At 46.0% G+C, this 127,294-nt stretch overlaps 3 protein-coding genes across 4 annotated transcripts in view; 1 reads left to right on the top strand and 2 right to left on the bottom strand.

Annotated features, from left to right (window-relative positions):
• Positions 1–7,934: 7,934 nt before the first annotated feature.
• On the top strand, positions 7,935–83,339 carry LOC144599674 (lysine-specific demethylase 3A-like). 2 transcript variants are annotated; one of them, XM_078410985.1, is made up of 25 exons: positions 7,935–8,258; positions 13,553–13,696; positions 24,052–24,165; positions 25,824–25,929; positions 28,381–28,505; positions 30,676–30,826; positions 32,466–32,872; positions 35,841–35,977; positions 38,679–39,358; positions 41,130–41,349; positions 43,031–43,245; positions 46,433–46,585; positions 47,574–47,666; positions 48,248–48,375; positions 51,236–51,431; positions 58,067–58,248; positions 59,646–59,912; positions 63,017–63,188; positions 67,354–67,444; positions 69,753–69,883; positions 69,993–70,112; positions 72,643–72,782; positions 75,282–75,458; positions 77,174–77,308; positions 81,626–83,339. In XM_078410985.1, the coding sequence occupies exons 1-25, from the start codon at positions 8,037–8,039 to the stop codon at positions 81,710–81,712; spliced, it is 4,593 nt and encodes a 1,530-aa protein (XP_078267111.1). In that variant the 5' UTR covers positions 7,935–8,036; the 3' UTR covers positions 81,713–83,339. The 2 variants fall into 2 exon arrangements, with proteins under 2 accessions (XP_078267111.1, XP_078267027.1); XM_078410901.1 differs by having other exon boundaries at positions 51,233–51,431; positions 81,626–83,338.
• Positions 83,340–87,557: 4,218 nt separating this feature from the next.
• Positions 87,558–105,247, bottom strand: chmp3 (charged multivesicular body protein 3). The gene is made up of 6 exons (XM_078411187.1): positions 105,160–105,247; positions 95,354–95,414; positions 92,692–92,871; positions 91,178–91,299; positions 89,212–89,323; positions 87,558–88,640 (listed from the first exon to the last, which is right to left on the bottom strand). The coding sequence occupies exons 1-6, from the start codon at positions 105,202–105,204 to the stop codon at positions 88,480–88,482; spliced, it is 681 nt and encodes a 226-aa protein (XP_078267313.1). The 5' UTR covers positions 105,205–105,247; the 3' UTR covers positions 87,558–88,479.
• A 20,579-nt stretch (positions 105,248–125,826) lies between these two features.
• Positions 125,827–127,294, bottom strand: part of rnf103 (ring finger protein 103) — a 16,402-nt gene continuing 14,934 nt past the window's right edge. Inside the window, exon 4 of the mRNA XM_078411085.1 lies at positions 125,827–127,294. This exon is cut by the window's right edge and continues 1,301 nt beyond it. Coding sequence (XP_078267211.1) covers positions 127,056–127,294 — 239 coding nt within the window. The 3' untranslated portion in view covers positions 125,827–127,055.

Below are 127,294 nucleotides of genomic sequence, written 5' to 3'. Positions count from 1 at the left end.
GGTAGTGAATCTGCGGAATTCATTACCACAGACAGCTGCCAACTCAATGGGCGTTTTTAAGGCGGAGATTGCCAGATATTTGATTTATATGGGTGTCAGGGGTTATGGGGAGAAGGCAGGAGAATGGGGTTGAGAGGGAAAGATAGATCAGCCATGATTGAACGACGGAGTAGACTTAATGGGCCGATTGGCCTAATCCTGCTCCTGGAACAAATGAATTTATGAACAATGTTCAACTTTATTTGCAACTCCTCAGAAAATGAAACAGTCTACGCCTGAGTGGAGAATAGCTTCTTCCTCGAAGATAGACACAAAATGCTGGAGGAACTCAGGCAGCATCTCGAGATAGCAGGATTGGGTGATGTTTCGGGTCGAGGTCCTTCTCCAGACGGTCTAGATCCAAAATGTCACCCATTCCTTCTATCCTGAGGTGCTGCCTGTCCCACTGTGTTACTCCAGCATTTTGTGTCTATCTTTGGTGTAAACCAGCATCTGCAGTTCCTTCCTACACATAGCTTCTTCCTCACTGTTATCAGACTGCTGAAAGGTCCTGCCATGAGCCAGGGTGTGGTCCCGATCTTCCGACCTACCCCATTGCGGAACTTTTTCTTGATCTGCATTTAACTGTAGTGCAACACTATATTCTGCACTCTGGTATTTTTCCCTTTGCACTACCTGTTGTACTTGTGTATGATATGATTGTACTTATGTACAGTATGATTTGAGTGGGTAGAGTCATAGAGAGTCATAGAGTGATACAGTGAGGAAACAGGCCCTTCGGCCCAACTTGCCCACACCAGCCAACATGTCCTAGCTACACGAGTCAGTTTGTCGATACAAAGCCTTTCACTGTTTCTCGGTACACATGACAATAAGAAATCCACAGCAAAACCAATACGACACCAGAAGGACCAAGATACCATTCCAGTATGGACCGCTATGTGGCAAGTAACTGTGGCTTCACATAAATGCCCGGCAAAGATATTCACCAAAAAGAAGGATACTGATCACCTCCTGTTTGGCATTCAATTTTGTTTCCATTGTGTGAACGCCTACCATAAATAGACAATAGACAGTAGGTGCAGGAGTAGGCCATTCGGCCCTTCGAGCCAGCACCGTCATTCAATGTGATCATGGCTGATCATTCACAATCAATACCCCGTTCCTGCCTACTCCCTGACTCGCTATCTTCAAGAGCTCTATCTAGCTCTCTCTTGAAAGTATCCAGAGAATTGGCCTCCACTGCCTTCTGAGGCAGAGAATTCCACAGATTTACAACTCTCTGAGTGAAAATGTTTGTTCTCATCTCATCAATATCCTGGGAACCTCCATGGATCCACAACATAATATGATGGGCGGCACAGTGATACAGCGATAGAGTCACATTCACTCTATACATTGTTGCAGCCTTACAGCACCAGAGAACCAGGTTCGATCCTGACTACGGGTGCTGTCTGTACAGAGTTTGTGCACTTTCCCCCTGACCAGCATTGGTTTTCCATGGGATCTCCGGTTTCCTTCCACAATCCAAAAACGTACAGATTTGTAGGTTAATTGGTTTGGTATAGTTGTAAATTGTCCCCAGTGTATGTAGGATAGCGTTAGTGTGCGGGGATCGCTGGCCGGCATTGACTCGGTGGACCGAAGGGCCTGTTTCAGCACTGTATCTCTAAACTGAACTGGACAGGACGTACTAAAATTGTAGCTACAGGGCTTGGTCAGAACCTGGCATATGGTATCAAACATACAACATAGAACAGTAAGGCAGTACATGTAACATACAACAGATCAGTAACAGGATGTACTTTTGGCCCACAATATCTGTGCCGGACATGATGCCAAGTTAAATTATTCACTTCAGCCTGCATGTGATCCATATCCATCCACTCCCTGCCTATCCATGTATCTATCTGAAAGCCTCTTAAAATGTTTCTATCGTATCTGCCTCCACCACCACCTCCACCCCTGGCAAAGCCACATGACAGCCCGGGATGGCGGGCCTGTCATATGTTGAAAGAATGGAGCGACTGGGCTTGGAGTTTAGAAGAATGAGAGGGGATCTTATTGAAATATATAAGATTATTAAGGGATTGGACACGCTAGGGGCAGGAAATATGTTCCCAATGTTGGGGGAGTCCAGAACCAGGGGCCACAGTTTAAGAATAAGGGGTAGGCCATTTAGAACGGAGATGAGAAAGAACTTTTTCACCCAGAGACAATAGACAATAGGTGCAGGAGGAGGCCCTTCGGCCCTTCGAGCCAGCACCGCCATTCAATGTGATCATGGCTGATCATTCTCAATCAGTACCCCGTTCCTGCCTTCTTCCCATACCCCCTGACTCCGCTATCCTTAAGAGCTCTATCTAGCTCTCTCTTGAATGCATTCAGAGAATTGGCCTCCACTGCCTTCTGAGGCAGAGAATTCCACAGATTCACAACTCTGACTGAAAAAGTTTTTCCTCAAAAGTTTTTCGCTCCGGATTCCAACATCTGCAGTTATTTCTGTCCCTTGTTCATTGGTCTATTCATTAGCAACTGCTTTTCCTTGGTCCAATGTTAACTGTGTGCATCTTTAAATGCAAATTTAATGCAAATGCAAAGAGAGTTGTGAATTTGTGGAATTCTCTGCCTCAGAAGGCAGTGGAGTCCAATTCTCTGGATGCTTTCAAAAGAGAGATAGAGCTCTTAAAGATAGCGGAGTGAAGGGATATGGGAAGAAGGCAGGAATGGGGTACTGATTGTGGATGATCAACCATGATCACAGTGAATGGCGGTGCTGGCACGAAGGGCCGAATGGCCTACTCCTGCAGACCTTTTATAGATAATAGACCTATTGTCTATTGTCTATAAAATATTCTAGGCACCCATCATCCTCTGTGTAAACAAACTTGTCCCGCATATCTCCTTTAAACTTTGCCTCCCTCACCTTAAAACATGCCCTCCAGTCCTTTGATTTTTCCACCCAGAGAAAAAGGTTCTAAGTGTCTATTGTGGCGGAGTGTGGCCAAAATTCAGGACCATTGATCCAAAAATATATGTTTGAAATCCATATCAACATCCTCAGAATTAAAATTCAAGCAATTAAATAAAATTGGAATTTAATCAAAAAGCTCCGCTCGGTAAAGGCAAGAGGGAATTCAATGAGAAATCACCACCAAGGGTGTTTCTCTCCTTAATCCCGTGACTTCCACATGGCTCGGACAGGGGAGTGAGAACCTATGAATATTTTTAAGGATAGAGTAGATAGATTCTTGCCTCGCAAGAGGGTGAAAGGTCACCCAAGGTAGATATCTATTGGGAACTGACTCGAAAATTGAGGTTACAAGCACAACAGCCATGAGAGCACAGAGCATAACAGGGGCGGCACAGTAGAGTTGCTGCCTCACAGCCTCAGAGACTCAGGTTCGATCCTGACTATGGGTGCTGTCTGCACTAAGTCTGTACATTCTCCACCTGATCCGCGTGGGTTTTCAGCGGATGCTCCGGTTTCCTCCCACTCTTAGGGCTAAAGGAATCAAGGGATTTGGGGAAAAAGCAGGAATGGGGTACTGATTTTGGATGATCAGCCATGATCATATTGAATGGCGGTGCTGGCTCGAAGAGCCGAATGGCCTCCTCCTGCACCTATTTTCTATGTTTCTATGTTCTATGTTTCTGAGCTGGCAAGCTAGAGGTGAATCTGGGTCAGGGGGGATTGATTGGCTGATGGATTCATGGAGAGGAAAGGGTGGAAATAGTGACTGGGATAGAGGCTGAGAGATGGTACGTCGAGGCAAAAAAGGGAATCTGATGGGAAAGGAAGATGAGTGAGGAACCAACTAATTGAGATGCGGGTGGGCAGATTGGGAAGAGGAAGGGGGGGGGGGGTACGTGAGGGTGATGTTCAGATGGACTAGGTGGAGGAGAGAAAGGAAACTGAGTGCTAGGGGGCTGGGGGAGAGGTTGAAAATAAAGGGGTGTGAAAGAGGTAGATCGGGAAGGAGCAAGAAAGGAACAGAAAAGGACCAAGTTACCCTAATTTGGAGAATTCATTGTCCCAGCCATCTGGTTGCAGACTGCCCAGGTGGAACTTTGTAGTTTAGGTTGTTTCACCAGTGACTGGTCAGTTGTGATCTGGGCTGCAATTTTAAATAATCGTTCATTTCTTTCTTCAGAACACAGACTAATTGGTATTCAATTGGCCTGATTAAAATCACTGAACAATGCAAATTAAATTTGACATCTTTCCAATCTACATGGGTCAGAGTCACAATGCACAGTACATATTAGTGGTTACGTTACTGGACTAGGATCCAGAGTCCCGGGGTGTGGTTGGAATATCCCGGTAGTCCCGCCTCGCCCGCCGTGGGCCGAGGAACCGCGCCGCGGACCGGAACCTGTCCAGAGGACACGGCTGGCTCGCCGCGGATCGAGGACCCACGGGAACCCACCCTGAAGAGCCGGTCAGCAGACCGGCTGCGGGAGGTAGTGCAGTGCCTCGACGGTGGAGCGGGCCACTGGAGGCCCTGCAGCTGCCTGGGGTTCGGCTGGACCGGGCACCGCTCCAGGAGGCCGAGCGCGTGGACCGGACGTGGCCTGCGGCGGTGGACACCGACGGCTACACTTGGCCAGGCCTAGCCTGCAATGCTGCCAGGACAACAGACCTTCATGGTCAGATCAAGATCCCTGCAAGTATAACAATTGGGTGTTGAAAATGGCACCAAACTGGTTCAGTATACTACTGCTATACACATACTGAATCTGAGATGCTTATCTAATATGTATCTAAGTGCTTATGTATAGTGAATCTTGTACTGAACTGCATAGAAAAAAATGAATTTCACTGTACTTCGTTACATGTGACATATAAAGTACCATACCAGAATCATGGAGTTTGAATCCCAACATCCGTTATAGATTTATAGAGCTATGAGACGCCGAAACAAGGCCTTTCGGCCTAACTCATCCATGCCGACCAAGTTGCCTAACCAAGCTAATACCACTTGCCCGCACTTGGCCCATATCCCTCTAAATCTTTCTTATCCATGTACCTGTCCTGTGTTTTTTAAATGTAGTAATTATACTCATTTCTACTACTTCTTCTGGCAGCTCATTCTTTACTTTAGACTTTACAGATACGGCACGGAAACAGACATTTTGACCCACCGTGTCTGATCACCCTGTACATTAACACTATCCAACACACTAGGGCCAATTTATGATTTTATTGAAGCCAACTAACCTACAAACCTGTATGTCTTTGGATTGTGGGAGGAAACCGCAGATCTCGGAGAAAGCCCACGCAGGTCAAGGGGAGAACGTACAAACTCCGCACAGATATCACATTATGCATGGATTTCTCCGAGATCTTCGGTTTCCTCCCACACTCCAAAGACGTACAGATTTGTAGGTAAATTGGCTTGGGAAATGTAAAAATTGTCCCTAGTGGGTGTAGGATAGTGTAAATATGCGGCGATCGCTGGTTGTTGCAGACCCAGTGGGCCGAAGGGCCTGTTTCCACACTGTATCTCTAAACTAAACTAAAAACTAAAATCACCCGTGGTCTGGATCGAACCCGTCGCCACTGGCCGCCCTTCATGTACCCACCATCTTCTGTGTGAAAAAGTTGTCCCTCTGGTCCCTTTTAAATCTTTTGCCTCTCACCTTAAACCTATGCCCTTTAGTTTTTGACAGTGGAAAAGACAATGGCTAAACATTATCTTATCTGTGTTCCTCATCATAAACCTCTATGAGATCACCCCTTAGCCTCCTATATTCCAGGGTAAAATGTACTAGGCTAGCCAGCCTCTCCTTATAACTCAAACCCTCCTGTCCCAATAGCAATCTTGTGAATCTTTTCTGCAGCCATTCCAGCTCAAATGATACCCTTCCTATTGCAGGGAAACAAAATTGTTCATGGGTGAGACTCAATGGTAATTACAATTGGCAATAAATGTTAGCCTAGTGGCACAGTGGTAGAGTTGCTGCCTTACAGCTCCAGAAACATGGGTTCGATCCTGACTAAGGTTGCTGTTTATCCGGAGTTTGTATGTTCTCCCCGTAACCTGCGAGGGCTTTTTCCGGTTGCTCCGGTTACTTCCCATGCTCCAAAGATGTACAGATTTGTAGGTTAATTGGCTTGGTAAAAATAGTAAATTGTCCCTAGTGTGCGTAGGATAGTGTTAATGTACGGGGATTGCTGGTCGGCGTGGACTTGGTGGGCCAAAGGGCCTGTTTCCACGCTGTATTTAAACTAAACTAAACCAGTTAACAACACCCATGAAGGAACGTAATGAAAATTTGTCCTGTGCCTCGTTGGTGTTCTGAAATTATTCACCAACCTCAAGTTGATGTCTGTTGTTGCTTTGTTAAATCGTTGTAGACTGAGTGGCAATCTTTGGCATTGAGAAGCAAATTTCTTCAGATGCTACAAATCTCAAATAAACATAGAAAATGCCAGAAACACTCAGCAGGTCAGATAGCATTTCTGGAGGGAGAAATAAATTGAAAATCTCAGGTCAATTACTTCAACATGAAGGAGCTTGCAGTCTCGGGTTGAGACCGGTCGGGAGCTCCAGAAGCTGCATGAGGTTCGACTAGTCCCAACCCGGGGTAGATTGCGGGGAAGCTGAGACCACCTACACCAATCTACAAATCTACACCAATGTCTCTCAACCTTGAAGATTAAAACAATTTACTGATTGATGCATCCCAATATACTATTGTAAATAGCTTCAGGATGTTCATCTCCTAAACCAGCCCAAACTGTGAAATAATGCAGGAGTTAGCTGAGGAGTAAACAAAAATAAGGCTCTCAAAATCCCACATCAGTGTAAATTCTCGTGGGGATGCAATAGGTGATGACAGGTGTCGAGTCTAATCTTAATAAAGCAGTAAGATGTGAAAATTATGATGTAATATTCCCACTAATACACCCTGTTGTTTCTTTTATTTTTATCAATTATATAATTTGTGGAGACTTTAATCCAGTCTAAAAATCTTTAGTCAGCGGGTGGTGAATCTGTGGAATTCTTTGCCACGGACAGCTGTGGAGGCTAAGTCAATGGATATTTTTATACAATAGACAATAGGTGCAAGAGGAGGCCATTCGGCCCTTCGAGCCAGCACCGCCATTCAATGTGATCATGGCTGGTCATTCTCAATCAGTACCCCATTCCTGCCTTCTCCCCATACCCCCTGAATCCGCTATCCTTAAGAGCTCTATCTAGCTCTCTCTCTTGAATGCATTCAGAGAATTGGCCTCCACTGCCTTCTGAGGCAGAGAATTCCACAGATTCACAACTCTCTGACTGAAAACGTTTTTTCCTCATCTCAGTTCTAAATGGCCTACCCCTTATTCTTAAGGGGATGGATGGGGGGAAGAGTGTTGGGAGCTTCACCTGGCGGTTGCAATGCACGCTGCCGCCAGCAGAGGGATTCTGAGCCGCATGCCCGCCCGCGATGGCGACGCACAAAGCAGCACATCCATGACCGCCTCACTACCCCCCCCACCAAAACATTGTCGCCCGCCGCCCGCACGCGCTGGCAGGAACGACTTCGGGCCGTACAATTGCAACACGTTAGCATGCATCAGCCGCGGAGCAGCCCTGGGGCGGCAGCCGTGCAATGCAACCGTTGGCGCAGCGAAGCGCCGGTGCATTCAAAGGCCCTTGTTGCCGTCCCGGGGTATTTCTTGGCTTGGAGGAGGGAGCGGGGGAGGGGGAGACCCGGGACCCGGCGCGCGGACGGAGACGAAAAAGGGCCGAGAGGAAGGGCTTCCGGGTGGGAGGTCGCTGATTGACGTCGGAGCTGGCCAATCGGGAAGGCGCTCGGCCGACTTCCGGGCGGCGGAGCGTCGATTGACGTCTCCACCGACCAATCGGAGAAGTGCGCGGTCGACGTCCCGCCCATCGGCGCTCGGCAGCCAATGGGCGTTGAGCGGGGGCGAAGGGTAGGAGGGTCGTTGTGATTGTGCGCGGGGAGCACGAGATGCGAATGTTGGCCCGGGCGAGTGGAACGCGGGGGAAGCGAACGTTCTGCGGGTCGAACGTTACAACATGTCGCTGTCGGGATTGCAACAACAGCAACAACAACAACAACAACATGGAGCCGCCGAGCAAGAGGCAGCCCCGCTAAACCGGGTGGGCAAACGCTTCCTCTGCGTCCTGTCCAGCTTCACTCAAGCACCGCCGGAGCTCGGGCGAATATCGGAATGGGACTGGAGAGCGGGGGTCATCAGAGCCATTTCCCACAAAGATTCAGCAAACCCGGATTTCGTAGTGAGTAGAACCAACCGCAATTGTTTCACGGTCGGGGAAAAAAGTACTAATTGCATTTAGAAATATAAGCTCGTGTGGTGGTTATTGGTGGAAAAACGGATCCGATCGACGAAAGAGAAAAAAAATCCCGAGAATTAGTATGGATTATAAAAGCCACTTTGTGAATTTAATGCAAATTCGCGCTGTGGTAAACAGCAGTGACAATTTGCAAGAAACCGGCCATTAGTTTCAACAAAAACAGGTGTAGGGTTGATCACAACGTCGACCGGAGTTTAAAAAAAACCCCATTTTGGCAACAAATGATATAACTTCCTCTCCTGTGCGCCCCCTTCCCTCCCCCCTCCACTCTTCCCATTGATGCCAGGCTGCGTGTTGCCGCTGCTTTCCAGCCCTCCTTTACGATCTGCAGCTTGCATTTTGTAACCTGCTGGGTTATTCATCCATTTTCTATGATGTCTAATCGTTCTAGCGAGCTGAACTTTGCAAAAGGAAACAAATCGGACAGCGATTCCGTCTTCTTGAATGTAACGCTGCTCGTTTGCAGTAACTTATTAATTCCCCAGGGTTGTGGAGACACCAGTGTCGACCCCTTATAAAGATCTGTGCCTCCGGTTTCCCACTGCTTCGAGAAAGCGAAAAAGATGGAAACTAAGCCAACGCCAATATCAGAAAGGTCCATCTGTGAAAATAGATTATTTTGCGAAAAATCAGAAAATAACTTAATCGAGGAGCCCAGATTTTATGTGATAATCCATTGTACCATTGGTCTGTAATTGTTAATAAATTAATTATCCACAGAATTAGTATATGATTGGAATTATAATGTGATCTACGGCAAGTCTGTAAATAGTTCCAGTTCAGGAAATATTTGGGGATTAATAATTAGCTAGAAATTCAGGACCGTGCAGGTATGCAGCGGCTATTTAATGCTTCTTGGCAAAGTGATGGATTGGTGGCAGCCTTACGTCGCCCAGAGAGCTTCTCTGAGAGAGGTGAGTGAAAGGTCACCTAAAAGGCTGGATACTGAGAGTTTTAAAGGTTAGGGGGATAGAGGCGCTGGAGATTGGAGACTGACTTTGGATCCATAGTCTTCTCGCCCAGTCATTTGAAAAGTATATATTTGATGCCTTTCCTAATTTTTTGAGAGCTGTCTAAAATTACTACTGGCTTAAAATAACCCTGATGGATGAATTTGGGTAATGTGGGGGGAAATGGGCAGGTAACGACTTGGGTCAGGACCCTTTTTTCAGACTGCCACCATTAACATTGCTGATCAATGATGCTTGAGATCTGAGACATTTTTGTATTTTACCAACTGCTGGAACTATTTCAATCTGAAGAACGGTTCTGACCCAAAACGTCAGCTATTCCTATTCTCCAGAGATGCCGCCTGACCCGCTGAGTTACTCCAGCATGATGCGTCCATCTTCTGTTTCATTGACTCTGTTAACTGCGATTTCCCTGGTCTTGATACAAGTGAGGCAACTGACCCAGTTAATGTATTCCGACAAATTGTTTTTGTTTCCTCGTGCATGTTCCCAGAAGCTGTCTGAACTTGCTTCCCCGGTTACTGAATTTAGGAAGTTGATTGAATGTGCGCCCTGGCACTGTTGTCTAGTATGTGGAGTTCGACGCCACTGCATGGAAGAGCCTGCACTGGGTCTTAGCCAGTCCCACCCTGCTCTTTGCATCCTGTGAGGATTTTGTTTTTGTTGCGAGCCAGTCCACTTCTGTTAAAGATGGGGCAGGAGTGTGGTGACTCTTTGCACTCTCTTCCCATCCACTGCAGTCAGTCTACCCGTAAATCATCCGACTTGTAAATCTAGCACCATTCCTAAGGGTTCTAATGAAATTCTAAAGATGGACACAAAAATGTTGGAGTAACTCAGCAGGACAGGCAGTATCTCAGGAGAGAAGGAATGGGCGACGTTTCGGGTCGAGATCCTTCTTCAGACTGATGTCAGGGGGGCGGGACAAAGAAAGGATATAGGTGGAGACAGGAAGACAGTGGGAGATCTGGGAAGGGGGGGGGAAGAGAGGGACAGAGGAACTATCTAAAGTTGGAGAAGTCAATGTTCATACCACTGGGCTGCAAGCTGCCCATACGAAATATGAGGTGCTGTTCCTCCAATTTCCGATGGGACTCACTATGGCACTGGAGTAGGCCCATGTCAGAAAGGTCAGACTGGGAATGGGAGGAGGAGTTGAAGTGCTCAGCCACCGGGAGATCAGATTGGTTAATGCGGACTGAGCGCAGGTGTTGAGCGAAGCGATCGCCGAGCCTGCATTTGGTTTCGCCGATGTAAATAAATTGACATCTGGAGCTGCGGATGCGTGATGTTTTCAGACACTGAACAAGGGTCTCGACCCAAAACGTCACCCATTCCTTCTCTCCAGAGATGCTGCCTGTCCTGCTGAGTTACTCCAGCATTTTGTGTCCACCAGCATCCGCAGTTCCTTCCTATACCAATGATCTTCTATTCAGCTCTACTCCATTGTGGGCATTAGACTTTGATCCCTAGAACAGGTGGGCTTCAATGCTGAGAACTATATTCTGCACTCTGTCTTTCTCTTTGCTCCATTTTGGTATTTTACTTGAGTTTGCCTTGATTGTATTTATGTATGGCATTATCTCATTTGTCTGGATAGCATGCAAAACAAAGCTTTTCACTGTACCTCGACAATGATAAACCAAGGCAGTGCATTTCAAGTTATAAACTAGGCAGTTTATGAAGGAAATCTTCATCTCCTGTTTTATTTTAAATACTTCCAGCTGATAGTCCTCCTTCGCCTGGGCAGCCCAGCGGTATGAACATCGACTTCTCCAACTTTAGATAGTTCCTCTGTCCCTCTCTTCCCCTCCCCCTTCCCAGATCTCCCTCTATCTTCCTGTCTCCACCTATATCCTTCCTTTCTCCCGCCCCCCTGACATCAGTCTGAAGAAGGGTCTCGACCCGAAACGTCGCCCATTCCTTCTCTCCCGAGATGCTGCTTGCCCTGCTGAGTTACTCCAGCATTTTGTGAATAAATACCTTCGATTTGTACCAGCATCTGCAGTTATTTTCTTATAATATATGTCCTGGCAGAAAATGTTTTCCCATATCTACACTCAAATCCCACAAGCAAAAAATATCTATGGAGGGAAATGGACAGATGATGTTTCGGATTGGGACCCTTCTTCTGACCTAGTACTTGAAGGGTTCCGACCTGAAATGTCACTGATCCATGTTCCCCAGCGATGCTGCTTGACTTGCTGAGTTGCTCCAGCACATTGTGTCCTTTGGAACTTGTCTTCCTGTCAACCTTGTTTAAACCCGCCAAGAAGCACTGGCAAATCTGCCTGCCAGGATATTGACCCCCCCCCCCTCCAAATCATAGAGGATTTTATGGACGTCAAACCAGGGTAAAACTTTCGCAGAGGGGTAGCTCCTTGGAGTGTTGTAGAACAGAGGGAATTTGGAGTACAAGCACATAGTTCCCTCAACTGTTCACCACAGGTGGTCAGGGTGTAAGAAAGCTTTTGGCATGTTGGCCTTCGTCATTTGGGGAAATTGAGTATAGATGTCGGGACCTTATTGTGCTTGGTGGGGCTATACTTGAAGTGATGTGTTCAGTTTTGGTCACCCTGCTATAGGAACAATGCCATTAGGCTGAAACAATTTATGAGGATATAAAGTCCGTAGTCATACAGGCAGAAGATGCACAAGCTTATACAGAAGCAAGTGTCATCACATACGGTCACAACTTCTTTTCTCGCTGTTCTCGGTCTCGGGAATCAAAGCAGTCACCTCTGTGTGGAGCCACAGGAGATGGGCAAGATCCTCAATGAGTATTTCTCCTCTGTATTTACTGAGGAGAAAGACAGTTGGACGGGGGAAATTGGAACAGTCACTGCAATTGTCTTGAGAGCAGTCAGGGTTACTGCCGACGAAGTACCGAAGGTAATTTTGTGTTTGAAGGTGGACGAATCTCCAGGGCCTGAACTGATATATCCGAGGACATTGTGGGAAACTAGAGAGGAAATTACGGGAGCCCTGGTTGAAATTTATGGGTCGTCCTTAAATACTGGAAGACTGGAGGGTGGCAAATGTTGTACCTCTTTTCAAGAAGGGCTGCAGGGAAAATGCTGGGAACTATAGGCCGGTGAGCTTAACATCTGTGGTTGGTAAGTTACTGGAGAGTATTCTGAGGGATAGGATATACAGGCATTTGGATGGGCAAGGGCTGATTAGGACAGTCAGCATGGTTTTGTACGTGGGAGGTCGTGTCTCACAAATCTGATTGTTTTTTTTCAAGAGGTGACCAAAAAGGTTGATGAGGGCAGAGCTGTAGATGTTGTGTACATGGACTTCAGTAAAGCATTCGACAAGGTTGCGCATGGTAGGCTGCTCTGGAAGGGTAGATTGCATGGGATCCAAGGAGAGATAGCTGAATGGATAGCAAATTGGCTCCAGGATGAGCGTTTGACGGCACTGGGCCTGTACTCGCTGCAGTTTAGAAGAATGAGGGAGGACCTTATTGGAACACACAGAATAGTGAAAGGCTTGGATAGAGTGGATGTGGGGAGGATGTTTCCACTAGTGGGAGAGTCTAGGACTAGAGGTCATAGCCTCAGAATTAAAGGATGTTCTTTTAGGAAGGAGATGAGAAGACATTTCTTTAGTCAGAGGGTGGTGAATCTGGAATTCTTTGCCACAGAAGGCTGTGGAGGCTGTCGGTGGATATATTTAAGTCGAGATAGATAGATTCTTGATTAGTACAGGTGTTGGAGGCTATGGGGAGAAGGCAGGAGAAAGGGGTTAGGAGGGAGAGATAGATCGGCCACGATTGAATGGCGGAGCAGTCTTGATGGGCCGAATGGCCCAATTCTGCTCCCATCACTTATGATCTTGTGGCTGTAGGAATGTTTAAGAAACATTGGAGCGATTGAGGAGGTTCGAGAAGGTGCCGGTGAATCATTACCTCGCCTGGGAGGTCTGTTGGAGTCCCTGGATGATGATGACGGTGGAGGTGTAGAGACAGGCGTTACACTGCCCGCAGTTGCAGGGGAGAGTGTCCGGGGACGGGGAGAGACAAGCGGACCAGGGAGTCCCGCGGAATCGCACCTGAGCACCTCTGTGGGGTGTAAATAACGCAAACTTTTGTTTCTCTTTGCCGTGCCAGACTAGAGTCGAGCTTAACAGGGCCTTCTCTCCCCGCTGATTCTGCCAAGCCCGTTCCCTTGGCTGTAGATAGTTGGCCGGGTGCCTTTTAATGAGAAGGTGTATTTTGGTTTTTTTCTTGCCCTACTGCAGATCTATTTGGAGTTTGATGATAGTTGGTGTCGGTGGATAAAGCTTCACGACGAGGAGCTGAGCATCTTCCTGATTGAAGACCAGTTAGCCCTGGCTGACAGGAAGCCTGAAGAGGTCACAGAAGGCGCGCGCTGGCCAGTTCTGGTATGAAGAAGTCTTCTTTTGTATTTGTTATCTCGTAAGATGATGCCGCCTCAGAGGCAGGCACACAGTGTCCGTGTGTGTTCTGCACTTTTATCGGGATTGTGACTGGTGCTGTGGAATATTGGCCTTCATAACAAGAGGAGTTGAGTATAGGAGCAAAGAGGTCCTGCAGTTGTACAGGGCCCTAGTGAGACCGCACTTGGAGTACCGTGTGCAGTTTTGGTCTCCAAATTTGAGGAAGGATATTCTTGCTATTGATGGCGTGCAGCGTGGGTTTACTAGGTTAATTCCCGGAATGGCGGGACTGTCATATGTTGAAAGACTGGAGCGACTCGGCTTGTATACACTGGAATTTAGAAGGATGAGAGGGGATCTTATCAAAACGTATAAGATTATTAAGGGGTTGGACACGTTAGAGGCAGGAAACATGTTGGGGGAGTCCAGAACCAGGGGTTTAAAGTTTAAGAATAAGGGGTTGGCCATTTAGAACGGAGATGAGGAAAGACCTTTTCAGTCAGAGAGTTGTAAATCTGTGGAATTCTCTGCCTCAGAAGGCAGTGGAGGCCAATTCTCTGAATGCATTCAAGAGAGAGCTAGATAGAGCTCTTAAGGATAAGGATCAGGGGGTATGGGGAGAAGTCAGGAACGGGGTACTGATTGTGAATGATCAGCCATGATCACATTGAATGGTGGTGCTGGCTCGAGGGGCCGAATGGCCTCCTCCTGCACCTATTGTCTATTGTTAACGTTACATTCTGGCTTTCGCTCTCCCTGTTGTTCCAATGAGGCCCAAAATCTATTGATCTCTGCTTTGAACGTGCAGATTTTGGTTATAGCGGATTTACCTACCGACGGCTGCACAGGCCACCCCTGGCTCGCATCACCTCCCCGGCTGCTTCTCGTCCCGGCTGCCCACGACGCCCCTCCCGTCCTGACCTACAACTGCTGCTCCGCCCCGCACAGCTTCCTCGGCCACGTCCAGGCAGTGCCTGCCACCGCCCGCCCTTACCTGCACTCTGGCTGTCCGCAGGCCGCGTCCATTGACTTCGCCGATCCTCGCCTCTGCCCTATCGGCCGTCGACTCGCCTGCATTCCAGGCCCAGTTCCGGACCAAGATTCTGAAGAAGGGTCTTGCCCCGAAACATCACCTATCCGTGTTCACAGTAACTGACTTGTGTTCGATGAATCACTGGATTCAGATAACAGTTTATCACTCGGTATTTTATCACACTACTACATCAGGCACATACACTCACGCATCCTCAAATATCCCCGAATGCACTCACAAAGCCCGAGTACACAGCAGAGCACGCCGCAGGGTGTTATGTTCACGATCACCCGGCATCGTTCGCGACACGGTCCAAGGCTGGGGCTCTCTCCTGGAGTGGTGCCCAACACCATCCTTTATGGCATTTCTTATCGGAGCAGACCGCGCCACTGCCCCCCTCCCCGAGCCAATCGTAAGCCCCCCTTGTCTGCAACGTTTCTGTGCTACTCGCGGCAGGGGCGCGGGTGGTCGACCCAACCACTGCTGCTGTGTTTTGTTCACCAACGCTACGCTTTCCCAGAGAATGGCCTAGAAGACTGCGTTCCAAGGCAATGATCACAGATAACGTGTCCGGGACCTTGTTTTCGAGAGGCAATGGAATGTCAGGGCTGCTAACTTGGTTGATAACTCCATTTCACATTTTAGTTGAAATTGTCAGTTTAACCCATACACTGACTCGCTGAGTTTAGTCACTTGTGTCCTTTTGTCTAACAACTGCAGTTGTTTGTTTCGACTACCTACACAGTGATAATACCATGCTTGGTTATAGGGGGCAGTTGGCAATAACGGACTTTAAAGTAAATAAATTACTCGGTTAATCTATATGTTACTAAAACTCTCTGTTTGTGCATTATATAGTTTGGGGCTTGACACAGCCAAAACGGTACACGATAGCGCGACAATTTTAGGCCCACCTTACTCACCATTCCCCCGTGGATGGAATAAACCCACTTTTGTTACTTTTTAAAAACATTTACCTAATAAACTTTAATAAATGCGCCCCCCGGAGGACCAGCTGGAGGACCTCTGCCCGTCCCGGTGTGCCCCGCGCCTGACCTTCCTCCCATGGTGCAGCGCGCGGCAGACGGTCTAACAAGATGGCTGTCCCCTAATGCAGGACAGGCTTCGGCCCGCAGGAGAAATGGGGCCGAGGTCAGTGCCTTCTCCCTGTCTACTCTCGCCCACCCACGGCCCCGGGAGCCCACCCGGCAACGGCTCCACAGTTGGGGCGAGGGGAGGGGGAGTGCGTAGGGGGAGGGAAGAGGGGAGGAGAGGGTGCAGCGCCAATGCAGGAGAGGTTTGGACCCAACGGGTCCACTTGGTCTAGTCTTTAAGCTAAAGTCTTTAAAGTAAAGGAATTACTCAGCTAATAAAAATTAGAAAAGAGCTGCAGTTGGTGCAGGTCTAAAATGTTTCACAATTTCTCGCGTCTGAAGAAGGGAGTCCTGACCCGAAAAGTCACCTATTTATGTCAGTCTGAGGAAGCGCCCTGAACCAGAATTTCACCTATCCATGTCCTCCACAGATGCTGCCTGACCCCTGAGTTACTCCAGCACTTTGTTCTACACTGGAAACACTCAGTGGGTCAGGCAGGAACTGCAGAATCGATAGTCTTCGGCTAGAAATGTTAACTCTGCCTCTCTCTGGTGCCTGTATTTTGCTGCTTTTATTATTAAAGAAATTGTTCATCTTATTCCTAAGTAGCTAAACTCCTCCTTTCCCGAACAAACCTCTAGAGCTCGAATTATCCGGAGACTGTGAAACTAGCTTTTCAACATCAGCACATTTGTGGAATTCTCTGCCACAGAAGGCAGCAGAGGCCTATTCACTGGATGAATTTAAAAGAGAGTTAGATGTAGCTCTTGGGGCTAGTGGAATCAAGGGATATGGGGAGAAGGCAGGCACGGGTTACTGATTGTGGATGATCAGCCATGATCACATTGAGTGGCGGTGCTGGATTGAAGGGCCAAATGGCCTCCTCCTGCACCTATCAGTTCCATCAGTTCTTCACAGGATCGGTATGCCTGATCACATTATGATGAAACTTCCATTATCAGGTTTTAATTCTATCTTCCTTGTCCTTCTGTGTTATAATTATATTTGGCCCTTCATATCTGTGCAGTTGACTAGGAGAGCAATCCCATTCTTTCCCCCTCTTTGTATTGCCCTGTATTCCTGCAAAATATTTTAGTTGAGTTTAGGGATACAGTGCAGAAACAGGCCCTTCAGTCCACCGTCCGCGCCGACCAGCGATCCCCGCAAACTAACACTAACCTACAACACTCAGGACAATTTACAATTTTACCAAGCCAATTAACCTACAAACCTGTACAGTACCCTCCATAATGTGTTTGGGACAAAGACCCATCATTTATTTATTTACTTCTGTACTCCACAATGTCATGTAAATGAAAGTAGTCATGTTTAGTATTTTGTTGCATATCCTTTGTGTGCAATGACTGCTTGAAGTCTGTGATTCATGGACATCACCAGTTGTTGGGTGTCTTCTCTGGTGATGCTCTGCCAGGCCTGTATTGCAGCCATCTTTAGCTTATGCTTGTTTTGGGGGCTAGTCCCCTTCAGTTTTCTCTTCAGCATATAAAAGGCATGCTCAATTGGGTTCAGATCGGGTGATTGATTTGGCCACTCAAGAATTGACCATTTTTTAGCTTTGAAAAACTCCTTTGTTGCTTTAGCAGTATGTTTGGGAACATTGTCTTGCTGTAGAATGAACTGCCGGCCAATGAGTTTTGAGGCATTTGTTTGAACTTGAGCAGATAGGATGTGTCTATACACTTCAGAATTCATTATGCCACTACCATCAGCAGTTGTATCATCAATGAAGATAAGTGAGCCAGTACCTTCAGCAGCCATACAGGCCCAGGCCATAACACCCCCACCACTGTGTTTCACAGATGAGGGTTGGTTTGGTTCTTGAGCAGTTCCTTCTATCCTCCATACTTTGATCTTGCCATCACTCTGATATAAGTTAACCTTCCTCTCATCTGTCCACAAGACCTTTTTCCAGAACTGTGGTAGCTCTTTTAAGTACTTCTTGGCAAACTGTAACATGGCCATCCTATTTTTGTGGCTAACCAGTGGTGTAGCCTCTGCATTTCTGTTCATGAAGTCTTCTGCGGACAGTGGTCATTGACAAATCCACACCTAACTCCTGAAGAGTGTTTCTGATCTGTCGGACAGGTGTTTGGGGATTTTTCTTTATTATAGAGAGAATTCTTCTGTCATCAGCTGTGGAGGTCTTCCTTGGCCTGCCAGTCCCTTTGTGATTAGTAAGCTCACCAGTGCTCTCTTTCTTCTTAATGATGTTCCATACAGTTGATTTTGGTAAAACCAAGGTTTGGCTGATGTCTCTAACAGTTTTATTCTTACTTCTCAGTCTCATAATGGCATCTTTGACTTTCATTGGCACAACTTTGGTCGTCATGTTGATAAGCAGCAATAAGAATTTCCAAAGGTGATGGAAAGACTGGAGGAAAGACGAGGTGCTGAGAGCTCTCTTATACCTGCATCAAGGAGGCAATTAAACACGCCTAAGCAATTACAAACACCTGTGAAGCCATATGTCCCAAACATTATGGTGCCCTGAAATGGGGGGAATATGTATAAACACTGCTGTAATTTCTACATGGTGAAACCAAAATGGATAAAAATACCCTGTAATAAAATCTGACAATGTGCACTTTAATCACATGAGATTTTGTTTCTATTACAAATCTCAAATTGTGGAGTACAGAGGTAAATAAATGATGGGTCTTTGTCCCAAACATTATGGAGGACACTGTGTGTTTGGAGTGCGGGAGTAATCTGGAAATCCCAGAGACAACACACACAGGTCACGGGGAGAATGTAGAAACTCTGTACAGATGTCACCTGTAGTCAGGATCGAACCAGGGTCTCTGGCGCTGTAAGGCATCAACTCTACTGCTGCTCCACCATGCTGCCCCTCGCCATTGTCCGTTGATCTACTCTAAGCAATACTCAGCAGGAAGAATGTTTTGACGGTTGGGGCTGTAGATGACCCCGTCCACTTCGACCAGGTATGAACGTGGCTCCTTGGAAGGGCCGTAAATGTGTCCCAGTCATGCGTGGCCCTTGTCGGTTTGCAGACGAACCACTTGTCCACGTGCAAGAGGTGTGAGTGGCTTGCTGGACTTGTCGAAGAACCGCTTCTGTGTGTCCCGTTGACGTTGTAGTTGCTTCTGCACCACGGGCGGGGACCGAACGTGCGGCTGGAGTAGCTGCTGGGAGACAGGCAGGGGAGCACGGGTTTGGCGAGACATTAGTCGCTGGGCTGGCGAGCCTAGGACAGGATCCCATGCAATGTTCCGTAGATTGAGTAAGTCCAGGTATACGTCGGATTTGGCAAGCTAAGCTCGTTCCATGAGTTGTTCGCACTCCGGACGGCGCGTTCGGCGAGCCCGTTGGACTGCAGGAATTCGGGGCTGCTGATAATGTGTTGGAAGTCCCATCGTTTAGCAAAGTTCTTAAATGCTTGGCTGGTGAATTGCCTGCTGGTGTAGTAGGCATGCAGGTGCAGCAGGCAGTGAAGAAAGCGAATGGTATGTTGGCATTCATAGCGAGGGGATTTGAGTATAGGAGCAGGGAGGTTCTGCTGCAGTTGTACAGGGCATTGGTGAGACCACACCTGGAGTATTGCGTACAGTTTTGATCTCCTAATCTGAGGAAAGACATTCTTGCCATAGAGGGAGTACAGAGAAGGTTCACCAGATTGATTCCTGGGATAGCAGGACTTTCATATGAAGAAAGACTGGATAGACTCGGCTTGTACTCGCTGGAATTTAGAAGATTGAGGGGGGATCTTATAGAAACGCACAAAATTCTTAAGGGGTTGGACAGGCTAGATGCAGGAAGATTGTTCCCGATGTTGGGGAAGTCCAGAACAAGGGGTCGCAGTTTAAGGATAAGGGGGAAGTCTTTTAGGACCGAGATGAGAAAGTTTTTTTCACACAGAGAGTGGTGAATCTGTGGAATTCCCTGCCACAGAAGGTAGTTGAGGCCAGTTCATTGGCTATATTTAAGAGGGAGTTAGATGTGGCCCTTGTGGCTAAAGGGATCAGGGGGTATGGAGAGAAGGCAGGTACAGGTTACTGAGTTGGATGATCAGCCATGATCATATTGAATGGCGGTGCAGGCTCAAAGGACCGAATGGCCTACTCCTGCACCTATTTTCTATGTTTCTATGTCAGACTGAATATGTGCAGGGGATCCATGTATGGAGAGGTGCCGTTGCAGCTTCTCGGTCACAGCCTCTGAGGAAATGGTCTGCAGAAGGTCTGTCTCGAACCAGCCCGAGTAAGAGTAAACCAAAACCAGGTAGTGTTTCCCGTGCCATTCGAAGATGTCGGTAGCCAACGAGGACCATGGAAGAGGCGGGACAGGTTGGGGCAGTAGGGGCTGCTTCTGCTGATGTGGTGCCAGGCTGTTGCAGACAGCGCACGTTTCGGTCTTCTACGTATGTATTTAGTCATCCCGGGCCAGTAAAACATGCTTTGCGCCCGTTGAAGGGTTGCCTCAGCGCCGGGGTGACCCCTGTGGACGTCGTTGTAGTATTCATCCCGGAGTGCGGCTGAGACCACCGCCTTGTGGCCCTTGACTATGATTCCGTCCTGGAGCACTAGTTCGTCGCGAACCAGGAAGTAGGGGTGTATCTCAGGCGGGGTGTTTGACTGTCTGTGGGGCCAACCGGCCCGTATGACTGGACAGCAATTGTAAAGTCTCATCAGCAGCTGTGTGTTCGGCTAGGCGGCGTAAACGATCAGTCAGCACAAACGAGACCTTCATGACTGAGAATGCGTCCTGTTCGGAGAGGTGCTGTTGATTGGTTTTGCGCGGGGCTCTGGGTAGCCTGTCTGCTATGTGCATGTCTTTACCTTTCTTGTAGACGATCTGGAAATCAAAGCGCTGCAGCTGCATTATCATCCGTTGCAATCGTGCTGGGGCAGCGTGAATCGGCTTGTTCAAAATAGTGACCAGCGGCTGATGGTCAGTCCCAATGGTAACGTTCTTGCCAAAGATGAAGTCATTGAATTTGGTGCAGGCGAAAACCACTGCGAGCAGTTCCTTTTCGATCTGTGCATAGCGCTGCTCGGTGTCAGTCAGAGTACGGGATGCATATGAGACGGCCTTGAAGCCGCCATCAGTCGTGGTCTGCAGGCACGCAGCGCCTAGCCCGTACTGGGACGCATCGCAGGTGATGGTAACCGGTAGCTCCAGATCAAAATATGAAAGTATTGGTGCGCTCACCAGCTGTGCGGGTCTGCTCATCAGCAGTGCACTTTAAATGAGCTTTTCCAAGTGGGTGCAGGATCTCTCCCCCAGAAGCCCGAAGCATTGAGGCTTTATCTATGCGTTCGGCATTGCGAATTTTGTTGAACTCCGTTAATGATATGACGTTGACCGTTGTGCCCGTGTCTACCTTGGCCAGTAGAGGCCTGTTATTTACGAACACAGTTACCTCAGGGTCAAGTAGCTTGTTAGACGAAGGGAGGAGGGAGTGAATAGCGGAGCTGTTATCTGCACTGATTGAGCAGAGCGCGGGGGACGACAATTCAGGCTCCTGGGCGCCGGTATCAGCGAATTCCTGTTGAAGCAGGAGCAAACTTGTCCTTGGAACATTAGCAGTCACACGGGAATGACGGCATCTAGCGAAATGGTTCAACTTTTTACAGAAATTGCAAGCCTTTCCGTGGGCAACACAGAACTGACGACCCTTCGCTTGAAAATAATTGAGAATGATCAGCCATGGTCACATTGAATGGTGGTGCTGGCTCGAAGGGCCGAATGGCCTACTCCTGCACCTATTGTCTATTGTCTAAATAGTTACAATTCAGACAGCGAGTAGCAGGCGCGTTAGAGGTTCTGCGGGAGGAGAAGTCTGTGAGATTAACGTTATGTTGCTGGCGTGGGCTGCAGGGGACAGGAACGGCATGGGAAGCAGCCATCTCTGAAATATGGCAGGAGTGTATGGCCTTGTCTAGGGTCAATAGACAATAGACAATAGGTGCAGGAGTAGGCCATTCAGCCCTTCGAGCCAGCACCGCCATTCAATGCGATCATGGCTGATCACTCTCAATCAGTACCCCCTCACTCCGCTATCCTTAAGAGTTCTATCCAGCTCTTTCTTGAAAGCATCCAACGAACTGGCCTCCACTGCCTTTGAGGCAGAGAATTCCACACCTTCACCACTCTGACTGAAAAAGTTCTTCCTCATCTCGTTCTAAATGGCCTACCCCTTATTCTTAAACTGTGGCCCCTTGTTCTGGACTCCCCCAACATTGGGAACATGTTTCCTGCCTCTAATGTGTCCAATCCCCTAATAATCTTATACGTTTCAATAAGATCCCCCCTCATCCTTCTAAATTCCAGTGTATACAAGCCCAATCGCTCCAACCTTTCAACATACGACAGTCCCGCCATTCCGGGAATTAACCTAATGAACCTACGCTGCACGCCCTCCATAGCAAGAATATCCTTCCTCAAATTTGGAGACCAAAACTGCACACAGTACTCCAGGTGCGGTCTCACCAGGGCCCGGTACAACTGTAGAAGGACCTCTTTGCTCCTATACTCAACTCCTCTTGTTATGAAGGCCAACATTCCATTGGCTTTCTTCACTGCCTGCTGTACCTGCATGCTTCCTTTCATTGACTGATGCACTAGGACACCCAGATCTCGTTGAACTCCCCCTCCTCCTAACTTGACACCATTCAGATAATAATCTGCCTTTCTATTCTTACTTCCAAAGTGAATAACCTCACACTTATCTACATTAAACTGCATCTGCCATATATCCGCCCACTCACACAACCTGTCCAAGTCACCCTGCAGCCTTATTGCATCTTCCTCACAATTCACACTACCCCCCAGCTTAGTATCATCTGCAAATTTGCTAATGGTACTTTTAATCCCTTCGTCTAAGTCAACTCAGTGTTGCGAAGCACCTCAGCTCTCAGTTTGCTATCAATCATGCTCCCTACCAGCTTATCTCGGACAAGTTCGTCCCGCAACTCACCAACTCGACAGCGCGCAGCCATGTGCCTGGGGTCACTAATACATTGTTCAATCGGTTCATCAGCCTGCTGCAAACGAGCATAGAACTTTGTTCTTTCAATTATATGGTTGGAAGGCATATCACACAGTTGGTTCTCTGAATTTCTTGAGTAGAACCGCAGGGTCGTCTATAGTCTCGGCAGGAACGAGGACCTGGCCGTCGTTACCCAAAACAGCTGGAGCAAAAACGAAGTTGTCAGCTCGGTCCATAGCCTCAGGACCCGCAAGTTTGAGCAAAACAGACGCACGCACATCAAGAGGGTCATTGCGATGAACGATGCGAGCATAATGAGTGTAGTCGCACTCGAAAAGACGCCAACGTTCAGCAATGTCTAAATCAAAGATCAGAGTGTCTGGGCGACGACACGAATTAGCCATAATGGAGATAACAGGTGCAAACTAAATAAAGAAAATAAAACCCGATAAACGCAGAGGAGTAGGTCCGTGTTGACTCTGACACTATGTAATAAAGTACTTGAGTGCACGCTAAGGTACAACGCATCATTTTATTGAAGCACTTACAGCATAGGACAATAGACAATAGGTGCAGGAGGAGGCCATTCGACCCTTCGAGCCAGCACCGCCATTCAATGTGATCATGGCTGATCATTCTCAATCAGTACCCCGTTCCTGCCTTCTCCCCATGCCCCCTCACTCCGCTACCCTTAAGAGCTCTATCTAGCTCTCTCTTGAATGCACTCAGAGAATTCCACAGATTCACAACTCTGACTGAAAAAGTTTTTCCTCATCTCAGTTCTAAAAAGTTTTTCCTCATCTCAGGACCTGCAGTACATTGTAGCTCCGAGCTGCTACATCTACTGCCTGACGTATTATAAAGCACGTACTAGGCGGGACTACTACTAACAAGCACTACAATTGGCTAGCATGCAATAAATAGCCCATCTACCATTTACTTTACCGGTATTTGGCTTTACCGAAGCCAATTAATCTACAAACATGTACGTCTTTGGAATGTGGGAGGAAACCGGCGTAAACCCACGCGGTCAGGGGAGAACTTGCAAACTCCGTACAGACGACGCCCATAGTCAGGATCGAACCTGTGTCTCTGGCGTTGACAGACAACAACTCTACCGCTGCGCCACCGTGCCGTTCTTGTTTTATTTCCCTCTTCAGAAATGCATTTGTCTCTCGTTGAATACGTTTTAAGCTTTCTAAGCATATTTACGAAATCATATTTCTTGTGTTGTTATTCCAGACATTCAAATGCTTGACGGATAAGGTTGGGATTGGGCCGATAACGGCAGTGGAATTTCTTGCTGACCGGCACCGAATGTTTCTGCAAAAAGATGTCCATCTTCAGTCCTTGAAGGTAAGTGATTCCACACACCTTTGAAAGCAGGAAGATTGACACAAAAAGCTGGAGTAACTCTGCGGGACAGGCAGCATTAAAAGCAGGCAACTGTGTGGACAATATCCAATGAGTATGTCAGGAAATCATGTTGCAGGACTTTGGTTAGGTCGCATTTGGAGTATTGTTGACCCTTCACGGGAAAGATGTGGTGGCTTTGGAGAGGGTGCAAAAGAGATTAACCGTATACTACCTGAATTGAGTATTAGCTACAAGGAGAGGCTGGACAAACTTGGATTGTTTTATTCAGCACGTTAGAAGTTGAGGGGCAACCTGATAGCAGTGTATAAGATTATGAGAGGCAGGGATAAGTGATAGGAGCAGGATTAGGCCATTCAGCCCATCGTCTACTCTGCCATTCAATCATGGCTGACCTATCTTTCGCTCTTAACCCCACTCTCCTACACTGGAATTTAGAAGGATGAGAAGGGATCTTATTGAAACATATAAGATTATTAAGGGATTGGACACGTTCGAGGCAGGAAACTTGTTCCCAATGTGGGGGGAGTCTAGAACCAGGGGCCACAGTTTACGAATAAGAGGTAGGCCATTTAGAACGGAGATGAGGAAAAACCTTTTTCATTCAGAGAGTTGTAAATCTGTGGAATTCTCTGCCTCAGAAGGCAGTGGAGGCCAATTCTCTGGATGCATTCAAGAGAGAGTTAGATAGAGCTCTTAATGATAGCGGAGTCAGGGGGTATAGGGAGAGGGCAGGAATGGGTTACTGATTGTGGATGATCAGCCATTTCGGAGAAGGGTTAAGACCATAGGATGTAGGAGCAGAATTAAGCCTCCACCATCACCCCTAGCAGCCGATTTCAGGCACTTACCACTTAAACTTAGCAAGCACTTCTCCTTTAAACTTTGCCTCTCTCACCTTAAAGTTATTCATCATTCATTTGCAATCATAGAATGATGTCCTGTCCAAAGGTTTAACAAACCTCTTCTCCGCCTCCCCAAGGTAGAAATGTCAAAGACTAGAGGGGGTAGCTTTAAGCTGAGAGAGGCAAAGTTTAAAGGAGAAGTGCTTGCTGAGTTTAAGTGGTAAGTGCCTGAAATGTGCAGCCAGGGGTGGTGGTGGTGGTGGTGGAGGAGTCCTATTTCTGCTCCTACATCCTACGGTCTTAACCCTTCTCTGAAATGGTGGACAAAAGCATAGTTTAAGAGGTTGTGGCATCTACCTCCCACATTGCAAATAAATAAAATTATTCGTCATTCATTTGCAATCATAGAGTGACGAGCTTTTCACAGAACCCCTGCCCCACTCCGTATCAGTAGAAAATCCTGCTGTTTAATGTTCAGGAACTAAAAGGTGCAGATTTAAGGTGAGAGGGGAAAGATTTAATCGGAGACTGTGAAGGGCAGCTTTTTCACACAGGGTAGAGGGTAAATGGAATGAACTGCCAGAGGAGGTAGTTGAGGCAGGCACAAAAATAACGTTTAAAAGACATTTGCGCAGGTACATGGATAGAAATGGTTTAGAGGAATATGTTACGGAAGCTTAGATGGGGGTATCTTGGTCGGCATGTGCAGTCGGCCATGTTTCTCTGCTATATAGCTCGTTCAATCTATATATTGAAATGCATAGTGTTTTGATTTCCTTATCAAATTCCATATAGATGAATATGGATTGTTGGGACCAACCTCTTCGGGATAACAAGGAAATTTGTGCCAAAATTAAGAGCTGGTTCATTAAGCAATTGTCACAAGAACTCTTTCTGCATGGTGAGTTTTTCGGAGGTTGTGGTTACCTCCTTCTGTTAAGTTAATTTTAAAATCTTTTTTACCTAATTATACCTCGGTGGAGGGGGGGGGGGGGGAGACGGACGATGGGGACCCGGCGTGGGGAGATCGCCATAGGGGGGAGGGGACGATGGGGGACCGCCATGAGGGGACGATGGGGACCCAGCGTGGGGGGATGATGGGGACCCAGCGTGGGGGGACCGCCATGAGGGGCGGTGGAGGGGGGGGGGGAGATGGGGACCCAGCGTGGGGGGACCGCCATGAGGGGCGGTGGAGGGGGGGGTGTGATGGGGGACCACCATGAGGGGAGGGGGGGTGATGGGGGACCACCATGAGGGGCGGTGGAGGGGGGGGGGGTGATAGGGGACCACCATGAGGGGAGGGGGGGTGATGGGGGACCACCATGAGGGGCGGTGGAGGGGGGGGGGGTGATGGGGGACCACCATGAGGGGCAGTGGAGGGGGGGGTGGGGGGGGATGATAGGGGACGCCATGAGGGGCGGTGGAGGGGACGATGACAATGGGGACCCGGCGTGGGGGGCGGTAGGAGAACAAAGGGGGACCTGGTGGGGGGGGGGGGGGGTGGCACTCTAGTTTAGAATCCTCTGCCCGGGGGATAAGTCTGCATTTGTTCCGGTGAAGGTGCTGTGCCCCCGGCAGCCAGACAACAGTCGCTTGTCTCTTTTTGATTTCACTTTTAATGTCAGGTTTTCGTGTACCTTGTGGGTTGTGACTGTCGGCAGACCAATTTCCCTCCGGGGATGAATTAAAATTTCTCGTGTTGTAATATGGGTTGTGTGTGTTATATTGTGTCATTTGTCTTCCACGCTGTCTGTTCGTTGGTAATTAAAGCTTTCCATGAAGTGGGTGTGGCCATTACTGGTGCCACGAGGAATATGTTGCAAAGGGCACCACTGAAAGGAAATCCTTAATGGTGGAAATCTGAAATAGAAACTGCACAATCCAAGGCCAGAAATAGGAAAGTATTAGTGAGTCGCAATCATTCAAAATCTCAAGCTGTGCAGGGTAGATCTGTAAACTGATGGGAACTGGTCTACAATATTTAGGTTAGTTTATTATTGTCACGTGTACCGAGGTACAGTGAAAAGGTGTGTGCTAACCGATCCATCAACAGTGTACAAATACATGATAAAGGGAACAGCGTGAATAATGTTTAATGCAGGATTAAGTCCGGTAAAGTCCGATCAAAGATATTCGAGGGTCTCCAATTGGGTAGGTAGTAACTCAGGACTGCCCTCGGGTTGTTGGTAGGACGGTTCAATTGCCTAATAACAGCTGGGAAGAAACTGTCCGTGAATCTGCAGGTGCGCGTTTTTCACACTTCTGTACCTCTTGCCCGATGGGAGAGGGGAGAAGAGGGAGTGGCCGGGGTGCGTCTCGTCCTTGATTACGCTACTGGCCTCGCCGAGGCAGCGTGGAGTGTAAATGGAGTCAATGGAAGGGGGGGGGGCTGGCTTTGCGTGATGGTCTGGGTTGCGTCCACAATTCTCTGCTATTTCTTGCGGTCTTGGGTGGAGCTGTTCCCAAACCATGCTTTGATGCGTCCTGATAAAATGCTTTTTAAGGCGCATTTGTAGGAGTGACGTGAATCCTTTGTAGACAGAGGAAATTTGTTTAACTTGGCATGATGTTCATCGTGGACATTGTGGCCCAAGGTGCCTGTTCCTGTGCTGTCCTGTGTTCAATTTTAAGTTCTGTTAACTTAGTCTAGCTAGTGGCTGTTGGATTTGAGTTCTGTGGATTCATTTAGCTGAAGGCTTTGAAGTAATTTTATAAAAGCAGACATTGGCTTCTGTCTTCCAAATAGAAAAAGCCAGTGGATTTTCAGAAGGTGGATGCGTAAACATGACCTTGTGGGTGGCTTGGCAAAGTCAGCCGCTCATTGGTAGCCATAGCCCTCTTATTCTGCAGTGCCTGGATAGAGTGTATGTGGAGAGGATGTTTCCACTGGTTGGAGAGTCTAGGAACCAGAGGCCATAGCCGCAGAACAAGAGGATGTACCTTTAGGGACGAGATGAGGAAGAATTTATTTAGTCAGAGGGTGGCGAATCTGTGGAATTCATTACCACAGAAGACTGTGGAGGCTAAGTCATTGGAGGTATTTATTCACAAAGTGCTGGAGTAACACAACAGGTCAGGCAACATCTCGGGAGAGAAGGAATGGGTGACGTTTCTGGTCGAGACCCTTCAGACATTGGATATGTTTATGGCAGAGATTGACAAATTCTTGATCAGTGCGTGTGTCAGGGGGTTATGGGGGAAAAGGCAGGAGATGGGGTTGAGAAGGAAAGGTAGATCAGCCGTGATTGAATGGCGGAATAGACTTGATGGGCCAAAATGGCCTAATTCTGCCCCTGGAACTTAGGTAGGAACTTGTACCTGCAATTTTGACCTGTGTTCCTCTGTTTATCAGGTACAAGCAACCTGACTGGCTATAAAGTCAAGGTGTACGACTTGAAATCTTCCACCCAGTGGTGTGTGGCCGTGGTGACCCATCACAACTTATTAACGCGCTTGGTGCAAATCAGAAGTGAACAGGTAATAAAAATTATTCGACGCCAAATGAAATTCTCTCCACTTTGAGCAGCAGTTTTATCCGTGCCCTGAGAATGGAGGAATTCAAAATGTAACCTTTAATTGGTGCTTACGAAGGCACAGTGACTTGCAGTTAATACTGTTGCTGCACATCTCCAGTTCAACCCTGTCGTCGAGTGCCGTAGTGCTGAATTTTGCACATTCTCTGACCACATGGATTTTCCCCCCGGGTGCTGTGGTTTCCTGTAGTGTCCCCCCTTGAGACAGTGGCTCACTTAAATGGCTGTGGTAAAAAATTATTCCAGTGTAACCGAGTGAAAGGAAAATAGGGGTGGGTAAGCGGATAGAGAAAGAGAATAACTCGCATGGAAGTACATGAGTTATAACGATAAACGCAAACTCCACGCATACAGCAGCCGAGATCAGGGTAGAACCCGAGTCTCTGGTGCTGTGAGGCAGCAGCTCTACCAGCCGCACCACTGCTGCCCCAAAATAATAAATCTTGTAGAAATAATTGTTAAATAAATTATAATAAATTCATTTATAATTCTTGGGAGCAAGTTGATGGCGAGCCAGTTAGCACTAAGCACATAATCTCATGGGTTACATGGAGCCATACGGCATGGAAACAGGCCCTTTGGCCCAACTTGCCCACGTAGACCAACATGTCCCATCTACACTCGTCTCACCTGCCTGTATTTGGCCCATATCCCTCTGAATCGGTCCAATCCATGTACCTGTCCATCTTACAGTCACAGTAAAATCCTGGACGCTGAATTCCTAAAGTTGCACGTTTAATCCAAGAAACGTTTAAACACCCAGGTGTTGAAATTTCATCCAGTTTGGTAATTGGCTTTGCAGGAGTGGAATGTTTTTTTATTTGGATTCTTTGAGTTAGAGGCCAATTTGCATTGTTACAGGCTACACCCGAAACGTCACCCATTCCTCCTCCCCTGAGATGCTGCCTGACCTGCTGAGTTACTCCAGCGTTTTGTGAATAAATACCTTCGATTTGTACCAGCATCTGCAGTTATTTTCCTACACTTGTTACAGGCTAAGGTGAAGTACAGAGCACCCCGTGGGTTGAGCGCAGAAACGCATTCCTGTGCTGAACCTCCTAACTGTACTGGTGCCGTCATTAAACCAACCATCTGAAGCTTCACAGCCTAGCGACCCTGAATTTATTGAACCCGGTTATGGATTCTGTCTTGCTGAGCCCGTGGCAGGTTCTAATATTGAAGTAGAGGAACTGCAGATGCTGGTTCATCACCAAAAGAAAAGATACAAAGTCCTGGAGTAACTCAGTGGGTCAGGCAGCATCTCTGAAGAAAATGGATAGGTGACGTTCTCGGTCGGAACGCTTCAAGCATGGGGGGGGGGGGGGGGGTGGAGAGGGAAAGCTCCACAGACGGCTGTGGAGTTCGTCAATGGACGTTCTTAAGGTGGAGATTGGCAGATTGCTTGATTAGTAAGGATGTCGGGGGTTATATGGGGTGAAGGCAGGAGAATGGGGTTGAGAGGGAAAGGTAGATTAGCCATGATTCAATGGCAGAGTGGACGGAATGGCCTTATTCTGCTCCTGTAACCTATGAGCATAAAGCTGGAAGAGAGGCGGGATTAAGCTTGGCAAGTAAAATTGAAGTATTTTGTTCTTTTGTTTCTGTTCTATTGGCAACAATGGACCCAGTGTATAAATCCTTTTTCAGCTTTGCCCTGAGGTATTTAAGCAGCAGAACATGTCTTTGTATGTTCTGAGTTATGCTGAGTTACTCCAGCATTTTGTGAATAAATCGATTTGTACCAGCATCTGCAGTTATTTTCTTATACTACTTGTTGCTCCACTGCGATTTCTCTTCGAGGTATGTCCACTTTGAAGAAGTTCTCCTCCTCTCTTCGATGAGAGTTTAGCAACATGCTCTCTCGTTGCTCCCCCTCTGTGATTCCTCCTGCCCTCCTACTCTACCACCACATCTTGACCCAGACTCGCTACCACAGCCACATATCCCTCTATCTTCCTGTCTCCACCTATATCCTTCCTTTGTCTCGCCCCCCTGATATCAGTCTGAAGAAGGGTCTCGACCCGAAACGTCACCCATTCCTTCTCTCCCGAGATGCTGCCTGACCTGTTGAGTTACTCCAGCATTTTGTGAATAAATGTCTTTGTATGTTGCAGGTGTCTGAGAAGCAAATTGTTGACCCTGCCCTGATTCACATGGCTTTCCTTCATGACGAGGATGTTGAGGCACTGGCCAAGGATGGGATTGAATCCACACTGACCAAGGCCGGGATTGAATCCACACTGACCAAGGACGGGATTGAAACCGGTGAGTAACTGAGCTACGATATTTTGTTGTCGACTAACCTTCAGGGGGCTGGATTATTTTGGGGCTTGGGGAGAGTATAGTTTAGATTAGAGACACAGCGTGGAAACAGGCCATTCGGCCCACCGAATCAGCGCCAACCAGCGATCACCCCGTAAACTAGTTCTATCCTGCACACTAGGGGCAATTTACAGACGCCAATCAGCCTACAAACCTACATACACGTCTTTGGAAGGTTGTGCGGGAACCGGAGCACCCTGAGAAAACCCACGAGGTCACAGAGAGAACGTACAGACAGAACCCGAATTCAGGATGGAACCCGGGTCTCTGGCTGCTGTAAGGCAGCAACTCTACCGCTGCACCACCTTGGTGAAAGTTAACAGCGAGCTAAAAAAAATATCGTGGACCTGAAACAATAAAACAGTAAATCCTCGCAATAACTTACCACCGGGGAGGGGCGGATGGTGTCCGTTATTGCAGATTGTCCGCTATAACAGAGTGATGGGTTGCAATGTTTAACCCAAGGCCCGAAGGGAAGAAATGCGGCTTTTTGGGGGGGGGGGGGGGTGGACAAGCAGGATTTCACGGGCGGGGAACCACGGACATCCTGGTCCCACCCGTGGTGTGCTGGAGATGGGCCCGGTACTCACGCTGCCTTCGTGTTGCTCGCTCTCTCCACTCCTGCAACCGGGAGCACGCCACGTGACGCTGGATCATTAGGAAACTGGTGGAGTTGCAACGGGGGCATCGGCCCGTTATATCAAAATCCATTACACCGAGGCTTATTATTGCGAGGGCTTACTGAATCGCTTCTCCTCCAGTGGAGTGTTCCCAGCATTTTCATTTTATCTCGGGTTTCCAGCACCTGAGTCTGGAAAAAATCATTTTAATTTCCATTAACAATTAATCTGTCCTGTCCGTCTCAGTTTTCATTGGTTACGTTTAAACAGAAGGCAGTGGAGGCCAATTCACTGGATGTTTTCAAGAGAGTGTTAGATTTAGCTCTAGAAGTTCTAGAATTGCTTCGCCGCATCAAGTCTATTCCGTTATTCAATTATGGCTAGGTCGATACTAAATGCTGTAGTAACTCAGCGGGACAGGCAGCATCTCTGGAGAGAAGGAGTAGGTGACGTTTCGGGTCAAGACCCTTCTCCAGACTCCATCACCCATTCCTTCTCTCCAGAGATGCTGCCTGTCCCACTGAGTTACTCCAGCATTTTATGTCTACCTTCGATGTAAACCAGCATCTGCAGTTCTTTCCTATTCAATTATGGCTGATCCACCTCAACCCCATTCTCCTGCCTTCTCCCCATATCCCCGACTCCTTTACTACTCAAGAATCTGTCACTCTCCACCGTAAAAAAATATCCATTGACTTGTGCTCCACTGTCGATGCCTTCTGGTATTTGCTTTAAAGGTGAGAGGGTCAAAGTTTGAAGGGGATGCTTGTACAAAGTTTGTAAAGGGATTAGGAGAGAGAGTTAGATCAGCCACGATTGAACGGCGGAGTAGACTGGATGGGCCGAATGGCCTAAATCTGCTCCTGTCACTTTTGACTGTTGAGAGATGCACATTTTGTCAGTGCTGCCAGTGATCGCTTTTGTTCGGCTCCGCGCACTGACTGCCGGTGTGTTGAATGCAGGTGACTCCACAAAAGCCCAGTTGACGAAGAGAAAGTCTGCCGAGGTCCAGGACGATAACGGAGCCAAAAGAGCGAGGAGCGTACGCGTGGACGAGGCCGGGAGCCGTGGCAAGGAGCAAGGCCCCGCAGGGACTGCCAGGGGGGCCAAAAGTACCAACGCTATGGCTCCCCAGAAGCCGAAGCCTGTGTTTGGGTTTAACACCAGCTGGAACAGCTTTAACCTGGCTTTCTCCACCCGCCCATTGGATAACGGGCGCACAGTGGTGGTGGAGGACAAAGTGCAGCCCGCTGCCCGACTACAGGCCGCCCCGTCAGCCAGCCCCGCGCCCGCTGTCTCCAAACTTTACAAGCCTCGGCCTGACTTCACCTTCTCAAGCAAAGATACAACCATTTGTTCTCCCTTTGAAGTAAGCCTTGTTTTACTTCTGATCCCGCCTCGGCTGGTCTTTAATGCTCACAATTTATTTGCACGCAGTTATAGAGTCATAGAGTGACACACTGTGGAAACAGGCACAACTTGCCCACACCAGCTAACATGTCCCAGCTACACTAGTCCCACCTGCCTGCGCTTGGTCCGTATCCCTCCAAACCTGTCCTATCTATGTACCTGTCTAACTGTTTCTTAAACGTTGGGATAGTCCCAGCCTCAACTGCCTCCTCTGGCAGCTTGTTCCTTGCACCCACCACCCTCTGTGTGAAAAAGTTACCCCTTAGAGGTAGGGCGGCACGGTAGCGCAGCGGTAGAGTTGCTGCTTTACAGCGAATGCAGCGCCGGAGACTCAGGTTCGATCCTGACTACGGGTGCTGCACTGTAAGGAGTTTGTACGTTCTCCCCGTGACTTGCGTGGGTTTCCTCCGAGATCTTCGGTTTCCTCCCACACTCCAAAGATGTACAGGTATGTAGGTTAATTGGCTGGGTAAATGTAAAAATTGTCCCTAGTGGGTGTAGGATAGTGTTAGTGTACGGGGATCGCTGGGCGGCACGGACTTGGTGGGCCGAAAAGGCCTGTTTCCGGCTGTATGTATATGATATGATATTCCTGTTAAAAAAAAAATCCCCTTCACCTTGAACCTATGTCCTCTGGTCCTCGATTCCCCAACTCTGGGCAAGAGATTCCATGCATCGAAGTCGCAGTTCTGACTGAAGAAGGGTCTTGGCCTAAAACATCACCTCTACCGAGATACAGTGGAAAATGTTTTCAGTTTAGTTTACAGATGAAGCGTGGAAACAGGCCCTTCGAGTCAGCGGGAACTTGCGGTTCCCGTACACCAGCGCGATCCCACACACTGGGGACAATTTATAATTTTTACCATAGCCAACTGATAGCTCCTGTAATCAGGATTGAACCAGGATCTCTGGCGCTGTAAGGCAACAACTCTCCCGCTGTGCCGCCCTGACCTGCTGAGTTACTCCAGCACATTGTGTCCTTCAGCGATAATAGTTATTTTCCCCGCAGGATTTCAAACTTCACCCACCTCATCCATGCCTGCCGCATCTGACCTAGTCCCTTTTGGACCTTATCCCTCTAAACCTTTCCGCTTAATCCACTCTGTTCATGTACTCCAGATGTGGCATATATATGCCCTATATAATTTCCCTACTTTTGCATTCAGTTTCCTAGGCAATGAATGATAAGTTTTTGGTGTTTCTAACTATTCACACCCAATGCACATCAGAACTGCATATTGTTGAAATAATTGGAAAATGGTATAAAATACTTTGAGTAGCGTTGAGGCTTGGAGCACCTTTGGTCCCTTTTAGATTCTAAGAACATAGAAAATGGGTGCAGGAGTAGGCCATTTGGCCCTTCGATATGTGCTTTGTTGGTTGACAAAATTGACACAACATGCTGGGTCGGTGGGTCAGGCAGCATCTCTGGAGAACATGGGGAGGTGACGATTTGGGTCGGGACCCTTCGGACTGATTGTCGGGTGGGACCGGGGGAAGAAAGCTGGAAGAGAGGAGGGGCAGGACAAAGCCTCGCAAGTAATAGGTTGATGCAGGTGATAGGTTGATGCAGGTGATAGGTTGACGTAGGTGATGGGAGATGAGAAGACGGAAGGTGTGAAAGAAAATAATGAAGAATGCAAATTGTGAAGCCAGAGGAAGGAATGGAGGGGGAGGGGAGAAATAGATGGGAGTCCAGGTGGGGCACAGGAGAGAGCGGGGTGTTAAAGGGTTTAAGGGGGGAGAAGGGAGAGGAGGTTTTGTAGTAATTAACTAAAATTGGTGAATTTGGGCGTTCACGGTGGTGCAGCGGCAGAGTTGCTGCCTTACAGCGAATGCAGCGCCGGAAACCCGGGTTCGATCACGTCTACGGGCGCCGTCTGTACGGAGTTTGTACGTTCTCCCCGTGATCTGCGTGGGATTACTCCGAGATCTTCGGTTTCCTCCCACACTCCAAAGACGTACAGGTTTGTACGTTAATTGGCTGGGTAAACGTAAAAATTGTCCCGAGTGGGTGTAGGATGGTGTTAATGTGCGGGGATCGCTGGTCGGCGCGGACCCGGTGGGCCGAAGGGCCTGTTTCCGCGCTGTATCTATAAACATAAACATAATTCAATCTTCATCCGATTCTTTGTACCGTACGTTCCTAAGCTACGCAAGCGGAATACGAGGCGTGGTTAGTTACCTAAAATTGGAGGATGCAATATTGTTTTCCTGAGATGAGGGTTTTAAAGAAATACCATCACTGCTAAAAGCCGTCAGTAAAGCTGACCAGAGTGGAGAATACCTTGTATCAGAAGATAACTGCAGGTGCTGTTACAAATCGAAGGTATTTATTCACAAAATGCTGGAGTAACTCAACAGGTCAGGCAGCATCTTGGGAGAGAAGGAATGGGTGACGTTTCGGGTCGAGACCCTTCTTCAGACTGATGTCAGGGGGGCGGGACAAAGGAAGGATATAGGTGGAGACAGGAAGATAGAGGGAGATCTGGGAAGGAGGAGGGAGAAGTCGATGTTCATACCACTGGGCTGCAAGCTGCCCAGGCGAAATATGAGGTGCTGTTCCTCCAATTTCCGGTGGGCCTCACTATGGCACTGGAGGAGGCCCATGACAGAAAGGTCAGACTGGGAATGGGAGGGGGAGTTGAAGTGCTCGGCCACCGGGAGATCAGTTTGGTTAATGCGGACCGAGCGCAGGTGCTCAGCGAAGCGATCGCCGAGCCTGCGCTTGGTTTCGCCGATGTAAATAAGTTGACATCTAGAATACCTTTCCAGGGTGGGGAAGGTGATATCCCTTTGGGTTGCCCTGCGGGTGAACGGAAGCCCTCCAGATTGTGACGGTGCGTTCACGTGGCGTATCCCTCGGGTGGCGAGAGACGTGGAGCCGCCAAGCTAACACTGCCCCACCTCCTTGTCCCCCGCTGCAGGCTCAGTTTGTTCACTCGGCCCTGGGAGGCATGTTGTTCGGCAGCGCTGCGACCACTCCCGGGAGCAAGGAGCTGAGACGTACCACACCTCCGCCTGCCAACTCGCCGCCTACCATCACCACAGCGGCACCCCCTGGGTGAGTCATCCTCTGCCGCCTTCTGGAGATTAAAAAATGTACTTGTTTCACACTGAAGATTAATATTTAATTTCAGAGTGATCCTCCACCAATTGCATATTGGGCTGCCACTTTTCCTACCAAATACAATTTCTACGTGTGTCTTAGATAGAACTGCAGATGCTGTTTTAAATCGAAGGTAGACACAAAATGTTGGAGTAACTCAGCGGGACGGGCAGCAGCTCTGGAGAGAAGGGATGGGTGACGTTTCGGGTCGAGACCCTTCTTCAGTCTGAGGTCGGTCTGAAGAAGGGTCTCGACCCGAAACATCACCCATTCCTTCTCTCTAAAGATGCTGCCTGTCCCGCTGAGTTACAATTTCTATGTGTTAATTATTGTAAATATTTTTATTATATTATAAATATAATTCCTGAATAAATATTTATAAATTATTTCTATTGTAGGAAACTAAGCTTGGATGTAAGGACTTAGTTAACAATAGACAATAGGTGCAGGAGTAGGCCATTCGGCCCTTTAAGCCAGCACCACCATTCAATGTGATCATGGCTGATCATTCACAATCAGTACTCCATTCCTGCCTTCTCCCCATACCCACTGACTCCGCTATCTTTAAGAACTCTATCTAGCTCTCTCATGAAAGCATCCAGAGAATTGGCCTCCACTGCCTTCTGAGGCAGAGAATTCCACAGATTTACAACTCTCTGACTGAAAAAGTTTTTCTTCATCTCTGTTCTAAATGGCCTACCCCTTATTCTTAAACTGTGGCCCCTGGTTCTGGACTCCCCAACATTGGGAACATGTTTCTTGCCTCTAATGTATCCAATCTCTTAAAAAACCTATATGTTTCAATAAGATCCCCTCTCATCCTTCTAAATTCAAGCGTATACAAGCCTAGTCGCTCCAGTCTTTCAACATACGATAGTCCCGCCATTCAGGGAATAAAACCTAGCACGCCCTCAATAGCTAAAATATCCTTCCACAAATTTGGAGACCAAAATTGCGCACAGTACTCCAGGTGCGGTCTCACTAGGGCCCTGTATAACTGCAGAAGGACCTCTTTGCTCCTATACGCAACTCTTCTTGTCATAAAGGCCAACATGCCATTCGCTTTCTTCACTGCCTGCTGTACCTGCATGCTAACTTTAAGTGACTGATGAACAAGGACACCCAGATCTCTTTGTACTTCACCATTTCCTAACTTGACACCATTCAGATAATAATCTGCCTTCCTGTTCTTTCCACCAAAGTGGATAACCTCACGTTTATCCACATTAAACTGTATCTGCCATGCATCTGCCCACTCACACAACCTGTCCAAGTCACCCTGCAACCTCATAGCATCCTCCTCACAGCTCACACTGCCACCCTGTACTTAACTGTACTAAACTGTGTCCTTCCTAGGTTAATGTAATGGAGTTTGAGTTTTTTTAATTGTCACGTTTATCATGGTGCAGTGAAAAGCTTTTGTGTGCTGACCAGTCTGGGGAAAGACAATACATGATTACAATTGAGCTATCCATTGTGCACAGATACATGATAACGGGAATATCGTGATTAATGTTTAGGGTCAGATAAATCCAGTAAAGTTTAGTGTAGTTTATTTTAGTACTTGTGTATCATATCATCATATCATATCATATCATATATATACAGCCGGAAACAGGCCTTTTCGGCCCACCAAGTCCGTGCCGCCCAGTGATCCCCGTACATTAACACTATCCTACACCCACTAGGGACAATTTTTACATTTACCCAGCCAATTAACCCACATACCTGTACGTCTTTGGAGTGTGGGAGGAAACCGAAGATCTCGGAGAAAACCCACGCAGGTCACGGGGAGAACGTACAAACTCCTTACAGTGCAGCACCCGTAGTCAGGATCGAACCTGAGTCTCCGGCGCTGCATTCGCTGTAAAGCAGCAACTCTACCGCTGCGCGACCGTGCCGCCCATGTGTGTGTGCAGTAAAAGGCTTGTTCTGCATGCTATCCAGTCCAATCCTACCATACACAAATACAACATCTCCTGAAATAGCACACAGAAGATTTCTACAATCCAGTACTAACTTGCAACTTCTAAGTCTGTGAAAAGTCCGAGCTTGGCCTAGGGAGGGAGATCTTTTTTTGTCCTTTTTCCCGAGTTCCTCCAACTTGTCCATCAGCTCCTCTTGTGTCACTTGTCTACACTAAGAGGTCATTGGCCAATTAACCTACCTGCAGGTCTTTGGGATGTGGGAGGAAACTGGAACCGTTGGGGGGAAACATACAATAGACAATAGGTGCAGGAGGAGGCCATTCGGCCCTTCGAGCCAGCATCGCCATTCAATGTGATCATGGCTGATCATTCTCAATCAGTACCCCGTTCCTGCCTTCTCCCCATACCCCCTGACTCCGCTATCCTTAAGAGCTCTATCTAGCTCTCTCTTGATCACCGTGAGAACATGCAAGCTCCAAGTAGACAGCTTCCGAGGTCAGGATTGAGCCTGGATCTTGGGCTCCACCTGCAGCACATCTCCAATTCAACACTTGGTGCCAGCACTGTTTCTCTTCTTTTCTTCTCTTCCTTCCTTCTGCCGTTCTTTTTGGGAAGAGTTGAAGCAGGGAGAGTGAGATCCATTTGAGGGCCTTGTGTGAGGGTTGATATTTTGGTCACGGGTTCCATGCCGATGGGCTGTTTGCTTCACCTTCTGTTTTGATGTTTAGGGCTGTGAAGCAGACGAGGATGGGGGAGTCCCTGAGCGACGGTGGCAATGTTTCAGCGAGCGGCGGCGCGGACACCACCCGGCCAGACTCCAGCTCGTCAAATCTGCCTCTGGGGTCCCCACACGAAGCCGCCTGTGAGGGGGGTTTCTCAGGAGCGGGTGATTGCACCACACGACAGTCCTTGTCTGGGTTTGCCTCCAACTGCCCCGCACGCCATGCGATGCCTTTGCAGCCGCCAGCGCCGTTCCAGGCTTCAAGGCTGTTGGGGAAGGGTGAGGAAAAGAGGCCTGCCCCAGAGGAGACCTCCGTTGTCGTGACGACCGGGCCTGCGGACGGAGGCCCGGCGCTCCCCGGTGCCAGCGGCGGGTCGGGTGGGACGGGTGCGGCTCCGTTGTGCGAGCCCCCAGCGTTCAACCCCTCCGGTGACCTCCTGGGTGACGCCGAGAGCCAGCGACTTGCCGGGCCCGACCACGCCGAGGGAAGCCGCGGCCAGGCTTCGCCAATGGGGGCCGAGGAGTACGAGAGCGACGCGGAGAGTACGACCAGCGAACTGAGCTGCTCGTCTGGAGTCAGCTCCGAGCTGGGGTCTGACCCCCCCAGCCCCAAGACCTGGACCCCTAGTAAGGGGGAAGGAGGAGATCGACAAAGGAACACCCTGTTTAAAGCAAGCAGAGGCAGAGGTGAGCGCACTGTTTACTCTGGGCAAGTCGTACGGTCATACAGCACGGAAAGAGGCCTTCGGCCCAACTCGCCCATGCCAACTAAGTCACCCCATCCAAGCTCGTCTCATTTGCCCATGTTTGTTTATAAATCGTAGGATTAGGCCATTCAATCATGGCTGATCTATCTCAACCCCATTCTCCTGCCTTCTCCCTAAAACGCTTGACACCCGTACTAATCAAGAATCTATCAATCTCTACCTTAAAAATAACCATTGACTTGGCCTCCACAGCCGTCTGTGGCAATGAATTCCACAGATTCACCACCCTCTGACGAAAGAAATTCCTCCTCATCTCCTTTCTAAAGGTATGTCCTTTTATTGTGAGGCTACGGCATCTGGTCCTAGACTCTTCCACTATTGGAAACATTTTTTCCACTCTATTCTTTGATTATCCAGTAGGATTCAATGAGACCCTCCCTCATCCTAATAAGATTATTAAGGGGTTGGACACATGTTCTCAATGTTGGGGGAGTCCAGAACCAGGGGCCACAGTTTAAGAATAAGGGGTGGGCCATTTAGAACGGAGATGAGGAAAAACCTTTTCAGTCAGAGAGTTGTAAATCTGTGGAATTCTCTGCCTCACAAGGCAGTGGAGGCCAATTCTCTGAATGCATTCAAGAGAGAGCTAGATAGAGCTCTTAAGGATAGCGGAGTCAGGGGGTATGGGGAGAAGGCAGGAACAGGGTACTGATTGAGAATGATCAGCCACGATCACATTGAATGGCGGTGCTGGCTCGAAGGGCCGAATGGCCTCCTCCTTCACCTATTGTCTATTATCCTTCTGAACTCCAGAAGGTAATTTAGAGATACAGCGTGGAAATGGGCCCTTTGGCTCACCGAGCCCACGCCGACCATTCTGTATACTAGTTCTATACAGAAGGGGCAATTTACAGCTACCAATTAACCTGCACATCTTTGAGATGTGGGAGGACACCAGAGCACCCGGAGAAAATGCAGGTGGCAACAGGGAGAACGTACAAACTCCACACACAGACGGCACCCATAGTCAGGATTGAACCCAGGTCTCTGGTGCTGCGCCACTGGGCTGCCCAGGTACAGAACCTTGAAATGCTCCTTGTACGTTAACCCATTCATCCCCTGGAGTCAATCTCATAAACCTCCTCTGGGCCCTCTGTTGCGGTCGCTGGATAGTTCTTCATGCGCTGTCTGTACCCCAGAGTGACTCATGAGTCAAGAGTGTTTTATTGTCATGTGTCCCAGATAGAACAACGAAATTCTTACTTGCAGCGGCACAACAGAATATGTCAACACAGTAACACTGTAAACAATATAATAAATGGAAAAAAAATGTCTGTGTCTGTGTCTTTTTAAAAAAATTATTGTTTTCAATGTTTGTTATGTTGTTCATATGTGTGTGTATGTGTGTATATACCCTGAATTTTATTTTAATTTATTGTTTTCAATGTTTATTATATTTATGTGTGTGTATATATATATACACACTGGACTTTTAAAAAAAATCTTGTTTTCTATGTTTATTATATTGTTTATATATGTGTGTATATATTTTTTACATATACACACACACACACTGCACATTTTTCATTTATTATACTGTTCAGTGTCATGTTATATGTATGCAACTTTTTTGTTTAGTATATTTATATGTTTATGTGCACACATACGTACGCATAAAGAAACGGACAATTATGATGCAAAAGGACCGAAGCAATGCCAGTTGTGTTAGTGTATCTTGTTGTGTTTTGCAGCCAGCGCCTCGCAGTCGGTGCTGAGCGACGTTCACAAAGTCCGTGCCCTGCAGCAGACCGGCGAGTCCTTTCTGCAGGACGGCTCGTGTCTCGTCGTGGCTCCACACCTGCGCAAGTGCAGGGAGTGTCGCCTGGCCAGCTACCACCGCTACAGAGACGACAGAGACGACAGAGACGACAGCGACTCCTCTGTCTCCTGCAGGTTCTACCACTTCAGAAAGTGAGCAGCGCCTTTACCCGAAGCTGCCGTGCAATTGTTCCTTTATTTGTTGCTGTGATGCACCTTTCATTAACCCAGTCCAGGTTACTTTCCTCACTGTGTGGGAAGGAACTGCAGATGCTGGTTTACACCGAAACATAGAAAATAGGTGCAGGAGTAGGCCATTCGGCCCTTCGAGCCTGCACCGCCATTCAATATGATCATGGCTGATCATCCAGCTCAGTAACCTGTACCTGCCTTCTCTCCATACCCCCTGATCCCTTTAGCCACAAGGGCCACATCTAACTCCCTCTTAAATATAGCCAATGAACTGGCCTCAACTACCTTCTGTGGCAGCCATGATCACATTGAATGGCGGTGCTGGCTCGAAGGGCCGAATGGCCTCCTCCTGCACCTATTGACTTGCCGAATCTCTTTAAACTTCTAAGAACACAGGGAGGCTTGTGTGCTGCCTTCATGCTGGGCCTAGGATGGGTCGCCTGAGGTGTTAACACCCAGGATTTGAAGCTGCTAACTTTCTCCACTCAGGACCACCCTTAAGTTGCTGATAAGATGGTCCAGTTGCCTGGATAACAGCTGGGAGGAAACTGTCCCTGAATCTGAAGGTGTGTGTTTTCACACTTCGATACCTCTTGACTGATGGGAGAGGGTAAAAGAGGGAGTGACCCTGGATGAAGCTGGAGCTTGATTACACTGGAGGAGGCCTTGCCGAAGTAATGTGAAGTGTAGATGGAGTCGATGGACCATGTGGACCTTTTGGAATAGATTGGGAATAAATGTGTGAACAGTGGGCAAATCATGATCTGAAAAGATGGTGTCGGACGTTGAATAGTTGAGTTGTGTTTAGTTTGTTGCCACGTGTACCGGTGTATAGTGAAAAGCTTTTGTGTACGAACAATAGACAATAGGTGCAGGAGTAGGCCATTCGGCCCTTCGAGGCAGCACCGCCATTCAATGTGATCATGGCTGATCATTCTCAATCAGTACCCCGTTCCTGCCTTCTCCCCATACCCCCTGACTCCGCTATCCTTAAGAGCTCTATCCAGCTCTCTCTTGAATGCATTCCGAGAATTGGCCTCCACTGCCTTCTGAGGCAGAGAATTCCACAGATTCACAACTCTCTGGCTGAATTTTTTTTTCCTCATCTCAGTTCTAAATGGCCTACCCCTTATTCTTAAACTGTGGCCCCTTGTTCTGGACTCCCCCAACATTGGGAACATGTTTCCTGCCTCTAACGTGTCCAACCCCTTAATAATCTTATACGTTTCGATAAGATCTCCTCTCATCCTTCTAAATTCCAGTGTATACAAGCCGAGTCGCTCCAGTCTTTCAACATATGACAGTCCCGCCATTCCGGGAATTAACCTAGTAAACCTACACTGCACGCCCTCAATAGCAAGAATATCCTTCCTCAAATTTGGAGACCAAAACTGCACACAGTACTCCAGGTGCGGTCTCACTAGGGCCCCTGTACAACTGCAGAAGGACCTCTTTGCTCCTATACTCAACTCCTCTTGTTATGAAGGCCAACAGGTGGCGGAAAGACTACACGTGGTTACGATCGAGCCATCCAGAGTGTATAGATACATGACAAAGGGGATACTAGCTCAGGATGCACTGAAGAGGTTGATGCCCATTATAGCTCTGCAGGTCGGTGACGTTTGATGCTTTGTCGTTCCAGGCTGTATTTTAACAAGCACGGAGTGCTGCGTGCAGAAGGATTCCTCTCTCCGAACCAGTACGATCCCGAGGCCATGAGGCTGTGGATGCCCTCTGATACTGAAGTGGATGGCTTGGATTTGGACACCTCCAAGTACATCTTAGCCAACATTGGAGACCACTTTTGCCAGCTGGTCATGTCCGAGAAAGAGGCGCTGAAGTTGGTGGGCCATTGCAGTACGTATCTCGAACCTTTGCTTTCCATTTTGCCCTTGCTCCTTTAGACTTTAGAGATACAGCGTCAGTAAAGGTCGTGAGAGCAGGAGCAAGGACGACCGTTGGCTGAAAGAAAGTAAGTGTTAATTGAAGGTAAAAGTCCGTTTAAAAAGAGCGCCAAAGGGGTGCTAGCAGTCAGTCAGTGAAGCGCGTACCTCCAAGCTCGTCAGAGGAAGGCAGGATAGGAGTGAGCACGTGGATTGGCTGATTAATTAAATTAGAAGTCTGGTAAATTGGCCAGTTAGTCAATTTAGTGACTGATATAAACAAGGCTTGCACAAGGGGTGCGGTCCTGTCGAGGGAAGTGCCCTGTGAGAAAAGTGCGAGTCTTTGGCTGCGCGTCTTCGGCGAGGAGGCTGAGGTGGAGGTTACACTTCCGAGTGGATTGGAGGGTAGCTAATGTTATCCCACTTTTTAAGAAAGGAGGGAGAGAGAAAACGGGAAATTATAGACCAGTTAGTCTGACATCGGCGGTGGGGAAGATGCTGAAGTCAATTATAAAAGACGAAATTGCGGAACATTTGGATCGCAGTAACAGGATCGTTCCGAGTCAGCATGGATTTACGAAGGGGAAATCATTCTTGACTAATCTTCTGGAATTTTTTGAGGATGTAACTAGGAATATTGACAGGGGTGAGCCGGTGGATGTGGTGTACCTCGACTTTCAGAAATCCTTCGACAAGGTCCCACATAGGAGATTAGTGGGGAAAATTAGAGCACATGGTTTTGGGGGTAGGGTACTGACATGGATAGAAAATTGGTTGGCAGACAGAAAGCAAAGAGTGGGGATAAATGGGTCCCTTTCAGAATGGCAGGCAGTGACTAGTGGGGTACCGCAAGGCTCGGTGCTGGGACCGCAGCTATTTACAATATACATTAATGACCTGGATGAAAGGATTAAAAGTACCATTAGCAAATTTGCAGATGATACAAAGCTGGGTGGTAGTGTGAACTGTGAGGAAGATGCTATGAGGTTGCAGGGTGACTTGGACAGGCTGTGTGAGTGGGCGGATGCATGGCAGATGCAGTTTAAAGTGGATAAGTGTGAGGTTATCCACTTTGGTGGTAAGAATAGGAAGGCAGATTATTATCTGAATGGTGTCAAGTTATGAAAAGGGGACGTACAAAGAGATCTGGGTGTCCTAGTGCATCAGTCACTGAAAGGAAGCATGCAGGTACAGCAGGCAGTGAAGAAAGCCAATGGAGTGTTGGCCTTCATAACAAGAGAAGTTGAGTTTAGGAGCAAAGAGGTCATTCTGCAGTTGTACAGGGCCCTAGTGAGACCGCACCTGGTGTACTGTGTGCAGTTTTGCTCTCCAGATTTGACGAAAGATGTTCTTGCTATTGAGGGCGTGCAGTGTAGGTTTACTAGGTTAATTCCCGGAATGGCGGGACTGTCATATGTTGAAAGACTGGAGCGACTAGACTTGTATACATTGGAATTTAGAAGGATGAGAGGGGATCTTATAAGCATTTTGTGAATATAAGATTATTAAGGGGTTGGACACGTTAGAGGCAAGAAAAATGTTCCCAATGTTGGGGGAGTCCAGAACCGGCCACAGTTTAAGAATATGGGGTAGGCCATTTAGAACGGAGATGAGGAAAAAAAAAATCAGTCAGAGTTGTAAATCTGAGGAATTCTCTGCCTCGGAAGGCAGTGGAGGCCAATTCTCTGAATGCATTCAAGAGAGAGCTAGATAGAGCTCTTGCGGATAGCGGAGTCAGGGGGTATGGGGAGAAGGCAGGAACGGGGTACTGATTGAGACTGATTGAGAATGGTGGTGCTGGCTCGAAGGGCCGAATGGCCTACTCCTGCACCTATTGTCTATTGAAACAGGCCCTACGGCCTACCGAGTCCGTGCCGACCGGAGATCACCCTGTGCTTCCCTCGTGCTCTCCTGCACACTAGGGATAATTTACAAATTACAGAGGCCAATTACGGAGCACCCGGAGAAAACCCATGAGGTCACATGGAAAACGTACAAACTCCATACAGACAGCACCCCTAGTCAGGATCAAACTCGGGTCTCTGGCGCCGTAAGGCAGCAACTCTACCACTGTGCCGCCCCAGTGAAGCTCCTGAGGATATAGACGGGATACGACGTAAGAAGTTTAGATGGGGACCTTTTTCACCCAGATAAATTAATACCTGCAATATATGCTATGGGGCCTTCTTTGGAAAGTGAACCAAAATGTCACACACGTGACCAGGCGTCATCACATAAAGTGATACATTAAGAAATTCGTATGATATTAATCATATTCGTTGCTATTTTCCTACCTACAGAGCTATAATGCATGCCTGATAAGAGATAGCTTTTTAAAATTCACAGAGTTTGTAAGATAAAACTGAGATAAGAAAAATGCTTCCGTGTGAGGTCACACTGGTGAGTCATATTTGGCCTCTGACTCTAAACAAACATTGTCAGCGTAACATATAAAAATTTCACTTGATAAACTTCGACATATACAAGTCATATATACAGTACAAAGCAATATACCTGAAATGCTTTCAGAATTACAAGAGATGTATTCCACAATTTTTCACGTTTTTTTGGTCACGCACGTGACTAAGAATGGCCCAGTGGGATTGTGGTGGAAACAAAGTCACTGAGAGCGTTTAAGAAGTGTCTAGACGTACCCGGATCGCCCAGACATAGATGTCTATGGGCCAAGTGCAGGTTGATGGCATCAATACGGTTTGGTATTCACTGGTCAGTGTGGACATGATGGATCGAGTGGCCTGTTTCCACGCCGTATGACTCTCAATTGCTGTGGCTCCTCGAGAGAAAAAATAGGGAGGGGGGGGTTCACGCAAAGAGTGGTGAGTAACTGCAATATTCTGCTGGAAGCAGAGTCACTGAGAAAGTTTAAATGTCTAGACATGCATGTGAATTGTCCAGACATAGATGACTATGGGCCAAATGCGGGTTGGTGGGATAAATACGGATTGGTGCAGGATAGACACAAAAAGCAGGAGTGGGTCAGACAGCATCTTGAGTAAAGGAATGGGTGATGTTTCGTGTCGAGACCTTTCTTCAGACTGGATTGTTGCTGGATGGTGGGATTAATAACCTGGTCAGTGTGGGTGTGATGGGCTGAATGGCCCGTTTACAAGCTGCGTGACTCTTAATAACTGACTCCTCAGAAAAAATAGCCTGGAAGCGTGCGGTTCGAGGCATTCGGGAAATGTGCGATGCCTGTGAGACGACTCTCTTCAACTTCCACTGGGTTTGCCCCAAGTGTGGCTTCGGGGTGTGTCTCGACTGCTACAGGATGAAAAAAACCAACCCTCCCCAAGGTAAGCTGGGGAAAACAAAACAGATTTTAGTCGTTGAACCCACGAAAGCTTCCAAGTTCATGTCATGGGAGCAAAATTAAGCCATTCGGTCCATCGAGTCAATGCCGCCATTCAATCATGGCTGATCTATCCCTCGCAACCCCGTTCTCTTGCCTTCTCCCCGTAACCTTGGACGCACTTACTAATCAATCTCCGCTTTAAAAATACCTAATGACTTGGCCTCCAGAGCCGTCTGTGCCAATGAATTCCACCGATTCACCACCCGCTCATGAAAGACATTCCTCCTCATCTCCTTTCTGACGCTGTGATCTCTGGTCAAGACTCCCACTAATGGAAGCATCCTCTCCACATCCACTCTATCCAGGCCTTTCACTATTCGGTGCGCTTCAATGAGATTCTCCCCCCCCCCCCCCCCCCCCCCCCCTCTTCCTTGAGGTGCCAGTGCAGGATCCTTTACCATGGCGGATATTGGTCAAAGGTTGCTGCATGTAGAGTTCCCACCCACTGGATCAGGAGGCCTTACCCCAGTATGCAAGGAACTGGAGATGTTGGTTAACATCTTTTTCACACAGAGGCTGGTGGGTATATGGAACGACTTGACAGAGGAGGTGCTTGAGGTGGCACTATAACATTTAAAAGACATTTGGACCGGTATATGGGTAGGACAAGTTTAGAAGGATAAAGGACTAGTGTAAAAGGGGGCATCTTGGTGGGCATGGGCAGGTTGGACTGAAAACCGTGTTTTTGTGCTATGTATCTCGATGACTCTATATCTGGACCGCACTGCCAAAGGAGGAGGTGGAATCAGATGTGCTCACTAAGTTTCAGACATTTAGACTGGCACTTAAATGGGCAAGAACTGGATAGAGAACTAACGGGGGGGGGGGCAAATGGGATTTATATGGATGGACTGAACAGTTGGCATGGATATGTTGAGCTAAATGATCTGTTTTTGTGCTGTGCAACTGATTCTATCTTTGATGCACAGATAGCAGAGAGGAGATCTTTTGGTTTAAATGTGCCAACGGGCAAGTGCATGATCCAGACAAGCTGATGCCCACACAGATTATCCCTGGTTCAGGTAAGCAGCTGTTCGTTCATTAGCTTGACGTTATTTTGAAGTTTGATTTATTCTGATGGGGACCTCTAATTTTTAGATTCGAGATACAGCGCGGAAACAGGCCCTTCGGCCCAGCGAGTCCGCGCCGACGAGCGATCGATACACTACCCTTCACACGAGGGACATCTCAAAGTCATCTGGATTTGTGGGTTAATTGTCCTCTGTAAAAATAGTCCCTCGTGTGCAGGGAGTGGATGCAAAAGTGGGCTAACGTAGAAGGTGTGTGAATGGGTGAACAACAGTCGGCATGACCTCGATGGTCTGCAGGGCCTGTTTCCAAGCTGTATCGTCGGCATGACCTCGATGGTCTGCAGGGCCTGTTTCCAAGCTGTATCTCTAAAACTAAATGACTGAAACTAGAAAGCGTGCTTTGGACTGCTGCCATCTTTCCTGTCCGCTCCTGCGGGTAGCAAATACTCTGCTGCCATGTTGTATTTGAGGGGATGGGGTAGGGAGACAGTTCATTAATTCAGTCCTTGTACGATTGCAATCGCTTTAAATCACTGCTCCTGTGCTTTTTTTTTTTGTTCCTTTCGGTCCAGCTCTGTATCAGATTGGAAATATCGTACATTCTGTGAGAGGAAAATGGGGTATAAAAGCCAACTGTCCTTGTACAGCCAGAAAGAACAAGCCCTTGGCCAAGGTGCCCTTCACCACCGAGGCAGCACAGGTATGTGATGCGCCAATTAAGTTTAACATATTCACTAATTCGGTGCATTCAGGCATGGCTTTTTATTTTTAACTTAGCGCTGGTGTTTCAGTTTGATTCTGTGATACTTCCGCGAAAGCACGATTCACTGTGGGTCGGAAGGTCGAGAGTTCGATACCCACTCGGGACATGGCTGCTGATCACATGGATAGTCCAGTGTCATTACGTTTATTCCTTTTTGGATACAGCGTTCAGCCAAAGTGGCATCGTGTATGGAGACGCAGCGGACTGCGGGTGCAGGAATCTTGAGCAAAGCACACAGTGCTGGTCAGGCAGCACCTGTCAATAGTCAATAGACAATAGGTGCAGTAGGAGGCCATTCGGCCCATCGGGCCAGCACCACCATTCAATGTGATCATGGCTGATCATTCTCAATCAGTACCCCGTTCCTGCCTTCTCACCATACCCCCTGACTCCGCTATCCTTAAGAGCTCTATCCAGCTCTCTCTTGAATGCATTCAGAGAATTGGCCTCCACTGCCTTCTGAGGCAGAGAATTCCACAGATTCACAACTCTCTGACTGAAAAAGTTTTTCCTCATCTCAGTCCTAAATGGCCTACCCCTTATTCTTAAACTGTGGCCCCTTGTTCTGTTCTGTCAAGGGTGTGGGAAGGAACTGCAGGTGCTGGTTTACACCGAAGATAGACACAAAATGCTGGACTAACTCAGCGGGACGGGCAGCATCTCTGGGGAGAGGGAACGGCCCGATACGGAGCAGTCTGTCCTCGACAGAGGCCTCGCGTTTGTTCGCCCACCCCCAGCTCAGCCACTTCCAGCTCCGCCATTACGTAGAGGCTTTCTCCCAGTGATGACTCCTTCACCCGTCTCCACCGGTCCCCTCCTCTTGGACTCCCCCAGACGGCCTTCTACTCTCTTTAGACTTCTTCATTTCTAACTGCCGGCAAAATAAGAGTCTGAAGAAGGGTCGTCTCCACCCGAAACTTCTCTCCCGAGGTGCTGCCTGACCCGTGGAGTTACTCCAGCATTTTGTGTCTACCTTCAGCATCTGTCAAGGGAATGGACAGACTGCTGCATCAGTCTGAACCTAGCACAGTGCAGCACGGGACCAGCGGGCAATGTTCCCCCAACAGGGGAATGGGGCTGAGAGGGAGAGATAGACCAGCCATGGTTGAATGGCGGAGTAGACCTGATGAGCCGAATGGCCTAATTCTGCTCCTATCACTTATGAACAGGTGCTTTGGCCCACGATGTCAGTACAGAACATGATGTCAAGTTAAACTAATCTCAGCCTGCACGTGATCCGCACCCCTCTATTCCCTGCACATCCATGCGCCCGTCTAAAAGCCTCTTGTATGCCACGATTGTCGTTCCCCATACTTACTGCGCTTGAAGTCAGCAGCGCGAAGTCAGTCTGAGAAAGGGCCTCAACCCGAAACGTCACCCATTCCTTCTCTCCAGAGATGCTGCCTGCCCCACTGAGTTACTCCAGCATTCTGTGTCTACCTTCGGTGTTAACCAGCACCTGCAGTTCCTTTCTACACCCTTGACAGGTGCTGCCTGACCAGCACTGTGTGCTTTGCTCGTAAACCAGCACTATGTGCTCTTAAACCAGCACTATGTGCTCTTAAACCAGCACTATGTGCTCTTAAATCAACATCTGCAGTTCTTTCCCACACCGTCTGACTAAAGATATTTCCCCTCGTCTCCTTTCTAAAGGAACGTCCTTTTATTCTGAGGCTGCACCCTCTGGTCCTAGACTCTTCCACCAGTGGAAACATCCTCTCCACATCCACTCTATCCAGGCCTTTCACGGGGTTGTACTTTCATCTAAACAATATAGAAAGCGGAATATCTGTTTGGTTTAGTTTAGAGTAACAGCGCGGAAACAGGCCTTTCGGCCCACCGGGTCCGACACTGACCAGCGATCCCTGCACATTAACACTGCCCAACACAAACTCTCGGGACAATTTTACATTTATACCAAGCCAATTAATCTACGAACCTGTATGCCTTTGGAGCGTGGGGGGGAACTGAATATCTCGGGGGAAAAACCTACGCGGAGAACGTACAAACTCTGTACAGACAGCACCCGTAGTCAGGATTGAACCCGGGTGTCTGGCGCCGTAGGGTAGCAACTCTACCGCTGCGCCACTGTGCCACCCCTTAGAGGGGAATGACCCCCAGGGGTTCCTGCACTCTCTGCCCAATCCCTTTCCTGGTGCTGACCAGGAATGGGCCATTATGGAGCAGTTGGTGCAGATTCAGAGGGTTGCAGGTTTGAGAGAGACAAGACTGTTTAATCCCAACGTCTGCAGCTCATGGCGCATGCTGAGTTACTCTGCATTGTTAAACGTGCCCCCTCAGCTCCGGTGCTGACGTCTCCTCTCCCTCCTTTGAGTTGCTTCGGACGTCCGCTGAAACTGGTTGGTTGTGTGGTGAGGACCGAGGTCGGGATCTCGAGGTGGATGGGCCGCATCGCTGAGAACGGGGGGGGGGGGGGGGGGGGGCAGCAAGAACAAAGGGGGGCCCAACATTGGGGGAGGGGCTGCCAAGAACAAAGGGGGGGCCGGCATTAGGGGAGGGGCGCAGCAAGAACAAAGGGGGGGGCCAACATTGGGGGGCCACCAAGAACAAAAGGGGGGCCAGCATGGGGTGGGGGAGGAGGGGGTGCTGAGAACCAAGGGGGACCAGCATGGCGGGGACGAAGAACCGATGAGTGCTTTGTAACTTCGTCGGCACCTTTGCGGCATCTCTTTCGTGCACTTTGCAAAAAACAAGGAATGTCATTGCGCCTAGCTCGGTGCAAGTGGTGATAAAGTATCATCATCATCGTCATCATCACTTGCTTGCGTTGCAGCAGCCAAGCAACAGTGCAGCCTCGGCCCCAGCGCAGAGCGGCGACGGAGCAGCAGCCTCTGAATGCAGTTCCACCCCATGCGTGCCTGCTGCCGGGAGCGGTGCAGCTCCCTCCCATGCCACGGCGACAGCCTGGAAGAAAGAGGATTCTCCCTTCAGCTGGATGATGGGCCTGACCAAAGGCAAGGACGAGAGTCAAGGTGAGCGTTCCACTTTCACATGCTCTTCCTTTGAGTTTTTTTTTTGTTTTTTGGAGAAGTACGGCACGGAAACAGGCCCTTCGGCCCACTAGGTCCATGCCGACCAGCGGTCACCGGGACTATCCGACGCACAAGGGGACAATTTGCAATATTTCTTTTTTTTAATCAAGCCAATTGACCTACAATCGTGTACGCCTTTGGAGTGAGGGAGGAAACCGGAGCACCCGGAGAAAACCCGCACGGTCACAGGGAGAACGTACAAAATCTGTACAGACAGCGCCCGCAGTCTGGATCGATCCAGCGGCAAAAACCCAGGTCCTATTCTGACTACCGGTGCAGTCTGTGGTGTACGTTCTCCCCGTGACCGCATGGGTTTTCCATGGGTGCTTTGGTTTCCTCCCAAACTCCAAAGATGTGCAGGTTTGCAGGTTAATTGGCTTTGCTAAAGATTGTAAATTGTCCCTGGTGTAGGATGGTGCTAGTATGTAGGGTGATAGACAATAGACAATAGGTGCAGGAGGAGGCTATTCGGCCCTTCGAGCCAGCACCGCCATTCAATGTGATCATGGCTGATCACTCTCAATCAGTACCCCGTTCCTGCCTTCTCCCCGTACCCCCTGACTCCGCTATCATTAAGAGCTCTATCTAGCTCTCTCTTGAAAGCATCCAAAGAACTGGCCTCCACTGCCCTCTCAGGCAGAGAATTCCACAGGTTTACAACTCTGAGTGAAAACGTTTTTCTTCATCTCCGTTCTAAATGGCCCACCCCTTATTCTTATACTGTGGCCCCTGGTTCTGGACTCCCCCAACATTGGGAACATGTTTCCTGCTTCCAGCGTGTCCAATCCCTTCAATATGTTTCAATAAGATCCCCTCTCATCCTTCTAAATTCCAGCTGGTCAGCATGGGCTGAAAGGCAGGTTTCTGCACTGTAACTCTAAACTAAAGCATATCAACTTTAGGTGTACTTTATATAACTTTAGGTCAACTTTATATATAAATGTATGTATTTTGAAATTGGTGATAATAATGATACAGACAAGTCTTCATCAATCTATTTTAAACATCCATCTTTTACCTTGAAGCTACAACCTTTATGACATGTCCACCCTGGGAAGAAGCTTCGGACTATCTGCCCTATCTGCCTCTCATAATTTTATATCCTTCTATCAGTTCATCTCTCACCCTCTGCACTCCAACCTCTCCATACACTCTGCACTCCAACCTCCCCAAGTAATACACTGTAATTGTCATGGTTACCGGTGTTCAAAATGAAGCAGATGACACGGAGAATTCTTCAAGAAGTTAAAAGCCTTTATTTGCAAACAACGGCTGGAACAATCAGGATGTCAACCATCTGACTGCCCTGACTGTCCACTTAGTACATTGGGCAGTCTATGTTTATAGGATTATTCCAACCCTTATCTTCTTTACATTACCTCATACCCACACTCCTTTCTTCAGTCATTCATTTCTTTGCAGTCACCCGTCTGTCCCGCCACCATTAAATCCCATTCAGTGATTTATCTGTATCTCAATGCTCACATCCCTTCATACTTCGCCTCCCTTGTTTCCCTGCTAGTCCATCCCTCACATCCATCCATCACCCCAAGGCCTATGTCTTTCCTTACCTCTTCTCTTACCACTATTACCTTTCACCCAAATGTGACAAGGCAAAGAGATAATGGTGTACAGGCAATCCCTAAGTAAAAGGTTACCAAAGTAGGAATGCCTAAGGATTAAGTCTAAGGAATAAGGGATCTAAGGACTGCTAACTGAGGAATAATGCCAGGCTAACTGAGGAATGCCTAAGAGTACACATGCTACACAGTTAACACTTGAATATCTGAATAGTTACAATGTGTATGCTGCACAGTTACACTTGAATGTCTGAATTTCATGCACTATACAAAATATATACTCCCATATAATCCAGGCATCATAATGGTCTTCTGAACTCTCTCCAAAGCCACCACATCCTTCCTATAATGGGGTGACCAGAACTGCATGCAATACTCCTAATGCAGCCTGACCAAAGTCCTGTACAGTTGCATCGTGACTTCCTGACTCTTACGCTCAATGCCCCGATCAATGAAGGCAAGCATTCCATCTGCCCTTTTCATCTTTCTTATCTCGTTGCGTTGTCACTTTCAGAAAGCTATGGACTTGGACCCCAAGATCCCTCTGAACATCAACGTTGTTAAGGGTCTTGCCATTAACTGTATACCCTCCCCTTATGTTTGACGTTCCAAAGTGCAACACCTCTCACTAGCTTGAATTAAACTCCATCTGCCAGTGCTGCGCTCCTTTCTGGAGCTGATCTATACTCCGCTGTATACTTCAACAGTGTTCCTTTCCGTCCGCAGCTCCACCGATTTTGGTGTCACCTGCAAACGTAGTAACCGATCCACCCGCAGTTATATCGCAAACGACAGAGGTTCATAAGTTACATAGAAACATAGAAAATAGGTGCAGGAGTAGGCCATTCGGCCCTTCGAGCCTGCCCCGCCATTCAATGTGATCATGGCTGATCATCCAGCTCAGTAACCTGTACCTGCCTTCTCTCCATACCCCCTGATCCCTTTAGCCACAAGGGCCACATCTAACTCCCTCTTAAATATAGCCAATGAACTGGCCTCAACTACCTTCTGTGGCAGAGAATTCCACAGACTCACCACTCTCTGTGTGAAGAAATGTTTTCTCATCTCGGTCCTAAAAGACTTCCCCCTTATCCTTAAGCTGTGACCCCTGGTTCTGGACTCCCCCAACATCGGGAACAATCTTCCCGCATCTAGCCTCTCCAACCCCTTAAGAATTTTATATGTTTCAATAAGATCCCCCCTCAGTCTTCTAAATTCCAGCGAGTATTACAGGAGCAGAATTAGACCATTCGGCCCATCAAGTCTACTCCGCCGTTCAATCATGGCGGATCTATCTCTCGATCACGTTCCCCAACCTTCTCCCCATAACCCCTGACACCCGTACTGGTCACGAATCTGTCCATCTACTCCTTACAAATATCCATTGACTTGACCTCCACAGCCATCTGTGATAATGAGTTCCACAGATTCACCACCAGCTCCCAGCACAGGTCCCTGCAGAGCGCCATTGGCCACAGCCCTCCAGCCAGAGTAACGCCCTTCCACAACAACCTTCTGTCTCAAATGAATAAGCCGTTTGGAACTTTGCCCTGCTCCGGCGATCTAGACAATGCTGGCAGCTGACTGCACAAATAATAAATCGCCCCATAAATGTTACAATGCATCCCAAAGTCCTGGAGTGATAGCCAGAAGACTTCTGCGATATGCCTGAGCTTTGCTCTTTATTAATAATTCAGATGTATAAATAGCTTGATTAATTTTCTTTTAATTGTAATTGTGAAATGTTGACATTGCAACTTTGGAAGGTTAACCCCTGGTGTGGGATTTAGTGGCTCATTGGCACTCTCTGGTGGCGGTTGTGATATCGCAAGGTTCACCATGTCCATTGAAACCCTGGGTCTTTCCTGGGGCATGTTTACATCTCCTCACTTTTTTTCCCTACTCCAGCGTGCCAATGTTTCCCATTTTTTTCCTGAGATGCTGCCTGACCCCCTGAACCAGCATCTGCAGTTCCTTTTTTATTACAGTAACAGGGTCGTTTGGCCTACTGAATCAACCATTTACACTAAAACCCTTTCTATCCTCCCTGCATTCACATTAACTCCCCCAAAATACCTCTTTTGTGCACTTTGTATACAAAAACATGTACCTTGCTAGGTACATGTGGCAATAAAATATCATCATCATCAGAATCTACCAGCCCCCTAACAAATCTGAGGCAATTTACAGAGGCCAACTAACTGACCAGCCCGCAGGTCTTTGGGAAGTGGAGGGAAACTGGAGCACCTGGAGGAAACCCTTTCTCTCGCAGGGAGAACGTGCAAACTCCTCGCAGCCAGCACCGGAGGTCAGGATTGAACCCCTGTTGCTGGAGCTGCCAGATAGCGGATTTATTAGCCACGGCACCATCCCTCTCGGTTACTACGAAGATAGTTTTGGGAAGATTTGATTTATGGCCACGTAACTTTAACTAAATGTCACATCCAAAACAGATCAGGTTTTAAATTTGCTGCCCATAGAAAATACGTCAAATCTAGAAGATGGGATTCCTGTACAACACAGGGATGGGCCTTTCCTTGTCTGTGCCAAACATGAAACCAGGTTAAACTAATCTCCTCTGACTGCAAGTGATATATATATAATATATCTCTATTCTCTGCATATCATTTTCTCCAGGGAAAGCTGGAGTAACTCAGCGGGTCAGACAGCATCTCTGGAGAAAAGGAATAGGTGACATTTCAGGTCGAGACCCTTCTTCAGAGATGCTGCCTGTCCCACTGAGTTACTCCAGCATTTTGTGTCTACGGTGTAAACCAGTATTCCTCCTGCACAAGGAAAATCTATGTGGAAACTAGGAACTGTTGATGCTGGTTTAGCGGAAAGGGCACAAAGTGCTGGAGTCACTCAGTGGGTCAGGCAGCATCTCTGAAGAAGGGTCTTGACCTGAAATGTCGCCTATTCCTTTTCTCCGGAGATGCTGTCTGACCCACTGAGTTACTCTAGCTTTTTGTGTCTGTCTCTGGAGAACATGGATAGGTGATGTTGTAAGAGTTAATTCTGTGGAAACCATTTTGTGCTAATTATGGCAGACATTTTAAGCTGAATATGCTATTATACTAAAGACAGGCCCGTGGGAAGTCGACCTTCACGGTACCAGACACCTGCAGATAAGAAGTTGCTTCCCAAGGTTTAGAGGACTGGACATTCCAGTGTTCTGAACTAGATGCTATGGTGCCTCCTTATCGCACAACGGTGCCTCTCTAATCATTTTAGCTCTGCAACTCCTCTTTACTCCTGTTTGACTCCCTAACAATTAAAGGAGCTATATTATGGGAACTCTACTATGTTATTGTTAAGACTAGGTGACGTCATGTAACTGTGGAAAATTACTGAACTGTGGAAAATTACTGTATGTGCTTTTTGTGCTGCTTTGAGCTGTATAAATAGTGCCTGTATTCGGGGTATTCTTCGAGAGGACAGACGCAGGTGCTTGGGTGAACAACTATGCACTCAGGTCTCTGTGTCTTCTCCCACCGGTGTTAAAGTAAAACGTTTTGTTAACTGAGTCTTGTGTTCTTTGAATGATTTGATAGATAGGTCTAGGCAACTTTCACAATGTTTCAGGTGGTGACTATTAGGGCCAGCTACTCGTCTATCACATTAGCTCCAAGCTGCCGTTGCCATAGATTAGGTGGAACGATAGTTTCTGTCGCAAGCAATCACAATAACAGACACCTCCACGACGTTTAAATTAGTCGTTTTATTTGAAGTTGCAATATAACACACTGGCATATCGCTTGTCATCGACTTCTTATTGATTCACTTGGTAAAAATCTATATGCAACCTACCGTAATCTACGTAATTAATACGAACTGCCAGATCTATCTTCGGCAGAAATTTCTTACGGAACTTCTTGTCAGTAGGTTCTTCAACCGATTACACACCGGCTACTTCTTTTAGCTGAACCTCTATCAGCCGCTTCTTGGCTCGAACTGCCAAAAAAACGTCAAAGCTGGACGCTCTCTGACTCCGCCCAGCCCATACGTAAGCATAGCAATAACCACTTAGTGTCCAAAATACAAAGTAATATAATAAAATGCAAAGATAACTGATAAACGCAAAATGGCTCCTAAAGGGACCCTGCTTCAGACCGATTGGGAGGAGGGGGGTGAAAGCGGAGGGAGATCCCAGCTTTCTTTCCTCCCTCCACAATCAATCTGAAGAAGAGTCCCGACCCAAAACGACACCATCCATGTTCTCCAGAGATAGAAACATAGAAAATAGGTGCAGGAGTAGGCCATTCGGCCCTTCGAGCCTGCACCGCCATTCAATATGATCATGGCTGATCATCCAGCCCAGTAACCTGTACCTGCCTTCTCTCCATACCCCCTGATCCCTTTAGCAAAAAGAGCCACATCTAACTCCCTCTTAAATATAGCCAATGAACTGGCCTCAACTACCTTCTGTGGCGGAGAATTCCACAGACTCACCACTCTCTGTGTGAAGAAATGTTTTCTCATCTCGGTCCTAAAAGACTTCCCCCTTATCCTTAAGCTGTGACCCCTGGTTCTGGACTCCCCCAACATCGGGAACAATCTTCCCGCATCTAGCCTCTCCAACCCCTTAAGAATTTTATATGTTTCTATATATGGTGACCCACCATCTTCCTACAGCATTTTGTTTGTGGTAGTCTTGTCAGGGAGATGTTTTGTGTGTGTGTGTGTGTGTGTGTGTGTTTCTCTCATTTGCAAAATCCTGGATAAACATCAACAGATCTATTGTAGACACGACTTTCCACAAATGCAGCCTGACCTGAATATTTTGAGCATTTTCTGTTTCTGTTTTGGCTTTGCCGTGCCGTATCTGCATTTTTTGGGGATACATTGATGCTTCATTTCCACGTCTCAAAAGTAAAAAAAATCCCATTCACTGAGTATTTTGTTGTACGATAAATCTTTACTTGCTTTTTTGTTTTGTCCCACGCTTGCCTTAACTTTCTCCACCCACCCCCTCCCCCTGAATCTTTCCACCAGGAAGCTCGCAGTCGCCGCCCTTGTGTAAAGAGACGAAGCCGCCCGGATTGTTTAACTCCTTGAGCACCTTGTCGAAGCCTTCGTCGTCACTGCAGACTTTCAACAGCCTGTTAACGCTGGGGCCGAGCAGCTGCAGTGCCCCCAGCTCGCTGAGGAACCTTCTGACCACCAGCTCGGGGAAGGTGAGACCTTTCAAACGCTGCTGACTTTACACTTTAGAGAGATACAGCGCGGAACACCCCTGTCCCCCGTCTCCATCAGTGGCGCGGATGTGCAGTTTACCAGGGAGTACAAATACCTTGGAGTGTACCTGGACAGTAAACTGGACTGGTCCAGGAACGCTGAGGCCCGGTAGACAATAGACAATAGGTGCAGGAGGAGGCCATTCGGCCCTTTAAGCCAGCACCGCCATTCAATGTAATCATGGCTGATCATTCTCAATCAGTACCCCGTTCCTACCTTCTCCCCATACCCCCTGACTCCGCTATCCTTAAGAGCTCTATCCAGCTCTCTCTTGAATGCATTCAGAGAATTGGCCTCCACTGCCTTCTGAGGCAGAGAATTCCACAGATTCGCAACTGTGACTGAAAAAGGTTTTTCCTCATCTCCGTTCTAAATGGCCTAACTACAAGAAGGGACAGAGCCGGCTGTGCTTTTTGAGAATGCTCCGCTCCTTCAACGTCTGCAGTAAGATGCTGCAGATGTTCTACCAATCGGTGGTAGCCAGTGCCATCTTACTTCGCTGCCGTGTGCTGGGGCAGCAGGGCGAAGGCCGCGGACGCCAACGGGATTAACAAGCTCACCAGGGAGGCTGGCTCCCTCCTGGGGGCCGAGTTGGATTCATGGGAGGTGGTCTTGGAGGGGAGGATGCTCCTCAAACTGTATTGTCTAGGATGCTCCGCTGTTTGAGGAGCATCCTGGACAATACAGCTCACCCCCCTCCATGACGCACTGGTCAACCTGAGGAGTACGTTCAGCAACAGACTGGTTCCACCAGGATGCAGTGCAGAACCCCACAGGAGATCGTTCTTCCCTGTAGCTATCAAACTTTACATTCCCCCCCCTGCCTTAGGGTAGACTGAGACTGACTCCTCCCCTTCCCCCCCCCCACCCCAATCTTTGTACATTCCCCCAAGCCTTTCTACTATTCACTTTAATTTCATGTATTTTGTGATTTTATGACTCTTGGCAGTTAAATTTCCCTCCTGGGATAAATAAAGTTGTATCGTATCGTAAACAGGCCCTTTGGCCCACCCAGTCCGTGCCGACTACAGATCATCCTGTACGATAGCACTATCCTACACACTCGGGACAATTGTACAATTTTTGTTACTGAGGCCTATTAACCTACTAACCTGTGCGTCTTTGGGGTGTGGGAGGAAACCGGAGCACCCGGAGGAAACCCACGGGGGGAACACACAAACTCCGTACGTACAGACGGCGCCCGCAGTCGGGGTCGAACCCGGGCCTCTGGCTCCGTGAGGCAGCAACTCTACTGCTCCTCCACCGTGCCGCCCCCAAGCTGCAGCGATCGTTCGGCCGAGTTGGGTTTTAATGTGTCTTCCCATTTCTCTCGCAGTCTGAATCTGGGCCAAAGAGCACGTCTAACCTGCTGGATGACATCTTTGCCTCGCTGGTGCAGAGCAAGCCGCCCGGTGACGGCGCCAAGACCGCGGGCAACGCCTGCGATTCCCGCGAGCCGCTGAGATCCGTGCCGGGGAAGGTGACCACCTTGGGCTCGGACACCCCTCACACCTGGTACTGCGGTGGCCGCGTGCTCTGCCTGCAGGACCCCAGCAACAAGAACAACTGGAATATTTTCCGAGAGTGCTGGAAGCAAGGACATGTAAGTGGGGCGGTCATCTGAACATCTTGCAGGGAGGGTCAGCAACAGGAGACGTGTGCAGGCACTGGAGGGAGATGGCCAGGTGAAGTCTAGTTTAGTTTATTGTCACGTGTACCGAGGTACAGTGAAATGCTTTTGTTGCGTGCTAACCAGTCAACCGAAAGACGATACATGATTACAATCGAGCCATTTACAGTGTACATGATACATGATAAAGGAATAATGTTTAGACAATATATTGTCAGTGATGATCAGCCATGATCACATTGAATGGCGGTGCCGGCTCTTAGGGCCGAATGGCCTACTCCTGCACCTATTGTCTATTGTCTAATAGACAATAGGTGCAGGAGGAGGCCATTCGGCCCTTCGAGCCAGCACCGCCATTTAATGTGATCATGGCTGATCATTCTCAATCAGTACCCCATTCCTGCCTTCTCCCCATACCCCCTGACTCCACTATCCTTAAGAGCTCTATCCAGCTCTCTCTTGAATGCATTCAGAGAATTGGTCTCCACTGCCTTCTGAGGCAGAGAATTCCAAAGATTCACAACTCTCTGACTGAAAAAGTTTTTCCTCGTCTCAGTTCTAAATGGCCTACCCCTTATTCTTAAACTGTGGCCCCTTGTTCTGGACTCCCCCAACATTAGTGCAAGGTAAAGCCAGCAAAGTCTAATCAAAGATAGTCCAAGGGTCCCTGATGAGGTAGATAGTAGTTCAGCACTGCTCTCTTGCTGGAGGATGGTTTGGTTGCTCGATAACAGAAGGGAAGAAACTGTCCCTCAATCTGGAGGTGTGCGTTTTCACACTTTTATCTCTTTTGCCTGATGGGAGAGGGGAGAAGAGGGAGTGGCCAGGGTGTGACTCGTCCTTGGTTATGCTGCTTGCCTCGCCGAGGCAGCGTGAGGTATAAATGGCGTCAATAGAAGGGAGGTTGGTTTGCGTGATGGTCTGGGCTGCGTTCACAATTCGCAGCAATTTCGTGCGGATGAACGCCAAGCGAGTAAATGGATTTCAACGAAGGTCTGAGAGAGGCTCGGAGAAAATAATGAATACCGTAAACCCTCGCAATAACGGGCCACAGAGGGGCTGGTGGTGTCCGATATTGCTGATTGGCCTCTATAACCGAGTTTGGGGGGGGGGGAGTGTAACCCAAGGCCATTAGGGAAGAAACGCGGCATTGTGAGGTTCAAACAAGTGGGTATTCACAGGCCCTGGAGTTGCAAGGGGCGTGTATTGCAGTTGAACGAGGGTTGTGAGGGGGGGAAAAAGCTTCTCTTAAGTGGTATGATCTGGAGTATGCCGCCCGTGTGTGTCATCAATGTTTGTGTATCCGTGCTGTACCTGTAAAACTAAAAGTTATGCAGAGGTGTAACGAGGTTAGAAACATAGACAATAGGTGCAGGAGGAGGCCATTTGGCTGATCATCCAAAATCAATACCCCCGTTCCTGCTCTTTTCCCCCATGTCCCTTGATTCCTTTAGCCCTAAGAGCTAAATCTAACTCTGTCTTGAAGATCTTAAGGATAGCGGAGTCAATAGACAACAGACAATAGTTGCAGGTGGAGGCCATTCAGCCCTTCGAGCCAGCACCGCCATTCAATGTGATCATGGCTGATCATTCTCAATCAGCACCCCGTTCCTGCCTTCTCCCCATACCCCCTGACTCCGCTATCCTTAAGAGCTCTATCTAGCTCTCTCTTGAATGTATTCAGAGAATTGGCCTCCACTGCCTTCTGAGTCAGGCGGTATGGGGAGAAGGCAGGAATGGGGTACTGATTGAGAATGATCAGCCATGATCACATTGAATGGTGGTGCTGGCTCGAAGGGTCGAATGGCCTACTCCTGCACCTATTGTCTATTGTCTTTTGAAAACATCCAGTGAATTGGCCTCCACTGCCCTCTGTGGCAGAGAATTCCACGGATTCACAACTCTCTGACTGAAAATGTTTTTCCTCATCTCAGTCCGAAATGGCCTACCCCATATTCTTAAACTGTGGCCCCTGGTTGTGGACTCCCCCAACATCGGGAACATTGGCATTGGCAGCCTCTCTGTGTGGAGTCTCAACCCAAGCCTCTCTGGTGTTTTCCCCCCCTTACCTCAGCCATAAACTTGACCCCGTCTCCTATTTCATATTCTGCCTTCCATTCGCAGTTTGCTGTCTGGGTGCAGAGGTGCGCTTGGATGCATACCTTGAATTGTGTATGAATCCATTTAATTATCACCCACTCCCCTGAGCATTGCCTGCTTGTTCTTGCACAATTTCAGCACCTTTCCCCAATCAGTTCTTGCAAAGAGAAGAAATGGTCTGTGGTGAGCAATTCTATTTGCATCACTGTGAACACACACTTGCCCTAGGACTGCCTCTGCTGGGGTGGATACAGCAGTCTGCCTTCATAAGAGAAACCTCTCCCTTCTGCAGAGAACCTAATGTCTTTGGGCATAGAAATATTAATGCACCCTTTTGATTTTATTGTCCTCTATCTATTCTCTCACCAGTGGATAATGTTTTTACATACCTTGTCGATCCCTTTAAAATTCTAAAAACACACAAGCACATCACTCTGAATGCATTCAAGAGAGAACTGGATAGAGCTCTTAAGGATAGCGGAGTCAGGGGGTATGGGGAGAAGGCAGGAACGGGGTACTGATTGAGAATGATCAGCCATGATCACATTGAATGGTGGTGCTGGCTCGAAGGGCCTCCTCCTGCACCTATTGTCTATATTTTGGGGAACATTAGCTGTCTTTTACATACCTCATCATTTCTAGCACTCAGCGAGCACACCCTACACTAGCACTATCCTACACACTAGGGACAATTTACAATTTTACTGAAACCAATTAACCTACAAGCCTGTACGTCTTTGGAGAGTGGGAGGAAACCGGAGAAAACCTACGCAGCCACGGGGAGAACGTACAAACTCCGTACAGACAGCACCCGTAGTCAGGATCGAACCGGGGTCACTGACGCTGTGACGTGCCGCCATCTTTTACGGCACCATCTTGTACCCTTCAAGTTCAGTTGTTAAAAAGAAGTCCTCTGCTCCATTGAGTTTATTACTGTGAGCGGTGGTGTGATTGAGTTTGTTTTTGCCCTTATTCAGCCAGTAATTGTATCCGGTGTCCACACGAAGCTCCGTGAGGAACTATGGAAGCCTGAAGCATTTGGGAAAGAGTTTGGGGAGCAGGATGCCGACCTTGTTGACTGTAGAACAAACACCATTATCGCTGGTGCAAAAATCCGAGACTTTTGGGATGGATTTGAAGACCTTTCACGTAAGTGTTTAGTTTAGAGATACGACACGGAAACAGGCCCTTCAGCCTACCGAGTCCGCACCGACTAGCGATACCCACACACTAACACTATCCTACACGCGCTAGGGACAATATACATTTATACCAAGCCAATTAGCCTACAAACCTGAACGTCTTTGGAGTGTGGGAGGAATCCAACGATCTCGGAGAAAACCCGCACAGATCACGGGGAGAACGTACAAACTCTGTACAGACAAGCAAACGTAGTCGGGATCAAACCGGGTCCCTGGTAAAGCAGTGTTTTTTTTTAATCTTGCATTTTCTAAAGATGGGTCTTGACCCGAAACGTCATCCATTCCCTCTCTCCAGAAATGCTGCCTGGCCCGCTGAGTTACTCCAGCATTTTGTGTCCACCTTGCATTTTCTAAAAGGCCTTTCCAGCCAACAAAGTTGGTGGTTGAGATTCAGTCTCGGGGTTGTGAAAGGAATGGTCGGCCAACTTATGGACAGCAATCAAATGACAACAGGGTCGACTGGCCCCTGATGCTGTGTGGCAGCCTTTAAAAATAATGGCATTAAGATTATTTACAGAGAGATTTACGAGGATGTCGAGTAAGGATGTCGACAAAATGGAGAAGGTACAGAGGAGATTTACTAGAATGTTGCCTGGGTTTCAGCACTTAAGCTACAGAGAGAGGTTGAACAGGTTGGGTCTTTATTCTTTGGAGCGTAGAAGGTTAAGGGGGGAACTTGATAGAGGTTTTTTAAATTTTAAGAGGGACGGACAGAGTTGACATGGGTAGGCTTTTCCCTTTGAGAGTGGGGAAGATTCCAACAAGGGGACATAACTTCAGAATTAAGGGACAAAAGTTTAGGGGTAACATGAGGGGTAACTTCTTTACTCAGAGGGTGGTGGCTGTGTGGAATAAGCGGTGGAGGCAGGCTCGATTTTATTATTTAAGAGTAAATTGGATAGGTATATGGATGGGAGGGGATTGGAGGGTTATGGTCTGAGAGCAGGTAGATGATACTAGGTCAGAGAAAGTGGTCGGCGTGGACTGGTAGGGCCTAACGGGCCTGTTTCCGTGCTGTAATTGTTATATGGTTATATGGTTATAGGATGTCGCCAGGACTCAAGCGCCTGTACTACAGGGAGCAGTTGTGCAGACTAGGACTCTATTCCTTGGAGTGCAGGAGGATGAGCGGTGATCTTATGGAAGTGTACAAAATTGTGAGAGGAATCGATCGGGTAGACGCACAGAATCTCTTGCCCAGCGTAAGGGAATCTAGAACCCGAGGACGTAGGTTTAAGATGAAGAGGGAATGATTTAATGGGAACCTGAGGGTTGACTTTTCTTTAAACCCAAAGGGTGGTGGGTGTATGGAACAATAGACAATAGACAATAGACAATAGGTGCAGGAGTAGGCCATTCAGCCCTTCGAGCCAGCACCGCCATTCAATGCGATCATGGCTGATCACTCTCAATCAGTACCCCGTTCCTGCCTTCTCCCCATACCCCCTCACTCCGCTATCCTTAAGAGCTCTATCCAGCTCTCTCTTGAAAGCATCCAACGAACTGGCCTCCACTGCCTTCTGAGGCAGAGAATTCCACACCTTCACCACCCTCTGACTGAAAAAGTTCTTCCTCATCTCTGTTCTAAATGGCCTACCCCTTATTCTCAAACTGTGGCCCCTTGTTCTGGACTCCCCCAACATTGGGAACATGTTATCTGCCTCTAATGTGTCCAATCCCCTAATTATCTTATATGTTTCAATAAGATCCCCCCTCATCCTTCTAAATTCCAGTGTATACAAGCCCAATCGCTCCAGCCTTTCAACATACGACAGTCCCGCCATTCCGGGAATTAACCTAGTGAACCTACGCTGCACGCCCTCCATAGCAAGAATATCCTTCCTCAAATTTGGAGACCAAAACTGCACACAGTACTCCAGGTGCGGTCTCACCAGGGCCCGGTACAACTGTAGAAGGACCTCTTTGCTCCTATACTCAACTCCTCTTGTTACGAAGGCCAACATTCCATTGGCTTTCTTCACTGCCTGCTGAACCTGCATGCTTCCTTTCATTGACTGATGCACTAGGACACCCAGATCTCGTTGAACTCCCCCTCCTCCTAACTTGACACCATTCAGATAATAATCTGCCTTTCTATTCTTACTTCCAAAGTGAATAACCTCACACTTACCTACATTAAACTGCATCTGCCATGTATCCGCCCACTCACACAACCTGTCCAAGTCACCCTGCAGCGTTATTGCATCTTCCTCACAATTCACACTACCCCCCAACTTAGTATCATCTGCAAATTTGCTAATGGTACTTTTAATCCCTTCGTCTAAGTCATTAATGTATATCGTAAATAGCTGGGGTCCCAGCACCGAACCTTGCGGTACCCCACTGGTCACTGCCTGCCATTCGGAAAGGGACCCATTTATCCCCACTCTTTGCTTTCTGTCTGTCAACCAATTTTCTATCCATGTCAGTACCCTACCCCCAATACCATGTGCCCTAATTTTGCCCACTAATCTCCTATGTGGGACCTTGTCGAAGGCTTTCTGAAAGTCGAGGTACACCACATCCACTGACTCTCCCTTGTCAATTTTCCTAGTTACATCCTCAAAAAATTCCAGTAGATTTGTCAAGCATGATTTCCCCTTCGTAAATCCATGCTGACTCGGAATGATCCCGTTACTGCTATCCAAATGCTCAGCAATTTCGTCTTTTATAATTGACTCCAGCATCTTCCCCACCACTGATGTCAGACTAACTGGTCTATAATTACCCGTTTTCTCTCTCCCTCCTTTCTTAAAAAGTGGGATAACATTTGCTATCCTCCAATCCACAGGAACTGATCCTGAATCTATAGAACATTGAAAAATGATCTCCAATGCTTCCACTATTTCTAGAGCCACCTCCTTAAGTACTCTGGGATGCAGACCATCAGGCCCTGGGGATTTATCAGCCTTCAGTCCCATCAGTCTACCCAAAACCATTTCCTGCCTAATGTGGATTTCCTTCAGTTCCTCCATCACCCTAGGTTCTCCGGCCCCTAGAACATTTGGGAGATTGTGTGTATCTTCCTCAGTGAAGACAGATCCAAAGTAACGGTTTAACTCGTCTGCCATTTCTTTGTTCCCCATAATAAATTCCCCTGCTTCTGGACGAGCTGCTGGAGGAGGTAGTTGAGGCAGGTAATATCGCTACGTTTAAGAAACATTTAGACAGGTACATGTACATGGATAGAAGAGGTTCAGAGGGATATGGGCCAAACGCAGGCAGGTGGGACTAGTGTGGAAGCGACATGTTGGTCAGTGTGGGCAAGTTGGGCCGAAGGGCCTCTTTCCACGCTGTATGGCTTTATGATGCCAGGGAAGGTGTGGGCTCTGCAATGCAGATCGTCCTAAACCATGAGCTGGTCTGGGTATTTGATTGGACATATCTGCAAGGTAAGGCCAAAGACCTGTACCTTTTGAGGCAGGCGTAGTAACATTGACCCACAGCTGAATGCACCGATCCCTTGGGAGGTGGGTGGGGGCAAGTACATCTTTGCAAATGTAAAGTATATTTTAGCAATTTCCGCTTTGTCTCAGATTTTCTGGCTCTGCAGTATTGTGCTTTGGAAAGGCATGTGGATGCCTGGGGGGACCTGCTGCCTGAAGTGGACTAGTCCTGACTGCTTTGACATCCATTCACGCCACCTCGTGCCTCTCAGCAATCCAGGCATAATAAAGCATCTAACTTAGGACGGCACAGCGGTAGAGTTACCGCCTTGCAGCGCCAGAGACCCGGGTTCAATCCTGACTCCCGAGTCTATGTTCTCCTTGTCCGTACGGAGTCTATGTTCTCCTTGTGACCGCGAGAGTTTTCTCCAGTGCTCCAATGTCCTCTCGCACTCCAAAGACATACAGGTGTGTAGGTTAATTGGCTTCGGTGAAATAGTAATTTGTCCCTAGTGTGTGCAGGATAGTGCTTGTTAGTGTACGGTGATCGCTGGTCGGCGCGGACTCGGTGAGCCGAAGGGCCCGTTTCCGCGCCGTATCGGAAAAGTCCGCAGTCTAATTAATAACCCGCGACTGAATGAAGATTGTTGGCGCGTGCAGTGCAATGCCCTGTGTTTGAGGCCATTGTTTCAAGATGTTTAACTGAACCCTTTCTGTGATTCTAAGGGCGCCTCGAAACAAAGGAGAAGGAACCGATGGCTCTGAAACTGAAAGACTGGCCTCCTGGAGAGGACTTCAGAGACATGATGCTGTCCAGGTAAGCGACGTAATCAGCTAAAGATATGCTTGCCGAAGACTTGGTTATCAGGGATATCTTAATGTTACAACCAGACCTCGATCAGTTGGGATGGTGGACCAAGGAATGGCAAATGGAATTTGACTCTGACAAGTGTGAGGTGTTGCACTTTGGAATGTCAAACCAGGCCAGGACTTGCACAGTAAATGGTGGAGCCTTGGAGAGTGACAATAGATAATAGGTGCAGGAGGAGGCCATCCGGCCCTTCGAGCCAGCACCGCCATTCAATGTGATCATGGCTGATCATTCTTAATCAGTACCCCGTTCCTGCCTTCTCCCCATACCCCCTGACTCCGCTATCCTTAAGAACTCTATCTAGCTCTCTCTTGAATGCATTCAGAGAATTGGCCTCCACTGCCTTCTGAGGCAGAGAATTCCACAGATTCACAACTCTCTGACTGAAAAAGTTTTTCCTCATCTCAGTTCTAAATGGCCTACCCCTTATTCTTAAACTGTGGCCCCTTGTTCTAGACTCCCACAACATTGGGAACCTGTTTCCTGCCTCTAACGTGTCCAACCCCTTAATAATCTTATACGTTTCGATAAGATCCCCTCTGATCCTTCTAAATTCCAGTGTATACAAGCCTAGTCGCTCCAGTCTTTCAACATATGACAGTCCCGCCATTCCGGGAATTAACCTAGAGTTGCTGAACTGATGCAGTTGTGACGTTTAAAAGACTCTGGCGTGGCGGTAGAATTGCTGCCTTGCAGCACCAGAGACCCAGGTTAGATCCTGATGTTAGGTGCTGCCTGTACTGAGATTGTACATTCCCCGAGTGTTCTGGTTTCCCTCTCCCCCCCCCCCCCCCCCACACATTCCAAAAACGTGCCGGATTGTAAGTTAATTGGCTTTTGTAAATTGTCCCTGGTGAGTGGGATAGAACTTGTGTACGGGTTATTGTTCGATGGCGTGATCCCGGTAGGCCGAAGGATCTGTTTCCGCATTGTATCTCTAAACTAAACTAAACATACAGCCACAAAATGCTAGAGTAACTCAGCGGGTCAGGCGGCATCTCTGGAGAGAAGGAATGGGTGACGTTTCTTGTCGAGACCCTTCTTCAGTCCAGCATTTTGTGTCTACCTTTGATTAAAACCAGCATCTGTAGTTCTTTCCTAAACATATTGACATACGCATGGAAGGGAAGGGTTCAGAAGGTGCGGACCAGATTCAGGCAAAGGGGACTAGCCCAATGGACAGTTTGGTCGGCATGGACAGGATTGGCCGAAGGGCCCCTTTCCCTGTGTACAACTCTGTGACTCCAGCTCTTTAAGCTGGTGGTTGTGTTTGTGTTTATACTTGTACTGTAGGTGCATTCATGTTGAGGTCTTGACATTGGACGTAGCAAGTTGCAACATTGAAATGCTGCAACCACTGCACTGGTGTCAATTGTTAGAGAGCTCCAAGGATCCCTAGAATACGTCCAAATCAACAAATGGTCTTCTCTACACTGAAGATAGACACAAATTGCTGGAGAAACTCAGCGGGTCAGGCAACATCTCTGGAGAAAAAGGATAGATGATTTTCATAAGTTGTAGGAACAGAAAATTAGGCCATTTGGCCCATCAAGTCTACCCCACCATTCAATCAGGGCTGATCTATCTTTCCCTCTCAACCCCATTCTCCTGCCTTTTCCCCATAAACCCGGACACCCGCATTAACCACTGCTGAGATTTTAAATTTTTTTTATATTAAATACTTAGGACACCCCCACAATTAAATTGTGGATTACGGAAATGACCGAGACCTTGCATTTGGAAAAAATAAGGTTTGCCTTAATTGACAAACCATCTATTTTTTTAAATATGGTCTCCATTTATTGAATTTTTAAAAAAGTAAATGGGTTTGCCACAAAACTAAAATTTAAAACTAAAGTTAAAACCTGAGTTTAGGGTTGGATGTACAACTATACTCACTAACTCCCGGATCTATCCCCATAATCTTTATATTTGTAATTTTCTTTTTTCTTTGCTTTCTCTCTATTAGTTTATAGTCTTTTTTTTCAGTCTCTTTTCATCGTTATTTTTTCTTTAAAAAAAATAAAAAATTGAAGCTATGTAAGAATTTTATAACCAGTTTGTCGTTTATTATTATTTGTACATATGCTTTAAAAAAATAAAATAAAAAAAATACTTCGGACATATCTTTTAGCCTCCCTGCACCCTGCTCCCAGCCCCTGAAATAACTGAGCGATGGAACAGTGAGTAAACATAGAAAGATGTTTTGTTCGTCGGGACCCTTCTTCAGGCCTACCTTTCACTGTTCCTTCAGATTTGAAGACCTGATGAACAACCTGCCTCTGCCTGAATATACCAAGAGAGACGGCAAGCTGAACCTGGCTTCCAGGCTGCCAGACTTTTTTGTGAGACCTGATTTGGGACCAAAGATGTACAACGCCTATGGTGAGTGAGCCGTGCCATTCCTTTCCAAACTTTGTGCTTCACATTTTTACGGCCTTGTAGAAGTGGAGGCTCTTGCTATGAATGGTCATCTTCTGCCTCCGTTGCTCAGGCTTGTTGTCGGCGGAGGACAGGAATGTTGGAACGACGAACCTTCACCTGGACGTGTCGGATGCTGCTAACGTGATGGTGTACGTGGGGATCCCCAGCGGCCAACCCAATCACGAGGAGGGTGAGTGTTGGTTGACCAGGTGTCGGCCTGTGAAGAAAGCCAGTTGGCCTTCATAACAAGAGGAGTTGAGTATAGGAGCAAAGAGGTCCTTCTGCAGTTGTACAGGGCCCTAGTGAGACCGCACCTGGAGTACTGTGTGCAGTTTTGGTCTCCAAATTTGAGGAAGGATATTCTTGCTATTGAGGACGTGCAGCGTAGGTTCACCACGTTAATTCCCGGAATGGCGGGACTGTCATATGTTGAAAGACTGGAGCGACTAGGCTTGTGTACACTGGAATTTAGAAGGATGAGAGGGGATCTTATCGAAATGTATAAGATTATTAAGCGGTTGGACACGTTAGAGGCAGGAAACATGTCCAGTACCAGGGGCCACAGTTTAAGAATAAGGGGTAGGCCATTTAGAACTGAGATGAGGAAAAGCTTTTTCAGTCAGAGAGTTGTGAATCTGTGGAATTCTCTGCCTCAGAAGGCAGTGGAGGCCAATTCTCTGAATACATTCAAGAGAGAGCTAGATAGAGCTCTTAAGGATAGCGGAGTCAGAGGGTATGGGGAGAAAGCAGGAATGGGGTACTGATTGAGAATGATCAGCCATGATCACATTGAATGGCGGTGCTGGCTCGAATGGCCTCCACCTGCACCTATTGTCTATTGACCCTGATGAAGGTTCATACTGAAGGTCTCGACTGGCCCACTCCTCTACGTTTGGTTTGGTTTAGTTTAGAGGTACAGCGCGGAAACAGGCCCTTCGGCCCACCGAGTCCGCGCCGACCCGCAATCCCCGCACACTAACACCATCCTACTCGTATTAGGGACAATTTACAATTTTTATCAAATCCAAATTAACTTACAATAGACAATAGACAATAGGTGCAGGAGTAGGCCATTCAGCCCTTCGAGCCAGCACCGCCATTCAATGCAATCATGGCTGATCACTCTCAATCATGATCGCCATGATCGCATTGAATGGCGGTGCTGTTTTTGGGGTGTGGGAGGAAACCGGAGCACCCGGAGAAAACCCACGCAGGTCATTGGGAGAACGTACAAACTCCGTACAGACACGTTGCTGTGTTTGTTTTAGAAATATATAAAAAATAGGTGCAGGAGTAGGCCATTCAGCCCTTCGAGCCTGCACCACCATTCAATGTGATCATGGCTGATCATCCAAAATCAGTACCCGGTTCCTGCCTTCTCCCCATATCCCTTGATTCTGTTAGCCCTAAGAGCTATATCTAACTCAGGATATCTAACTTTTGCGGGGTCGCATTCCTTTTTCTTTTGACATTCGCCTTAATTCAGTAATTAATTGTAGCACCCGCACTCAAAGAGTCAAGAGTGTTTTATTGTCCTGTGGTCCCAAACAGAACAACAAAGTCCTTACTTGCAGCAGCACAACACAATATGTAAACATAGTACGCCCAGAATAAACAGGAAGTAGACACAAAAAGCTGGAGTAACTCAGCGGGACAGGCAGCATCTCTGGAGAGAAGGAATGGGTGACGTTTCGGGTCGAGACCCTTCAGACTGGCCCAAAACATCACTCATTCCTTCTCTCCAGAGATGCTGCCTGTACCCCTGAGTTACTCCAGCTTTTTGTGTCTAATATCTTCGATTTAAACCGGCCTCTGCAGTTCCTTCTTACACATAAACAGGAAGTACACTTCAGCTACTATTTGTTTTTAAGTGCAGCTTTGCAGTTTTGTTCTCAATTTAACGATTCAAGAAGAAACAATGTTTCCGTAGAGGACGCAAAGTGCTGAAGTAACTCAGCGGGCTGGGCAGCATCTCCGGAGAACATGGATAGACAATAGGTGCAGGAGTCTGAAGAAGGGTCTCGACCTAAAACGTCACCCATTCCTTCTCTCCCGAGATGCTGCCTGACCTGCTGAGTTACTCCAGCATTTTGTGAATAAATCGATTTGTACCAGCATCTGCAGTTATTTTCTTATACTAGGTGCAGGAGGAGGCCCTTCGAGCCAGCACCACCATTCAATGTGATCATGGCTGATCATTCTCAAACAGTACCTCGTTCCTGCCTTCTCCCCATACCCCCTGACTACGCTATCCTTAAGAGCTCTATCTAGCTCTCTCTTGAATGCATTCAGAGAATTGGCCTCCACTGCCTTCTGAGGCAGAGAATTCCACAGATTCACAACTCTCTGACTGAAAACGTTTTTCCTCGTCTCCGTTCTAAATGGCCTACCCCATATTCTTAAACTGGTACCCTAGGAAAAACAACTGCAGATGCTGGTTTAAATCGAAGGTAGACACAAAGTGCTGAAGTAACTCAGCGGGTCAGGCAGCATCTCGGGAGAGAAGGAATGGGTGACATTTCGGGTCGAGACCCTTCTTCAGACAAACAGTAGGTGCTACGCGACCAGCTGCGTTACTCCACCACTTCGTGTCCTTTTGTACACCAGCATCTTGGTACAATATCTCTTGAATAAAACTAAAATGCAGGCAAATGCATTTCATGTAAAATGGCTGCAGTCATTGTTCTCTGACTCCATGTTGATGAATTATCTTTTCATAGAAATCCTGAAGACGATGGAGGATGGGGACACAGATGAATTGACGATTAAACGTTTCACTGAATCCAATGAAAGGCCTGGTGCTTTGTGGCACATTTACTCAGCCAAAGAAGCAGAAAAGATCCGAGATCTGCTGAAGAAGGTAATTGGCAGCAAAGGACCACCTGCTACTTTTGGGATCACGATGCCCAGTGTTTTGTGTCGTGTTCACCATGGTCACTAGTGGCAACTGAGTCAGGATGGTCCAAGCAGTCATCTCTGACCAACCTTTGTATCCTTCACTATTCATATCTTCCTACCTCCTGCCTTCAACTCCACCTTAGCCCAAAGAATGCCTTTCATTAACATCCTTTCCACTCTTTTTTTGTCACAGATTACCTTTTTGAGTTTAGTTTATTGTACCATGAAGATTTTCTGTAACCAGATAGGATGGGAAGGACAAAACATGGGAGACAATAGTTGAACACAGGCGAGGGGGGGGGGGGGGGTGTAGATAGTCAGATGCTTGGACAAAGACCAGAATTGGGAAAACAAGTGTGAGACAAAAGATTTGAAGAGTTTTGAATTGTGGAGGAATGTGGGGAGAAGGGAGAAGTAGGTGCACGTTCAGGTGGAGCACAGGGGAGGTCATAAGTGATCGGAGCAGAATTAGGCCATTCGGCCCGCTCTGCCATTCAATCATGGCTGATCTATCTCTCCCTCCTAACCCCATTCTCCTGCCTTCTCCCCATAACCCCTGACACCTGTACTAATCAAAAATCTATCTCTGCCTTAAAAATATCCATTGACTTGTCCTCCACAGCCTTCGGTGGCAAAGAATTCCACAGATTCGCCAGAGGAGGAGGGTTGGGGAGGGGGGGGGGTTAGAGGTTACCTAAAATTGGAGCTCAATGTTGATGGTGCTGTCACGTGCTCCTGCCCCTCGGGAACATCTAATGAAGATGTTTGCGGCGTTTTTTTTAACACAGAGGTTGTTGGGGGCCTGGAACGTATTCCTGGGATGGTGGTGGAGACCAATACAATAGTGGCGTTTAAGTGGCTTTTAGATGGGCCCATGGAAATGCAGGGAATAGAGGAACATGTTATCTGCCTCTAATGTGTCCAATCCCCTAATTATCTTATATGTTTCAATAAGATCCCCCCTCATCCTTCTAAATTCCAGTGTATACAAGCCCAATCGCTCCAGCCTTTCAACATACGACAGTCCCGCCATTCCGGGAATTAACCTAGTGAACCTACGCTGCACGCCCTCCATAGCAAGAATATCCTTCCTCAAATTTGGAGACCAAAACTGCACACAGTACTCCAGGTGCGGTCTCACCAGGGCCCGGTACAACTGTAGAAGGACCTCTTTGCTCCTATACTCAACTCCTCTTGTTACGAAGGCCAACATTCCATTGGCTTTCTTCACTGCCTGCTGAACCTGCATGCTTCCTTTCATTGACTGATGCACTAGGACACCCAGATCTCGTTGAACTCCCCCTCCTCCTAACTTGACACCATTCAGATAATAATCTGCCTTTCTATTCTTACTTCCAAAGTGAATAACCTCACACTTATCTACATTAAACTGCATCTGCCATGTATCCGCCCACTCACACAACCTGTCCAAGTCACCCTGCAGCCTTATTGCATCTTCCTCACAATTCACACTACCCCCCAACTTAGTATCATCTGCAAATTTGCTAATCAATTGAACAGGACAAATAAACCAAATGTAAAAATATTGAATAGATAAAATAAGTAGAGTTGATTAGATGTGCCTGGAGATTGTAAATAATATGATTATTTACACCCACTGCTTTTAACAAATATACCTTGTGACAATAAAAGATAAAACATAAAAGTGCTGGAGTATCTCAGCAAGTCAGGCAGCATCTGCAGAGAGTGGATAGGTGATGTTTCAGCTCGGGGCCCTTCTTCATATGTTCATAAGTGATAGAAGCAGAATTCGGCCCATCAAGTCTAATCTGCCATTCTTCCAGAGAATGGCGGTTCTGGCTCGAAAGGCTGAATGGCCTACTTCTGCACCTATTGTCTATAACCCCATTCTCCTGCCTTCTCCCCATCACCCCTGACACCTGTACAAATAGACAATAGGTGCAGGAGGAGGCCATTCGGCCCTTCGAGCCAGCACCGCCATTCAATGTGATCATGGCTGATCATTCTCAATCAGTACCCCGTTCCTGCCTTCTCCCCATACCCCCTGACTCCGCTATCCTTAAGAGCTCTATCCAGCTCTCTCTTGAATGCATTCAGAGAATTGGCCTCCACTGCCCTCTGAGGCAGAGAATTCCACAGATTCACCACTCTCTGACTGAAAAAGTTTTTCCTCATCTCAGTTCTAAATCCTACCCCTTATTCTTAAACTGTGGCCCCTTGTTCTGGACTCCCCCAACATTGGGAACATGTTTCCTGCCTCTAACGTGTCCAACCCCTTAATAATCTTATACGTTTCGATAAGATCTCCTCTCATCCTTCTAAATTCCAGTGTATACAAGCCTAGTCGCTCCAGTCTTTCAACATATGACAGTCCCGCCATTCCGGGAATTAGCCTAGTAAACCTACGCTGGTTGGCGATCTTCACACTGAATAATCCAAGCTGTTAACTTGACACCCACTGAACTGTGTCCGTTTTCAGGTAGCGGAAGAGCAAGGTCAAGAAAATCCTCCCGACCACGACCCGATTCATGACCAAAGCTGGTACCTGGACAGGACTCTACGCAAGAGGCTGCATCAGGAGTATGGGGTGCAGGGCTGGGCCATCGTGCAGTACCTCGGTGACGTGGTCTTCATACCAGCCGGAGCTCCGCACCAGGTCGGTGTTCCAGCAGCTCATTTGTTCTGCAGCTAAACGCATTTGCATGTTGCTCCACTGACGCAGTGATGCCAGAGGGTGGGAGGTTATTCCTGGGACGGTGGTGGACACCAAACCAGTATGTCGATCCTGTGGATCGTAGCATCAGGATGTGCACAAAACATGACTGCCTTTCCAATTTTCCCCCTAACCGGGCGGGCACAGTGACGCAGCGGTAGAGTTGCTGCCTCAGTTCAGTTTAGTTTATTATCACGTGTACTGAGGTACAGAGGAAAGCTTTTGTTGCCTGCAATCCAGTCGGCAGAAAGGCAAAACATGATTACAATCGAGCCATTTACAGTGTATAGATACATGATAAGGGAATGACGTTTTAGTGTAAGGTAAAGCCAGCAAAGTCCGATCAAGGATAATCCCAGAGACCCAGGTTTGGTCCTAACTACGGGTGCTGTCTGTACGGACTTTGTACGTTCTCACTGTGACCACGTTGGTTTTCTCCAGGTGCTCCGGTTTCCTCCCACACTCTAAAGATGTGTAGGTTAATAGGCTTTGGTAAAAAATTGTGCACTGTCACTAGTGCTAGTGCACGGGCTGGTTGGTGCAGACTCGGGCCGAAGGGCCTGTTTCCGTGCTGTATCTCCAATGTCTAAAGTAAAGTCCAAAACCAACATGGATCTTTTAACTGATGTGTCTGTTGCATGTTCTTTTCCACAATCAGTAACCTGTGCCCAACTTCTCCCCATATCCCCTGATTCCACTAGCCCCCAGAGCTCTTATCTAACTCTCTCTTAAATTCTTCCAGTGACTTGGCCTCCACTGCCCTCTGTGGCAGAGAATTCCACAAATTCACAACTCTCTGGGTGAAAACGTCCCTTCTCACCTCAGTTTTAAATGGCCTACCCTTTAACTAAGACTGCGGCCCCTGGTTCTGGACTCCCCCAACATTAGGAACATTTTTCCTGCATCGAGCTTATAAAAGGACTGGACAAGCTAGGCACCCCACTAGTCACTGCCTGCCATTCTGAAAGGGACTCGTTAATTCCTACTCTTTGCTTCCTGTCTGCCAACCAATTCTCTATCCATGTCAATACCCTACCCCCAACACCATGAGCTCTAATTTTGCCCACTGAGGCCAATTCTCTGAATGCATTCAAGAAAGAGCTAGATAGAGCTCTTAAGGATAGCGGAGTCAGGGGGTATGGGGAGAAGGCAGGAACGGGGTACTGATTGAGAATGATCAGCCATGATCACATTGAATGGCGGTGCTGGCTCGAAGGGCCGAATGGCCTCCTCCTGCACCTATTGTCTATAATCTCCTGTGTGGGACCTTGTCAAAATTGCCCACTAATCTCCTGTGTAAGACCTTATCAAAGGCTTTCTGAAAGTCCAGATATACTACATCCACTGGCTCTCCCATATCTATTTTACTTGTTACATCCTCTGCCTCAACTATTTCCTCTAGTAGCTCATTTCATATACCCACTACCCTCTGTGTGCAAACGTTGCCCCTCAGGTTCCTCCTATTAAATCTTTGCCTCGCTCGTCTTAAACCTCTCTCCTCTGGTTCTCGATTTCCCGTCCATTGAAAACAGATCCAACAGAATTGCTGCATTTGGGATGAGTAGGGTGGGAGGGAGTACAGGAGAGTGGAGAAAGATCTGGGATACTGTCCTAGCTCAATGACGAGTAAATGTTTTAACTATTGTTGCTTGCTGCAGGTTCACAACTTGTACAGTTGTATCAAAGTAGCGGAGGATTTTGTTTCCACTGAACACGTCAAACACTGCTTCCGGCTGACACAGGAGTTTAGACACTTGTCCAACACGCACACCAACCATGAAGATAAACTCCAGGTATCTGAACTCATTCTCTCCCAACAGGATTGATTTCAGTGAACAGGTTGAGGACTTGCGGCAATCACACTTATACTAATTTCTGCAATTAAGTTTAGATTTATTATAGTCACGTGTACCGAAGTACATTGAAAGGCTTTGTTTTGCAAGCTAACCAAACAGACCAGATAATACTAGAGATAAATACAATAAAGTTAAACTCAAATCAGGGGCAGCACGGTGGCAACGGTAGAGCTACTGCCTTACAGCGCCAGGGATCTGGGTTTGAATCTGACCAAAAGTGCTGACTGTACAGAGTTTGTACATTCTCCCCATGACCTGCGTGTGTTTTTTTCCGAAATCTTCGGTTTCCTCCCACATTCCAAAGACATAAAGGTTTGTAGGTTAATTGGCTTGCTATTAATGTAAATTATCCCTAGTGTGTGTAGGATAGTGTGGTGTGCAGGGGTCGGTGGGCTGAAGTTAGACACAAAATGCTGGAGTAACTCAGCGGAACAGGCAGCTTCTCTGGGGAGAAGGAATGGGTGACGTTTCGGGTCGAGACTTCTTCAGACTGAAGTCAGTGGAGTGAGCGTTTCAGAGATTGAATGTAGTCGGAGACAGTGAGACTGGTGGGAGAACTGGGAAGGGGGAGGGAATGGAGAGAGAGGGAAAGCAAGGGTGATTGGAAGTTAAGAGAAGTCATGTTCTTACCGCTGGGGTGTTAGGTGCCCAAGCGAAATACGAGGTGCTGTTCCTCCAATTTGCACTGGGCCTCACTCTGACAATGAAGGAGGCCCAGGACATAGAAACATAGAAAATAGGTGCAGGAGGAGGCCATTTGGTCCTACGAGCCAGCACTGCCATTCATTGTGATCGTGGCTGATCATCCACAATCAGTAACCCGTGCCTGCATTCTCCCCATATCCCTTGATTCCGCTAACCCCTAGAGCTCTATCTAACTCTCTTTTAAATTAATCCAGTGAATTGGCCTCTACTGCCTTCTGTGGCAGAGAATTCCACAAATTCACAACTCTCTGGGTGAAAAAGTTTATTCTCATCTCAGTTTTAAATGGCCTCCCCTTTATTCTTAGACTGTGGCCCCAGGTTCTGGATTCCCCCAACATTGGGAATGTTTTTCCTGCATCTAGCTTGTGCAGTCTTTTTATAATGTTATATGTTTCTATAAGATTCCCTCTCATCCTTTTAAATTCCAGTAAATACAAGCCCAGTCTTTCCAATCTTTCCTCATATGACAGTCCCGCCATCCCGGGGATTAGTCTCGTGAACCTACGCTGCACTGCCTCAATAGCAAGGACGTTCTTCCTCAAATTAGGAGACCAAAACTGCACACAATACTCCAGGTGTGGTCTCACCGTGGCCCTGGACAACTGCAGAAGGGCCTCTTTACTCTTATACTCAAATCAGGAGTGAAGGGTCAGTTTGGGAATGGGAGGGGGAGTTAAAGTGCAGAGCAACTGGGAGATCGGGTAGGTTAACGCGGACTGAGCCCTGTTTCCACGCTGTATCTCTAAACTACACTAAATGCAATAAATAGAACAAAGAGGAAAATACAGAGTGTGCTTTCAAGTGATAGACACAAAATGCTGAAGTAAGTCAGCAGGTCAAGCAGCATCCCTAGAGAACGTCACCTATCAATGTTCTTCAGAGATGCTGCCCAACCCGTGATGTTTGGTGACCAGATGGGAAAGAACCTGGCACAAGGACTTGGCTCTGTGTCGTTACTGAAAGATGACAAAATGAAAATAGCAGCAGCTGAAGGTCAAAGCAGTGATTGCTTTAAAGCTCCGTCATTTCCAGAAATAAACTTAGAGTGGGGAAGATAATTGGGGATGGGAAGACAGTCAGTCAACCGTAAGTGTGATGTCTTCTCAATCAGCAAAAACTATTAGAGAAACTAGTGAGACCGCACCTGGAGTACTGTGTGCAGTTTTGGTCTCCAAATTTGAGGAAGGATATTCTTGCTGTTGAGGGCGTGCAGCGTAGGTTTACTAGGTTAATTCCCGGAATGGCGGGACTGTCATATGTTGAAAGACTGGAGCGACTAGGCTTGTATACACTGGAATTTAGACGGATGAGAGGAGATCTTATCGAAACGTATAAGATTATTAAGGGGTTGGACACGTACGTTAGAGGCAGGAAACATGTTCCCAATGTTGGGGGAGTCCAGAACAAGGGGCCACAGTTTAAGAATAAGGGGTAGGCCATTTAGAACTGAAATGAGGAAAAACTTTTTCAGTCAGAGAGTTGTGAATCTGGGGAATTCTCTGTCTCAGAAGGCAGTGGAGGCCAATTCTCTGAATGCATTCAAGAGAGAGCTAGATAGAGCTCTTAAGGATAGCGGAGTCAGGGGGTATGGGGAGAAGGCAGGAACGGGGTACTGATTGAGAATGATCAGCCATGATCACATTGAATGGCGGTGCTGGCTCGAAGAGCCGAATGGCCTCCTCCTGCACCTATTGTCTATTGTCTAAGTTCCTGGTGATCCACTGACCTCCACACAACTAACGGGGAAATTATTTTACAGTTGTGCTGGATGCAAACGTAAACAATGGCCCCAAACACTTCTCCGTGGAGACATCCAACTGTCCACCATGTCCCAAATCCCCAGATACAAGTTCATAGGTTACAAGTTATAGGAGTAGAATTAGGCCATTCGGCCCATCGAGTCTATTCTGCCATTCAATCTTGGCTGATCTCTGCTTCCTAATCCCATTTTCCTGCCTTTTCCCCATAACCCTTTGACACCCATTATAATCAAGAATTTACAGGGGCAATCAGACAATAGTAACGGCTGTTGAATAGAATGTTATAGGACAGGCTAGATGTAGGAAAAATGTTCCCGATGTTGGGGGAGTCCAGAACCAGAGGTCACAGTTTAAGAATAAGGGGTTGGCCATTTAGGACTGAGATGCGGAAAAACTTTTTCAGACAGAGTGTTGTGAATCTGTGAAATTCTATGCCACAGAAGGCAGTGGAGGTCAGTTCATGATGTCTTCAAAAGAGAGTTTGATATAGCTCTTAGGACTAACTGAAGCAAAGGATATGGGGAAAACGCAGGAACAGGGTATTGATTCTGGATAATCAGCCATGATCATATTGAATGGCGCTGCTGGCTCGAAGGGCTGAATGACCTACTCCTGCACCTATTTTCTAAGTTTCTAACTGCAACAATGTGCTGGGCCCAGGACACATCATCTGAAATGTGTACGCCCAGGAATATGAAGCTGTTCATTCTCTGTCCACTATCGTCTCACCGATAAAGGCAGGTCCCTCAGCTTTCCTTTCCTGGTCAAAAAATCAGCTTCTTGGTCTTGCTGTTGTTGAGAGCAATTGCAATTCCCTTCTCTCCGGTCACTCAGTTGAAGCAGTGGGCGACAATCCCATATTAGGGCTAATGGAATTAAGGGATATGGGGAGAAAGCAGGAACAGGGTACTGATTCTGGATGGTCATATTGAATGGCGGTGCTGGCTCTAAAGGCCTACTCCTGCACCTCATATCATATCATCATATATCTACAGCCGGAAACAGGCCTTTTCGGCCCTCCAAGTCCGTGCCGCCCAGTGATCCCCGTACATTAACACTATCCTACACCCACTAGGGACAATTTTTACATTTACCCAGCCAATTAACCTACATACCTGTACGTCTTACACCTATTTCCTATGTTAAAAATGCCAGCTATATAAAGCCTGGTACTCGAGGGAGTGTGGTGATTCAGCCAGTGCAGTTTTTCAACATATCAAGTTGGAAGTACGGAGTAGGTAGTTGAGGAGGTACTATCGCAACGTTTAAGAAACATTTAGGCGGGTATGTGTATGGGATAGCTTTAGAGGGATATAGGCCAAATGCAGGCAGGTGGGACCAGTTTAGATGGGCCATGTTGTTCGGTGCGGTCAAGTTGGGCAGAAGGGCCTGTTTCTACGCTGTATGACTCTAAGTTCTGGTCACCAATATTTTATTAAGGCTTCATTTATTTAAGCAATTTCTACAAATGATATGGTTTGATGTAAACCCATTGATTAGTAACAAGTTGTACTGATACAGCACAGAAACAGGCCATTCGACCCAACACATGCTAACCAAGCTTCCCCTTCTACACTAGTACCACCTGCCCACATCCTTCTATACCTTCCCTGTCCATGCACCCATCCAAATATCTTTTAAATGTTGTTATTGGTATCTGCCTCAACTACCTCCTATGGCAGGCAGTTCATTCCGTATACCCACCTCCCTTAAAGTTAAAACTAATTTTGTCTTTGGGGGCAATATATTTGGTGCTAATCATAACCCTGTGCCCTTTGTTTGCGTGCAGGTGAAGAATATAATCTACCACGCAGTGAAAGATGCTGTTGCGATGTTGAGAGCTCATGAGTTCAGTCTTCTGAAGAACCAGGGGTGATGTCTAAAATTCTGACTAAACAAATCTGGACTCATCTCTGGACTAACTCTTAACACCATCTTTCAAAGACTGACATGTTCAAGGAGGCAACACAGCATCCTTGGGTTACACCGGCAGATCGAGAAAGCTTGAACCTTATCCGTGATACTTTGTAAAACTGAGCAGCAAGGATGTTCTCTATAATTCAACGTAATTTTGCTCACAAGCAATTTCTAAGTTTCAGCTAAACCAGTTAAAACAATTCCAAATTTGTTTTGTTCTGCCCATCCTGTATTTATTCCCTTGGCTACGTGATCTATCTTGGAATTGTTTGGGAAATAGTTCTCTGGGGCTTTCCCACGTACGACCAGGTGAAGCAGTAGAAGGCTTGTCCCAGTCTTCCTTGTTGTGCCTGGTGTAGTTGGCAACATCCTATCTGTGTGTTTCTTGTCTAGTTGCAAAACAAATTTCCAGATGTTATTAGTGCTTCAGCAAGGTTACGTTCTACCCGAGAACCGAGAGTTAATCGTCTTTGTTGTAGTGGATGCAGTTCTGCACAATTTCCAGCTTGTTCTGTACTCGTATCCACACACACAGTGAGTTCTAAATGGAAGATGTTAGTTGGTTCATAATATCTTGTATCTTTCTATTAATGTGGGAATCACATTGGTTTGTTGCTTAACTTTGGCAAGAATGTTATGTTTAGCAAGAGTTAATTTTTTGAAAAGCAGGTAAGTGAAATCACCTAAGATTTGGATTCACAGAATTGGAATTATTTACATCCAGTATAAGCTTAGGCATCGAGTGCACATTTTCCATTCTTGGATTTCTCTTGTTTAGTTAGGGGAATATAGTAACTTGTCCAACACATTTCAAATCCTAGGACTCCTGAGAGTTTTGAAGTACTTCCTAACTGATTTTGTGCTTTTGTTACAACGGTTCAGAGTTTATTGTGAAATACACAAGTGCATATAGATAAGAATTCTAAATTGTGACAATATTCACTGCACTATATACTTGCAGATTCTACCTAGGCAAACAAATACCATTATTGGAGACATTTGTTTTCTAAATTACTGCACAGTAATTGTGACTCCAAACCTATTCCCATTCTGAGTTGTTTAGTCCAACTTGGCAGTAATTTTCATCCACTTTGTTTTGAAACATACTTGTTGCTGAAATTGAGAGCACGTTTTACAGTCCGTGTACCAATGAACAAAAGGCCTTGTTTCTTTCTCTAAAATTTGAAGATGGTTCTAATTCAACTATTTTTAAAAACTACTATAAAACTTTCAAAGTAAATGAAATCCCAGTCATTGGTATTTCAATAACTTTGATTACTCAGGACATACTCAGGAATGTTTGTGTAGGTTTTGTTTTCTTTGTTCATTTTGCTATGTTTTGTGGTTTAAATGCACAGCATCGAAGTTGGTCTGAAAATGACAAGTTAAAAAATAGAATTGTTTAGATGGTTAGGCAATATTTGTACAACAATGTGATTTTTACACAATGTGCTTTTATTACAACTGTTCCAGAGTTTATTGTGAAATACGCGTGCATATAGATAAGAATTCTAAAATGTGACAATATTCACCGCACTACATACTTGCAGATTCTACTGATGTGCGGGTTTCTTTAACAATGTAGGCATCACACTAGGCAAACAAATTACATTATTACATTCAGTCTGAAGAAGGGTCTCGGCCCGAAACATCATCCTTTCCTTCTCTCCGGAGATGCTGCCTGCATTTTGGCATTTTGAGTACACTTACCATTCCTGCTCAGGAACAAACATGCAGCAGACACATCAGTTAAAACTCCTATGTTGGATTTAGACTTTACTTTAGACTTTGGAGATACAGCACGGAAACAGGCCCTTCGGCCCGAGTCTGCACCAACCAGCCCGTGCACTAGCACTAATGACAACTTACAATTTTTTACCAATGCCAATTAACCTACAAACCTGCACACCTGGGTGACGTTTCAGGTCGAGACCCTTCTTCAGACTGATGTCAGGGGAGTGGGCGGGACAGACACAGAATGTGGTCAGAGACAGTGAGACTGGTGGGAGAACTGGGAAGGGGGAGGGGATGGAGAGAGGGAAAGCAAGGGCTAGTTGTAGTTAGAGAAGTCAATGTTCATACCACTGGGGTGTAAGCTACCCGAGTGAAATATGAGGTGCTGTTCCTTCAATTTGTGCTGGCCTCACTCTGACAATGGAAGAGGCCCAGGACAGAGAGGTCAGATTGGGAATGGGAGAGGAAGTTAAAGTGCTGAGCAACCGGGAGATCAGATAGGTTAAGGCGGGGGTGTTCAGTGAAACTATCGCCGAGCCTGCGTTTTGTCTCGCTGATCTACAGGAGTTGACACCTGGAACAGCGGTTACAGTAGATGAGGTTGGAGGAGGTGCAAGTGAACCTCTGCCTCACCTGAAAAGACTATCGGGTTTCTCGGATGGAGTCGAGGGGTGAGATAAAGGGACAGGTATTGCATCTCCTGCGGTTGCAGGGGAAAGTACCTGGGGACGGGGTGGTTTGGGTGGGAAGGGACAAGTTGCGGAGGGAACGGTCTCTGTGGAAAGTAGAAAGGGGTGGAGATGGGAAGATGTGGCCAGTAGTGAGATCCCGTTAGAGGTGGCAAAAATGTTGGAGGATTATATGTTGTATGCGACGGCGGATGGGGTGGAAGGTGAGGACAAGGGGGGCTCTGTCCTTGTTACGAATGGGGAGAGGGGGAGTAAGAGCGGAGCTGCGGGATATCGAGGAGACCCTAGTGAGAGCCTCATCTATAATGGAAGAGGGGAACCCTCCACTCCCTAAAGATCGAGGACATCACCGATGGCAATAGGTGCAGCCCTTCGAGCCAGACCTGGTATAGAAAACCTCATCTTGGGCACAGATGTGGCGTAGACTGAGGAATTGGAAGCAGGGTGGGAAGAAGTGTAGTCTAGATAGCTATGGGAGTCAATAGTCTGTCTCCTGTGATGGCGACTGTGAGATCTAGAAACGTTAGGGAGATGGTCCAAGTGAATTTGAGTGCAGGGTGGAAATTAGTCGTGAAGTTGGCGAGTTCTGCGTGGGTGCCGGAGGTTACACCAATGCAGTCGTCAATGTAGCGGAGGTAGAGTTCGGGGATAGGGCCAGTGTACACCTGGAACAGCGATTGTTCGAAGTACTCTACAAAGAGACAGGCATAACTGGCCCATGCGAGTGCCCATTGCTACACCTTGGATTTGGATGAAGTGGGAGAAGCTGTTGAGGGTAAGTAGCAGCTCTGCTTGGCAGAGGAGAGTGTTAGTAGACAGAAATTGGCTGGTTCTGCAGTCGAGGAAGAAACTGGGCTTTAAGACCCTCCTGGTGGGGGATGGAGGTGTAGAGTGACTGGACATCCATAGTAAAGACGAGGGAGTGGGGGCCTGGAAAACGGAAGTCATTGAAAAGACAAAGAGCTTGCAAGGTGCCTTAGAAACATAGAAAATAGGTGCAGGAGGAGGCCATTCGGCCCTTTTGAGCCAGCACCGCCATTCATTGTGATCATGGCTGATCGTCCCCAATCAATACCCCATGCCTGCCTTCTCCCCATATCCCTTGATTCCACTAGCCCCTAGAGATCTATCTAACTCTCTCTTAAATTCATCCAGTGATTTGGCTTCCACTGCCCTCTGTGGCAGAGAATTCCACAAATTCACAACTCTGGTTGAAAACGTGTTTTTTTTCACCTCAGTGTTAAATGGCCTCCCCTTTATTCTAAGACCTGGTAGGGACATCGGTAGGGAGGGATTAGATCAGGGGGGGTTAGGATGGAGTCCAGGTAGGTGGAAATTAATTCGGTGGGACATGAACAAGCAGAAACAATGGGTCTGCCAGGACAGTTGTTTGTGGATTTTGGGGAGAGGATCAAATCGGTCCTTGCCGGGTTGGGGAACGATAAGGTTGGAGTCTTTAGATGGCAGAGAGCCGGAAGTAATGAAATCAGAAATGGCGTGTGATATTAAGGTCTGGCGCTCATGTGTGGGGTCATGGTGCAAGGATTAGTGGGAGGAGGTGTCTGAGAGTTGTTGCCTGGCCTCAGCCTGGTAGAGGTCAGCACGCCAGTCTACCGCGGCACCTCCCTTGTCGGCAGGTTTGATTATTGTCGGGGTTGCTGCACAGTGAGTGGAAGCTGTACGTTCAGGGGGGGGAGGACGTTAGAGTAAAGGGAGTGGAAAAGTTGAGGCGGTTGATGTCCCGCTGGCAATTGGAAATGACGATGTCTAAAGAAGGAAGATGGCCGTCCGGGGGAGTCCAAGAGGAGGGCGTCCGGTGAAGATGGGAGAAGGGGTCATCACTGGGTGGTGAGGACTCCTTCCCATAGAAAAAGGCATGAAGGCGGAGGCGATGGAAGAAGAGCTCTATGTCATGGCGAACCAGGAACTCGTTGAGGTGGGGGCGGAGGGGAACAAAGGTGAGGCCTCTGCTGAGGACAGACCGTTCCGTATCAGAAAGGGGGCAGTCGGAGGGGATGGTGAATACATGCCACGGGTGGGGGTCGCAGGTTAACTCACGGTTTGTTCCCTTGTTAGATACACCTGGGCAGCTGAACAGCACCTCATTCCACTTGAGTAGATAACAACCCAAATGAATTCTCCAACCACTCCCCCTGGCCTGCCTTCCTTCTTTCCTCCTCCCTCTCATGCCAGCCACACGGACACAGACCCTTTTCTCCCCTCCCCCTCCATTCCTTTGATTTATGCAATTCACAACTCTTTAATCGTTGTGTCTCACCTTTTTGTTTTTTCATCTCTGACGTTTGTCAAACCATCTGCCTTTCCCTCGTCAGTCTGCAGAGTGGTTCTGACCCAAAACATCACCTATCCACATTCTGCAGAGCTGATGAGTTACTCCAACACTTTTTTTGTGATCCAGCATCTGCAGTTCATTATTTCTACTTGGATTAGTTTAGATACTTGGTTTGGTTCAGTCCACCGAGTCTGCGCCGACCAGCGATCCCCGCACACTAACCTGTCCTGCACACACCAGGGACAATTTACAATTTTACTGAAGCCGATTAGCCAACAAACGTCTCTTTGGAGTGTGGGAGGAAATCGGAGCACGGGGAGAATGTACAAACTGTATAGACAAGCACCCACAGTCGGGATCAAACCGAGGTCTGGTGCTGTAAGCCAGCAACTCTACCACTACGCCACCGTGCCTCCCATCTTGCTTCCTTTTACCATGTCCTCGTGGATCCATTTTGAATCCCAGCTTATCCATTCGGCCATATTTACTGTCTTGTTTGGTAAGCGGGAAGCAGCAAGGAGCTTTGTATGAAAGTGAAAGCTACACAAACTTGAACCACTACTGCATTTCACAATCTAAGTGTATAAAGGACATCTTTGAAGTTGCACTAAACATTTATAACTCGTCTTCTGCAAACTGTAATTTCAGTAAAACCATGTCGGCAGAGATAAACCAAAGCAGAGTTTATTCCTTTTCGTTGCATCCCTATTTAATTATTAAGGTGGACCAAGTTTTTGTATAATTAGAATGTTATTATTTACGTTGAATTGCAGTTCCACAGAAGTCTAGTACGATAAATTCATACTTAAATATCTCAAACAAATCACTCCAATAAATCCATCTCATTTTATTTTAAGATGAAGAACATAAACTGACTGTGGCACTGTAATTAAAGTAGCGTATGATCAAAGTTGCACCTAAAGCTAATTCCAGGCTGATTTGAATTGCCTGTTCCAGTGAGAATTGTCCACAGTCAATCCATTTACAGGAACATGTACCAAAATGTTGAGAGACCCTTATCCCTACATTAAAGACTGCAAAATCATATTTAATGGTTATAAAGTAGTCCTGGTCAACCCACATCATAATCTTTTTGTTCACTTTTATTACTGAAGAATTACTGAAATTCACAACTGTACTTGAATGTTTTGGGGGACTTGGTTATTATCCATATGTACAAAAAAGTACTAGTCGGGATTACTAGTACTTTAGAAGGACGCTTATCTTTAGAAGGGAACAAACATTTATAAAATATGTAACTGGATAGCTGTAACTGACTTGCCAAAGACAGAAACACGGCAGTGCCCATCTCCAATTTCAAATCCTGCACTAGAATGGGGTTGTTTTAAAGTTCCAACAATTTTATCTCTGACGCTGGAGGACTCCAAATACTCAAGGGTGCCATTTGAAGCCAAAAATGGCAATATTAAAAACTAGAGGCAGTAAATATTAGACTTGAGTTTTCACTGCATAAACCAAAACATTCTTTTAAAACTCAAATATACAATTGTTAGTTAATATAAAGGATAGTTTGAATATTTTCCCACCAAGGGTTGTTTATAACAGGATAATCTTTGTAAAGTTTATGGAGTGTTCTTTCACTATCATAAGGCCACTTAGAAAAAAAAGTTTTACATTGTTCAACACTTTCATTTAAACAAAAACAAACCATAAACAGTAACCCCCGTTTCCCCCCACAGTTAAGTCTGGGAATTGTAAAGACATTGTAAAGTGCTGAAATTATACTAAATAATAAAGTAGTCAAAGGTTTTGACAGCTACCACCGAGAAATGGTTTAGCGTAATGGGAGAAATGAGTTGCATGTGTAGTATTATTGTTCTTGGGGAACTTACTTTGTACGAATTTAACAGTATCTATGTTTTACGCAGAAAATCCAGACTTTGGCATGAAGAGTGAAAGAGGGTTATGGGAACCATCTACTACTCCACAGCAACATAATTCTGTTGTAAACTCGAGTGGGGACTATACAGCCAAGATATTTTACACAATTCAACTCCGGAGTGCTGCCAGCCGCGACTGCATTTGTTCAATATCCCCCTCTGCCTCGCCTTCATCTGATGCAGCCGTGGCCCCTATTGGCACCGGCTCCGGCTCTGGCTCTGGCTCTGGGAGAGCATCCGTGACTTTGCTGGGAGCTTTCCCAAGAGCACCTGAAAATAAAAATAAAGGGAATGTTTAATGTCTGTCATGAGTTGTCAATACTCAATGTTACAGCAGATGGCTGTTAAATTGAGGCTCTATCCATCCAATACTGCTCAGATTGCATTTCTGCTCTCAGTAACCAGACCTTTCACGACCTTTCCCTGGAGCAGATGCAGAATGTAAGCTACCAAGACTATGACTGAACAGGGAAAAAAAATGTGATAAGAGTAACTCAATGGGACAGGAGAGATGTGTGGGAAATGGACGGAAAACATTTTGGTCTGGACCCTCTCTCAGATTGCCACTGATTTTGGCAAATCAGTCCATAAACCAGTATGTAATCATTAGATGCAATGCAAGAGCAAACTAGCTAGAATTTCTAATGGTCGATAACATCAGCTAAATGACAACAGTATTTTCATTAAATTGTTCCCCCCCAGGCCATGAACTGCTCAAATAATTTCTACTATCCTATTTGAAGGATGCAATCAGTGGATATTTTAAAACATTTCTGAGAATGACATGAAAATCTAACGGAGATTTCCATACTATTAAAGATACACACTGGGTTTAATTTACCTGCAGTAACCTCAAAAAGTATTTTGTCAATTTCCATCTCTGCTGCCTCTTCCATATCTTCATCTTCCATACTCTCAAAAGTATCCTCCAGCATCTCATCAATAATCCCTGCCTGCAGACAATAAAGGCACAGGCACAAATTATTCAACATTTGAAGCATCGACACCTCGGGTTTAAGAAACTATTTCTTCAGATTGCAATGCCCTAATGTCTTCCAGTTCCAATAAAACATGTATCTGAAACATTGTCAGGGTTTCACTAAAGATGTTGACTTATCTCCAACCATCAGATTCAGATCTGCAGTTATTTTCATGTTTGCGAGGTACGCTTTGCTAGCAAGGCCACTGCTTATTGCCCACCCATCAATACACTTAAAAGTGGTGAAAAGCTGGCTCCCTGTTGGGCAAGAAGCTCCAGGATTTCGATCCAGCAAAGATCCAAGCAGTGATATGTTTTCAAGTCAGGACGCATCCACCTGCTGCTGTTGGTTTAACAATAGACAATAGGTGCAGGAGGAGGCCATTCGGCCCTTCGAGCCAGCACCGCCATTCAATGTGATCATGGTTGATCATTCTCAGTCAGTACCCCATTCCTGCTTTCACCCCATACCCCCTGACTCCGCTATCCTTAAGAGCTCTATCCAGCTCTCTCTTGAATGTATTCAGAGAATTGGCCTCCACTGCCCTCTGAGGCAGAGAATTCCACAGATTCACAACTCTCTGACTGAAAAAGTTTTTCCTCATCTCAGTTCTAAATGGCCTACCCCTTATTCTTAAACTGTGGCCCCTGGTTCTGGACTCCCCCAACATTGGGAACATGTTTCCTGCCTCTAATGTGTCCAACCCCTTAATAATCTTGTACGTTTCGATAAGATCCCCTCTCATCCTTCTAAACTCCAGTGTATACAAGCCTAGTCGCTCCAGTCTTTCAACATATGACAGTCCCGCCATACCGGGAATTAACCTAGTAAACCTACGCTGCACTCCCTCAACGGTAGTGTTCAGGAGATACTGTCTGGGCAATAGAGTGAATGCTCAGTCTTCTTTCCCCCCAAGGTAGAGGGGGATCAAGAACTAGCGGGCATAGGGTTATGGTGAGAGGGAAATTATCTCATAGGAATACGAGGAGCAGCTTTTTCCCCACACAGACGACGGTGGCATATGGAAAGAGCGACCAGAGGAAATAGTTGAGGCAGGTACCATGGTTAAAATATAGGCACATGGACAGGAAAGATTTAGAGGGAGACAGACCAAAAGCAGGAAAATGGGTCTAGCTTAGATGGAGCATCTAGGTCACCTAAAAACCCACTCGTCTTTGGGAATGTGGGAGGAGACCAAAGCACCCAGAGGAAACCCACGGTCAGAGAGAACATGCAAACCACACAGAGACCGTAGCGAGTCAGGATCAAACCCAGGCTGTGAGGCAGCAGTTCTACCAGCTGTGCCACCCCCTTGAACATGTAACGTCAAGAGTGTTATATTGTCATGTGTCCCAGATGGAACAATGGAATTCGTACTTGCAGCAGCACAACACAATATGTAAACGGTACTCTGTGAACTATATAATAAACGAGAAAAATAAGTTCTGTATAAGTTCTATTTGCATATATAGAACCACAAGTTAAAACAAACAAACACAATAATAGTGCCCCAAAGTCAATGTAGTTGAGAGCTTATTTGGAGGTTGGAGTATTTAATAACTGTAGGGAAGAAGCTGTTCCTGAATCAGGACGTTACAGTTTTTAGGCTTCTAGAATCTTCCCAATGGTCGGAGCGAAATTAGTGTGTGGCCAGGGTGATGTGGGTCTCCGATGAATCCTGTAAAGGGATTTATTCCTGTAAATCCCTTTGATGGTGGGGAGGTCAGAACCCGTGATGGACTGGACAGTGTTCACCACTTTTGCAGTCTATTACATATTCAAGTTAAAGTAGGCCCCAACCAATAGAACTAGTGTTTTATCTCTCACCTTCATCATTTCTTTGGATAGATCTCTCATGGTGGCTTGAATTTCGGGAATCTTTACTAAATTCTGCATGGCTTTCATCACTTCGGTACTCTTGTCTAAGGCACCAGTGACTCTCGCTACAGCTATGAGAGGAAGGCAAGAAATCAAATTAAAAACAGTAATAAAAGACAGTAATAAACACTATTTATGACCATTTCATTTTGACTTGCACAGCACTTTAGTCTTCAGTGCTTCTGTTAAATTAGAGGATCAAGCCTCAAGTCGGTGGCAGCTCAAAATAAATTGATCAGCAAGGTCTGAAAGCTGAAAATGGAACCAACCGGGTTACTCATGCAGTACAATTCCAGAAGTGTTGGGAATTGCACCAAGATGGAGGCATGAGTAATAATCCTGAATACTGAGGGCAGGTAACCTGGTGCTTTCCCACTCCTGAGTCAGGAGAACTATGAGGTCAGGCAAAACCTTGAGGGAACAGAGGCAGGTAATTGGGCACTGTCGTTACACTTGATAACTTTCCTACCAATTATTAAAATTAGAAACATAGAAAATAGGTGCAGGAGCAGGCCCTTCGAGCCAGCACCGCCATTCAATATGATCGTGGCTGATCATCCAGAATCAATACCCTGTTCCTGCTTTCTCCCCGTATCCCTTGATTCCATTAGCCCTAAGAGCTATATCTAACTCTCTCTTGAATAAATACTGTTCTGCATGCACTGTTACCATCTGCCCACCATCCCCCCCCTCACCTTGCTTATCAGATTCCATGATCTGCAGCCCTGTGTTCACTCCACTTATCCCCTCTCAGCCTTCGTTGCTTTCTCTTATATTCCCCCACCTAAGTCCATCAGCAAATCAATGCCTCCATTGGATCCACCTGCTGCTTGCCAGATCTTGCCCTACCCTTACCCCCTCACCTCTTTATACTTGGTCTCTTCCACGATTCCAAACATTGACCATTTCCATCCTCCACAGATGCTGCCTGGCCAGCAGCTTTTTTGCTGCAGATTCCAACTACTGCAATCTCTCAAGTCCCCTAAATAACTTAGGTGCCCTAGTCAAGGAATGAATAACAACGTCCTATCTATTGTACAATCAGCAACATCGATTCACAATAGTGCGTTCCACAGGACAATCAAAGGGACCAGCACCAGGGCGAAAATCTCTCAAGGAACAATGAGAACTCATTTAAACTAAACTAAACATGACATTAAGCTGACCTTGAAACATTGAAAACTAGAAAAACAGCAATAATATAATGTAATCTGGTATTTTAAGATGACCATAACTTCATCAGCCACATTATTTTACCTGTACAGCTAATTTATAAAATGTGAAAATAAGCAGGAAAAATCAAATTACTTGGAAATGTTATAGTTAAGTGCGAATGAAGAAGAGATCATAGAGAAAGTGAATGTCAACATTGCCCAAATGTAACTGGCCCATAGCAGAAAACAATATATTATTTGCCAGGTTGGTATATTACTGATCTTTCTGGTGCAATACAAACAGCTTACCTAGTTGGTTCTTCATACTCATGAGGACAGAATTCATTTGTGCTTTTGAAGCGTACAATTTGCTCACAGCCTTCTTTGATCGAACAATTTCTTTTGCTAAAATGATGCAAACGTCCTTTTGACCCTTCTTTGCAGCATCTTTCACAGACCTCTTTACTTTCTCCTCTTCTCTCTGAATATCTAACAAACAAAAAGTGTAGTTATAAATAGGGTTAAGGAAACATTAGAAGGATACGGGACAAAGGCAAGCAAATGGTTTCCAGCTTAAATGGGACACCAGGATTAGCATGGACAAGTTATGCCAAAGTGCCAGTTTCTGTGCTGTATGACTCTACGACTCTAAAGAAAAATCTTTCCAAGTGCCTCAAAGAAATGTAATTCACAATGAGGCATAATTATCATAGCCAAGTGAATATGGCAAGCATTTCATACCCTTTATATCCAAGATTCCATGATCAACAGGGATGATGGGGTGAACGTATAATGAGCGTTTGACAGCTCTGGGCCTGTACTCGCTGAAATTTAGAAGGATGAGGATCTCATAGAAACTTACTATATAATGAAAGGTGTTGATAGAGTGGATGTGAAGTGGATAATTCTACTAGTGGGAGAGCCTCGGACCAGAGGGCACAGCCTTAGAATAAAAGGACGTACCTTTGGAAAGGAGGTGAGGATGAATTTCTTTAGGTGGTGAATCTGCAGAATTCATTGCCATAGACGGCTGTGGAAGCCGTCTGGGTATTTTTAAAGCGGAGATTGATAGGTTCTTGATCAGTAGGGGTGACAAGAGTTACAAGGAGAAGGCCAGAGAATGGGGTTGAGAGGGAGAAATAGATCAGCCCCGATTGAATGGCGGAGCAGACTTGATGGGTTGACTCCTTCCGTGCTATGCTAGAGTGCTGGATGAGATTGGAAATTAAACATCCCCACCTGTACTAACTAAAGGCTGGGTATGCTTGCCCGAGTCAGGTAAAAACCAACAGCTGACTTGTAAATGACTTTCATGAATAAGGAGACCAATACTACACACAGTACTCAAGATGTGCACATATAAATTAAGTATATCCCCCACTCACTACTTTTACAATGTTTCCCCAGCTATAAATACTTAATATTTTGTCAGCTTTCTCAATTACCCAAGAACCTAAACACAAGCCCTGTCACTGAAAAATAGCTTAAGTATACCTAGATTTCCACATTGCCATTCTGGGTTACTGTAATATACAAAGTGAAACACACTACAGTAAACCCTTGGTTTAACACACCCCATTATAACAGATGTTGGTTAAAGCGGATGGACCTGCTGACGCCACCCTGGCTCGCACTACTTTCCCAGCCAGGGCTCCCAACGCCACCCTGGCTCGCACTGCTTTCCCAGCCCGGGCTCCCAACACCACCCTGGCTCGCACTGCTTTCCCAGCCCGGGCTCCCAACGCCACCCTGGCTCGCACTGCTTTCCCAGCCCGGGCTCCCAACGCCACCTTGGCTCGCACTGCTTTCCCAGCCCGGGCTCCCAACGCCACCCTGGCTCGCACTGCTTTCCCAGCCCGGGCTCCCAACGCCACCTTGGCTCGCACTGCTTTCCCAGCCCGGGCTCCCAACGCCACCCTGGCTTGCAAGATGCACCAGCAAACCCTTCTCCACCTATGGCACAATAGACAATTTACAATAGGTGCAGGAGTAGGCCATTCGACCCTTCGAGCCACCACCGCCATTCACTGTGATCATAGCTGATCATCCACAATCGGTTCCTGCCTTCTCCCCATATCCCTTGACTCTGCTATCTTTAAAAGCTCTATCTAACTCTCTCTTGAAAGCATCCAGAGAATTGGCCTCCACTGCCTTCTGAGGCACGGTCCAGTTGACGCGGCTGCTGTTGTGACTCACATCGTAGCACCCAGGAAGAGCATTTTCTATAGGCCGCTGCCACCGGCAGGACACGCTAGGTCACCGTGGGTCTCCTTCTTCTCCCACCTGCTGCTGCTTCTTCCCGTTGGCCCATCGCTTTGTCCACTCGGCCTCTTCCCCATCCCCCTGCCTCACCCCCCCCCCCCCTCCACCACCTCCTCCTATTCCTCCCATCACTTTGTCCATTCAGCATCTTCCCCCTCCACCTTCCCTTCCTTCCCCCTCCACCTTCCCTTCCCCCCCCCCCTGCTCACTTTCCTCCCCTCCTCCACTGCCACCACCTCTTCCTTCTCCTTCTTCCCTGGAGTCCCCAACGTACTCCACCAGTGATTGGTGAGAGGGGAGGGAGCCCCAAGGTGACTGAGAGCATCCTGTCGGTAGCGGCGACCTAAAGAAAGCATGTCCTGTTGGTAGTGGCAGCCTAAAGAAAGCGTGTCCTTTCGAGACTACAATGTGAAATGACACAAAGTGCTGGAGTAACTCGGCAGACTGAATCCGTCCGTAGAAGGGTCCCAATGTCACATATCCATGTTCTCCCGAGATGCTGCCTGAGCTGCTGAGTTACTCTAGCACTTTGTCTTTTTGTGTATTAACCACCACCTGCAGTACTTTCTTTCAACTACATACAATGATCAATCCTTACTGGGTTACAGCAGACAATCGGTAATAATGGACACCATTCTCCCCCCCACCACGGTATATTATAACAAGGGTTTACTGCACGACAGAGAATTCGAATATTTTTTTTACTCACCTCGAATTTGTCTGTCAATCACTCTCATTTCCTTTCTTATTTTTCCTGACCATTCTGAAACCTAATCAAAAAACAAGTTGTAATTTTATAAACACGAAATAACATTTGTTTCAGATATTGCATTAATGAGATGCAGAAATACAGTGCCCTCCATAATGTTTGGGACAAAGACCCATCATTTATTTATTTGCCTCTGCACTCCACAATTTGAGAATTGTAATAGAAAAAAAATTACATGTGGTTAAAGTGCACATTGTCAGATTTTAATATAGGGTATTTTTTATACATTTTGGTTTCACCATGTAGAAATTACAGCAGTGTTTATACATAGTCCCCCCATTTCAGGGCACCATAATGTTTGGGACACAGCAATGTCATGTAAATGAAAGTAGTCATGTTTAGAGTTTTGTTGCATATCCTTTGCATGCAATGACTGCTTGAAGTCTGCGATTCATGGACATCACCAGTTGCTGGGTGTCTTCTCTGGTGATGCTCTGCCAGGCCTGTATTACAGCCATCTTTAGCTTATGCTTGTTTTGGGGGTTAGTCCCCTTCAGTTTTCTCTTCAGCATATAAAAGGCATGCTTAATTGGGTTCAGATCGGGTGATTGACTTGGCCACTCAAGAATTGACCATTTTTTAGCTTTGAAAAACTCCTTTGTTGCTTTAGCAGTATGTTTGGGATCATTGTCTTGCTGTAGAATGAACTGCTGGCCAATGTGCTTTGAGGCATTTGTTTGAACTTGAGCAGATAGGATATGTCTATACACTTCAGAATTCATTATGCTACTACCATCAGCAGTTGCATCATCAATGAAGATAAGTGAGCCAGTTCCTTCAGCAGCCATACACGCCCAGGACATAACACCCCCACCACCATGCTTCACAGATGAGGTGGTATGCTTTGGATCTTGGGCAGTTCCTTCTCTCCTCCTTACTTTGCTCTTGCCATCACTCTGATATAGGTTAAGCTTCGTCTCATCTGTCCACAAAACCTTTTTTCAGAACTATGGTTGCTCTTTTAAGTACTTCTTGGCAAACTGTAACCTGGCCATACTAGTTTTGCAGCTAACCAGTGGTTTGCATCTTGCAGTGTAGCCTCTGTATTTCTGTTCATGAAGTCTTTTGCGGACAGTGGTCATTGACAAATCCACACCCGACTCCTGAAGAGTGTTTCCGATCTGTCGGACAGGTGTTTAGCGATTTTTCTTTATTATAGAGAGAATTCTTCTGTCATCAGCTGTGGAGGTCTCCCTTGGCCTGTCAGTCCTTTAGAGATTAGTAAGCTCACCAGTGCTCTCTTTCTTCTTAATGATGTTCCAAACAGTTGATTTTGGTAAGTCTAAGATTTGGCTGGTGTCTCTGACTTTTATTCTTGTTTCTCAGTCTCATAACGGTTTCTTTGACTTTCGTTGGCACAACTTTGGTCCTCATGTTGATAAACAGCAATAAAAGTTTCCAAAGGTGATGGAAAGACTGGAGGAAAGACTAGGTGCCGAGAGCTCTCTTATACCTGCATTAAGGAGGCAATTAAACACACCAGAGCAATTACAAACGCCTGTGAAGCCATGTGTCCCAAACATTATGGTGCCCTGAAATGGTGCGGGACTATGTATAAACACAGCTGTAATTTCGTCATGATGAAACCAAAATGTATAAAAATGGCCTTTAATAAAATCTGACTATGTGCACTTTAACCACATGTGAATTTTTCTATTACAAATCTCAAATTGTGGAGTACAGAGGTAAATAAATAAATGATGGGTCTTTGTCCCAAACACATTATGGAGGACACTGTACAGGTTTGTAGGTTAATTGGCTTGGTAAAATAGTAAATTGTCCTGAGTGTTGTAGGTTAGTGTTAGTTTGCGGGGATCGCTGGTCGGCGCGGACGGTGGACTGAAGGGCCTGTTTCTGCACTGTATCCCTAAACTCAACTAAAATATTTTGCAGGAATACAGGGCAATAAGAAGAGGGGGGAAAGAATGGGATTGCTCTCCTAGTCAGCTGCACAGATCTGAAGGGCCAAATATAATTATAACAACGCAGAAGGACAAGGAAGATAGAATTCAAAATCTGATAATGGAAGTTTCATCACAATGGTGATCAGGCATTGAAAAACTGATGGAAACATAGAAAATAGGTGCAGGAGTAGGCCATTTGGCCCTTCGAGCCAGCACCGCCACTCAATGTGATCATGGCTGATCATCCACAATCAGTAACCCGTGCCTGCTTTCTCCCCATATCCCTTGATTATGGAGGGCACTGTACTAATTTTAACATGCAAATGCCAATAAACTGAAACCTTTCAGAAGGCTCAATGATCATGGAAAATTAAGAACAATATTCAGGCTTCCATTGATGAAACCCAGGGCTATTGCTGCTGCTTTCTTCCCATTTAAGTTTAATTTTCCCCATATTTAGTTTAGTTTAGTTTAGTAGAGTGAAAAGCTTGCTAACCAGTCAGCAGAAAGACAAAACATGATTACAATCGAGCCATTTACAGTGTATAGACGCATGATACATGAATAACGTTTAGTCCAAGGTAAAGCCAGCAAAGGATAGTCGTATTTAGCCGTAAGCCATATTTATTTTATTGCTATTCCAAAGGCCTCAAACACACGAGCCTGCTTTTAGCCAATATTAGCAAGTGAGTCAGAATGGTTTTCGTATCAACTTCCCTCCCAATGGGAATGCAACTGGTCTCTAAATAACACAACTGATGTCCAGTGCTGAAACTATGTATGTATACTCTGAAAATACTAATCTGCAAAGATGAGCAAAAGTTAAAGCATGTCTGTAATAAACTGAGACAAGAGAAAATATACTTGGGAATAAGGAAATGACAAAGAAATGAAATGTTATTCTGTGTTTGGGTATGTTTGGCACGCCGCCCTGGCCATACACTGATTTCACTCCTGCCATCGGGAAGAAGATAGAGGAGCCTGAAAACAGCAACGTCAGCAGGTTCAGGAACAGCTTATTCCCAACAGCTGTCAGGTTATGAAACACCACAGCCTCTAAATAAGCTCGGAACTACATAGTCCTGGGGCATTGGTTATGTCTTTTTGCACTATTATTGTTTGTTTGTTTTTATGTGTATACATTTTTGTTTATGTGTATATAAATACACAGTGAACTTTTTTTTGTTTATTATATTGTTTACAGAGTAGAAACAAAGAAAATAGGTGCAGGAGTAGGCCATTCGGCCCTTCGAGCCTGCACCGCCATTCAATATGATCATGGCTGATCATCCAACTCAGTATCCCGTACCTGCCTTCTCTCCATACCCCCTGATCCCTTTAGCCACAAGGGCCACATCTAACTCCCTCTTAAATATAGCCAATGAACTGGCCTCAACTACCTTCTATGGCAGAGAATTCCACAGATTCACCACTCTCTGTGTGAAAAAAAACGTTCTCATCTCGGTCCTAAAAGACTTCCCCCTTATCCTTAAACTGTGACCCCTTGTTCTGGACTTCCCCAACATCGGGAATAATCTTCCTGCATCTAGCCTGTCCAACCCCTTAAGAATTTTGTACGTTTCTATAAGATCCCCCCTCAATCTTCTAAATTCCAGCGAGTACAAGCCGAGTCTATCCAGTCTTTCTTCATATGAAAGTCCTGCCATCCCAGGAATCAATCTGGTGAACCTTCTCTGTACTGTGTTTACATATTATGCTGTGCTGCAGCAAGTACGAATGTCATTGTTCTGTCTGGGACATATATGACAATAAATCTCTTGGGAAGATGAGCCAGAAAACTCCCCAAAATAATGGATTTCTTGTTTCATTACATTTCAGTAACAACTCTTCTTTATGTGAAATATATGCCCTGCATGAGGAAACTAATTGAAATTTTCAACTTTACCACAAGCCTGTTTTAAGATATTCCAGCTAATAAGCTCCTTCCAATACAGTAGTATAGGCTATTAGGCTTGCCTTCAAATTCCAGTAACTCGGTTAACTTTTTGGCCTGTCAATTGGTCTTCCCGTTTAATCAGAGAAAATTTGATAATTTTAAGGACGTTTTGCACAATATTTTCATATTCCAATTACCTAATCTTAATGTTTTTGTAGATGGATGAGTGAAGACTATAAGAAAATTGGCCATTAAGTCCTTTCAGGCAGATGCATAATTCAGTTGAGGAATGTCAGATCAGCTATCACAACAGCTCACTTTACTACCCTTTAGAGTCATAGAGTCTTACAGCGTGGAAACAGGCCGTTTGTCCAACTTGCCCACACCGGCTTTCATATGAGTTTATGTGCCACCGCTTCCTCCTTCCAAATAACCAAAATATATTATAAACTGTTGTGGCACTGCTCTCTGTGGCACTCAACTGGTCAACCTGAAGTGACTCCCTTATACCGACTCGCTGATTCCTGCCTGTTAACCAATCCACCATCTCCAAGACTATGGGCTGAAATATTGTGACTTGACCTTCTACGAGACATCTCATCATACATATTCACAAAGTCCAACTGCATGTACTGATTCCCACCTATCTATCTATTCTGGTCACGACTGCCCCAGCGGCAAGGTGGAGCAGCGGTAGAGTTGCTGCCTTACAGCGCCAGAGACCCGGGTTCAATCCTGACTACGACTGCTGTCTGCCCGTGACCTGCATGGGTTTTCTATCGGTGCTCCAGTTTCCTCACACTCAAAAAACGTACAGGTTAGTAGGTTAATTGGCTTGGTATAATTCTAAATTATCCCTAGTGTGTGTAGGATAGCTTAGTGTGCGGGGATCGCTGGATGGCACAGACTCAGTGGGCCGAAGGGCCTACTTTTGAGCTGTATCTCTAAAGTAAACTAAACTAAAAAAAACGACTAAATTTAGAATTAAGGAACTGCAGATGCTGGGTTACCAAGGAAAGATACAAAATGCTGGAGTAACTTAGCATTCAGGTCAAGCAGCATGCTAGAAAATGAATGAATTTGTTGGACACAATTCCACCTTCATTAAGCCATAGTCATTCTGCTTAATTAATAAAGATTTTCCAAATGTATTACTTTTAATTTGTTAATAATTCATTCTAACATTTTATCAAAAAGGGAGAAATACTGTACATTTGGGATCACATTTCATGAAGTCATGAAGTTCTCTATTTCAGGTGCTATGTCTTGTACGCATTAATAAAGATTTTATGGAGCAGTACATCAACACTTTGTCAAGTGCTTTCTGTCAACATGTTCAGAGGCCAATGTGTGTTGAACATCTTAGCCACCACCCCCCACCCCAACAAAGGGCATCTATGAAGGTTAGAGGGCAGTCTGCACTAGAAATCAAAATCCTCCTGATACACAACTGCGGGTGTCTACCAGACATCATAGTTCACTGATATGAATTTGCAGACATTAAAGCACCAGTTTGCCACGAATAGAATTTTTTTGCCATGACAGCTGAAAATGATATCTGCCACATGTCTGCTTACTCCACAATCATTATTATTACTGTGTACATATCTCCATTCAAAACGTATATGTGAAGTAACTCACTGGCCCCTTGTCATTCAATAAGGTCGTGAATGATCTGACTTTGACCTTAATGACAGTCGCCCGTAATCCTCGATTCCCCCATCAACCAATAATCTCTGCGCATCGATGTTCAATCTATTCATTTTGACTCAGTCTCCATCGTTCTCTGCAATAATGATTTGCAGAGATTCATTATTCTCAAGGAAGAAATTCCTCTTTATTCTCGGTCTTAATCTTATTCAGATACCATACCTTCAGTTTAAGATTTTCCCATGAGGGGAAACATTCTCCCAGTTTCTACCTTGGTCAAACCCCTCAAAAATCACATGATCACTAAGATCTCATCTAACTCCTCCAAACTTGCTCAATCTTTTCTGAAATTAATCCCTTCAACCTAATGAACTTTCCCTGGTTGAAGTACAGGTCTACAATCTGTCTGATCCTTATTGAGGAGTTTGTCCTGTTCCTTGTCTAATTCTACAGCCTCTTCTATCAGCGCCTGAAGCCCAGTGTAGAGCCTTTCTAACGCGCGGAATGACACCAATTAACAAGGGAGGCACAGTGGCAGAGTTGCAGCCTCACAGCACCAGAGACCTATGTTCGATGCTGAAGTATCTGTGTGGTTTGTCCGTTCTCATTGGCTTTTCTATGGGTATTCCGGTTTCCCCCCACATTCCAAAGACGTGCAGGTTAATTGGTTTCTGTAAAATGCCCCCTGGGTCTTGGAGTGATAGTGTGTATGGGTGATCGATGGTCGGCATAGACTCGGTGGGCCGAAGGGCCTGTTGCCACACTGCATCTCTAAACTAAAAATGCTGCAGCCTTCATTATTTGTATGATCCACTTTGTCTTTACTTATAGTCATTAAGCAAATTAAGCAACCAGAATTGTGCATTTGTTTTGCACAATTGTCGACCTAGTATTGTTTTTGAACTATACATCCAGTTCTCTTATAGGAAACATGGCTTTTCAATTTGTACATTGCAAGGTCCCACAAATAATGACATATCAACCAAATCATTATTTTTTTAAATGTTATGTCAATTGAGCAATATTGGCAAGAACATAGGAAGAACACCAACTCAAGGTCTTTCAGCAGCACTTGATGTTGATCTCTGGATTTGTTCCTGGGAACTGTCCTTAAATCAGCTAAAGGTAAGGCTCTGTGGGGAAGGATCACAGCCTAGGGTCTTTCCACCATTGCACACTGAGAGGCTGAATCAAAAAGTAGGATTATCACACAAGGGACCAGATTGGTAATGGTGTAATGCATAAAGCCAATGTATTAACACCACTTTAAAACTAGCAACACCGAATGTACTGAGCAATACCAAGAATTTATTGCTCAGTTTTCTTTTGTATATTTTTCATGAAGTTTACTTTTAAAGTAAAAAGTAATCAAAAGGTTTTAACATGCTGTTGCAGGTTTGTCATGCATTGATGCTTAATCTATTTTTGTAAGTGTTTGGCATTTTAATGTACCGTGTGGTGTTGATTGATTGTTTTTGCTCGGGCATTAGTTGCAGGGCTTCTATTTAACAACAGATTTGAGAAAGAAGTCAAAGTACCCCAGTTATACATGCTATTTGTATGTAAGGTTTATGATGGTATGGTGACACTGAGGTCTGGTCTGTTATTTTACAATTTCTATCGATGTTGAGTTCAGATAGCTAGTGACATCTGAACAGGCTGAGTGGATTGCTGCAGGCACCCCTGTCACTGTAATAATAATAATAATTAATAATTTTATTTGTTATATGTAGGTTGGCACAGGGTCAACCGTACAATGAAATGTATTTGACACGACAACGGGTCACCTCAGCAGTAATATTCCAAGGATCAATAAAAATTTTAAAATGACATTAGTAAGGTAAAAATAGGTAAAAAGACAATATTTAAAATAATCAACATATATGATTTGAAATGTGTTTATGAGTTCAGAAGCCTGATGGCCTGATGGTAGAAACTGTTCTTAAGTCTGGTGGTACGTGCAGCCATACTCCTGTATCGTCTGCCTGACGGTAACAAGGAGAACAGCCTGCGTGCTGGGTGGCTGTGGTCCTTGATGATGCTGCGTGCCTTCCGCAGGCACCGCTGGTAGAAAATGTCCTGAATGGCCGGGAGACAGTTGCCAGTGATGTGCTGTGCCGTCTTCACCACTCTCTGTAGTGATTTGTGGCTGTGGGCAGAACAGTTCCCGTACCAGACTGTAATGCAGCCCGTCAGCAGGCTCTCGATGGTGCATTTGTAGAAGTTTGTGAGGATGCTGGCGTTCATGCCAAACTTCCTCAGTCTTCTCAGGAAAAAGAGCCGCTGGTAGGCCTTCTTTGTTATTGTGTCCGTGTGCAGTGTCCAGGAAAGGTCCTCAGTGATGTGCACACCGAGGAACTTAAAGCTGCTGACCTTTTCAACCTCAGCATCACCGATAACCAGGAGTATTGACATGGGAGTATATATAGCATCATGACTGGTTTAAGTACCTCCTCTATTAATGGAGATCTGTATTAGACTTTCAGCCATCCCTTCATGAACTACAAAGTCTGTTTCCTTTGTGAATACCAATGAAAAAGATCCATTTAAGACCTTACACCTTCTGGCTCCACGCAGATTGACCCTGTAGTCCCAATTGGGCTTTATGTTTTCTCTGGTTATACCTTTACCTATAATCAAAGAACACCTTCGATATCACCCTTTAATCCTATCTGCCAATGATTTGTCCCTCATCACCTTCCTAATTTCCATTAAAAGCAGCTTCCCGCACTTTTTATATTTTTGATAGCTCTCTTCGTCAATAGTTTCCTAATCCTGCCATTTGCTTCCTTTTTTCTCTTTATCGAACTTTCAATATCCTTTGATGTTTTAGGTTTATTACTGTCACGTGTAACGAGGTACAGTAATAAAAATTTTTTTGCATACTATTCAATCAGGTCAGATAATACTAGACAAACATACAATCAACTCCAGCACTTTTTGTCCAAATTCAAGTAAAATAGGTAGAGCAAAGGGGAAGATACAGAGTGCAGAATATAGTTCTCAGTGTTGTTGCGCATCAGTTCCTTAGACAAACCTCAATGTCCACAATGGGGTTGAGGTGAATCGGACAGTACCCTAGCTAATGGAAGGACTGTTCAGAAGCCTGATAACAGGGGAAAAAACTGCTTATGAGTCTGGTGATGCATGCTTTCAAGCTTCTCTTTCTGCCCAACAAGAGTGAGAAGATGGAATAACCGGGACTGCACATACAGATTCCCTAAACTGTTACGCCTGGGTTACCCTTACAGGACACGTTGGCCTTAAACTCTTGCACCAGTGCATTCCTCAGCACATATTCCTGTAGTTGGGAGCATGCCAGTGTGCGGAGGGAGAGGGGGCATACATTGAGTCACATTACAGGCTCGTGAAAGAGATGGTCTGGCAGCCGCCATTCCCCAGGTGGTGTAACAGGTAATTGGCCCAATCATTAAGGAGATGTGGCTGGAACCGGCCATTAGGCAGGGGCAGTAGGCGGGCCCTGTCCTTCCGTTCAAGGATGACAACAAGAACCCGGGGCCAAGAGCGACAACAGCGAGCAAGGAAAGGAGGGAGGAAGCGAAGGAGAGGGAGGAAGAGAAGGAGAGAGGGAGGGAAGGAGAGAGGAAGAGAAGGAGGGAGGGAGAGAAGGAGGGAGGGAGAGAAGGAGGGAGGGAGGAAGAGAAGGAGGGAGGGAGGAATGGAGGGAGAAAGAGAAGGAAGGGAGGGAGGGTGAGGAGAAATAGAGGGAGAAAGGAGGGACAGAGTAAAAGAGGGAGGAACGGGGGAAGAGAAGGAGGGAGGAAGAGAAGGAGGGAGGGAGAGAAGGAGGGAGGAAGAGAAGGAGGGAGGAAGAGAAGGAGGGGGGAAGAGAAGGAGGGAGGAAGAGAAGGAATGGGGGAAGAGAAGGAGGGAGGAAGAAAGAGGATGAATGGAGGGAGGAAGAAAGAGATGGAGGGAGAGAAGGAGGGAGGAAGAAAGAGGATGAATGGAGGGAGGGAGAGAAGGAGGGAAGGAGAGAAGGAATAGAGGGAGAAAGAGTAAAAGAGGGAGGGGAGGGAGGGGGAGAAGGAATAGAGGGAGAAAGAATAAAAGAGGGAGGGGAGGGGAGGGGAGGGGAGGGAGGGAGGGGAGGGGGAGGGAGGGAGGGGGAGAAGGAATGGAGGGAGGGAAGGTGTAAAGGAGTGAGGGGAGGAGGCCGTGCTCCGTCCAACGCACAACAGCCCGCCCGGCCGAGGATGGCGACCGTCACCAGCTGTGGCGCTCGGTTCAGCCCGCACTTCCCAGCGGGACATTGGGAGTAAGAGGCTCCTCACCAGATCCTTGGGCGGCCGCTCCTGGGATTTGCCGAACAGCCCCATGACGGACTGGCGTCGCCCGGCCCGGCCCGACTTCCGCTTCCGGCCCCGTGACGCCACTTCCCCCTCCCCCCACCTCCTCCCGGCCGCCGCACGGGGGCCCTGCGGTGGAGATGTGGTGGGTCCAGGCCAAGTCAAGTCAAGTTTATTTGTCACATACACATACAAGATGTGCAGTGAAATGAAAGGTCGCCCACAGTCCAGCATTAGAGCAATAAAAATAAACAATTTCACACACAATCACAACCAACACAAAACAAAAAAGAAACATCCAGGACTTTCATATGAAGAAAGACTGGATAGACTGGGCTTGTACTCGCTGGAATTTAGAAGACAGGGGGGATCTTATTGAAACATATAAAATTCTTAAGGGGTTGGAGAGGCTAGATGTGGGAAGATTGTTCCCGATGTTGGGGGAGTCCAGAACCAGGGGTCACAGCTTAAGGATAAGGGGGAAGTCTTTTAGGACCGAGATGACAAAACATTTCTTCCCACAGTCTGTGGAATTCACTGCCACAGAAGGTAGTTGAGGCCAGTTCATTGGCTATATTTAAGAGGGAGTTAGATGTGGCCCTTGTGGCTAAAGGGATCAGGGGGTATGGAGAGAAGGCAGGTACAGGTTACTGAGCTGGATGATCAGCCATGATCAGCAGGCTCGAAGGGCCGAATAGCCTACTCCTGCACCTATTTTCTATGTTTCTATCAAAGTGAGTCTCCTCCAGTCACTGTGATGGAAGGCCAGAATGTATTTTCTCTTCCCCTGCCGTCTTCTCCCGCGGTCAGGCTGTTGAAGAGGATCTTCTAGTATCTTTGGTGCAGGCAAAGCTCTGGGAGGAGAGATACAAAGTGTTGGGAGGAGAGGTGCAAAGTGCTGGGAAGAGAGAGCAACGTGCTGGGGAAAAATACAGAGTGCTGGGAGGAGAGGTGCAAAGTGCTGGGAGGAGAGGACAAAGTGCTGAGAGGAGAGGACAAAGTGCTGGGAGGAGAGGACAAAGTGCTGGGAGGAGAGGACAAAGTGCTGGGAGGAGAGGACAAAGTGCTGGGAGGAAAGGTGCAACGTGCTGGGAGGAGAGGACAAAGTGCTGGGAGGAGAGGACAAAGTGCTGGGAAGAGAGGGCAACGTGCTGAGAGAAGAGATGCAAAGTGCTGGATTACCTCAGTGGGTCAGGCACATCTCTGGAGATAAAAGGATGGGTTGGTACCCTTCTTCAGGCTGAAAGTAAGGAGGTGGAAGAGGAGAGAAGGAAAGAGGTGTGTAGAAAGGAACAGCAGATGCTGGTTCAAACAGAAGATAGACACAAAAAGCTGGAGTAACTCAGCGGGATAGGCAGCATCTCTGGAGAGAAGGATTGGGTCACAAAAAGAGGAATGGGTCACAACAGGAAAGAGGTGTGTCTCTCTTGCCCAGTGTAGGAATCAAGAACCGGAGGACATAGGTTTAAGGTTAAGAGGGAAAGTCAAACATAGAACATAGGTGCAGGAGGAGGCCATTTGACCCTTCGAGCCAGCACCACCATTCATTGTGATCATGGCTGATCATCCACAATCAGTAACCCATGCCTGCCTTCTCCCCATATCCCTTGATTCCGCTCGCCCCTAGAGCTCTAACTCTCTTTTAAATTCATCCAATGCATTGGCCTCCACTAACTTCTGTGGCAGAGAATTCCACAAATTCACAACTCTCTGGGTGAAAAAGTTTTTTCTCAACTCAGTTTTAAATGGCCTCCCCTTTATTCTTAGACTGTGGCCCCTGGTTCTGGACTCCCCCAACATTGAGAACATTTTTCCTGCATCTAGCTTGTCCAGTCCTTTTATAATTTTATACGTTTCCATAAGATCCCCTCTCATCCTTCTAAATTCTAATGAATACAAATCTTTCTTCATATGACAGTCCCGCCATCCTGGGGATTAACCTCGTGAGCCTACGCTGCACTGCCTTAATAGCAAGGATGTCCTTCCTCAAATTAGGAGACCAAAACTGCACACAATACTCCAGGTGTGGTCTCACCAGGGCCCTATACAACTGCAGAAGGACCTCTTTGCTCCTATATGCAAATCCTCTCGTTATGAAGGCCAACATGCCATGAGCTTTCTTCACTGCCTGCGGTACCTGCATGTTTACTTTCAGTGACTGGTGTACAAGGACACCCAGGTCTCGTTGCACTTCCCTTTTACCTAATCTGACACCATTGAGATAATAATCTGCCTCCTTGTTTTTGCCGCCAAAGTGGATAACCTCACATTTATCTACATTATACTGCATCTGCCATGCATCTGCCCACTCACTCAACCTGTCCAGGTCACCCTGCGAACTCCTAACATCCTCTTTGCAGTTCACACTGCCACCCAGCTTTGTGTCATCTGCAAATTTGCTAGTATTACTTTTAATTCCATAATCCAAATCATTAATGTATATTGTAAATGGTTGCAGTCCCAGCACCGAGCCTTGCGGCACTCCACTCGCCACTGCCTGCCATTCTGAAAAGGACCCGTTTATTCCTACTCTTCGCTTCATGTCTGCCAACTAATTCTTTATCCATGTCAATACCCTACCCCCAATACCATGTGCTCTACTTTGTCCACTAATCTCCTGTGTGGAACCTTATTAAAGGCTTTCTGAAAGTCCAGATACATTACATCCACTGGCTCTCCTTCATCCATTTTACTTGTCACATCCTCAAAGAATTCCAGAAGATTAGTCAAGCAGGATTTCCCCTTCATAAATCCATGCTGACTTGGACCAATCCTTTTACTGCTATCCAAATACACCGTTATTACTTCTTTAATAATTGACTCCAGCATCTTCCCCACTACCAATGTCAGGCTAACTGGTCTGTAATCCCTTGTTTTCTCTCTCGCTCCTTTCTTGAAAAGTGGGATAACATTAGCTACCCTCCAATCCACAGGATCTGATCCTGAATCTATAGAACAATGGAAAATGATCACCAATGCGTCCACAATTTCTAGAGCCACCTCCTTGACTACCCTGGGATGCAGACCATCAGGCCCTGGGGATTTATCAGCCTTCAGTCCCATCAGTCTACCCAATACTACTTCTCGCCTAATGCAAATTTCTTTCAGTTCCTCTGTCTCCCTAGATCCTCTGTCCTCTAGTACATCTGGGAGAATGGTTCTGTCTTCACTAAGGAAGACACAAACAAAGTACCTTTTTAACTCTTCCACCATTTCCTTGTTCCCCATAATAATTTCACCTGCTTCTGCCTTCAAGGCACCCACGATTGTCTTTACTAATCTTTTTCTCTTAACATACCTAAAGAAGCTTTTACTATCATATCATATCATATCATATATATACAGCCGGAAACAGGCCTTTTCGGCCCTCCAAGTCTGTGCCGCCCAGCGATCCCCGTACATTAACACTATCCTACACCCACTAGGGACAATTTTTACATTTTACCCAGCCAATTAACCTACATACCTGTACGTCTTTGGAGTGTGGGAGGAAACCGAAGATCTCGGAGAACACCCACGCAGGTCACGGGGAGAACGTACAAACTCCTTACAGTACAGCACCCGTAGTCAGGATCGAACCTGAGTCTCCGGCGCTGCATTCCCTTCTTTATATTCCTGGCCAGCTTACCCTCGTACTTCATCTTTTCACCCCGTATTGTCCTTTTTGTTACCTTCTGTTGTCCTTTGAAAGTTGCCCAATCCTCTGGCTTCCCGTTACTCTTTGCTATGTTATACATCTTTTCTTTGAGTTTTATTCCATCCCTGACGTCCCTTGTCAGCCACGGTTGCCTCTTACTCCCCTTAGAATCTTTCTTCCTCTTTGGAATGAAATGATCCCGCATCTTCTGGATTATGCCCAGAAATTCCTGCCATTGCTGTTTCACCATCATTCCTGCTTGGATCATTTTCCAGGCGACCTTGGCCAGCTCCTCTCTCATAAACAATACAAGGATTGTCACCCAAGGGACTACTGAGTGGCAATGACTATGCATAAAGCTGATGTGATAACACTACTATGTCCAAGCTGGAAAAAGTACAGAGAAGATAGGCACAAAATGCTGGAGAAAGTCAAAGGGACAGAAGGAATGGGTGACGTTTCAGGGCAAGAAGATTTACAAGGATTTTGCCAGGACTCAAGGATCTGTGCTATAGGGAGAGGTTGAGTAGGCTGGGTCTCTATTCCTTGGAGGATGAGAGGTGATCTTATAGAGGTGTATAAAATCATGAGAGGAATAGATCAGGTAGACACACACTCTTGCACGCAATAGGGGAATCGAGAACCAGAGGATATTGGTTTAAGGGAAGAGGGAAAGATTTAATAGGAATTTGAGGGGTAACATTTTCCACACAAAGGATAGTGGGTGTATGGAACGAGCTGCCAGAGGAGGTAGTTGAGGCAGGGACTAACGCAACTTCTAAGAAACCAACAAGAGAGGTACGTAGATATAGGATAGGATTAGGAGGAGATGGGCCAAACGCAGACAGGTAGGACTAGTGTAAATGGGACATGTTGGTCAGTGTCGGATGGGCCTGTTTCAATGCTGTATGACCGTGAAAAACCAGGACAAATCAGTCTCTGGGAGGAGCAGTATGTCCAATCAGATCCTTCCACGTATTTCCTCCCAGGGGCAGGACAGCTCTCCTCCAATAGCAGTGTGGATCCCATCCCTCCAGCAGTACTGTGCACGATTGGTGTTCGATACTGTGTATCGACATATCAGTTAAAAAACATTTTTTTCCCAGCCAAATCAAGTATCCATCAGGTAGTGCAGAGAAAATAAACAGAATGCATAATATTGATATAACTAAATAGAAAGTGCAAATAAAAAAGTGCCTGAGCCACGATGAGTAGGAAAATAACTGCAGATGCTGGTTCAAATTGAAGGTAGACACAAAATGCTGGAGTAACTCAAGCATTACCAAAGATGTTCTCCAACTTCAGATAGTTCCTCTGTCCCTCTCAGGCAGCATCTCAGGAGAGAAGAAATGGGTGGCATTTCAGGTCGAGACCCTTCTTCAGACTGATGTCAGGGAAGGGGGGGGGGGGGGGGACATAGATAGGATGTAGTAGGAGACAGGAAGACAGTGGGAGAGCTGGGAAGGGGAAGGGGAAAGAGAGGGACAGAGGAACTATCTGAAGTTGGAGAAGTCAATGTTCATACCGCTCAGGTGTAAACTGCCCAAGTGAAATATGAGATGCTGTTCCTCCAATTTGCGCTGGGCCTCACTGTGACAATGGAGGAGGCCCATGACAGAAAGGTCAGACCGGGAGTGGGAGTTGAAGTGCTGAGCCACCGAGAGATCAGGTTGGTTATGGCGGATTGAGCGAAGGTGTTGAGCGAAAAGATCACCGAGCCTGCGTTTGGTCACGCCGATGTAGAGAAGTTGACATCTGGAACAGTGGATACAATAGATGAGGTTGGAGGAGGTGCTGGCGAACCTCTGCCTCACCTAGAAAGACTGTTTGGATCCTCGGATGGAGTCGAGGAGGGAGGTAAAGGGACAGGTGTTGCATCTCCTGCGGTTCCAGGGGAAAGTACCAGGGGAGGGGGTGGTATAGGTGGGAAAGGACAAGTGGACCAGGGAGTTACGGGGGGAACGGTCTCTGCGGAAAGCAGTAACGGGTGGAGATGGGAAGGTGTGCTTTACCAAAGATGTTCTCCAACTTCAGATAGTTCCTCTATCCCTCTCTTTCCCCTCCCCATTCCCAGCTCCCCGACTGTTTTCCTGTCTCCTACTACACCCTATCCTTGTCCTGCCCTCTCCCCTGACATCAGTCTGAAAAAGGGTCTCGACCCGAAACGTCACCCATTCCTTCTCTCCTGAGATGCTGCCTGTCCCGTTGAGTTACTCCAGCATTTTGTGTCTGAGCCACTATGAGGCATATTGGAAAATTGGGAATTCATCTTTAGCATATGAGAAGTTTGTTGAAGAGTCTGATAACTGCAGGGATGAAACCATTCTTCAAATGGTGGTACAAGTTTTTGATCTTATGCCTGACTAGGGGTTGAATGGTCCTTGATATGTTGGCTGCTTTCCCAAGGCAGTGTGGTGTAGTTGCACCACTGTGCTTCATAATAGTTTCCGTGCAGTGATCTGAACCAATAGATATTCAAAAAAATCTAATCTCATTGCATTCTAGTGTCAACAAAAATTGTACCATTGCCCCAAGGCACTTTCAATAGACAATAGGCAATAGGTGCAGGAGGAGGCCATTCGGCCCTTCGAGCCAGCACCGCCATTCAATGTGATCATGGCTGATCATTCTCAATCAGTACCCCGTTCCTGCCTTCTCCCCATACCTCCTGACTCCGCTATCTTTAAGAGCTCTATCTAGCTCTCTCTTGAATGCATTCAGAGAATTGGCCTCCACTGCCTTCTGAGGCAAAGAATTCCACAGATTCACAACTCTCTGACTGAAAAAGATTTTCCTCATCTCAGTTCTAAATGGCCTACCCCTTATTCTTAAACTGTGGCCCCTGGTTCTGGACTCCCCCAACATTGGGAACATGTTTCCTGCCTCTAACGTGTCCAACCCCTTAATAATCTTATACGTTTCGATAAGATCCCCTCTCATCCTTCTAAATTCCAGTGTATACAAGCCTAGTCGCTCCAGTCTTTCAACATATGACAGTCCCGCCATTCCGGGAATTAACCTAGTAAACCGACGCTGCACGCCCTCAATAGCAAGAATATCCTTCCTCAAATTTGGAGACCAAAACTGCACACAGTACTCCAGGTGTGGTCTCACTGAACAACTGCAGAAGGACCTCTTTGCTCCTATACTCAACTGCTCTTGTATTGAAGGCCAACATTCCATTGGCTTTCTTCACTGCCTGCTGTACCTGCATGCTTCCTTTCAGTGACTGATGCACTAGGACACCCAGATCTTGTTGTACGTCCCCTTTTCCTAACTTGACACCATTCAGATAATAATCTACCTTCCTATTCTTACCACCAAAGTGGATAACCTCACACTTATCCACATTAAACTGCATCTGTCATGCATCCGCCCACTCACACAACCTGTCCAAGTCACCCTGCAACCTCATAGCATCTTCCTCACAGTTCACAATATCACCCAGTTTTGTATCATCTGCAAATTTGCTAATGGTACTTTTAATCCCTTCATCCAAGTCATTAATATATATTGTAAATAGCTGCAATCCCAGCACCGAGCCTTGCGGTACCCCACTAGTTACTGCCTGCCATTCTGAAAGGGACCCATTTATCCCCACTCTTTGCTTTCTGTCTGCCAACCAATTTTCTATCCATGTCAGTACCCTACCTCCAATACCATGTGCTCTAATTTTGCCCACTAATCTCCTATGAAAGATTTCCATCTTTCATGCTGCAATGCTTCACCTCTGCAAGTTCCCACTGGAGTAGAACAAAATTACAAGAAAAAAGGGAAATATTCATTCTATGTCGCCTTCACACCAGAATTAAGATTACTCCAATTCAAACCATCAAGCTGCAGCCCACTGATGCCACTTTCATAACTTAATAATGTATTTAGCAGTGTGGTTTGTTTGGTAAAGACACTTTGTCTTTCCAACATAACTTCATAAATTCTAGGAGCAGAATTAGCCCATTCGGCCCATTACGTCTACTCTGTCATTCAATCATGGCTGATCTATCTTTACCTCTCAACCCGATTCTCCTGTCTTCTCCCCATAACCTCTGATACCACTCATTGCCACAGAGGGCTGTGGAGGCCAAGTCAGTGGATATTTTTAAGGCAGAGATAGATAAATTCTTGATTAGAACAGGTGTCAAGGATTATGGGGAGAAGGCAGGAAAATGGGATTAAGATGCAGAGATCGGCCATGATTGGATGGGCCGACTGGCCTAATTCCACAGCTGTTTGTAGCAATGAATTCCATAGATCTCCCACCATCCTCCTTTCTAAAGGCACGTCCTTTTATTCTGAGGCCTCCGGTCCTAGACTTTCCTACTAGTGGAAACAACTTCTCCGCATTCACGCTAGCCAGGCCTTTCATTATTCGGTAAGTTTCAAGAGGTCCCTCTCATCCTCTTAAACTTCAGTGAGTACAGGCCCAGTGCCATCAAATGCTCATCATATATTAATCCAATCATTCCTGAGGTCATTCTTGTAAACATCTTCTCCTAGAAATTATGAACTTGTGTTAATAAGACAAAGTTTCTTTACCAAACTGCAAAACACCACTCTCCAACAATAAAAGTTCACAAAAAGACCTTATAGAACATTCCCCACCCAGACTTTGGCAGCCATCTCTCAGGCGAAGGCTGACTTCAATGATCAAATTCATCATCTACTTTAGTGTGCCAGCATGGTCTTCCATCATTGGTCAGGCTTGTCAGGCATCTCCTTCTCAACCTGTGGCAGTGTTTGTTGCTCCCAAACTACCCCCATAACCCACTGCAGAACCCATTGAACAATGGTAAAGCAAGTCATCCTTGATCCTGAAGGGATATTGAGGAGACAAGTATGTTCAAATTGTCAAGACATACCTGTACAGCTAAAGGTATGGATGACTATTAGCAGCAAATAATAACGAGGATGTGGTGTACCTCGACTTTCAGAAAGCCTTCGACAAGGTCCCACATAGGAGATTAGTGGGCAAAATTAGAGCACATGGTATTGGGGGTAGGGTACTGACATGGATAGAAAATTGGTTGGCAGACAGAAAGCAAAGAGTGGGGATAAATGGGTCCCTTTCGGAATGGCAGGCAGTGACCAGTGGGGTACCTCAAGGTTCGGTGCTGGGACCCCAGCTATTTACGATATACATTAATGACTTAGATGAAGGGATTAAAAGTACCATTAGCAAATTTGCAGATGATACTAAGCTGGGGGGTAGTGTGAATTGTGAGGAAGATGCAATAAGGCTGCAGGGTGACTTGGACAGGTTGTGTGAATGGGCGGATACATGGCAGATGCAGTTTAATGTAGATAAGTGTGAGGTTATTCACTTTGGAAGTAAGAATAGAAAGGCAGATTATTATCTGAATGGTGTCAAGTTAGGAAGAGGGGATGTTCAACGAGATCTGGGTGTCCTAGTGCATCAGTCACTGAAAGGAAGCATGCAGGTACAGCAGGCAGTGAAGAAAGCCAATGGAATGTTGGCTTTCATAACAAGAGGAGTTGAGTATAGGAGCAAAGAAGTCCTTCTACAGTTGTACTGGGCCCTGGTGAGACCGCACCTGGAGTACTGTGTGCAGTTTTGGTCTCCAAATTTGAGGAAGGATATTCTTGCTATTGAGGGCGTGCAGCGTAGGTTCACTAGGTTAATTCCCGGAATGGCGGGACTGTCGTATGTTGAAAGGCTGGAGCAATTAGGCTTGTGTACACTGGAATTTAGAAGGATGAGGGGGGATCTTATTGAAACATATAAGATAATTAGGGGATTGGACACATTAGAGGCAGGAAACATGTTCCCAATGTTGGGGGAGTCCAGAACAAGGGGCCACAGTTTAAGAATAAGGGGTAGGCCATTTAGAACGGAGATGAGGAAGAACTTTTTCAGTCAGAGTACGGTGAAGGTGTGGAATTCTCTGCCTCAGAAGGCAGTGGAGGCCAGTTCGTTGGATGCTTTCAAGAGAGAGCTGGATAGAGCTCTTAAGGATAGCGGAGTGAGGGGGTATGGGGAGAAGGCAGGAACGGGGTACTGATTGAGAGTGATCAGCCATGATCGCATTGAATGGCGGTGCTGGCTCGAAGGGCTGAATGGCCTACTCCTGCACCTATTGTCTATTGTCTATTGAAAGGAATCTGATAATGAGACAGAGATGGAAATAGGAAGTCATGATGAACACATTTATACGAGGTCTGAAAATGATTCTTGTGTTGAAATTTACCGATCATGATACGATACGATAGAACTTTTTTTCAGGAATGTCAATAATTTACCCAACATTGAATTCTCTCCAATTTGAGGTAACCTCTAACAACCCCTCCCACCCTGTGCCCCAACTGGACGTGCACCTATTTCTCCCATCCCTCTCCCCCTCCACCCATGTTTCCTTCCTCTGGCTTCATAATTCACAACTCCTCAATCCTTTTGTCTCCCACTTTGTATTATTCCAGCACTTTATGTCGATAGTTTAATATGTAATCATACATTACAATTACAGCTGTAGTTCTGAAGATGCCCTTGATTTGAATGACCAGTTGAGTTCAGTTTATCGTGAAGGTGTAGTTAAAAGCTTTTTTCTTGCATTCTGTCCAAATAAATGACAAGAGACACATATGGGTAGGTGAGTGATTTACACATCAGGCAAAGAACTCTCAGTTTCTTATCATCCAGGATTCAGAGGCAACACTCTTGCCTCTGACAGTCTTGAGTCAGCCTCAAAAGATTAAAGATTGGGGACTTGAGGACATGAGGACATGATCCCTGGTAGCTGGTATACTGCTGTAAGTACGATCGTTTTTATGAGCTACTAAAACAAGTTGCAAAATAGCTCCGGAAAGTGGTGACTCTCCATGTGCTGTTTGGGATCTATGGATCTATTGTACTTATGCACGATATGATTCGATGGGTAGCTCGCAGAACCAGCATCTTGTCGTATCTCTGCACACAAGACAATAAAAAAACATTTAAGTGCTCAATTAAGCCCATTGCCTTATTCAAAAATGAACGGGGGAGCTATTGTGGCCAAACTTATTTCCAGCAATAGTCCAGTTATGGATCTCTTTGTAAACGATACCTTGTCGTGTGCATACTGCCTCTGTATTAACAAAGTGGGAGGGGAGGCCGAGAACATCAGGACCATAATGAGTACTTTGTAATTTTGTGCATTGTATGCAAAACTAATTTCACTGTACAGTGTACTCCACAATTTGAGATTTGTAATAGAAAAAAATCACATGTGGTTAAAGTGCACATTGTCAGATTTTAATTAAGGCCATTTTTATACATTTTGGTTTCACCATGTAGAAAGTGTTTATGCATAGTCCCCCCATTTCAGGGCACCATAATGTTTGGGACACAGCAATGTCATGTAAATGAAAGTAGTCATGTTTAGTATTTTGTTGCATATCCTTTGCATGCAATGACTGCTTGAAGTCTGCGATTCATGGACATCACCAGTTGCTGGGTGTCTTCTCTGGTGATGCTCTGCCAGGCCTGTATTGCAGCCATCTTGAGCTTATGCTTGTTTTGGAGGCTAGTCCTTCAGTTTTCCCTTCAGCATATAAAAGGCATACTCAATTGGGTTCAGATCGGGTGATTGACTTGGCCACTCAATAATTTACCATTTTTTAGCTTTAAAAAACTTCTTTGTTGCTTTAGAAGTATGTTTGGGATCATTGTCTTGCTGTAGAATGGACTGCCGGCCAATGAGTTTTGAGGCATTCGTTTGAACTTAAGCAGATAGTCTATACACTTCAGAATTCATTATACTTCTACCATCAGCAGTTGTATCATCAATGTAGATAAGTGAGCCAGTACCTTCAGCAGCCATACATGCCCAGGCCATAACACCCCCACCACCGTGTTTCACAGATGAGGTGCTATGCTTTGGATCTTGGGTACTTTGGATCTTTGGCTCTTTTAAGTACTTCTTGGCAAACTGTAACCTGGCCATCCTATTTTTGCAGCGAACCAGTGGTTTGTATCTTGCAGTGTAACCTCTGTATTTCTGTTCATGAAGTCTTCTGCGGACAGTGGTCATTGACAAATGCACACCTGACTTCTGAAGAGTGTTTCTGATCTGTCGGATAGGTGTTTGGGGATTTTTCTTTATTAGAGAGAATTCTTCAGTCATCAGCTGTGAAGGTCTTCCTTTAATAAAATCTGACAATGTGCACTTTAACCACATGTGATTTTTTCTATTACAAATCTCAAATTGTGGAATGGAGAGGCAAATAGATAAATGATGGGTCTTTGTCCCAAACGTTATGGAGAGCACTGTACAAGTGACGAGAGAATTGTTGAATTTCTCTGTTATACTGATGACAACTCTTTAAAAAGTACTTAGATGTAGAGTGCTTTGGGATATAGTCTTCAATGTTATTCCACTCCATTTCATTCTGACTCTCAATGACATCTTGCAAAAATCATTCAGGTTTCTTTTCAGGTGCTATGCTCCAATTGGATTTTAACCTCTACCACAGAACCAAAACTGCTTTTATCAAATCACAAATGAGAGTGATAAAAGTACACTAGTTTCCTACATTCTGAGATATCTTCCATCATTGAGCAACTACCCCCTTTCAATGCCTCAAGAATGACCTGCAATAACATCTTGTGCATCATTACCTCCAGTTAGCAAATCTCCACACAAACTATTTCTTTCACATATTGCCATTCAAAAATACATACCGTCAATATCCATATGCAATGCTTACCACATCTAACTTTATCTCATCACCCTCTCTTTCACATTATCTCAAATGAGTCACGAATATTCCAGTAATTTATTTCAACAAGAGAAAGACCAAGGCCATTATTTCAAGAACCCGCCATTATCTTTTTTCTAACTACATCCCTGATCCTGAAAGAAAAATCAGTTGGTTTGCTGCCTCGATTTCACATACAACCAGAACATGATAGATAGGGTGAATGCACAGAGTCTTTTACCTAGAGTAGGGGAAATCAAGAACCAGAGGACAAGTTTAAGACGAAAGGGGCAAAATCTTATACAAACCTGAGGGGCAACTTTTTCACACAGTGGGTGATGGGTATGGAACAAGCTGCCAGATGAGGTAGTTGAGGCAGGTATTATGACATTTAAAATACATTTGGACAGGTACATGGATAGGGAGGGTTTAGAGAGATATCGGCCAAACGCAGGCAGGTGAGACTAGCATAGATGGGGCATCTTAGGTTGGGCTGAAGGGCCTGTTTCTGTGCTGTGTGACTCAAGGAGCTTGGAACAACTTGTCCTCATCATCAGAGTATCCGTAGCACAACCTTGAAATCCTCAACCTTGCCTCTAGACGTCCATTCCAACAGCTCTCATTCCCAACCTACTCAAACTTATCTACAGCTCGTGCTCTAACTTGCATTTAATCCGACTCAACCATCTCTGTGCTTGCTAATCTACAGTGTCTGCAATGCCTGCGTTTTTAAATATGTATTGAGTATCATAACTTTTGGCATAGATAGGGGAGACCATCAAAACTTTTTCACTGGGGAGGAAATGTCCAACACAAGAGGACATGAGAAGGGAAAAGTTTAATGGAGATGTGGTGGGGAAGTCTTTTTACACAGTAGTGGGGGCCCGGAACACATTGCCAGGGGTGGTGTTGGAGGCAGGTACAATAGGCACATGGAAGAGGCTTTTAACATGGCACATGGAAGTGCAATGGAATAGATGGATATGGAACATGTAAAGGCAGATGAGATCTGTTTAACTTGGCATCATGTTCGGCACGAACATTGTGGATAAAGGGTTTGTTTCTGTGTTGTACTGTTCTATGTTCTCTTCATGACCTTCCTAATCTATAACACTAATTTCCTCATTGCTACAACCCTGAAAGATCTGTGCTCCTCCATGTCTGGGGCCTTGATCCTTGATTTTAATCATCCACCATTGACGAAATGCCCTCAAATGTCAAGGAGTCATGTTCTCCCTAATTTGTAGGTATGCAAAATGTTTGGTTCAAACAGATAGGTAGATATTCTGTGAGAAGGTGGAGACAATAAAGGGAGGAGAAATTGGCAGCCAAAAAGTGGAGCCAAAGAAGAGATTGAAATTTTAAAACAACAAATGCTGGAAACCAAATAGGTCGGATCGAATTTGTGAAGAGAGAAGCCAAATTAATATTTTCAGTTTGATTACTTAAAAAAAAATCAGACTGCGAATCATTAGACACGAAACATGATGATAAGGGACCGAGTGGAGTGCACAAAGGGAATGTCCAATATTCAGACTTAAAATTGAGCTTACATTTACTTTTTGTGTCTGAAAATGTCCCAAGACTTGCCCATTTGTTGGAAAAGTGCTTTCTGCAATACCACATTATGTTACTAACCCGTGTCATCAGCAACATTAGATAAAACTTAATGTTATTCGTAAATATTCTGAATAATTGAAAACAGTAGTTACTTCTCATTTGAACATATAATTCCGGGACTTCCGGTTGAACGAGCCACGAGATGGCAGATTAGGGTAAGAGCTCCCGACATTTTGAGTTAATATTTACCCACTACAACTCGAATATTTCCCAAACTTTTGTGGCAGTTTCGTAAATATTGTGGGTCAGGATTATGCCTAGAGGAAAGAGTAAAAAGTCGACGCAGATGGAGTTTTCCGATGGTGAAGGGGCTAGCCGAGCCTCCTCAGCTAGCAGTGCAAGGGAGGACGATGATAAGCAAATGCACCCAGATAAGGAACGAGAGAGAGCGGACCTCAGCCTCATATTGAAAGAGTTGAGAGAGTTTAGAAAGGACAATAGTGAGCAGCTGAACGGAATTCGGGATGAAATTACAAAGACGAACACCAGAATCGGGGAGGCGAAAGAGAGGATTGACGCGGCTGAAAACAGGCTACAGGTGGCAGAGGACGTGGTGACGGAGCTGCTGCAACTCCAAATTGACGGAGATTTGGAGTTCCTAGATGCCAAATTGACGGATATAGAGAGCCGCTCCAGACGTGAAAATATCCAAATTCATGGAGTTAAAGAGGGAACAGAGGAGAACTCCCCGTCAATGGTGGATTTTGTGGAAAGTTTGTTGAGGGAAGGACTGGGGCTTCCGGCCGCCTTTAAAATACGGGTAGAGAGAGCGCACCGAGCTCTGATGTCGAAGCCGCCCGGGGATGCCCGACCGAGGTCCATGGTGGCCAAGTTGTCAAGTTACAGGATGAAAGAGGAGCTGCTTAGACTGGCCTGGCAGAATAGAGGATTTCAATACCTCGAGAAGAGAGTTAACCTGGATCACGATTATATAACAATATAACATATAACAACTACAGCATGGAAACAGGCCTGTCCGGCCCTACCAGTCCACGCCGACCATTCTCCCTGACCTAGTCTCATCTACCTGCACTCAGACCATAACCCTCCAATCCCCTCCTATCCATATACCTATCCAATTTACTCTTAAATAATAAAATCGAGCCAGCCTCCACCACTTCCACCGGAAGCCCATTCCATACAGCCACAACCCTCTGAGTAAAGAAGTTCCCCCTCATGTTACCCCTAAACCTTTGTCCCTCAATTCTGAAGCTATGTCCCCTTGTTGGAATCTTCCCCACTCTCAAAGGGAAAAGCCTACCCACGTCAACTCTGTCCGTCCCTCTCAAAATTTAAAAAACCTCTATCAAGTCCCCCCTCAACCTTCTACGCTCCAAAGAATAAAGACCCAACCTGTTCAACCTCTCTCTGTAGCCTAAGTGCTGAAACCCAGGCAACATTCTAGTAAATCTCCTCTGTACCCTCTCCATTTTGTCGACATCCTTCCTATAATTTGGCGACCAGAACTGCACACCATACTCCAGATTCGGCCTCACCAATGCCCTGTACAATTTCAACATTACATCCCAACTTCTATACTCGATGCTCTGATTATGCGCCAGATGTGTTAAAAAAAACGGAGGGAATACACCGAAGCGAAAAGAATCCTGAAGAAGAAGAAAATCAGATTTCAAACTCCATTTCCAGACAAGTTAAGAGTTTTCTACCAGGAGGGAACAGTGGTATATGGATCGGCGGAGGAGGCGACGAAGGATATGGCGAAGAGGGGGCTCCCGGTGTCGGTCATCAAACACCCGGAGGCCCTTTTGGAGCGGATCCAGCATCTCACGTGGCGTAGTGCCGGGAGACCGGGGAACCGGGAGAGAACGGTCAGGAAAGTGGATTTCAAGGAAAAGTTACAGGCTTTTAGACGCCAGGACTCGGGATAATGATTGAACCGAAAGGTTCGAACGGCAATGGTGACCAAAGGAAGCGGGTGAGTCGAATTTTGATGTTGGGGAGTTTCAGGACCCGTCTCCCATCGGAGGACAGACTTTAAGGCCTTGTTTTTACTCGTTACATTAAACGAGCATGGTATAGGCTATGAACACGGATATTACGTATATGTCGGGTGGACTCTTCTAACCGGGTAGCCGGATAGATCGACAGCTTTGGAACGGAAGAGCCACCGTTAGAAGACGGCCCTCTCCCACCTGTCAGGGGGAGAGGCAACACCTCAAAGCCCTCTCACCATCAGGGCTTTAATAGGGTCAAAATCAGGACCCCACAGTTGGAAGTCCGTTTATTTACTTTAGTGTTATTATTGTGTTTTTGTTCTGTAGTTGTTTTTTGGGGGCTGTTTCGTGCATGGATACTGGAGCTGGTATGGTTTATATACTTTTATTTCTTCTACTTATTGGACACTAAATGCAAGCAGTTAAAATAGTAACTTATAATGTGAATGGCCTTATCAATCCTATTAAGAGAAGCAAGATATTAAGCAAAATAAAGAGAGATAGAGTCGAGGTGGCCTTTCTACAAGAAACACCTGTCTGAAACAGAGCATGCTAAACTAAAACGACTGGGCTTTAAACATCAGTACTCCTCATCATATAGTGCTGGTCATAGGAGGGGGGTGGCAATATTAATCTCTAGCAATATAAGTTTTGATCCCACCTTTGAAAAGAGAGATCCAGAGGGGAGATATATCTTCATGAGAGGTAATTTAGGCGGCTCATTGGTTACTCTGTTAAATATTTACGCTCCTCCCAACTCGGATTGGAAATGTTTTAAACAAGTGTTTGATTTGATAATATCTGAAACCCAGGGAGTATTAATCTGTGGGGGGATCTTAATGTTAGATTAAATCCTAAACTGGACTCTTCAAAAATGTTCATATAGCTCAGCCGAAATTGATAAATAAAAAAATTAATTTGGCAATGAAGGATATTGGATTAATTGATGTATGGAGAGAACTAAATCTGTCAAAACGAGACTACACATATTTTTCTAATCCACATTTGGCATATTCTCGGATTGATTATTTTCTTACCTTTGGAAAAGACCTTCATAGGGTTGTAAGCTGCGAGGTGGGGAGCATGGACCTTTCAGATCATAGTCCTGTGTATTTAAAACTACTTCTTGATCGGTATCAAAGAGACACTTTATGGAGATTAAATACATATGTACTGACTCATATGAAAGAACAGATTAAGAACGATATTACAGAGTATCTGGAACTAAATGACAATGACGAAGTTTCACCTCTGATACTGTGGGATGCATGTAAAGCGGTGCTTCGGGGCAAGATAATAGGATACAGTGCTCACATAAAGAAAGCTAGACATGAACAGTTAGATCGGCTGCAAGTGGAACTGAAACAACTGGAACAAAACCATAAGGATACAAATGATCAAAAAATCCGAGAACTACTTGTGAAGAAGAAGAATGAAATAAATGATATTTATACAAAAGATATAGAAAAAAAGTTGATTTTTGTAAAACAGAAATATTATGATGGGGGAGGAAAAGCCAGTAAATTATTAGCCTATAAACTAAAAAAACAACAGGCAGAGAATACAATTCATAAAATAAAACACCCTGTAACTAATTTTACACACTATAAATTGAAGGAAATACAAAATTGTTTTGATATATATTTCAAAAGATTATATTTACAACCTCAAATCAGTGGGGAGAAAATGGAGGATTTCTTTAATGAGATTCATTTGCCAAAATTGACCAGTGAACAGAGTAAGTCCCTTGTAGCTGAAATAACAGAGAAAGAAGTTAGGTCTGCTATAGTACATCTTAAACCAAATAAGGCCCCGGGCCCAGACGGGTTCCCTTCAGAATGGTACCGGGTAATGGTGGACTCATTGGTCCCGTTACAACGCACTTTCAATTGGGTTCTCAAAGAGAACGTAATACCCCCCTCCTGGAAGGAGGCAGTAATCTCATTGATTCCGAAAGAGGGAAAAGATAAATCTGTATGCAGTAATTTTAGGCCAGTGAGCGTACTCAATCAGGATTACAAAATTTTTACTCACATACTAGCCAAACGATTAGAGTGTTTGCTACCACAAATTATTAGCCTGGATCAGACAGGGTTTGTTCGAGGGAGACAAACCCAAGACAACATTAGGACATTGCACATAATTGACCACATAACAAAATTTAACTTAGAAGCAGTCCTAGTTGGGTTAGATGCTGAAAAAGCTTTTGATTGTGTAAATTGGTCTTTTTTGCTTAGAGTTTTAGATAGATTTGGATTTCACAATACTTTTATTAAAACAATACAGGCTCTCTATGATAGCCCAAGTGCAAGAATTAAAATTAACGGAGTAGTTTCAAAACCATTTTTGCTAGAAAGAGGAACAAGACGGGATGTCCAATCAGCCCCCTTTTATTTGCGGTTTTTATCGAACCTTTGAGTCAATGGATTATCCAGAATAATAATATCAAAGGAATAGTAATGAAAGGAGGGGAACAAAAGATTTCTTTATTTGCCAATGACGTATTGGTGTATTTGTCAGACCCTGAACAGTCTTTGTTACAGTTATTTTATGTTTTGGAACGATATGGATCCTTCTCTGGCTATAAGTTAAATGTTATAAAAACACAAATTCTTAGTTTCAAATATAGCCCCTCAGTAAAAGTAAGGGAAAAGTTTAATTTGAGGTGGGATGCTGAATCCATGAGATATCTGGGAATAAACATTCCAATAGATCTGACTAAACTGCACTTGCTTAACTACCTCCCATTGAACAATAAGATCAGGGAAGACATTAGGAGGTGGGACCTAATACCTTATCTTAATTTTGGATCTCGTATTGAATCGGGCAAAATGGTTATGTTACCGAGGCTGTTGTATCTCTTTCAATCACTTCCACTAGATATATCAGACCAAGAATGGGATAAACAAATCTCGAGGTATATTTGGCAGGGACAAAGACCAAGAATCAGATACCAGGGGTTGCAACTGACCAAAAATAAAGGTGGGGTTGCACTCCCGTGCTTGAAAGACTATTATGCAGCTGCTCAGCTGAGAACATTAATTTATTGGTGCAACCCCGACTATTGTGCTAGATGGAAGGAGATTGAGATTGCTATAACAGAGGAATTTCCGATTCAGGCTGCAATCGGAGATAAGGAGTTAACAAATAAGTTAATTAATTTGGGAAACTCATGGATTCGATTATCACTTAACGTATGGAATAAGGTCGTTACCCAAAATCATCTGAGGGATGCTGTGAAGGTTTTGAGATGGTGCACGTTTGATCCAGATTTTGTACCAAAAAGACAGGACTAGTTTTAAAAGATGGAGTTCTCAAGGTTTGACATCATATTGCACATTTTTACATAAGGGGTCTATGAACAGCTTTGATAATCTGAAGAGGCAATTTGGTTTGAATAATGATGATTTCTATAGATACCTTCAAATTCACCATTATATAGATCAAATACAAAAGGAATGTGCAGAAGTAAAATGGGATAATATTTTGTTAAATGTATTTATTGATGCTTACCATGGAGGCTCAAAACAGAAAACCATCTCAAAATTATACAAGGGTTTACAGCAGAGAAAAGGCAACTCACTGTATGTAAAACAGAAATGGGAAAGGGAAGGTAATCTGGTTCTAAAGGAAGAAACCTGGGAGAGCTTATGTGAGATACAATGGAAAACTTCAAGTTCAAATGTTTGGCGGGTGTTTTGCTGGAAAACCCTTATTAGGTTTTTTATTACACCAGTTCAAAAAAGGCATTACACAAATTCTTCTTCATGCTGGCGACAATGTGGGTGCCTTGAGGCAAACCATTTTCACATATTTTGGTCTTGTGTATCAGAGAACCCATTTTGGCAGGAGATTCATAAAGTTTTATAAAAAGTTTTTTATATGGATATTCCATTTAAATTTGAGTTTTTATATTTTGGTGCTTTACCAGTGCAAAATGCTTCTATTAAGGATAAGTATCTTTTCCAGATCTTAAGTGCTGCCAGCAGGAAAGCTATTACTAGGAAGTGGTTGAAACCTGGAAAACCTAATGTGGATGACTGGATTATCATTGTATATGATATTTTTATAATGGAAAGGATAACTTTTGCTTTAAGATTGCAACAGGGAATATTTTTGAAAAGGTGGGAAAAATGGATGTTGTACATTATGCCCGTACGGCCATCATTTGTTTAAAGCGGATCTTTGTATCCTACTTCCGTGTCCTATCTCATTTTCCTTGATTTCATACCGCTCCAGAAGTAGTGATGAAATATTATAGAGGTATACCCCAAATGTTGGTTTTGGTTGTTTTTGTTTTTGTATGTAGTTAAGTTTTGGATATGATCAAATGTCCAGTAAGTCATTACCCATCCTTGTAGTGCTTCCAATACCTGTGGTATGAATTATTTTGGGATATGCAGTATTTGTTAACTACGGAGGGTTTAAGGTGAATGAGAATGTGTATCATTGTGGAATGTATGGAACTGGAAAATCAAAATAAAAATAGAATTATAAAAAAAACAACAAAAAAACCCCATATAATTCCGACTCCTTGTTTTGTACTGCTTAACCTAATCTCATTAGGACAATAATTTGCTTCAATTTATGTTTATTTTAATTTTAATAAAGTCACTTATTTGGAAACTTAAGATTCCTACTGGAAGTCTATTAGTCTAACATTTATCTCTCTTTGGAAAGGTTTGGCCCCAAAACATGTCTCACCTTCTACAAAAATCAGTGCCAACTTGTAATAAAAAAGGTACACCCTTATCAAAGGAAAGTGTTTATTGTTCAGTTGTTACAAGGAAATGTAGAAAATAAATACAGTTTACCGTGAAAATTATTTGCTACTTGTATTCCGTATTATTGTCTTGTAAATTCTCCCTGTGACCCTAGAGCATAACTTCAACATCCAAAGGATAGAAGCATATATTACTGCACATGACATCGCCAAATCCAGTACCGGAGATGTTGCTATTGTTTAACAAGATAAAATGCAATAAAAGTACTTACAAATTGCAAGGTCCAAAGGATCCATTCATGGAAGTTAGTATTTTTTTGCCAAATGTGAAAAGGCATCTCAGTCAGACTCAAATTTCTAAAGAGCCCCTATCTTTTTATATATTTTACTTTAAGTTCTTAATTTCACTTATGATATATAAACTTTGACAATCTTTGCTTTATCTATGGCTAACATAATTGCTACACGAACTTACGTATTTTTAATCTTAGTGCCATCTATATTATGGGACATTGGCCACCTTAAAAATATTTAATTTTTAAAGTAATGATTTGAGTAAAGAATATAGATAATTGTGCAAGCGTATATTTTTAATAAATTCAGCTTATTATCCAGTAGAATTGGGGTTAAAGTGCAATATAAGCATCTTAGTAATGATAGTTGAAATCTTTCACTGAACCAAGTTTTTATTCCAATTTCAAATAACGTCTGAATGTCGTGTGTTTCTTGAAATTGTCTGCAAAAAAATGCCTCAAAATGAATGATGTACATTAATTTTTTATTGACCCCTGTTACAATAAGATTTGCACCTCAAAATAATCATGAACTGTTCCCAGATCTAGGTAAAGAAATACCGCCCAATATTCTGTAACCAGAAAAGGAAATTCTTTTAAATAAGACTGTAAATTGATTCTTTGAATATTTAATTAATTTAATATTTCTCTAACAAATGCCAAATTGAAAGGTCTTTTTCATTCTCTGGTTGATCATATTTTAATGGTTGAACATACCAAAACAGAGTTAACAAGATTTGTTGTGCTATTGTTGTAAAGCATCCAGAAATAAACAAGACTGGCATTAGACTCATCAGTAAACAGTGTAGTTATACCATGGATCAGCTCAAAATAAATTCTACATAAAAACTAAATTGAAACCACATAAAAGCACAAACATGAACAAACACCACAATGCATATTAAGTATTAGATATTTAAGAGCCTGAAATATTGTCTTAAAACATTGTTGAATGATAGTTCTTATCTGACAAAACAATGCTTCTTTTTGTAGGAAGCCCATCGGCACACAGGGCAGCAGTGTCTTCCTCCTGCCAGCCAGACCACAATACATTGCTGATGGAACACGTGACCACAGGGTAGTCCCATTATTAAGCAGCCATTTCTGAAATTCTCCAAGCATACCACACATTCCGAGCAATGCAGCATGTTACTGGGCCAAGCAGACCAGTCTGGCTCATCATCTTCAGTGACGTTCGTGT

This window comes from Rhinoraja longicauda, chromosome 1, assembly GCF_053455715.1.
Source record: "Rhinoraja longicauda isolate Sanriku21f chromosome 1, sRhiLon1.1, whole genome shotgun sequence".
Lineage (NCBI taxonomy): Eukaryota > Metazoa > Chordata > Chondrichthyes > Rajiformes > Arhynchobatidae > Rhinoraja > Rhinoraja longicauda.
This window is presented reverse-complemented; position numbering and strand designations above follow the sequence as displayed.

What these genes read in the sequence shown, in the direction of transcription:
- chmp3 (XM_078411187.1), bottom strand. Translation starts at nt 105,204, where the DNA reads ATGGGGCTGTTCGGCAAATCCCAGGAGCGGCCGCCCAAGGATCTG. An exon ending in GATTGACAGACAAATTCGAG is followed by an intron (nt 92,872 to 95,353) that starts GTGAGTAAAAAA and finishes TTTGTTTGTTAG; the next exon opens with ATATTCAGAGAGAAGAGGAG. An exon ending in GAGTATGAAGAACCAACTAG is followed by an intron (nt 91,300 to 92,691) that starts GTAAGCTGTTTG and finishes TTCCTCTCATAG; the next exon opens with CTGTAGCGAGAGTCACTGGT.
- LOC144599674 (XM_078410901.1), top strand. Translation starts at nt 8,037, where the DNA reads ATGTCGCTGTCGGGATTGCAACAACAGCAACAACAACAACAACAACAT. An exon ending in TGACCACCAGCTCGGGGAAG is followed by an intron (nt 58,249 to 59,645) that starts GTGAGACCTTTC and finishes TTTCTCTCGCAG; the next exon opens with TCTGAATCTGGGCCAAAGAG. An exon ending in CCAACCCAATCACGAGGAGG is followed by an intron (nt 70,113 to 72,642) that starts GTGAGTGTTGGT and finishes ATCTTTTCATAG; the next exon opens with AAATCCTGAAGACGATGGAG.